General features: G+C 39.2%; 5 protein-coding genes across 8 annotated transcripts; all 5 read right to left on the bottom strand.

The window, feature by feature from the left end:
• Positions 1-625: 625 nt before the first annotated feature.
• Positions 626-3,815, bottom strand: LOC121520737 (probable G-protein coupled receptor 148). Its single transcript, XM_041804332.1, has 2 exons — positions 3,472-3,815; positions 626-2,896 (listed from the first exon to the last, which is right to left on the bottom strand). Exon 2 carries the CDS (start codon positions 2,826-2,828, stop codon positions 1,869-1,871), a length of 960 nt encoding a protein of 319 aa, XP_041660266.1. The 5' UTR covers positions 2,829-2,896; positions 3,472-3,815; the 3' UTR covers positions 626-1,868.
• A 133-nt stretch (positions 3,816-3,948) lies between these two features.
• Positions 3,949-7,853, bottom strand: mterf4 (mitochondrial transcription termination factor 4). Its single transcript, XM_041804330.1, has 4 exons — positions 7,784-7,853; positions 7,011-7,452; positions 6,745-6,929; positions 3,949-4,424 (listed from the first exon to the last, which is right to left on the bottom strand). Exons 1-4 carry the CDS (start codon positions 7,808-7,810, stop codon positions 4,041-4,043), a joined length of 1,038 nt encoding a protein of 345 aa, XP_041660264.1. The 5' UTR covers positions 7,811-7,853; the 3' UTR covers positions 3,949-4,040.
• Positions 7,854-10,628: 2,775 nt separating this feature from the next.
• pask (PAS domain containing serine/threonine kinase) lies at positions 10,629-22,757 on the bottom strand. The gene is made up of 21 exons (XM_041803798.1): positions 22,427-22,757; positions 22,114-22,314; positions 21,573-21,802; positions 21,292-21,462; positions 20,987-21,121; positions 20,685-20,819; positions 20,227-20,482; positions 19,347-19,528; positions 19,128-19,257; positions 17,583-17,751; positions 14,853-15,073; positions 14,554-14,680; positions 13,537-14,126; positions 13,308-13,450; positions 13,045-13,212; positions 12,791-12,916; positions 12,566-12,700; positions 12,286-12,485; positions 11,835-11,968; positions 11,572-11,721; positions 10,629-11,275 (listed from the first exon to the last, which is right to left on the bottom strand). Exons 2-21 carry the CDS (start codon positions 22,310-22,312, stop codon positions 11,097-11,099), a joined length of 3,780 nt encoding a protein of 1,259 aa, XP_041659732.1. The 5' UTR covers positions 22,313-22,314; positions 22,427-22,757; the 3' UTR covers positions 10,629-11,096.
• A 1,063-nt stretch (positions 22,758-23,820) lies between these two features.
• Positions 23,821-90,500, bottom strand: kcnab1b (potassium voltage-gated channel subfamily A regulatory beta subunit 1b). 4 transcript variants are annotated; one of them, XM_041804229.1, is made up of 16 exons: positions 90,130-90,199; positions 81,984-82,146; positions 80,863-81,330; positions 60,588-60,631; positions 55,189-55,226; positions 54,453-54,532; positions 53,918-53,962; positions 51,367-51,411; positions 46,238-46,281; positions 38,783-38,869; positions 28,233-28,318; positions 25,945-26,065; positions 25,752-25,846; positions 25,507-25,627; positions 25,332-25,420; positions 23,821-25,245 (listed from the first exon to the last, which is right to left on the bottom strand). In XM_041804229.1, the coding sequence occupies exons 3-16, from the start codon at positions 81,075-81,077 to the stop codon at positions 25,156-25,158; spliced, it is 1,200 nt and encodes a 399-aa protein (XP_041660163.1). In that variant the 5' UTR covers positions 81,078-81,330; positions 81,984-82,146; positions 90,130-90,199; the 3' UTR covers positions 23,821-25,155. The 4 variants fall into 4 exon arrangements, with proteins under 4 accessions (XP_041660163.1, XP_041660164.1, XP_041660162.1 ...); XM_041804230.1 differs by lacking the exon at positions 81,984-82,146 and having other exon boundaries at positions 90,130-90,237; XM_041804228.1 differs by lacking the exon at positions 90,130-90,199 and having other exon boundaries at positions 81,984-83,247.
• A 25,239-nt stretch (positions 90,501-115,739) lies between these two features.
• Positions 115,740-117,727, bottom strand: LOC121519797 (ras-related protein Rap-2b-like). Its single transcript, XM_041802739.1, has one exon. It carries the CDS (start codon positions 117,363-117,365, stop codon positions 116,817-116,819), a length of 549 nt encoding a protein of 182 aa, XP_041658673.1. The 5' UTR covers positions 117,366-117,727; the 3' UTR covers positions 115,740-116,816.
• Between the last annotated feature and the right edge of the window lie 1,955 nt (positions 117,728-119,682).

The raw sequence follows: 119,682 nt of genomic DNA, 5'->3' as shown, positions 1-119,682 counted from the left end.
ATTAGTGATATACAAAAACTTAAATATCCCTATTAAAAATGTAACATTCAAGTTAAGACATTTATTAGGACATATGTTTGTGGCTGACTAATTTGATAGATTAGACCCAGTCACACATAGGTGAGTATATTGTACAAGATGGTTCAGAGTAAGTCCCACACAAACTGCAGGAAAAGCTGAATACCCATGTAAAGTTTCAATACAAATCAAGCAAATTAGTTATTATACAACTGATTCTGACACTATTAATCATATGTAATCCCAGAGCCATGTTTATGAAATGGAACGAAAAAAGCAAACATTTTAAAAAAGTGTTTGCCATGCATGCATCAAGTTTCACAGGTAGAAAGGCCGGCACCAGGTGTAGACTTTAAACCATGTGTGAAGAAAACAAGGCCCTGTGGCTTAATAACAGGTAAACATTCACCTGAATGTGCTGCAAGAACAAGCTGTGACATGACCCTGCAGACAGACAAATGTGTCCCTCTACCGATGAGTTCTCTACCAGTAACAGATTGCACAAAGCAGAGACAAACTTCTTACTCCTCTCCTTCTACCACACCTTTCTAAATGCACTTTTTTCCCACCCCAAGTCATTCAGGCATTGGTTAATGATTTTCTCAGAACTGCAGTTCTAGACAAACACCACTTTGAGGGCAAATAGAGTTAAGTGCTTCTTTGCTATAAAGCTGAGTGTCTGATTCTACGTGGCTTTTACATAACATATGAAGATGAAATACACATTTGGAGTATACAGTTTATTTAAATAAATAATTGGACTGCAGATTCCCCAACATTGAGACAGAAAAAGTAATTAAGAGTCCAGGATGTTCTTTTTTTGATTGACAAAGCAGTAAAGAAGTCATGATGACATGGAAAAAGTCACACAGGTCTTTAAGTGATGCTTAGCATCAGCTAAGGTAATGAAGTGCTTCAATAAACACAAACGGGGACAAACAATCCAACTGTACTGAACTACAGATTCTTCTTGTGTCCAGGATATGTATTATTCTGAACTAAGATTTAAAGGATCAGAGGCAGAGAAGCAAACACCATCTGGTGTTACTGCTGTCGGCAAAACAGAAGATGCTTACTCAGTGTTGTTTCTGTGAATTTAGAGATTTTAATGAGCTGATGAGAAGTGCATCCTTGGTAGTTAAATACAAATACACATTTGAACTTTTAAAGGTATTGCTTTAAATGTGAACCACTGCAAATAAATATAATGAAAGAATAAATACATTTCTCTACTGTGCCAGATCTGTCCTATTCAATAGGCAGCCCATGGGACAAATCAGGCCTTTAAAAAACAAAAATTAAATCCTACAATAATATAAAAAATATAGGTGATAAGGAATTTAAAGACCAGCTTTTAACAATTCCTTACAATGAGAGACCCTTCAAGCTTGTGATACACCCACACAGAGATAATGTTGGGTCATTAGCCAATTTAAAAGGTGTCAGTAATCATTATTCATCACTGTATTAAAGTGCTTTAACCCAATTCATTAGCTATGTCTGCAGGTATATGAAGACATAATCTATTAAGGTTTTTACAAAGCTAATTTCATTATAATTGACAGTCAAGCAGTATAAAATAGTTTATTGCAATATCTGACTAATTAAAACAAGAATTTAATTCTCTTGCAGTATAAAAATGATTTAATCTTTACCATATTTAAGTTCTTAGTTTTACTTGGCTTACTGTGGTAAATGAATATCTGGTCCCTTTGCACTCAATTTTTCCTCAGATTTCGTCGTTCAAAAAAGGACTTGAATGAGATCAAGTGTTGAGTGTTTTGAAACAGAATAAACTAGGTTGTCCTCAAATAAATTATTAGAGAGAAAGGGGGAGTTTTTAAGTGTCTCTATGAAACTGTGGCCTGGCTGAGTCCCCTGTGCTGCTGTAGAAACTGCATCAGAGTGTCTGAGATCTCCCTGTACCTCAGTCCATACAGGTATGGAGCAAATGCCCTGGGCAGCAGCATGAAAACACACATATTGATTGTGCTGATCCACACCCGGACATCGAGATTTATGTCTTTCCTGTGGAAGAGGAAGAGCTCCACGGTGAAAACAAGGCCAGGAGCGAAGTAAAGCAGAAGTAGAAGCCCATGAGCTAAGAGTGTGACCCGGGCCCTGGAGAAGCGGCTCTGCCAGATTCCCTGAGTCCGTGTGACCATGTAGAGGCGTATGTAGCAGTACAAAATGAGTAAGGTGCAAAGGAGAGCGGCAATAAAGAAGTAGAAGTGGATCCCTGCTTTGTCTTTGGCCTGAATGAGGCCAAGGGAGATGATGGCCAGACACATGGACACATTGCCATATGGGTTTCCTCTTTCATTCTCCATCATTATCACCAGAACGAAAGGGTAAATCGCCGCCACCACCCACAACCCAACAAGTATACGGTGAGTCCGTGCAGGGGGAAGAATGTCATGGTAATGGAGGGGCCAGCGGACCGCAGCGTAGGTGTCAACCACCATGAGAGTGACAGTGAGGATGGCACAGCAGTAGGTGGTGACGGTGACAGCTGTGATGATCTCACAGAGCAGCCAGGGGATTTGAGCCCTCACGGCATTACAGATCACCGTTGACAGGTTAAGGATGAGGAAGAGCATGTCAGCCACCAGGGTGTTGGCCACCAGTAGGTAGCGTGTCTCCTGACGCAGGGCTCGGGATAGAAAGATGCACATGAGGAGTATAGGGTTGGCTAGCAAGGTGGCCAGAGTGACGACTGTGGTGGGGATGAAAAAAAAGTCAAGGTGCCACCTGCGCAGACTCTCCACCCACTCCTGTGTGAGGTTTGAAATGAGGACTGATGACGTCATTTTGCCTCTTGAGTTTTGAAACAAATACTCCAGACTGAGGTGTGCCAACTTATTCCTTTAAGAACTTCCTGTGAGCAAAAAAAAAAAAAGGAAAAAAAAATAGATATCAAAACACAGAATGACTCCCCTCAAAACCAAGCTTGATAATTCATATAGAAACAACTTTTAAGAGCAATTCTAACATGGTGATCTAATCAACAGCTATTGGCCAACTAGTATCTGTATTATTACCTTATGTTTATGATGAAATTACATGCTTCTCTATTGTCATTTAGCCAGAAAAGATAGTTCAGCCTGCTAATATTCAAACATGGGCAGCATTCAGTTATACTCTGCCCCCTTGATGTTGTAGTTCAAATAAATGCAAATGAGGAGGTTTTGTTCAAATTTAACTTGATGTAGGAAACATTACATAATATCTCACCTATGGAAATGAAAGAGCACAAAAATGAAAAAGACTGAAAATACTTTTTCTTTGAAACATTACTTTTAATGTTTTTGCAGCAAAAAATTCACCGCAGTTATGCAACACAAGCTTACAAATACTCAAACACTTGAGATAAATATAGAAAATAGCTATCTTGTGTTTGTGCTCACGCATTTATCTACAAATTATTGATTAATTAAAGGTTAGTTTTCTTACCTGGTGTCCAGCTCTCCGTGCGTCACATTCATTTGCCTTACAGCTTTTATAAATCAATGGCAGTTTTGCAGGTCTCGTCGAGTCCACTGGCCTTATCTGATGCTCTCTGTTGACTCTTGTAGATAAAATAGGGAAGGAGAAAGGTGCAAGCACTTGACTGTCACATAGTAACAGGGTGGGGCTTTTATCCTTTTAGCTTTTCAATGATTTCTATCCAAGATGTCTTAAACATGGATTGGTTGAATGAAAAGTTCAGCTAATTTCTAAACCATGTAGATTAAGTTGATGACCGTGACTTTACAATTTTAATTTCCCTGCACTGAAGCCTCCAAAGCTGCTTTAAATTCGCTTGAGGGAAGTAGGAAACCTATTTAACTTTGGACAAAAATACAGATGAGAAAACTTCAGTGTGACTGAAATCAAAGTTTCTATGTGTCTCTTAGATACATTCCTAAAACCACAAATGACAGACCTGAGTTCAACAAAGAGATATTTTATTCTGTCATTTGCAAACAACAATGTGTAATTTCCTCATCCATTACTTTAAGTTGTCCAAGTCCCCTGATAGGTTATTTTTTTCTCCTCTTTCTGTACCCACTTTTTCCTCCAGCTTCCTCAGCTTCCTCATCTTCATCCTCCTCATCACTTCCAGCATCTATGCTACCCATCTGAAGCTCCTGTTCCTGACATTCTCTTGCCATCAGTCTCTTAAAGACATCATACTCCTCTGCTGATGCCATGGCAACATCAGCAACAAAGCTGTCTTCATTAATGTTAAGGATGCTTTCCAGTTTAGGGTTGATGATGATTGTTTGTCCTTTCTTGTCGGGGGTCTCATACAGGCCCCGGTGCTCCAGAAAACAGTGTCGATAGCGCACTTCTTCCAAAGGAAAGCGGAACAGTCTAGATTTCACCATCTGCGGCTGTTTGACACCCATTCGAAAGTAGACGTACTGTAGAGACAGGGATGGACAAGTGCTGTTAAAACCCTGTGGGACTCAGAATTTTAAGTTTGAAAAAAACTTAACAATGACTTAAAATAAAGGCTGTCAACGATTACAATTTTAGATTCTAATTAATCTCAGAATGTCTATAGTTAATCTAATCTTAGTTGCAATTTGAAAATCCACTGTACTATCAGACTTCCTGTTTGAGTCAGTCAAATCTGATTTTGTTTTTACCGATTTATATCTAAAGCTTCATAAAAAAACACCCTCTAAAATGTAAGTACTGTTTTAAAACAACTTCTATAAACCTTGTTTTCGTTTATATGCACAAGATTTCATTGTTAGAAAATCTTTTTTTTTTCCATCAGCCTCATTTGCAGATAGAAACATGAAATCAAAACATTAGAAGTTTATACTCCTGGTTTTAACTGTTTTTAATTGCCTTTGCCATAAAGTTTTAACCCTTTACCTACTGAGGCTAAAAATAGTGATATGGACATATTTTGTTATTCTGGCTGTAAAATAGTCAGGAAATGCCCTAAGTCTGAGAGCTTTGGTCCCGTTTCCCAGGAGTACTTGAACTTGACTTTTCAACATCTGGTTAATGATTATTGCACATTATATGGAATTGTCAGCAGTTATTATACATTATAAATGTGTGTAATAAAACAGACATGCACAAATGCCACTATCTAATGCTATTTTTAGAAAACAAAACACCACTCTCGCTCGCTCTCCTTTTATTCTCTCCCTTCACTCTCCTTTCTCACTGGTCTTCTGCAAAACTGACCTTTTCACAGCACTGTTCGACATTACTGTAATATATATACCACACATCATGTATTGCCGGAAAGCACAGATTCTTAGTTTTCTGTCAGCGCTGGAATTTTTTAAATAGAGCAAACTTTCGAGGAGTTATGGTGCTGAGGATCTGTGTAGTTGTCTCTCCAAACTTCTGGTGTATTGTTATGAATGCCCACGTTATATGGTTGCGAGTACCGTAATGAACCATATATGTGCGCATGCCCACAATTCTCAGCTTTCCAACACCGTTGGAATTTTTCAAATCGGACAAACTTTGACAGAGTTATGGTAATAAAACTCCAGACATATAGAACAGATTACCGACGCTACCTCAGTAGGTAAAGGGTTAAAATCAAATACTAAAAAAAAACTATCTCCATGCTCCTCTTCAAACATGTCCCTGAGTCATTGTGCTTTAGCTAGCGGGTCTACACTGACTTCATAATCTGGGCTGTTGAAAAACACCACTTAAGCAATCATCTTTGTCACTACTACACTCATCATCCCTCAGTTTTTCTGCATGGAGGCTACACAGGGTAAGACCGACATATTTGTCATCCCAGCTGCCTTCCAGCATGCATTTAAGTGAAATGTTTTGTAGCTTCTCAGTCATATATCTTAAAAACAAAAAGATTATCAAAAATGCACTGACATTGCATCAGGTAATGAAGGTAAAAAGTCAGGAATGTTGCCTCAGCTCTTCACAGGTTTATAAGGAACTTCAGGGAGAATGATTATATTGACATCAGCTTAACCATGGTAAAAAACGAACAGACTGTCAAACAATCAGTGGTTAGTAAGCATCAAGATTCATGTAATTCAAATTCACCAGTCAAAGTTAATTTACAGCCACCAGGGGGAGCTCTATGACAATGTTCAAAGTCCACATCACTTTAAGTGATTCAGAGTTTTAAAAAAGTAAAATAAAACTGGAACTATCCATCTGCTGAAGGACAAAAGGGAAACCACCTAGACATTATACATAGAAAAGCTAATGTAGATGTAAAGTTGACAGTTTGAGAAAAACAAAGACTTTATAAATTGAGGGATGGGGTCAAACTGACACAGAGGACAAAATAAAAAAAATCTGTGCCTTGTTTGAATAAAAACACTGCTTATGTAAACAGCACCTACATGTGAGAGTATAGTCTTACATATATTGTAAACTTGGACATGATGTGAGGATAAATTTTGAGGAAGTCAATAAATTTGATGTTACAGTGTAATTTTTGAGCCTCAGAGTGGGAACTGTCAACTGACAGCAAAAAGACAGTTTTATAAGGGAAACAAATGCAATTTTTTAATTTGATTTATTGTTTTAAGCTCCATCAAATTATATATTAATAAAATTCCATAACCCAAGGTTGACTTTTACTTTTTAAGTCTCATTGACAGTACAAAACTCACAGACTGCATTCCCTGAGGAGCAAATGCTATGTTTCATAAATGTGTCAATTATCCATCCTGTAATCAATTAATACATTTTTACATCTCACTGAAATCTCAAAAAATGAGTGCTTACCTGAAACTTGTACTCCAGCTGATCCATGTTTTCCATAACTACAGCTGGGCTTTCTCGGAGGATGTCTGTAACCTGCTGGACAGTAAACAGACACTTCTCTCTGAGGAACATCACCACACGCTTTACTGTCTTCACCGGCACAGTGAGGATTAGAGGGTAATAGGCCACCACTCGCTGAAGGCTGCCTGAAGGGGTCACACAGAATATATCAGGTAGACAAACATGTAATAAATAGTATTCAGATTTCGACTTGAAGTACGCCTCACCTTCAACTAAACCTAATTTTCGCAGGTTGTCTATACGCTGCTGAAGCATGGACTCCTTCAGAGTGTAAAGCTCAGGACATTTTTCCAGCAGTTTCAGCACACTGGAAGGATTCAGGCCAAAAACCAACAGAGTTGTGAGAGTTGACAGAGCGTGTCTGGCAGCACTTCCACCTCTGATTTTGGACACAGTGTCACAGATCTGCTCCGCCTGAATGTCTGTGAATCCCATATCAAGCAAAGAGTGAAAGGAAAGCTCTGTGGTCTGTTTTCTGGATGAGGGTGTTAGCACACTGAGGCTGTGTTGTGTTGACTGGAGAGTATCCTGACTTCTGGAGGAACAGAACAGGCTGCAGCGGATGGACAGAGGCTTTAGACAGCATGTCCCAAACAGAGGCGATCTGGCCAAAGAGGAGTGGACGCCTCGAAGAGAAAAGAGAAACACCTGAAGATAGAAACAGGTGTTATAAAACACAAACGATAGTTGTATGTGCTATTTTGCTGGTGTTAAATTAAGGTCAACGAAAAGTCAAATTAGCCACTGTAGTTATAGGAAAGGACCAACTTCAGCGGTAAAGGTAAAACGCTATGCTAAAAAAGGCTACATCACTAGCCTCAGTTAGCAAACATGAAGGTTAAAGCGGAAGTGTGCAGGATTTTGTTCGTTTCTTAGACACATAACAGATTAACTCATTAAATATTAACCTTCGGAAATACAATGAAGAATATCAACAATGACAAATCAAATACACCTCGTTACAAGCTTTCTGATTTACCTGACGTGCAGCTATTCGAGTACCCATGCTTACCCGTCGTACATATAATTCCGACTTGAAATGTAACCGCAGCGAGACAAAGGTTCCGCTTTCATTGTACACTGCGCATAGGAAATTAAAAAAACGGAATTTGAAAGATTTATTCCTCAGTGGGCAGTACAGTTAAGTTTCTATAAGGCAAAACAAAACCTATGACAAAATAAACTCACAATCTGCAGCGATTAGAACAAACTAGCAGTTTCTGAAAGCATAAGGGGGGATGAGGGGGAGAGCCCAGCCAAACCGGGGTACCATGAAGGTCTGCAAAATCAGGATCCATTAAAAAGCTTAGATGCGATAACGCTATTTTATTTTCAACCCGAATAATAACCACTCTTAGCAAAGCAACAAGAAATTAATTATTTTTATTTATAATGTTGTACAATATAGCCTTTATAGAAATATAAACCCATTTTTCTTGAAACTGAATTACCTTTTTATTGGTAATGTTAACAATGTGGATGGGCACACTGAACTAAATGATCTAGAAAGTCTTTCCAGACTTCATAGCTAGGCCATGATGTGCACAAAAATCAGGATGCAAGAAACTACACTAAGAAACTGACACAAGTTAAATGGAAAATAATTGAATAATTGCAAAAAGAGACAAAATGGGTGAAAAGCAGCATGGTTTAAAAAGGTCAGAAGAGGTGGTTAAAAATGGGCAAAGAGTGGTAAAAATGGGAGAAAGTCCCAGAAATGTAAGTGGCAAAATAGGGAAAAAGGGAAAAAAATGCCAATATAGGCCAAAACTTCACTTCTATAATAAATTAACACTGGTCTTTTTATAAAAAGGTAGAGTCCTTATTATAATACTAATGATAAATGCTGGTCTTTTATGACAGGCCACATCAGAGAGTACGGACTAGACCTGCCCTCCTTGTAAAGTGTCTTGAAATAACTTCAGTTATGAATTGGCACTATACAAACAATGAATGATTGACTGATTGATTGATTGATTGATTGGTTGGTTGATTGATTGACTGATAGATTGATCTAGTAACTTTGGTTGTGGAAAGTTCACACACTTTGATGCCTTCTTTAACAATTTTAACTGTCATTTGTGACTCTACTTAAATGTTTGTATTAAACATTTCTGGGTATGTACCTTTTTTCCATCCAAATAGATGTAAATTATGTAGAAGTTGATAATAATGCAAAATATTTCATTGATAATAAGGTTAAAGTCCCATTGCTTGTCTTAACCATAAGTACGTCAAATTGGTTGTCTGCATTTGACCCATCCTCTGGGGAGCAGTGGTCTACACCTGTTATGCACCAGGGGTGATCTTACCCCACCATTCCAACCCTTGATCATGAGTGCCAAGCAGGGAGGTATTGGGTTCCCTTTTTTTAAAAAACAAAATTTCAAAATTTCAAAAATAAATTATGTTGTACGCTAAAATTTATCAAAAAATAATTAAGGTACAATATTATAACCTTTCAATCTAGAAATTATGGTCACTACCGAAACAGTATAGTCACTTCCAAAATCGTGTAGTCACTACCAAAACACAGGTCATTTTGTCAAAAATAAAATATCTCTCATTCTCAACAAACACTTTTTGATGACTGTTTAGGTGTATGTCTAATCTCAACTATTAAAAATTCTGAAAGCAATACAATCAAATTTGCAAATTTTACAACAAAAGATGTAGATTTGAATGAATCTTAAAAAGTCAATGTTCAAAAATAGTTAAAAATGGATTCAAATCCATTTTGCAATGAAGCAAAATTTGCAAAGGTAAAACAATGATTTTTAGTGGGAATGGATATCTTTGTTACAGTTGTGACAAATTTGGGGAAAGTAAAGTTATTAAGAGATAGTTTGAAAATACACAATGAACAATGAGTGTACCTTCACTAAATGTGTATCTCTTAGATACAGTGCAACGGATACATGAAAAAAAAATTACGAAATAGGACACAAATTATAATCAAATTCCAACTCTGAATTTGAACCAATTCAGTAGAATGGCCCATATATGCTGAAAAAACAAATGCTTTTTCCCCTCTTCTACATCAGTCATTATTTTTTTATCTAACCAAAACTAATATGCTTAAATAAAGGTTTAACATAGTTCTCAATGCATTTTTTTCTAGTTTTGTCAAATGATATCCACTCTAGAGATAATTTTGTTTACAACCCTACTGTAATAATCAGCATGTCAGGCCATGGAGATTGTGCATAAAATACAAGATGCCAAAACTATTTGGTAAAAGAGCTTTCAGCTCTGCTGCCCCCTCGGCATGGAATACTCCACAGACTGAACTGAAACTCTCTGAAGTTATTCCAGTTGGAGCCTTCTGTTCTGTCCTGAGGGACAGACAGCGTGAGACCATTGAACATCTTATTGAAAACACTATTGCACCTCTAAAATTGTATGTTTTAATCTATACTGTCACTTCTATGTAACTGTTCTTATGACATGTGCTGCTGACCTCTTGGCCAGGTCACCCTTGTGAAAGAGATCCTGATCTCAATGGTTTTTTAAAAAATCTGGTTAAAAAAGTAAAAAACAAGACACAGCAATGAAAAATAATAAACTGCACTCTTACTAAGGGTTTTTGTTTAGTGTGTATCACTTAATGGTTCATTTACATGTGAATGTCACATAGTATCTTATCATATGGTTAAAAAAACTTCCTATACCTCATATAAGCACACAATTCAACACAACACTCTAAAGAACACAAAAGACACTGACATAAAATATTTATTGATGTATAAAAAATAAATAGATCCAATATTGTAAATATACTTACAATTTTCACTAAAGAACTCAAGATTAAAATATTTCCCATAAACACATTTTCTAAAAAAAAGCTGGATCAACAAAACAAAACGGTTTTACTTCATTTAAACCAATTTGTATAATTTCTTAGAGGTAAACGACTCAAACCAGTGGTCTTGCGGGTTTTAGTGTCAAAGCTGGATACAGATAAAAAACTGATTTTAATGCCATAAAGTTTCTCTTCTTCAAAAGAATAAATAAAACATATGTATAAATCAAAGGAATATTTGCTGGTGCATCATGATAATGTTGCTTTTCTATGTAGCAGTCCTACATATAAACATGGAAAATTTTGCCAGCAGCTCACATATAGTGAAATAGTTTATACCTCATAAAAATTAAAGTCCTGATCACTAAAATATTTCCTTAAACAGAAAACAACCCAAAACAAGCCTCCTGTGACACTCAGTGTCCTCCTACATCTTCAGAGGCAATATTTTGGATAGATATGGGGCTAATTTCAACATTCAATCAAGTCTCTAGTCTTCACAGAGGTACTTCTGAAGCTCTGTTTCCAGGGCCACCATTGACAATCTGTCATCTTCATCTTCTTCCTCCTCCTCCTCATCATCAACAGGAAGAGTCTCATCAGGATGATCCGGGAACAAGCTTTTTGTGATATACACCTGAGGACTTGATTCCTGGTTCTGTGGTGAGCCTTTTAAAGAAGAAAGGACTCTGAGTTAATTTCTACTTCGTCACCAACTTAACATATAAAGCTGCAAGTACAAATAAAACGATTCTCTGCTAAAGGGATGTAGCATCAAAGAAAGTCCACTAATGAGTGGGATTTAATCTAAATTCCTGAAAACAATTTAATAAAACAAATCTGGTCAAGATTTTTCCTAAGTAAAAAGAAATTATTAAAAATGTGCAATACAAGAGATATCAAAGCTGAAGTTAAAACCACTGCTTACAATTTCAAATCTAACAATAGTAAAGAGAAGTACTCACAGTAGCTCTGAGTTGTAGGGACCACCTCTGTCCAGCTGTATTCTGCCAGAGAAATGGGCTGGCTGATCCAGGTCTGCAGCAACAGCTGGTCCAGAGTCATTCTCTGAGCAGCATCGTGGTGCAGCAACCCACATAAGACACCATGCAGTTCTGTGACATGCAAAGAGGCATTTTAGCTCGAAGTAGCAAATATTTCTCTGTTTACAGACAGGATGATTTTTTAAAAAAGTTTTAATTAATGGAAAAAGTTTGAAGCCGCACACCTGGAGAGATCGGAAATGGGGGGTTTAGTTTGGCTTCCAGGATCTCCTCCACTCCACAGAAAGGGTTTTCACTGAACAAAAGAGTGTAGAGCAGAACACCCAGAGACCACATCTCCAGCTCAGGTCCCTCATAGCTACAACAAAACCCCAACAAGAAAAATAAATATCATAAAATCACTCTAACAAAGTCATAGGAAGCATTCTTAAGTTTATTAACTATTCATATGTGGATTCTCTAACTGTAAACTTTAAAAGCTATTTATAATTTAACTGTACATTGTAAAAACTAATGGATCATTAAGTCATCAGGGGCTCTGACCCACATTCTACATCTTTATGATTTTTAGCTCCTTTAAAGATTAAAAGCCCTGTAAAATAATGATATTAAGTTTCCTATCTGCTAATGAAAAGGAAGTATTGCATGTTTTATTCCGAGGTGTTGGGTACGTACGGATTTCCCTGGAGCACCTCAGGGGAGCAGTACTCCAGTGTTCCACAGAAGTTATAAAAGAGCTTCCCAGGAGCCAACATGGCAGCAGAGCCAAAGTCTATCAGGCGTATATGGAAACACTTGTCAATGATGATGTTCTCATCTTTTATGTCCCTGTGAAGGATGCTCTTAGTCCTCAGGTAGAAGACGGCAGCCACCAACTGGTAAGAGACAGAAACCCTACTATAACACAGAATAAAACAAACAGTGCTATCACATATTTTCTTAGCTTTCTGCATACCTGTCTGAAGATATAGCTGGCCAGAGGCTCGTCCAGCCTCGGCTGCATGTCTATGAATTCAAAAAGGTCCAAACCATCTCCATGTTTCTCCATCACCATCTGGAAGTAACTCCCATTCTCAAACACCTCCAGCACCTAGCAGCATACACCAATATATATGTTCAAAAGTATTCAGTGTGATAAATCAAGACTTTTGGGTCTTAGAAAATCTCTCGTGGCAGTTACTTTGACTATGTTGTGGTGCTGAACTCGTGTGAGCAAGGCAATCTCCTGGCTGACTCGTCCCAGCATGGGGTCATCCACCCAGCAGTCGCTTACTATCCGAGCCTTGCTGATGAACTTCACAACCACCTGCAAAATCAGATGCAATCATAATGTTTAATTTTGGTTCTATTCATCTATCATCTATCTATTACAAAGATAGATGGGAAATAAATGAGTGGGATATTTCCCTGCTATCATAATGTATTTTTTCTTACTTCTTGTCCATCACAGCGCCTTAAAGCCTTCCACACAAAACCGAAAGCCCCTTTTCCTACAGCTTTAACAGGCTGGTACTCCTCTTCAAACTGCCCGTCACAAGCCCGGGACTGCTCCAGGTCCATGGTTGAGCGCAGTGCCTCCCCATAGCTGGCATCACCAATCCTCTAAAGAAGACAAGAAATACTGACCAGTCAAAATAGGAGCAGGATTTTTAACATTTTGATTTGTATTATTAACAAAGACCTCCAAACCCACAAACCTCTCCTAGACTGGCGTCTGATAAGTTGTGTAGTGATTTGTTTGTTTGCAGCAGTGCCCCCTGCTGTCTGGACCTGCTCACCCACACGCAGAACATGACTCTTCCATCAGGAAGGTCGGCCTTGCACACATCACACTGCACATCTGGAGAAAATATAGGTTACAGGGAAATTACGTTTGCTTTATGTCACACAATCTTTTGAGTTCTTGAGGAGTAAACCTTTACTGACCTATTCTTGTGCCATCTCTGTGGTAGGCACTTCCTTCATATCTCCCCTCCACTATCTGTGTACCCTCAGAGGATAAGCTGTGTCCATTCACATTCTGTTTCTTGGGAGTAGATGTAGCAGGAATGTCTGCCATGGATTGATTCCCATCATTCATCTGCAGACTGAATCCTTGACTCTTATCGTTATGAATTGTAGAGAGAGCCGCCCACTGATCCCGCTCGCCTTGATCTTTTTCTTCTTGCACTTCACTTGAGCCATTTGTGGCCTCCACACCAGCGTTCCCAGTCTCGACAGGCTCTTCTCCCTGGTCTGAGTCTATCACACATAGGGAGGGAGTACGCAGAAGCTCAGCTGTATCGCAGGATATCATGGAGGCTTGGTGATCACTGTTGTGTGCTCCACCACTGAGTAGCTCTACACTACTGCTCAGGTTGAGTTCAGACAGGGCTCGGGTCACCAGATCACCTTGACTGTTGAGGTCGAGGAAACAGCTGGCTGAGTCCACTATGTGTACAGATGGAGAGTCGTCCATCTGGCCTTGATCAGAACCACCTTGGCCAGGGAACTTTTCACAGAAACCAGAAGAAGACCTGGGAAATGGATTTTAAATTAAATTAGACTTTGACACTAGACTGGCAAAACTTTCTAAAATAAACACATCTGGATATTTGAAAATTTTTGACAACATGTAGGAACAATGAAGATTTCTATAGTCTTTTCTACTAATTCTAAGCCTGGCATTTTTTTTATAATGAGGGTAGCATCATATTCAAATTTCTAAAGTAGCATTTCCTTTTTTGGTGTATTTAGCTGAAACAATTTAAAGAAATTAATTTCTTCAATAAAGTGGTCAGGAAAAAGCAATGAATTTAGTTAATGACATGAAAACAGAAAGCTGTCTTCAGACTGAGAAATCAGAGTGATAACATACAAATTTAGTTAATGTAGTTGTATAATTTTTGATAATATGCAGTAATGAAATGGTTTGAAATAAAATAATGTAACTTCTACCCTTACCTGCTTTCTAGGGAGATGACTTCAAAGCTGGAGTCTTGAAGGGCAGATGAACATGAGTGTTTTCTGCCCATTTTAGGAGATTTTTCATTTACAGTGGCAATGGCATGTCGATTTTGACATGGAGTATCTAAAGAGGTGAAAGTATTAATCAAAAACACTCTCAAGTTTTAAGGCTGTTGCTCATTGTTACAACCAGTATTTCAGTTCAGTAAATACTGCAGCTGGTTGCAGGGGAGAAACACAGTTGAATAATCCCAAACACAACAAAAAAAACTACATGCATTTAAGATGCACCATACCTTGGATGATCTGGATGGTGGGGAAATTGTTTCTATGAGCATTCTCCTCTTGATTATGGTGTGGTAGTTTGGTGGAAAGCAGACAGGAGGTGTTTTCTTCTGGAGGATCCACCCAGGTAAATGTCTTTAGGAGTGCTTGAGTGGTATCTGCACTGTCCAGGTGGCTACTGCAGGGAGCCACCTGTGCTGCCTGCCCCAACAGCTCTGCAGTGTCATCCGCCCTGAGGAAGTGATAACCGACATTTAATATAGCAGGTGTAAAACCACTGTGCTATGGAGTGTGAAATAATGAAGGACTCACACTGTATCATACTGTACTACATTTGTTTGAAGATTATTTGGGAGATTTTTGCCTTTATTTTGATAGGACAGCTGAGGAGAAACAGGAAATATGGATTGGGGCAAAGAAATGCACTAACAGGACTGGGTACAGAATCAACCCTGCAACCAGTGTGTCAAGGGCATTAGCCTGTGTATATGGATGCCTGCTCAGCTAAACTGACATCCACTGTACTACAATACTAAAAAATAATCAAGGAATACACACTCTGTGAGAGCTTTATAAAGACAATGCAAAATGTAAGTTTTACTTTTTGTTTCTGCTATTGCAATGCAGAGTTCATAGAATTAAAGAGCACTTATAAAGTTTCCTTGTTTGTTTTTTAATATTAAATTAATATTTGTAAATAACAAATTTGTAAATAAAAACAGACATTGTAACAAAATTTTTGCAACTAAGAAATGCATGACATTAAAGGGGACATATTTTACCCTTTAAAGACAAGATTATATTGGTCTCAGAGGTCCCTGAGACATGCCTGTGAAGTCTGTTGATTAAAAAAAAAAAAAAAAAAACAAACAAACACTCAAGTTTAGGATTTTTGTATGTCTAAGGACCCCTCTGTTTCAGCCCTGCTCAGAAGGAGCTGTTTCTGTGTCTGTAGCTTTAAATGTTAATAACCTGTCTGACTCCGCCCCTGCCCACGCCCCTCTCAGGCAATAGATGTGGCATGATACATATGGCTCTCCTGATCCTCCTCTAAGCTGACAGCTGAGAGGAAGATCAGGAGAGGAGGGCTGGACTGTCTTATAAGCGGGGAGGGCCAGCCGAACCTGGGGGCGGTGCTAACTCTCCACATGATATCACGAGGGGAAAATCTGAGAACGGCACACGTTTTCTGAAAAGGTGGGGTGGGGGTGTGGGGTGTGGGGCATGTGGGTGTTCTGGTACTTGAGAGGATTGTGGACAGACCAGGGGCACATATTTTTGTTAGAAAAGCCTGAATAAGTGATTTTTTTATAATATATCCCCTTTAATGAGAAGAGTATGTGACAATGTCACCTAACGTATAAATGATCATCAAAAAGTATGCTACTGAAAGTTAATCATAGAAAAGCAGGTTTTTTGTGCTTATTGAAAATTGATACCAGTAAAGCCCAAGTATCATGCATCCCTAGTGCAATCAGAAGTGCGTCACAGAAACAACTACAGACTGACTATGTTGCTTAATGTTTATGTATTTGTGATCAGAAACATCAGAGACACACAGAAATGTAAGCATGTGTTTTCAGCAACGATTAAAGCATTCTTTAATTCCTGTCTGTTGAAGAAGCCATTATTATTCTCTGCTCTCAAGGCGTAGGTTAAATGATGTCAATTAGCCCCTAAAGATGTATTTTTCCTCTAGGATATGTAAAGAATCATGTAATAGCAAATCATTATCTACTGCGAGTGTCACACTTAACGGTATTTTTATGCACAACAAATTACAAAATCAATAAATACACCACTTAGGAAAGCCAAACTGTAAACAAGTCCTAATGAAGATGCAGGAGTTGTTTTTAAAAGCAGACTGTTTTTTCCCAGGGCACTTAAGAGTGATGAATGCTGTCTCTATAAAAGCTGTACATCTTATACGTTTAGTAGCAATAAAAGCTTAAAACTGTTACAATATTAAACTCTAGTCGTTAAGAGTCAACTTTGGAGTACAATTTGTCTTAAGAGTGTTCTAAATCACTGATAAAATATATAAACCCTAAGCCAGTATCATATTACTTGATATTTAAAGCATTTTTTCAGATGGGAGCTTAACACATACAGTTTCTTTAAGCTGTTCATGCCTCAAACTTCACTCGATCACCAACTCTAAAGAATGTATAAATCACAAGAAACTGTTACTAAACGTCTTTGCTTAGCTAATATGCAGTGGTAACATTTGTCCAACAGATGGCATTAGATAGGCGCATCTCAAATCAGAAATCTCCCTCCAGTATCACAGTCAGTGTTATTTGATTTATTCAAAGTTCTTAAAAATTAATCCACAATGATTAAAACCATTTGATCCCAGGTCAACCCAAACAACTCTGATCCACATGAGAGACAAAGATAAAGAGTGTTAAAGAGTGTTTTAGGGTTTCTGCTGGGTGGTTAGAAACACAGAGAGGGCGACGGGATTGACCATAGAGGAGTTTTGTTTCGAGAATTCCTGCCAGGCACATTAAATAAACATGCAGCTGCTTTTAAGTGCCTCAACACTGCTATAGCAGCTTTTATCAGACCAGGACTTTTTTGAGAACACAAAGCACAGATTCTGGTCTACTATAAACATCTGTAGATTTTCTGCGCTGTTTCAAGAGGGTCACACAAAGGACAGTTGTTCTTGTTTGGTTTTGGGAAATAACTGGCTAAAGCATTTAGGTGGCTGCGAGAACATAGGGATTGCTACCTACATTATGACACGTGTAGAGGTGACAGCAGGAGGAGATAGTGTGGACAGGGCGCCCTGTTTCTCCAGCCTAGTGCTGGTTCCTGTGAAGATCCTTCCTCTTCCTCGTGGGGTTCTTCCCTGGGCGGCGTGATTCACCGTGGCCATATCCCCCGCCACCAGAGAGGAAGGATCTAAAATTGTAAAAAGGAAAGGGAGGATTATATCACAAAGGGTGCAAACAAACAGTACACAAAACAAAAGAAGACAAGAATAAAAATCCAAAAGCAACTGATACAACTAACATGATACCCCTCTCTTTAACAGCACAGCAAACTGAAGCACTTTTGTATTGACACTAGGTAAGACAAGAGGTTTCCACATAGTTCCACTTATTTTTAACACTGCTATTCTTGTTTGCTCATACATTATGGTGTCCGTAGTAGCTACTAACTCACAAAGAATGAAATAAGGCAACCCAACCCCCTATGTGGTCCCCCTACGCCTGAAATCATGAAATCTGATGGTCCATTCAGAATTTGCACTCCTTAAGACATCATAATGAGTCAATATGATAATACCTGCCCCTTGCCTGATATATCCACCCACTGTCATGGAAGCACACAGGGATGGGTTGAAAAGGAGTGCATTTGCATTTAGGGAACAGACAAGCTGATTGTTCTAAGAAAGGCTGTTTAGAGCTAGTTTACAAAGGGTTAATGGCCTCTTTAGGTACCTGATCCTTATCATACTTTCAGCAAAGCATTATTTGGACTACATTGAATTTTTGTGGTGGAAAAGGGATTTAATAAGTCACCTTCAAAGATCTAGACATTTTAAGGAAAGTTCTGAGGGTTTAAGATGCTTGTTTGTTGTGATTTCTCAGCCTTTATTGGAAGTTTGATAAATACAGGGTTCCAACACACTTTTAAGAATAAAATCTAGGACTTTTTAAGACCTCTTTAAGATCTGAGCTGAGAAAATTCAATGCCATATTTTTTGTGGCAAACAATTTGTCGGAACACCAGACAGAGCAGAAGTATCTGGTTTAATTCACTATCAATAAAATGTGGATTGAAGACATTCTTTGGTTATAAACACCCAAAGTTGATGACTGATGGAACATTTAATACCTCTTTTCTATCGATATACGGTATATTGATATTTATCATTACATACACAACAAGTATGAACTCAAAAAAAGATTACAATCAAATAAATGTAGGTAGAAAAAAAGACTGGACAAAAGCACATCCAAGTCAAAACACTCCTAAAATTTAAATTTATTTTTCCAACTAGTAAAATTAAGACTTTGAAGTCTTTTATGTCCTTAAATTTAAACAGTCCAATTTAAGACTTTTTAAAGGATCTGCAGTAACTCTGTAGATAAAGACAGCAGTGATAAAAACAACCTTGAACTATAAGAACATAATCACACCCCAGTGTCTTTCACTTCATTCCATGCCACACCATTACTTCTCCTTAAACCCAGTATAGACAAAATATAGTGGATGGGCAGTGCAAAAGCTGCCATTTTGTAAATATCACAAATTAATTCTCAAAATCTCACCAGTTTTCCCTAACACTTTAGATGAGGCCACGCTTTTACCAGCCTCTGCTTGAGAATCAGAGAAGGAGCTGGCCTTTCTGTCGGAGTCCAACATCCATCCGTAGAAACCAGGCATCAGAAAAGTGACGCTCTGTTGATGACAAACAGAATTGGCACATGTGAGTGCTGGCATGGTGGCCAGTCCAGACAGCCTTGTTTTGCAGGTTCAGGATGGCTAACCTTTCTCAGCAGCTCGTCCTTGCTGTAGCCAAACAGACTGAGTGCCAGGTGGTCAGGAATGCTGCAGATCAAACCATCAGGGTGGAGGAGGAGGAGACCGCTCAGAGGGGCAAACACCCAAACTGTTCCTGAGTACTCCAGTGAAGGGCCAGGGGAGAGGACAAGGCTGTCCACTTTGACACCTAGAAGAGTGGAGATAAAGATGCATACAGTAACAAGGTACAATCTCTTAGATGAATAAAACAGTTTGAGGTAATTTTGAATCTTGGAATGGTTTAACAAGCAATTATCATATGACGAATGTTTGATCGTGGGTTGTAGGTTATATGCAGCCAAGAATTTCTTTATATCACTTTTTGGCTAGCCTGTAATAGCCGTATATACCCAACTGTAAATACTTGTTAAAATAAGAAAAATGCATCAATTTCAGTTCTAGGCAAAGCAGTATAAGACCAATTTGTGTGTGTTTTTTTCTACTGAAAGGCTCCATAACCCATTTAAGTATATGAAGTTATTGGGTACATCCCAGATAATTAAAATTCACCAGATTTTGAGAAACCAAATTTTCCCATACAAGGGATTATGCTGTCTATTATATTCTCGTTTTTTTCATCCTGACTCCTTGATTTAGATATTATCAGTGTTTTTGAGCTTCTTCATGTTTTGTCAATTTTCCATCAAGGGGTTTTCATGTCTTGCACAGATGTAGAATTTTTCTTTTTTTACCAAAAAGGTGGAAGACTTTATATTGTTGTATGTTTGGAAGGACTAGGGGAACAAACACAGTGGATTATGCACCAATTTCTCCAGAAATATATTTAGAGTGTTTTTTTTCCCTGTTCTGACCTAGCATTAAGGCCCTGGACAAAAAAAATCTTACCAAAGGATGGCTCCCTTTCATGGGTTTTCTCACAATGTTCGGGCTTTGTGCCTCCTGTCTTGCTCAAATTGAGAGGTGAGCATGGCTGCTTTTTTGCAGCATCTGATTTTTCAGGACTCTCTGTTGGACAGGTGAAACAAGTCCTGTTGTCTTGGTGTTGGGGCTTCCCACATACCACTGCCCCCTGAAGTTTGATGCACAGTGGGACAGATGTACCTCCTCTGCTTTTCCCACACACTCTCTGAACACGCAACATCTGAAAGAGGGAAATATAAGTAAAGTCAAAGCTGGCTGAGTCACAGGAAACACCTGAGCTAAAATTTTGTGGGATGCATTTTATTTCTATTTTCCCAAACTGTCTAAGAGGCACAGTGGTAAACAGAAAGTTGAAAGCAAAGCTTATGCAAGGATTCTTTCCATAGCTGAGTGGGACAGTTTTGGTTGTAAAGTGTGCTTACCTTGGGCAATGAGTTTCCATGGAGGGGGATTTCTAAAGAGGGGATTAACTCCTTAACAAACATCCCTTTTAACTCATCAGGATGGTGATATCCATGGAGTTGTGCAAATATCAAGTCACAGGTAAGGATGCTGCCCTACAAAAGATGTTTTGACAGGGTACAAAATGTTACAAATGTACTTTTAGAGCATTTAATTGAAGATGGTATAAGAATACAACATTTTTTTTACAAATTAAAAATGTTAAAAAAAGAGAGAGAAAAAATTAATACTTTATGGCTTTGAACTAAAATTATGTACTAACTTCTTGTGAAAAAGACATGAAGGCTGATATCCTTTCCACATTTTCCATCATGACAAACCACTGCTCTTCATTCTGTGACTGCCTGTGGGTACACAGTGATACTGGCACCTCTCCAGATGATGTCATAGCATCCACCTACAGGAGAGGCAGCAGAAAACACACTATTAAATAAAGACAGACATAATCTTTCAACAAATCTATCAGAAATAAGGAAAAAAAACAAAACAGCAATTGTTTGATAGTATTAAGTTATGTGGAAAAGTTTGGGATTCAATGCTTATTGATTAAGTCAGCAAATTCCATACCACTTTTCCAGACACAGATGTAACAGTTCCATTTGCAAGCAGAAAATCTTCTTCCAATGCGTCTTCCAGGACCTGATTGGTTTTCTTCAAGATACAGGACAGCTTTTTTCCAATTAGGTCATTGGTGGTGCACTCAAAGAGCTTGCAGGCCTGTTCATTTGCTGACAAAATCTGAAAAATGGCAGAGGAAAATAAGCATTTCATGGGTTTAATATGATCACAGTGCTATTGGTAAAATTCTGCTCAGCTGCCACAGCTCAAATTAAGGGCATACACATTACCTGTGTGGTTTTAAGGTCAATGGCAAGAATGACTTTATTTGGGCTGAGGGCAGATGGAGATCCTGACAGGTCAAACCTTCCAGAGATTAACTGGCTGATTAAACTTTCCTCTTTCTCTGACACAGTGGAAGGATGTGGTAGAGAGGCAGAAGAAACTCTGGAGCAAGGGTGTAAGTTTGAGATTAGATGGTTCTGTTCTGCCACAGATATGCACGCATCCACATGTTGACCTGTAGGCACAAAAAGGAAGGCAGATTCCCCTTGAAATTAGTTACGTGAACGTTGATCTTACAAATGTGTGTTAGACTGTTGTTAGACAATGGCTATCATTTTAAAAATGCCCCACACCCCATCCACCACAGAAGATCAAGAATCCCACATGATAAATTGAATTACCTCTGACATACAACAGCTAATTCATGTCTGGATGGTTCTAACCTGATGAGAAGCTAAAATGGTGACCAGTCATTACACTGTTGTGGTTTATTTTGTGTCATAATATACAGTAAGTTCTTGGTACAGCTACAACCGTAATGCTTACCTCTCAGTGATCCTGGATAAAATCGATGCTTCAATGAAAGAAGGCTCTTCTTGTGTACACTTCTCTGAGTACATGGGTAGGACCTGTTCAGGTCGAAGTTGTCTTCCAAGAGATCAGAGAAGAGGTCCGGTACCACACAAATAGTGTCCCCTTTTCTTTTGTCGCTCACCCCAAAGCTAGCTTCGAACGGCAGCGACATTGCTGTTGTTTGACAGAAAGTTAATGGATTGAGGATCACAACAATAGCGTCCGCTGATCACAGCAGTCTGAGCCAAGGAGTCTTACTTTTAAGAGAAGTAAAAAAAATACTCACCAATGAACGTTGAAAGGGTATCTGCGGAGTGTTTTCTTAGCCGTTAAGGGCCACAGCAGTTTCAGTTGACTCTAGTTGACAAGGTAACGTTACCTCCCCTGTGCTATGTGGCTAACTAGCCATCTGCTAAAGTTGCTGCTGATACAAACAAACACTGCCGGCTTCAAAATTTGAAAGAAGCAGCTTCAATTTAGCACTGAATTATTCGTAGTTTGCGCTCTCTTAGCGTTAGCACCACGTTCTGTCGATTCCACCTCTTATTTTGAAAGAATAGATAATATTTAACCAACTATTTTACTTTCCTCGGACACAATTTTCGTTTACGGCGGGTTTCGAGCGCCAGCCAAACAGAGTAGTTTCGAGGAAGTTCCCTGTAGCCAATCAGCTATCACGTCTCCAAATACAAGCAGTTCATTGGACATTGCATCGGAAATGTCCGCGTTTGTTTCCATGGAAATCATGACACCGAGTCTACGGTGGCCTGGACGTGCAATACATGACAGAATCGGAATCACTTACCAAGACGTTTTTACATTTTATAAAACAAATTTACATCACCAAAACACATTTACTAAACTTGAAACATCTTTACAAAGTCCAAAACAAATTTACAAAGTCTGACTTTTACCAAAAACATTTTTCATGAAACAATAAAATACTGCATCTAGAACTTAAATGTTCATTTTTTGAAACAAATTTACAAAATACAGTTTTGTAAAGGTGTTTTAGAATTTGCAGTTCTGTATTGACTCTGTAAATTTGTTTCAAGTTTTATAAATTACTTTAGACTTTAATCTTGTATGAGGCATTGTACATTTGTGTCAAGTTTTGAAAGTGTTTCAGACCTTGTAATATGGTATCGGATTTCGTTAATTTGTTGCCAACTCTGTCAAAGTGTTTCAGACTTTGCAATTTTGTGTTGACTCTGTAAATTTGTCTCATGTTTGATAAAAGTGTTGCAGACTTTGTAATTTTGTATCAGACATTGTAAATTTGTTTCAGGTTTTCGTTTTTTACATTTTGTTATATAAGACTTTTAAAATTTGTTTTCAGATCTGTAAAGTGTTTCAGACCGTGTAATTGGTATTGGACTTTTTTATGTTTTTATGTAAGTCTCTGACATTCGTTAAAGTGTTTTGCTAATGTATGTTTTTTTTAATTAAAAAAAAGTACATTTGTTTAAAACTTTGTAAAATTGTGACAGACTTTGTAATTCTGTGTCACACGTCAAGGCCACCTTACAAAGCAGATACATTTAAAATGATCAAATACTTTTTTATAAAAACAGGAAATTATTTCAAGACTGCCTCACTTCTTTCCAGCAATTAACAAAAATTTTACAGCAAAAAGTCACACAGAAATCCAAGCAGCACAGACAACCATAGACTGTTTCAAGTTTTTACTGCGATTTACAATTAAAATCAGCTACCAATGACTACTAGCCTAGTTAATCATCTAATTTCATAAGGGGCAAACATTATAAGGCATCCATGACATTGATAGAAAATCACTATAGATCTTTAAAGCATATCACATGATAATTATCAGCTCTTTATTTGCATGTACAAATCTAATGAACAACACTTAAATACAGTTTTAGACAGACAGAATTCAACAAAGACAATCTCATAATGTAAAACTTAAATCAAAGAGAAATTGGGTACGAATTAACCGTTTTCCAGGCGTACTGACTGCAGGAGTCCATACGGACTGGTTTGGAGTCCCTTCATAAGCTACATGGCTTTGTTTTTAAATCCACAAGCTCCACCTTGGGATGATCATCACCCCAGCATCAATTAGACAAATGTTTTAGCCACAATGCAGACTAAAATGAAAGACATAACAACTGACAGACAGGCTGGTATAGTGTACACTTGAAGGGGTTAAAGGCTCATAATAGGAATTCATACTGTGCTGTAATTTTGCATAAGTGAAAAGAAAAAAAAGAGAGGAGACGCTAAAATCAGTTTAACGTAGCTGCTTATTCAGGAAAATATATAACAGTCAGTACAGATGTTTTGAAATATATTCTAGTATAACTTAGCTCTCTTGGTATTAGCAATAACAGAATTTCAGTTCATCCAGTACTGAAATGATTCATCACATTGACAGTTCAGCTCCAGCTGCAATGGGAAATGTTAGCAAATCATCCAATCTGCCAAGGCCAGGTCCAATTGCACATGTCATTGATTTTTCCCCCCACATCACAATTGTCTAGTAAGATTGATTTCTGGGACACTTTGAAACACCACTTTTTCCATGCAGCTTTGCACTGCGCTGCTTAGAGCTTATTTGATACTTTATGGAGGTAAATGGCTCTTATGTCTCTTTTCTTGATACACAAGGACACCCTTATCCAGGAAATCATGATAGTCATGGTAGATAGTTGAGATTGCAGTAAACTACTTCCCCTTATTCTACCCTCTTCTCGAAGAAGAACATTATTACACTCCATAAAAATAATCTCGATGGCTCGTCTTACTGTTGTTCAGTCCAGTGGTCGGCTGCTTTAGCTGTAGCATGCATGTTTTGTCAAGTAGCTCATTCTACAACAATGAGTACTGGTTGATCTTCATAGACAAGGAGCCAAGCGGAGCACTTTACATAGTCACACATACAGTCATACACGCACACAAGCAGAGTTGGGCACGCACTTATGGTGCCATGGCTGTGAGGAGTGAGCTTTGAGAAGCTGTTTGAGCATAGTTCACTAAAACATTGAGTCCATTTTAATGATGATAGTCCCTTTTACTGTGAGGACGATTTCCTAGTATATGATCCACTTCAGAGGCGATGCCTGCAGTCATCTTTGGAATTACCTGCACGAAAAAGAACACTAGATTAGTGGTGTTTCATCAGACAAAGATGATTATTATTATTCATGATTACAGTTTAATCTTCCTACCTGAATGGCTCCCAGGTTTTCTGTTAGCTGAGCTGGATTGGAGGACCCCAACAGTACTGAGCTCACGCCTTCGTTCCTTAAGCACCAGGCTAAAGATTGTGGAGAGGAAAAAATAGTTTAAAGTTGTTATCAGGTTTTTTTGGCACTGAGAGGAAAGTAAAATAGAGGGTCTTACCAATGGCTAGTTGTGGTAAAGTACATCCAAGCTTCTCTGCGATATGAGACAGTTCCTTAAGCTTGGCTTGCTGTTTCCTACCATCCTCACTCATTATTTTCTCTCTCAACCACTGGTATGGCTAGAAAGGCAGTAAAACATAAGAATAATTATTCAAAATTAGGCAAAAATAACTTAAGCTATGTTACCTTTTCCAACTAAGGGTGCATGGATTAGACAGGCTATCAAAAAATTCCTTCCCTTACCTTCAATGATGCCCTGGAGGACTCTGGGACACCATTTTCATACTTCCCAGTGATAATTCCACAGGCCAAAGGGGACCAAGAGACCACACCAACACCTAAGATAGATCATAGACAACTTAGCAGCAAGATAGTAGATTTATCACAGCTCTGCAGTTAAAACACGATTTTCCTCAGGCATAATTGACTAATTTACCTATCTTATGATAAAGCTCAGGCAGCTGGGTTTCCACTTTGTCCCTCTGGAAGAAATGATACTCTGCCTGCTCGCACACTGGTGGAATGAGATTAAACTGTCTGGCCACAGAGTATGCTTCCTAAATGAACACAGAGAGGGGATTAAAGAAAGGTAAGAAATGTTCATGAAATAAGAGGAATTCACATTTCAAGAGTTTCCATGCTGTATGTGGCATCTTGCTGAGCATTTCTAACATATTACCTCATTTGGATCTTATTATCTGATCCGATGAATTAGAATTTGGAGGTTTTTGGCCAACCCTAAGAGCCTTCAGAGATAAACTTAATAATGCCTAAATGTTATTATATGCACTGTACAATCTGTCTTGTGATTGGAGCTTTAGTAGGATTTATCATTTGATAAAATATTTCTTAAAGACTTCTAATTATAATTTTGCTCCAGGGTTGTAATTGCAATCAAAATTTAACCAGAATTTCTGATGTTAACCGTGATAAATCTCCACTTTGTGGCACTTAAAACTGTTTTTTTTTTTCATTTTGGATTTTATACAGTCTTAAACTAAGGGTACTGTTTGGATACGGACATGATTTTATTTTGAAAGAAAATAAGGAACTTCAGGTATAAATGTGGACTAAATTATTAGTCCCCTATGGAAATTTTACTTAAAAAACTATTTCTGAAGTGCTGTTAAACAGCACCTCCTAATTTTATTTTATTTTTGTTCACATTATTTTACTTTGCACACTTAAACAAAAACTACCAGGGTCTAAAATATTAGCCCTCTTGATTCTAATGGTCAGTTGTGTCTATATTTTGACAGCCCGCAGTTGTTCGTTGTAGTTTTCAACAAGTCTCAGACATGTTTCCTGAGGAATCCCATCTCATTCTTCTTTGGCCAATCTCTAAAGCTTCTCCACATCTGATGGTCTCCTGGCATGGACCTTGGTCTTCAGCTCACCATACAGAATTTCAATTAGATTCAAGTCAGGGCTTTGTAGTCAATCAACAACATTTACTTTGGTCTTCTGGAGGTAGTTCCCCACCGGGATCCACGTACGTTTTGGGTTGTTGTCGGGTTGGAAGACAAAGTGTCGACCCAGACCCATTTTTATCGCTGCCTGCTTCAGGTTTTCTTTCATACTCTTCATATATCCTTCTGTTTTCATGATTCCTTTCACCTTTACGAGATTCCTAGTTCCAGACACAGTGAAGCATCCCCACAGCATAATACTTCCACCGCCATGTTTCTCTGTGGGGACGGTGTTCAATGTCAACTTTCAATGCAATGTCTCTATGGCTAAAGAGCTCCAGTTTGATCTCATCTGACCGACGGACATACTTCCAGAATGCAAAATCTTTCTCCATGTTGTCCTTAGCATACTTCAGTCTGGCTTGAAGGTGTCTCTTTTGCAGAGGTGGTGTTTTTTCAGCCTCTCAGTCCATTCCTGTGCAGGGCTCTAGTGATTGTCTTCTTTAGAGACTTGACTAAGTCCTTCACTATGGTCTCTCACTAGTTTTCTTTCAAAATCTTTCTCTCCTTACCTCTGCTAGGCTTGTTCTGTACTGTGTGGCTCTCTCTGAATTTCTTGAAGATACTTCTCACTCCTCACTCTTGACACTTGGAAACGCCGTGATAACATCCTTCTCCTGCTTTGTGAGCATCAACAACATTTTATCTTTGCTTTACAAATTTGGAGCATTATAAAGTTAAAAAGCATCATTAAACAACAGTGGTTTGTGCTATGGCTCAGCTAAAATGTTTAGTTCTAAAGGGAGGTAATAATTTAGACCCTGGTAGTTTTTGTTTTCTATGAAATTTTTTTTCCCTGTGCAAAGTAAAAAAAAAAAATGTAGCATCAACAAAACTAGGATGTTTGGAAAAGGCGCTTTACAATTCCTTGCTCTGTTTAACAGCACTTAGGAAATACTTTTAAAAATACTCTTTTTGTCATCATCGGTAGATCAGAGATTATGGAAAAAATTAACTTGTTGAAGATTGAGAAGGAAATAAGGGAACAGTAAAAAGTGAAATGTTTGATATCACAAGATGCAGATAACTCTTGGCTTGTCCCCTGAGATATCTGAGAAATTTTTTTTTAAAGTGGATTGACACAATAAGCAGTGGTGGACTTATTTTACATGCATGTGATTAATCAAGATTAAAAATATTAAAACATTGTTTATGGATGTTAATTAATCACTATTAATGTATTGATACCAACCGCCCTCACTTTTATTATTGTTCTCTATTTATGACAAGCACAGAGAATTTTTTTGTTGCTCACCATAATCTCCATAGCAGACCACCGAGATGTTCCCCAGTACATGGACATCCCCTGGTTGATGACATGTGTCATTGCTCTCACTATCTCTGTTAAAAAAAGAATAAAGAATGTGAACATACATGCAGAGAGAGCACTACAATTGCAGCTTTATAACTCACACAAATATTGGCACATTTCTAAAATACAGTCAATCGGCAACATTTTACTCACATTATGTTCATGTTATATGCACAAAATACTTCATTCAGTATCGTAAGAACCTTGCTTCTTCACATTCAACACTGAATTCTCACAGAAGACTAAAACAATGCAAAGAAGATGATAACACATCTGAGAAGCCTTTGCCTGAGCTATCATGAAGTTGATGCTTGAAGTGCAATCTCCATCTTTGTGAGAAAGGTTTGTGTCCTTTTAAACTCTTGTGTAAGCAGATTTTCTTTGCTGGGGTCAGACGACATTGTTCAGCCAAACGCTGGAGGGGTTAAATGAAAAGACTCAGCCAACCTTAGCAGAGTAGGCTTGCTTGTGCAGTAGAACAAATCAAAGCGTGGTATAACTGTGGGGGTAGAAGTCAGCTGCCACAGTAGCCTTTAGTGGTGTGTGTATTTGCTGCTATAAGGATGCAGCAAGGAAGCAGAAGAGTAGATAGGTAAATATAATTTCTTTTATTTATATGAGGTAATAAACACTGATGCAGTCCCAAAGCAGATTTTAGTGAAGGATATTTCAAAAAGGAGGAGGCAAAGCAGCCATTACTTTGAAAGGGCATCTGTGCTATGCTGCTCACACTCTCTAATTACTGCGGGAAAAAAAGCAATGTCACAAAGTGTATCATGCAACTTCTTTTGTAATTGCACTTAAAATGCATTGATGGAACATCTGCTTAGTTGCTAAGTACAACACAAATTCTTGAGGTGAAATAAAGAGCAGAACAAGAGGGTGAAGAGATGTGAGTACAGCAGATTGTGATTAAAAAAGAGCAACTCTTTCTTCATCAGTTGTTCTCTCTCTGTGGACCAAATTGTGGCTCAGTGAGAGACGGAGAGCAAGTGTGCGTGTGGGTGAGGCAGGTGCGAGGGTAGAGGAATAACAGTACATCTGCTCCAAAAGGGAAAGAGAGAGAGGCAGGGAGAGAGGGATTTGGACTGAAGGAAAAGCCGTGAACGAAGAGTGAACCTCGGAGGCACACACGGTTCAGATTAGTTTGTGAATATATGAATAATCCAAGTGGATACCAAAAGATGACTATGACACCTTGATTCATGGCAACATCCAGGCTCAACCTACAGGCCAGTCTTGACATAAAGTCTATGAGTCATAAATGCACACAACATACTGAGCCACACTGATTGGGTGCTCAGGTGAGATATGCAGCACACACCATCAACACCCCACTCACATAAACCCACTGCAGCTTTTCAAGGAGGATGATGTGGGTGAAGTTGTGGGCACATGCACGTGGTGATGTGTGCATGTAGGGCAAACATTATCTGTATTACTGTGCCATCCAGCATATGAAATTGGTGCACAATTTAGATGTAGAATATAATCAGCCACCTTCACATTACCATTTATATGTAGGGTTAACATCGGTCTCTTGGAGGCTGTACTCCTGTCCGCACAACAAATATACCCTTTAGGGCACTAATAAAGAACCTTGAACCTTGAATCTTGAAGATCAGCTGTAGAGATTACAAAAAAGTTTGACTTTTTGAAACTGAATGGAAAATGACACTGCTTCTAGGCTGATTTCTCATCTGATTTAGTGACCATTTCCCTTACAAAAGCATCGGTCTTTAGTTTTTTCTAACTGTTAATCAAAGTCACCGACTGTATAACATGGATGACACTCCTCAACCCCTTTTGTTGTACAGAGATGAAACCAAAATATATCCATCACTGGCTCTGACATACATTTAAAGCCAGAGTTTGCTTAGTCAGGATCAACCAGAAGGGCTGTGGTATCAGTGTCATGCCACTTTGATAACCAAAAGTCAGATTTAATATAATTAAATGGCAAAGATCCCTCAGGTCCATTCAATCCACAGTCAAACAGATTCTTGTGGGTTTGAAGCAGACACTCACAGTTATGGTGAGTTCAGTGACCAAGGCCACTCATAAGGGGGGGGATAAAGGAGTGAGCTTTCCGGGGTCCAGCCAAATAGGGTTCCCAAAGAGGCCAGGAAAATCCTAATCTATTGTAAAAATAATCTGTGATAATAATATTTCATTATTATACTCTTAACCTGAATAATAACCATTCTTATCAAAGCAACGAAAAATGACTTTTGATTTATGCTGCGGTACAATCTAGAAACAGAATGACCTCTATATTGAAAATGTTAACAATGTGGAAGAAATTAGTGTCTGACTTTATAGCTAAGCGGTGATGTGCACAAACACCAGAATGCTACAGAGTTGGTTCCCAACCTGGGGTCTGGGCACCCCCAGAGGGGTGCCAAAGATCGCCAAAGATGTACAAGGAACAAAACTGAAAACAGTGGTTGGATTTTCTTTTTTTCAAATTTATAATCTCAACAATTCTAAATTTCAGTTCAGGTGCATTTACGACTTTTAAGGTTAAAAAAAGAAAACTTTTAAACCTGACAATTAGTTCGATTTTTTTTCTTGAAAATAAGCAGCTCCTCTTTATCATTGCAAAAATGCAAAAAAAAAAAAATAAATAAAAAAAAAGAAATAAAAAATACCCACCCCCCAAAAAACAACAACAACAACAAAAAAAAACGTTATCACAACAGTAATATGAACATCAGGACCTGATAACTGATTGACTTACTTTTCAGCTCTAAAATTAGGTAACTGTTAGCCAGGTTGCTAGTATCAATGCTACAGAACCAGCACACATTATTATCATCAATAAATCACAACTTGGGATGGCCCATTCTCTGGGTTGTTCAGGGGCCTGGCAAATTCGTTGGGCAGGCTTGTGAGTGACTCTTGAGTTCAGACCTTTGCACACTGAGCCAGTTCTTTTGAGAGGGACCCAACTGCAGTCAAGATGGCCGACATGGGCGCCACTATACATCCAATCCATGCTGGAAGTCCCAAGCGAAAGTTTCTTCTTCGTGTTGGACTCAGCTGCCAGAGTTTGTCAGTCTTTTTCGCGTCTAAGCCTGACCCTTGGTGCTGGATCTCAAATATATCACCTTCCCCACTGCCTTACCCTGAACCTAACCACTCGGGTTTTAATGCCTAAGCCTAACCTTAGACCTACGGATTCCCGGTTGAGACTTCCGGTATGGATTGGATGTATGTCAGCCATCTTGTCTATCAAGATACTCTTGGTTCTTTTTGTGTGACATTAAAAGCCGTTCAGAGGGTTGTCTGACTGAGCAGTGTCTGCAGCGTCCTTTCTCTCACTCTAAACTTTATCTTAAACACTGTTCCTAACCTTTGATGTTCAATCATAGAACATAAAAGAAATTCAGGCCAAAATTTTAACTCACAACCACAGACAGTAGTGCTTACAAAAGTGTGAGCCAGTGTCTGGTGGGTCCCAGAGGTACTGTAGGTGGGCTGCAAGAAGTCTTTTTTAACAACTAAAAATAAAGAATATACATACAGTGCTTAACAAATTTATTAGACCACCTAGCATATTTGTCTCAGAGACCATCCAGCATCATGAAGTGCTTTAATGCGGAGTCTTTCATTTTCAGTGAGCTCTCCACGTTTTACCATTTTGAACGGGAATGAGGAATTTCAAACTGAATTCACCTTTTATACCCTAATTTGAGCCGTCTCACTGGGCTTCTCTGAGAAGTCAGAAATTAATCAAGCATAACGTTCAACCACTAAACTCTTTTTTTTTTTAAATTTGACATATTAATCAAGAAATCTTAATGTGCTTTACTATTTTTTCAGTTTTTGTGTAAATCAGTATATTTGAAAATTCATGGATAACAATAATAATTGTATTTTAGCATTAAAAATATCATTTGGATTAAAGAGCTTCTACATATTGGTGTATTAACCATTGCAGAGACATAATAAATGATTTTGGTGATTACCAATGCTGTTTATTTGGGCAGCTGTGGCATAAACCTTACTTTGGGTGGTGGTCTAATAAATTTGTTAAGCACTGTATATATCATATTTTAAATTATTATAATATACTTAGTTACAGGGGTGGAAAACAACTATTTCCTTCTACCCATATAACTGTAATTGAGTGGTTTTTTTACTTGTACTTTTTGAGGACATTTTGAAGTCTTCTTTTTACCTCACTTAAGTAAGTTTGACCAGAGTTTGCATACTTTTACCTTAGTACACCACTCTTGTACTTTTTCCATTGTTGACAACATAGTAGCACATAGCAAGAAAATGATTTCTGATCACATCCGAAATCAGCTGTTGTTAATTAAGTCAGTCAAATCATCATAATGTATATAATCTTTATCAAACGTATGGATTGGTGTGGCTACCAGCATGCACTGCAGCCATAAAGAGGTTAGAGGTTAGGTGAAAGCATTACATCAGTGGATTGATAATTGATAGATATTTTGTTAAAGGAGCTTTCGGTTGTTAAGATAATCTGACAGGTAATGTTATGATTGAAAACATGGCTGGGACATTGAGTGCTGTAAGATCTATGATTTAAATGTTATAACGCTTTCTGTAATTGTATTTATTTCCCTTGATATTCGATTAAAGTATCCATTCATTCATTTATTTGAATGTACATTCTTTTGATTTATTGTAAGTATCTTTCCTGAATGACATATTACAGAGAAGACCCTTTGGGGAGGAGAGGGTAATGGGATTAAGAAAAATAGATCTACATTTTTGAATTTCCCCTTGTGGGAATAATAAAGCTGTATCTTATCTTTGGCTTATTTCCCATATGTTAACATGGAGAGAGTGGGTTCTTTGACCTATACCAGAATGCACACAGGTAAATTTTTGCAAGCCCAAGTCAGGTCTCAAGTCTCTTGTGGTTGTAATGAGTGTTCTATGGTCTGCTTCTGACATCCAGTCTGATTAGACCACTGCATCATTACATCTAAAGTTCAAAGCATGTACTGCATTATCATCATCAACGATGGGTGGGGTAGCCATTGTTGTTATTGTCTGTGGCTAGCTGGCCATGGCATGCACATATGTACAGTTACACAACACATGATATGACAAAAAGGGAAAGAGCTATGGGATCTCATGATGGACAAATGTCTCACTGACTCAAGACTTGACTTGGACTTGTGATTTGGAACTCATGTACAGTCTCCACTCAGTAATGTGTCCGTCTTAAGTGCGACTCGAGTCAAAGCGCAGACTTAAGTCGCCATCTCTGACCTATACTGAAGCCAGTCTATAGGGGGAGCTCTAAATACTTTGGGTTAACCATAACCAAGGTTTTTGTAGTCCATCTTTCCATAGTCAATGACTAGAGGTATATTAAAGCAAAACCAAGGTGGAATGTACATTCAGCCTTGGCCTGTCACACCATCATTGACAGGCTTGTCAAGCCACAGGACAAAAGTGTAACGATGACAACTTACTCTGTCATCAAATGTGATCACTCTTGGTTCAGTGAAACAAAACCAAATCAGACTGAAATGGCCACAACCAAAATGCTAGTCTAAATGCTTCAGGAGGGGGAATCTCAAACAAACTAGTTCAAAGCTCTTGCTGCAACCACTTCTTTTATAAAGTAACCAGAGGTGCAAAAAAGTAAGACTATCATAACATGGCACTAAGTCAGGGTCATTTGGTCGGAGCGTGCAAATAAAAAATTTAGGTGTCATTGTTATCCTGCTTTTGCATAGATTGCAGTGGTTGATATGTCACATTGACAGGCCAATGAAGCCTCAGTTCTACAACACTGGAGATGAAGGATCTGAAAATGAAGCAAAAAGGAAGATAAATATTGAGAGACTGACTGAGTGAGATCATCCTGTGGTGGTAATCCTGCCTCTTAAAGGAATGTCCTGCCTGCATGGCTTGTCTTCAGTATATGATGTAGCAGTGCCATTTCATTTGCTTTCCAGGGAAAATCTCTTGACTGGAGGATTATTATGAAGTCTATTTATTGATGTTATTTCTGCTCTTCTCCTCAGTGTGTTCTGCCTTTATTCACTCTGTCCAGGGGATTTTTATATTTTGTGACTGAATGGATTCAATTTACTGTGTATCACTCCATCAAATAAAAAACAGACGCTGAGAGACGGGGTGGCATTGTGTCGAGAAGTAAACAGTTGACTCTGCAGGCCATGCTGTGCCTATTAAAACAATGAGATGACAACAGTACAGACGCTTAAGGCATCTTCTTGTCATATCTACTTTAAAATAAGCACTTATACAAAGATAACAACCCAATTGGCAACATATGACATATTCCAGTCAGGTTTAGTCCACCCTTAGAGGAAAATGATGCTGTCGTGTCTCCATAAGAGACATCTCTCTAAATAACAAGCTAAAGAGAGGAATCATGCAGGATAAAAAGCCAGGAAAGAAAGGAGGAAGTTGGGTATCTGTGCAGCATGTTGGCCCTCCTGCTGGATATAAGCAGGAATAAACCAAAAGACAAAGCAAGTCAAGAACAAGTTGTAGGGGGAGAACACACAAGAGAAGGATGACTGGGCGGAAAAAGATTGTTGTGATGGTAACAAAGGGAGACTCTGCAGCCATGACATCACTTTTTTGTGACCCCAAGGGGACACGGTGTCTCACACAAAGTCGAAAAGCATTAAAGTCACAAGGGCAAACTCAACACAAACCCTAACAAAAGTCTGCACAATGGTAGTAGTAGTACTCACACACACAAACTCACGTTAACACACACCTGTTAGTAAGCTCCACAGCTGTTTTCATAAGATAAAAATGTATGGAGATTTTATTGGTTCAAGCTGTTTGTAAATGCATGAATAGATCCACAAATGCATAAAACTGCATTTGCAAACATGCACACAGATATGCAAATACGTACACACATGAAAATACACAAAAGTCATTATTACAACTGAGATAGGGCTCTCAGTTGGTTTGCTGTTTACATGTCTTTTGCTACATACGTTAAACCCACAACCAGGTCCAAAAATGTTCAGTATGTGGTTAAGATTTATTAGTTCAAAGCCTTAAGGTGCTAACCCTCTGAATGATGAACTGTAGTATAGCCGGAATCAGAATACATAGTGCAGCCGTGTTGGTTCTGTGAACAAACATTTTGACAAGAACACTTCATTGATGTGCTTTTTTAAAATGTAGGCAACAATGGAAATTGCATAAAAATGCCCAATTGCTTTTCTTTGTTTAAAGATTCAGATAGAAGGGCCATATTAGCCACCTATAGCCACTAGTTTCAATCAAAAATTTAAGAAATACAAGTCAACAAAGATTCTGATAGAAATATTTATCTTGTTATGTTTCTACAACTTGGTCTTCATACATTTTATGGTATTGGCATGTGAGTGAGTGGAGTTGCTGAAATTTGTTACTCATTTATGATTAGTCCCCAGAGTCACATGGTACGGCATGATCGACATGTGATGACCAAATGGTCTCCAAAGCCTGTGTGACATGGACGAGCAGGTAAGGCATGTCTGATTGGTCTCCAAATTCACGTGACACAGATGCAGTAAAGCCAAAACAGTCTAGAGGAGAGAGGCAGGGAGGCACTCGGTGGAGACGGAGAAGAGGTGGTGAGATGTATTTTAAAATACTCATTTGGGATTGATACTTTGCTAGAGAGATTGATACCAAAGAGTACTTTGTAAATATCAATATATCGATACTGTAGTATTGATACTCCCACCACTATCAGACACCCCCTCCTTGCAGACCCCTACAGTAAAACCCAGCATCCGTCAGAATGGAAATATATTCTTAAGCTTTCAGAATAAAATTGGATTAGACTTTCAGTTAGGGATAGGTTAGGGTTAAGATACGGGTTAAGACACTGAAAGTTAAAAGTCAAAGACCTGACCTGAAAAACCTGATTACAAAATGTTTAACAGCCTGCTTACAGGAAAAAAAAAAAGCTTTTCCTCCATGAAAACACTCTAGCTAATACAGCTTAAGCTAAAGTAAATGGAGCTATGTTAGCTACGTAGTTAGCATAGCTAAATCTAAAGCTACTGAAGCTAAGTTAGCTATGTAAGCTACATTGATTACGTAGCTGTCTCTAAATCAAAAGCTAACTAAGCTTTGTTAACTACTTTGGCAATATAACTACATAAATAATGTAGCTAAAGCAAAAGCAAATGAGGCTACATTAGCTACATTAGATTATGCTTCATTTGCTAAACCTTGACCCATCTTAGAAGTAGTTATGCAAATGGTGTCTTGATCTAGCTGTGTTAGTTTAAACTAAAGCTAAAATAGATACAATAGCTTATGTAGTAATTTTACTATGTAGCTAATACAGCTATGTTAGCCTTAGCCAAAGCTAAAAAAAAGTCTAAACTGAGCCACCACTGGCATAACTTCTACTAAAGCAAAACTATATATAATTTAATCCCAAATAAAACATCAGGCTTTTTCTGTGGTTTATTCATGAAATGTTTCATAGTCTGTATATGCCCCTTCAGATCTGTCCTCATTCTGACAGATCCATTGTGGCTTGCAAGAGGGGGCGTCTAAGATCTGTGGTCTGCAGCCAGGTCCCTCTCTACTCATTTGGTCCAAAGTCTGTGGGAATGAGCCATCAGCGTCTCCCCTCTCTACCTTGCTCTTATCCTGATAAGGGGTGGATTCAGTAATAGCCAAAGCTGACCAAGGATTCCCTAAAATCAGATTGGCCACCCCAAAACCTTCAACACCAAATGGCTCTTTGCCTTGTTCAGCCAATAACGGGACACTGTAATTAAGCATTTTCTTCATCTATGCATGTCTGTATGTCACCCTCACTGAAGTAAGTTCAGATACCCCTTGTGTAATGGAACCACTCAAATTAAAGCTCAAAGCATGCTGGGATACAAGCCATGCAAACAAAACTACACCCATTTTCTTAAATAAACAAACAATCCTTAAGGTTTATTTACTAAAATAATTGGTGTTTTTTTAATTGTTGGATTATTGATGATAAGGGAGAAAAGCTGTTAAAAAGAGGTGCCACCTGTTAGGTACACTTACAGTAGGTATCCAAGCATACTAAGTGCCTCAAATCAACTACTGTGCAGTACAGTGTACACAATAAACATAAGGATACATGGTGATTGAGGGACAAGGGAACTGTAGACAAATTCATGCATTTACACAGGTGTGTACAAACATTATCGCCACAAAAACTAAAGCTCAGGTATCTTTTTTTGCAGTTTTGATTGATGCTATTAATCCTATTTTAAATTTAAGCAACACGTGGGTGTGTAAATCAATATCCGAGACCTGTATACACAAGTCCAGTGAACTATAAAGGCTAACAGAGGAGTAGAAATCTTACCAACTGCACTGTGGCTCTACTCAAACATTTAAAAGCTATTAAGAACATGGGGAGATTTCCTGTGAGTCTGAACATGCAGTCCCTCTCTCTCCCAAGTTGTTTAAAGTCAGTGACCCTATACACAGTGATATACGACTGTGGCCTTGCTGCACTGTAATGAAGGATGAAGAAGACGTGTACAATGTTTCACGCTGATTAATAGCAGAGACGGTGTTGCCAAGCTGCTGAAAGCAAAACATACTCAGCCTATCTGTCTTTATATCTGTCAGGCCTGTTTTGTATCTGGCATCTCTCTTGGTTCATTTTTATCATCACGCCAGTCACTGCATCAATCAGTCAATCACTCTGATTAGACTTGTCTGCAGCTATTGTCAATAAGGAAGTGACTTTATCTGCTGAGAAAAATTACTAAACGGATTTGATGGATCAGGCCACCAAGTCTGCCAGTCTCTAGTAGCAGTGACAGCGATGCTCCAGGAATGGTAAGTATGACAGACTGGCCTCAGACAGTATGGGGGACAAAGGGGAATGAGTGGAAGATATTTTAGTCAGCCCAGCAAGACTGCTTCCTTTCAACCAAATACAACCTGTGGATGAAGGATAGTAGGGTAAAAGAGGATACAAGTGTCTTTAATGGCCCCATCACAGGTAAGAAGCAACTGTAGACAAAAATTGAAGTTTTTAAAGAAATAAGTGAGAAAAACACTGCACTGTAGAAGGAATAGAGTGCACAGTATGACTTGTATCTAGTGAGACCAGCCCAAAAATACACCATCTTCCCCTGGGGTGGGGGTAGGGGTGGCAGTGAAGGGGAGTTAATCTGGCTTCAGAAGAGCAGGGTTGGCTGGGAGCAAGTGCAGCTCAGAGACCCTGTGGAGATCAACGATCCCAGAGACCAAAAGAAAAAAAAGAGGAGATTTGTAGACTAAAATAGAGGACAAGAGATGTGGCAAGATTGCCAGACGACTTGAAACATGTGTGTCTGTGTGTGTCAGAGGAAGGAGACCCCCTTAGGTCAAAGGCAAAGGTCGCTGGTCTGTTGAGGACGGCAGTCTTGTAGGTATGTCTCACCTTCTCATATTACAGAGTAACATGCATTGTCCCTGTCCCGACCCTGTACCAGCACCCCAGGGTGTACGGCTGGCCAGTCACTCACCTTCCATGGGAGTGTTGCTGTCTGGCCGGTTTGCAAAAACCACATCCACATATTCAAGTTGCATCCTCTGGAGGGAGCCCTTTAAACCTGGAGAGAGAGGAGGAAAATATATCATGAGCCTTGAACATATCTGTTATGCTGCTGGGAGGGCTGTAAATGTGATACCAACGACCCATAAAAAATGAAAAACATAGTAACGATAAAAAAAAAATTCTTGACTGTGATAGGATGTTTTGACACATCACAGTGTTTAAACATAGCACTAACACCAGTAGACCAGTAAGATTGATCATAGTATCATTCTATGATGCTACCAAGTTGTTTGGGCCCAGGTTGGCTTTGGCTATACCCCTGGATCCCCCTCTAATCAATAGAAGAATGAGCAGCAGAGAAGGATACACAGATGACTTATCTCCATATTCAGCCACAAAACAAAGCAAAACTTCACACTTCATATGAGTGTTGTTGCTTGTCAATGCTTATGTAAATTGGACCTTTACACATGAAGATAGTGGAGCTGCAGTGATGCTGTTATCTTCCGTCATAATCTTTTAGACTTTACTTATCAGGACTTCAGATGAATCAAGGTATCTTTTGGTTGCTTTCTCAATTTAGTCATGAAAAAAAGCAAATGAGCAAATTCTTCTTGTCAAAATGTTTGTTTACAAAATCAACACAGCAGCAACACATAGTGTCAAAACTATGTACAATACAATCAAGCAGAGGATGTTTAATGTTTTATGCTTTCATCATATTTTTACAACTTGACGAGGGCTGATTAGGAGTGACCATGGGTGTGGTTGGTAGTCCGACTGTAGTTTGGACACCCATACATAAATTCATAGTTCTTAACCTTGAGAAAGAATTACTTACTGTCCAAGGAAAAAAGTAAAATGTTTTCTGAAAATGGATGGATAACTTCTCTTCCCAAATGACTGATTATGCCACAGTATATTGAAAATGTGCTCTCTGAGAAGGTTCAGTTGTGTCTCTCAGCATTTAGTTTTTTCAACATTACTTTGTTGTTCTTGTCTGATTTTGATTTCAATTCCATTTCACGCTTTTATATTGTCTATCACTGGTGGACTCAGAGGGGGAAAAGGGGGGCTATAGCTTCTGATGTTTGAAAAGTCACCAAAAAGTGCCCTATGCCACTATGGTGGATAAACACATTAATGCACCCTCTTTAGTAACTCTGAGACAATTTGACAAGTTGTCCTCTATGAGGACAAAATTTGTCAAATTGACTTCTTGGGTGCCCTGTAAGTTGACAAAATTTGACCAACTGATGTTTAAGTGGACAAAAATTTCTCTCCTAGTGCCCTCAATGTGGACAAAATTTGGCATATTCCCTTCTAAGTAGACCAGATTTGGATTTGTGCTGTCTAAATTGAAAAAAATTATATGCGAAGAGCTTTCATTAGTGTCCTGAATAAAAAAAAACAAAAAACATTTCCCCCTCCTAAGTGCCCCTATTTGGATGAAATTTGGCTTAGTGCCCTCTCTCAGTAACCTGACATGCCAAATGGATTTGTTTCACACATCCATCTGGAAAAACCTTCGATATACTGCGTTTGGGAAATGGCAGAGCCTTTGAAAAAAAAACTCGGAGGGTGATTGGATAAATGTTCTGTCTGTCACATCTTTACAGACCAATCAGAGCAACAAAACATGTGACGTCGTCTCCGCTACTGAGGTGCGTGTGCGCAGCTACCAAGGAATAAACTCCATATAGAACTGTATAACGTGAACCATGGCGACTGTAGATATGTCAGTACACTACATTTGTTGTTTTTGAAATGAGAACAACTCACTGCTGTTCTTTGTTCTTCTTTTAATGAAGAAATGTCTGATAAAACCGGCGCTTTAGCAGCATCCACACTAATGTCTTCCGCCATAACGGCACTGGCCTCTTATTGCTGCTTGCTTACGTCACGACGACGCCACACCGGAAAGTACTGCCCAGTGAGAAACAAGGAAACGGGTGTATTATCTGCTTTGCAGGGTTATTTATGACAAAATGTCTGTAGGCTGCCTGTAAATGTCAAATTCATGATAAATTGCCCTTAATGCTGGCTTTCCAGTGGACAATAAGTGATAAGTGTCCTTCAGGGTAGTCTTTCAGTGGGAAGTTGGTGCGCTCAGTGAAAGAAACCACATGTCCAACAGTGGAGAAAAGGCTATTTTCTGTTTTCCGTTCTAGTGGTTAATTGTTTTATAATTCCTCGTCTGGTTTTAACAGAGGTTTAGCAGGTATAATCACAATAAAACAATTTTAAATCTTAACCAGGATTTCTAATGATTTCAATATAAATGTTGGATGACTTTTTGAACGAGGGTGCCCCACTGCACACAGCAGGTGCCCCTCTTATCATTTTTACCCCTGCCCCTCAAACATCCTGAGTCCACCACTGTAGTTATAATTTTTGTATGATTACTTAACGTTTCCAGAATTGCTTTTTGCTTAGTATGTATACAATTCCAGTCTTTTACTATGTTCAAAATCTAAATTAGTGACAATCACTACATTTATCTAACTCCCATTATATGAATGGCTGTATACTAAATTGAAAAACTGGCTGCATGTTCATACCTGCATTAACAGCTGTTTTTGTTACAATGCAATAAATCAACATATTTTATGAGGACAGGGAGAGCTTTTTAGTTGCCTTTTCACAAAAAAGGCTGATGCAGAGAGTATTGGTGCTGGGTTTCTGGTCACCAGGGGAATGTGAGGCGAATGTTAACCCTCTTCTAAGCTTTATTTGATCCCTAACAACCACAAAGAAGAAATCAATAAATCCATCTCTAAGGCCTCTAATTGCTCTATCAAGTTAGCAAGCTGCTGTGTTCATCTGTCTCCAATGTAATGTTTAGATACAGTGTCGTTTTCTTTTTCTGAATCTCCCTCTATTCCACTTTCTCAGCACATCCAGACACGGCAGATGACTGTCAGTAAGTCCTGTTCTCCTGTTAAAAGGAACAATCCTCTTTGAGCTATGTTGGGTCTCTTTAACATTAAAAAGTGAGCTGAGGTAAAAAAAAAAACAAAACAGATTTGGTTCTTTGTTCAGTAAAATTAACTTTATGATTTGGTGCTAAAACTGTCTGACTTAAGTGTTTTCACTAAAAAAAAAAGATCCCCGTTGCAGCATCAAGTGGCTCAATGAGTTTAATTAAAGAAAGGAAGCAAGTGTTCCTAGGGTTATTTTGACTGTTGCCATTTGAATGGCAGTGGCTGACACGCCTGAGTGCAGGTGAATGAAATAACTGCTGAGGCTGAGCTCATATCTCATTGGGCAGACTGAAGAGGGGTAAACAGTCTAGTTTTGCAGCGCTGTACTCAGTGGGAAGCAAAGATGCAAATTTGCTCTGAAATCCAATTCAAATTGTTTATTGAACTGTTTCCCCTCATAGATTGAATTCAACAGGAGGCAATTATGAGATCATTTTGTTTTTGGCCATGCATGACACCGCCCTGACTCTTGAAAAATGTGTGATAATTTTCATCTCATAAAAAAAACAACCCTATTTTTCTTTTTTTCTCCCACTTTGACATGGAATATGGTAAAAGGAAAATGGGGTGAGCTGGATCCTATGGGACTTGAAGTCAACACATTTGTAATTATGGCATAGTGACAGTTGACCACATGTGACTCAACGCCTGCCAGCTGCATCGTGCCTGCCACGTCTTTTGATCGAGCTCACACGTGATGCTGTGCTGTCATATCCTGTCTGGTTTACCCAGCAGGGGTCATGACTATAGGACCAACATCAAAATGCTACATTGTTAACAAGGGATGGACAGACTTTCCCTCTTAGATACATTGACAATACACCAGAATCCAAAGAGAATACAGTTAGAAAACAGCTGATTTAAATATATAGAGTATCTGTCTGTTTCATTTAAATTGTGGGCTTTACTGAACTTAGCCAAATGTGAATCTCTGATTGTGTGTTTTTTCATTGGCTTTGAGTTGAAAATGGAAAGAAAGATTTTGTTAACAAGACCATACCTGTTTGAAAATTCAAGCTTTCTAATTCAGTTTCATTAAAATATTACCTCAGGTGTGATGGACTTAATTGATATCTAAAAAACCTTATCCATTACATGTCAAATTAATTATTTCTGTGTATTTTCAGCTCTGAAAAAGCAACAGATCATACTGTTACCATGACTTTGGACAAATTAGACTCCCACAGCTTTACTTCCTTGGTTTCCCTCCTCTGTAATAATGTGCCTCACCCTTATTTGTTTTCATATGTGACTACTAGTCTCCCCTGGCTCTGATTACCCCATGTGTCAATATCTTCCTCTTTGCCAGTTTGTTTTTTTCTACTCTTGGTCCTTGTTGGTCCCTTAAGCTGTGACATTGGAGATGATGTGAATGCAAAAAATTCAATGATGATTATCAGATGTTTGAAAAGGTGCATTAGTGTTGGGCTACATGAACCTATGGTGAATAAGTGGAGATTCAATGCAGACGTAATAATCAGGCTTTTTGCTTAAAAGTAGCGCTAGTAGTTATTCTTTTTGGTCAGTTTTTAAACCCAGTAAATGACACTAACCTACTTCTATACAAGACAGTAGTCACAGTATACATATAGCTATTGTGGTCTAGTTTAAAATTTTGATTCAAATCAGGGCATTTCAAACAGCTCTTTCAGATACATGCAACTGTTTTGATTGTTCTCCAAATCATTTCTGTGCTGTAGAAATAGTCTTTATTTTGCCTCACAATAACAATTAAAGCTGGAGTAGAGAGTTTAGGACCAGTTCCAGGGTAAATCAGTGTCAAATTTCGCATATGCTTCTCTATCTCTTTGAAATAAGGGCTTTGTGGAAAATGCTCTGCACCTGTGCACACTTTTATTCCAATTTCATAAATGACTGCTGCTCTGACAGACTGTGGAAATGCCAAACAACTCAGAGTTGAGAGGATGACAGAAAAAAATAAGGGATCAGAAAAACACAGTGTTCCTGTAATTCTCTGTAGCTCGACATTCAGTGTTTTTTGATGTGAAAGATGTGTATATTAAGGAGAAGAGAAGACAACGAACTATTGTGTGCAGATCAGCCATTATTCCTACGTAGAAAAGACCACATGAAAGATGAGAAGTGAGCGCGGGAGTCTGTCATAAAGGAGGACAGCAGAGTAACAGAGACAAGGCAAAAGACACTCCGGCGCTCTCGAGTATGTGAGCGTGCATGGCAGATTAGTGCCAGAGGCTTCATCACCGCCCGCTAATCCCAGCTGAGAGTTTTGCTCTCCTCACCACCATCCCAACCACTTATTCCTCCCTCTGTCATCTGAGCTCCCACGATCCCAGAAACACCCATTACATGGATCCTAATCGGAGCTTGCACCGTCATCTCGAGCGGTTTCCGCTGTCCCGCGGATTAGCTGGAGTTTGCCGGTCATGAAGGGAGTCTATTTTTGGAACAGCAAAAAGATGTTGAACAACAAAAGCTATTCTAATGGGTAATAATTCATTCTGTGCTGAATAATGCAACCAATTATGTGTTCTACGAAAGCCTCATTGAAAATGATGACATTTTCAGGGAATTTCTTTGTTAGTTAATATGCTATCAGGTTGTTTGATAAATTTTGACATTTTTGACACTGTCACCCCAACCTTGATCAGCACTAACCTCAATTATCAGTCATAAAGTTTTGGCAGTTTTCTCTGACTGGCCAGTGGTTCACTGTACATGAAGCTGATTGCCAGCAGATGTTTCTAACAGTCATTTCATTAGCTAGTCCTGATGTGCCTCTCTCTAGTGCAGAGTCTCTTAGTATGTTCACACCCATAGTAAAGTCAAGTTACAGTATAGCTCAACAGGATAACTGGACTACTATCCTTGTGCCTGCACACATGCACAGAGGGGGAACAGATTTATTGATGGGAACATGTCCACCTGGTGCTACACAACAGATTGCAGTATGCCCCTTTAAGCTGGTAACTATTGTACCTTCTTCCTGTTGACCTTGCAAACAAGTTGATGAGTGGTAAAAGATGCAAGTCAAATGGTAAAAACATAGACAAACTTTACAGAACTCTACACTTTACTTGGCAAAAATGCAATGCATTCTGTCCCTCTCGCTTACTGTAATACCCAAAGGCAGACAATAGCTCCAGTTGCAATGTATGACATTTTGCACCTGTCAATGACATTTGTGTTTTGTAGACTATTGCTCCCAAATACTCTCAAAACCTCAGGCGTTGTTCACACTGAGACGAAAACGATATATTTCCGTTTCGCTTCGAAACGTTTTCCGTAAACACTGGATCGTTTCTGGAAATATCCGTGTAAGCACGGACCACTGATATCGACTGAAACACTGTAGTAAATATGCCAGCCTGTAAGTGGCGCTGTAATGCTGCCACGGAAATGCACTAAAAAGAGAGAAGAAGATTACAGAGCATGTGTATAAACCATAGACCACCCGGTTTGAAAAAGTAGCGTTTACAGCCTCTCAAAACACTGCTGCTGTGTGGATGACACGCCGATACAACAAAAACTTTTGCGCATACTCCTGAATTCGTCTCTATGTGGACGGGGCCTTAATGTCCACTAAAATACATAGAAGCCTGATGTCAACAGCAGCCCTTCCCTTGTTCATTGAGTGACATCTTAATAGTGAGTGCAAAGGTCTAAAGGGAAAATTGATCTCTAACTTTATAATCCAAATGACTTTGAAAAAATGAATTTAGATAAATTCAAGTCAGACTAACATTTTAACATGCATTTTAAAAGTGCCGTTTTAGTTGGACTAACACAGCTGTTCTAAATTAACACACCTACTCAGCTTTTCTCACATGAACACTTCATGCAAATCAACATTAGAGATTTAGCAGTGCCCCCTTCCCTTCCCTGCCCTCTTAATTTTACAGTGTCTGCCCTTCTCCTCCGGCCCATCCTAACTGTATTTCTGTTCACTTGTTCTTGGGGGGGGGGGGTGCAGAGGCTGCTGTGAATGTTAATAATGTGGGAGAGAGCTGAGTCACTTCAGGAGGTGCATTGCGCTGTGGACTGGATGGCGTGTTGTTTAGGGAGAGTGTGTTTGTGTGTATGGTTCAGGCAAACGCATTGAGGAAAGTGTGCCACATAAGAATGAGTAAAGCCATACATCCTCTAGGAGGCTCTAGTAAACAGAGGATATGTTTTATGTGTGTACTACACTATGAAGGAAGTACATCTTGGAAGGGCACCCCTGAAGGTATGACAAGCAAAAAAGACAAAACATCTGTTGAGGTTTGATGTAGCATTTGCAAATACAACTTTCAGAGTCAGCTGGGTGAGCATACCGAGAAAAATCAAAGAGGGGAGAGAGATGCAGAGACGGGGAGGAAAAGAGATAAAAGAGGGAGATTAGGGGAGTGCAGCAGCGACACTCTGAGTGATGGGGTGATGTGAAGGACAAAGCAGAGGAGAGAAAATCGACTTGTTACCTTCAATGATGTGTTTTCTGTTGAGGCCTCTCTCTGTCTCTGCTCTGCAACAGGAGGGAGAGGAGTGTAAGCCAGGGGTGTGAACACGCATGCAAACACACATTCATACAACTATGCACAAAGCTCTCATAAATTGTAACAGATTGTTAAACATGTCACACAAGAGCCTGCATAACAAACTACCTACAAACCACTGATGAGAAATACTCCCACTCGAGGCTCTGCAATGTGCCCGCAGCTATGGAACAAACTGTGCACAGTGTCTGAGTGGTTGGAAGCGCTCGAGGCTCACTGTAGCTGTCCACCCTGATCACAGGCAATTTGTAATGAAACTCTGTTTGCATGACTTAGGTGATTTGCAGGTAAAAATATCATTCAAAAGATGGTCTATGACCTTAATAGCTGGAATGTGGCACAGTTAACCTCTTAATAACCTCACCATATTAGAAATCTTAACTTCACACAAATGTCATACTTAAATTCAAATAAAGTTTGGAAAGAAAAAAATACACTTTTCATTACATCAGCTTTCCTACTAGCAGTTTTCATAGGCTATAATGCTGAATTCAGATTTCTGACCATATTAGACCCTGTTCAAGGTTAAGATGAAAATACATTTTTCTTGTGAATGCAGACCTGCAAGTGAATGGAGACTAGCAGCCAGCTCTGTTACAGTTTTGCCTCTGGCAAGGCTCATAAGAAAGTTAAAAGGTTTGTATTTCTTGAAAGGATGTATAATGTCATATACTGTAAATCTTGTGTTTTTTTCCTCAAAAATCATCTTTTCATCTTCCATGGTATCATGTTGCCTTTGTGACCCTCTGAATGACTGTTGCTTGTGTCATATGCATGATCAATCATATGGTGCCAAAGCCCACCTTTTTTCATCTTTTTATTGCCTGTGGCATGGAATAGTGACGCTGAAACGTCTACTGGTTTGTACCGAGCGCCAGGTTCCTCTTCACCATAAACCAAAACTCTCCCAGAATCTATGGAGCAGTGTCTTCAAAAATCATGTCTGTAAATATTTCAGAGATGTGCACAGCCAGACCAAAATATGCCACCCATGCTAAGGGGCGTGTCTGAAGATTTTAAGTCACATGTGACATGTGGAAAACATATTTCCTTTTGGTTTCCACAGAAGGAGAATCCCTGAAGCATTTGCACTGGTCCTATTTCGCTCCAATTTCTTGGCAGGTAGCTGCCTACTAGCAGAGAGTAAACCCACATTTGAGTCAGATACACATTCATAAAATAATTCATTCAGTAATAGCAGGGAGGAAGTAACCTGACATGCCAGATGGATGTGTTTCACACATCCATCTGGGAAAGCTTCAATAGGAAACGTTTGAGAAAAGGCAGAGGCTTTGAAAAAAACTCGGAGTGTGATTGGATGAACGTTCTGTCTGTCACATCTCTACGGGCCAATCAAGGCAACAAAACATGTGACGTAGCCGCTATTGGGCTGTGAAATGACAGTGGTTCATTCAAAGGTAAATTTATAAAAGGTTACGAGCCATCAGGACAATACAACAGACATGTGGAGCTGCAAAAGGGGTTTAAATTTTTTGGGATGCAAAAGTTCTCATAACTCATAACTTTTCTCAACATTTAATCCAGTAAAGTGGTGAATTACTGTTTAATGGTTTTAATCTTAATAAGTAATGGGTTTGAAATTAATCTTACCCTTTACTAGTTATGTTTTAGCTTTGCTGGAAATAGTTGTCCAAGTCATTTTAATGCTTATTCTGGATTGAAGGCCTGAACAGAGGTGAATCAGCATCTTCATTATCAGCCAAGCTGGCAGGATAGCACAGCACTTAGTGTATGTGTCTTTCTAAAACCTTGTCAGTGTGTTGGTGTCTGCACTGCTCTGCAATACTCTGGCCAGACCATACTTACTGGTGGGAATTTTTAATTCTGTTCCATGTACCAATGCCACATTTTATATGGCAAACCATGGCAAATGATATTTAATGTATTATGCTGAAATTTAAGGTGATGAAATTGAGCAGCAGTTGATTACTGCAATTTTTTCAAAAAAGAAAAGAAAGGAGACATCCAAGGAGATGGATTGTTGACCAGCAGCCACTATATCAGCTGAGGGGAGGGTTTGTTTTTTTTCACTTGTTTGGCCTGTGAGAGAGACAAGTAGATTTGACTAGTTGTATAGCATCTGCATCAGTTCATCTCACTAAAGAGCGCACACTATATGCCTTTAGACAGCTCTGAGACTGGCACTCACCCAGTGCCACTTGGTGCACCAGTCACAGTGTGCAGATAAAATTCTAAAGAGGTGCATACCAGTCTCTGTGTGAGTTCAGGGCCATACAGACCTATGGTGTGTGCTATGGCATGTAAGTATATGATGCAGGGGAATAAACCAGGCTTAAGTGTCTATGTTTATGAAGCTTGTGCTGTTTTTTTTCCACATTTGAGCTTCTCCAACACTGCAACACCATTAAACCCCCTTCTGGGAAATGAATTGCACAGTTGTGTGAAAGCACCAAGGCTGATGGTGGAGCTTCGATAAACTGCTTTTGTGAAACTGCCATGTAAGAAGAGTAGACAATTCAGGGCTTTGCATGCATATAGTCTGAAACTATACCTTTGTCCTTTAAAGAAGTCCCTTTTTATTTCACGATTCATACACATACTACCCTGAGTTGAACATGTAGGCTTTAAATTTTAAGAAGTTAAAGGAGCCCCATTTCAAATCCAGGATTTTTACATGTACAATATTTGATATGTACTTACAAATACTTTTTCCAACATTCATTGATTTCATTGCAACTAGATGCAGAAAAATAAGCCACATTGCAAAATTTAAATCACTTTGCAAAAATGCTGGCTTTTTTAAAGATCTGTTTTGGTCTTTACCAATTACTGATTCAAATGACCAAGATGAGCATGGCTGCAGGCCATAGTTCTCAGATCTCCCCTCTTGCAGACTACTAGATGCTGCCTCTTTCAAGACAGAAGTAACGTATTTTGCCAGTCAAACAAAATTCTTTTTCATTTTAATTTTCTTAAATTCAACATCATTGATAAACAAAAATTTGAATCAAATTAGATGCTTCATATGAGAGTGATGCCTACTTTCTGTGAATTTAGGTGATAATTTGAAATGAAATAGCCACATTGCAAACACTGCTTACTTACATTTCATAAGTCAAACACAAAAAAGTAAGAGATCTAATATGGGATGAAATTATGTATAGACCCATTTTAGAAGTAGTTACGTAAACAGTGGCTCGCTTTAGCTATGTTAGCTTTAGCTGAAGCTAATGTAGCTATGCTAGCTACATAGTAAACATTACAGTGTAGGATGTAGCTATGTTGGCTTTAGCTGATCTAGCTCATGCTAACATAGCTACATTAGCTATATAGTTGCATGGTTAATTAGCTTTGTTAGCTTTAGCTACATCAGGTAAGCAGCAATTTTACACAAACAAAATCTGGTTTAATGAGATTAGCAAACCTGTAAAGAGTACAGTCTTCAGATATGGCCTGTGGGCTTACAAGCTAACATAGCTTCATTAGCTTCAGCCTTAGCTACTTTAGAGTGTTTTCATGGAGAACAGACAGTGAGCAGACCTGAAAGCAGCCTGTATAGTTGGTTGTGTTGAATATTTTGTAACCATGTTTTGCAGGTCAGGTTTTTGACTTTTAACTTTTGCTATCCTATCCCATACCTTTACTCTAACAGGAAGTTTGATCTGATTTTATTTTAAAAGTTTTAGCATGTATTTTCATCCTGACAGAGCAGACCTTTCACATTAGTGAGATGTGTGGTCTGCAGACAGACTATCTTGAAATTACCTGGTCTTAAGAACATCTGTTGTATTTTACTAATTGCTGACATGAACTCTTGGAGATGTAGTCGAGAGTTGTGATGCAATCACAAGATGCTACAAATGATACTAAGAGTGGCCAAAGTCATCCAAAACACCTGCAAAACTGTGCTTACCTTGCTTCAATGCGCTAAAAAACGCTGGCCTGAGTTTGCTCAGTCTATTTCAGATTTTTCCAGTGCCTGCACTTTCCTTGTCCATGCCATTTCCTTTTTTCCTGCTTTCGCCCTCTGTTTGCTCAGCTTCTTATTTATCTTGTATTTGCTTAACTTCTCTTTCCATCCCCCTTTCATATGGTGTTTCAGCCATGTTACATTGATGCATTACAAACAAAACATGCCGTCTCTCCTTAATTACCCTTTACCAACTTTGTAATGGAGAATAAATTGCAAAAATATGTCTTCTGTGTCTGGGTGATAAGATGCTGACGGCCTTTTTGGGAACAGCTCAGTCAGACAGGGTTCAAGTGGTTGTTCTCAACAATCCATCCAGCATGAACACGACTGATATGGTGCCTTGCTGATAATGTGAAAGGATGAGCTTAACTCACCCAAGCTTTAGTCTACTGATCAAGATTCGGATATGGATGCACTTAGGGATTTTCTGCTTCCCTCGATAAGAGCCTTAAAACTTTTAGAAACAGAGAGAATGGGAATAAAGCATCATCTTGTTGTGACTTTTGGAACCATTCTGTTTTGGATTTCCAGCACTTGAGCTGTGTACAGTTCTAGCTTTTACAATTTAATAAGTAAACCAATGGACATAGAAACATTTCACTGATTACATAATAATGCAAATAATGCAAAGGTCCAGCACATCTGGCACACATCTAAACTATGAAACCCTACAGGGAAACTCACCTACACTGCTCATGTACTTGGTTTATGTACTGCTAAGCACAGCAGAGTAGGTATCAGTACCGATTCCATGAGAGTAGTCGTGTAGAGCCAAAAATGTTGTGTGTGGAAAAGCAGCTTAATGCAGACTGAGACCAGAGCACGTCAGCATGACAGCAGAAGAAGATATGTCTCTTGGCAGCTTGGCAAGTAGGCTGGTGAGGAGTATAGCATGATGGGTTGATAACACGGCCATGTTGTCATTTTTGAGTGTGTCCTCCATGTCTGTGAGCCTTTAGGTTTTTCATAATGTTTGATCCCATGTCATGCTCTGAAGCTGGAGGCGAATGTAGCCTGTCGTCAGTGAGATAGCTCAAACATCTGAGAGAAATACACATATGCTGGACACAAAAACACACATGCATAAACACACACTTACTTTCCACCCCAGTAGAGCTTTGTGGTGATCACCAGGCTGGATCTCCTGAAGGGGGACAAACAGACACATCAAAGGGCCATAAAAATGTCTCCAAAGAGATTTCTACGTGTTATAATGATTGCATAAGGTAGTGTCTGTGTATGTGTGTGTGTGTGCACATATTTATGATTCTTACTTCCGTTCATAATAATGACCGTCCTCAAATGATCTGTCCTGCAGTGAAAAGTGGCAGACCAGCAGCACTTCTCCTTCAAACTTACCTACAATGAACAATCAGGGGGACTATTTTCTCTGAACCCTTACAAGAACCAACACTCAAAAATCCCCCCTGCTTGGATGATCAATAATTTAAAACATTTCTAAAGTTGAGCGAAAGGCAGGCGAAGAGCTGGGTTGAGTTGTTGGGAAGGGTGAAACACATAACTGAGTCTTATTATTGCTGCAGTGTGGCGCTTCATGCTCTGTGGATATAAGAAGCTGAATTTTTCGCAGTGCAGAGACAAGAAGCAGCACCTGCCTGCTTTTTCCACTGAGAGCCATAGTCAGGAGCAAATATTGTTTTTCACACAGCAGCATTTATTTGTGTGCCTTTATGTTTTTATTGTAGTTAGGGAAGTGGATAGAGTAAGAAAAACCAGGGAGGGAGAGAGAGAGAGAGAGAGAGAGAGAGAGAGACAGTGTGGAATGATTTAGAAAAGGAGCCACAGGCCACAGTTGATCCTGAGCTGTCTGCAGGAGGACAACAGCCTCAGCACGTGGGATTCACCGACATACCACAGGGCTACCAGCATCCCCCACAAGGCTAACCTGGCACACCAGATGGATTTGTTTCACACATCCACCTGGAAAACCACAGTGTTTGGGAAAGGGCAGAGCCTTTGAAAAAAACACTCGGAAGGTGATTGGATGAATGTTCTGTCTGTCACATCTTTACGAGCCAATCAGAGCAAAACATCACATGACATAGCCCCAAGCTGCACCCCTACCGAAGGAGTAACCTCCATAGAGAACTGCATAACGCGAACCATGGTGACTGTAGACATGTCAGTACACGACTTTTGTCGTTTTTGAAAAGTAAACAACTAACTGCTGTTCTTTGTTTTTCTTTTAACAAAGAAGTGTCATTAAATCCTGAAAAAAACTGGCGTTATAGCAGCATCCACGCTAATGTCTTCCACCATAACTGCACCAGTCTCTTGTTGCTGCTTGCTTATGTCACGACTTTGCCGCGCCCAAAAGTACTGCCCCTCGATGCTGATTGGTCCTGTCACTTTCTAACCGGGCCCAAATGGTTCAGACGGGAGCTTTGGAAGATGGAGTCACCAGTAAGAAACATGAAATGGGCGTATCCATCTGCTTTTTCAAGGTTTCCACAAGGCAGCCTTTCTTAAAGAACACTCAGGGTGTTTATAGCCTAAATTTCTGGGAATTTAATCCAATGTAAAAAACACAAAAATTGAAATATATTTTATATTAACAATTGGATTTCATTAAAAGGGATTATCACCGCCTTGAATGTGTTGATAATGAGCAACAACTTTGATTTTTATGCTTTTTTTAAAAACATTTTTTTTTTTTACCATTAATTTCTAATCAAGATTAGACCTGATCGTGAAAATAAATATAGATTTTTTTTTTTCATAATTCTCCAGAAAGATGCTTTCAAGAGTGTAACCTGTGGGGAGGGGAGAAAGAAGAATCATAAGCAGCAAAAGAGGGGCAAACTCCATATTTCATGTCATTACTGTTGGTGTCCCTGATGGTCTACTTTTGACCATTTAGTGTATTTGATGTGGTTTTACTTTTGTGGCAGTGACAGACTGGCCATCAGGAATATGGGCAAATACCAAGAGGTCTGCCCAATTACGGTACGTTTGGGACATTGACATTGGCTGACAAACACCAGTCAAAAAAAAATCATGAAAAATGTACAAAACTGCTGATTATACTATCATTGATTTTAATTAAATGTTTAAGATGATGAAAAAATTCCACTTTTTTCATATCCTTAGCCCAGATGTTGTCATTAGTGGGGCAGGAGTGCCAAATGAATCGCAGTGTTACATTTCAAAGTAAAAGTCCTAAAAACAGATTCTATGCAGTAAAGGATAAAAAGGGTTGACCCATAAACTTAAAAGCGGCTACTTAGTTTTGCTGGACCAAAATGTTCAATCAAAAATCATGTATTCATTTGCTCCTCCAAACATAGAAAAGCTATTTAAATTCTAAATCTTTGTACTGATGTTTTGTCTCTGCTCTGAGGAATTAGTTTCCTGAAAGCCTGAGTTTCCTGGTGCCAAAATACTTGGGGAAGGCCCATAAAAATCCTCGAAAACTAATCCACCACCACTTGAATGAATCTGAATATTAAGGAGTCAGAACTTGACCCTTCAACAATCTCGAAATCAAACATGCAGACTCAGTCATTACATGGAGGCAGAAGATGCTCCCATTTGCACTCAGGTATAGTTACACTCATTTGGCAGAATACACTGATCAGAATCAGAAACCTGATCATTAACAAACTAAATCTTAAAAGACTGTACCTTACCTCCAGCATTTTTTCTTGATGATGTTCCCCAGGATTATCTCTGCCCTACAAAGATAAAAACACACAACGAGAAGTGATGAGATTACACCTCAGGCTGGCTTTTTTCGAGGAAAATGTAAGCGTGGATGTTATCTGGCACACATCTGCAGCATGAATACCTGATTAAAAATGAGAGCCAGTATAAAACAAAGGATCAACATGTCTTCTACTGTTTGCCTGAATTCCAAGTGCAGTGGCAACATTAATATTCATCCCCATAGCTGCAGCATGTCTCACATTATTCCCTGACACAATGTCCAGGCCTATAAAGTTGGATTGGATTGGGAGCATAAAGGAAAGCCTCCAGTGAGGTAAAAGATTATGCAAATGACTTCTGAGTTACGGCTGCCTTTCATTTTTGGCCTGTTCAGGTGAATAATTCCTGGTCTGGGACTAAGTGTGGTTAACATTTCTCATCCGGCGATTAAAGAGATGACAAGACCATTAAAGTGCTCTTTGGAAATGAGGTGGATAATAAATCAGGGGCATCACTTACTTCCCCCCGGAGTAAACTTCTGCTGTGTCAAACAGGTTGACTCCGCTCTCGTAGGCGATGGTCATTAGCTGCTCTGCCACCTGAGAAAACAAGAGAAGTTACTTCAGTCTTCAGCATGTTAAGAGAGATGATTAATAATATTTCTCAGATTAAACTTCAAAAAAGACGGGCAACGAATTCCCTGAAGAAACTCGAGGGTTGTAAATTTGTTCGCCGCTGAGCTACAAATCACCAAGAAAATTGTTGAGGCTGCACGCTGATTAAAGTTGTTTACTGCTCAATATATTTCCCAGACTTTTTTTGACCTACTTCCTGCGCCTGCAGTTTATTCAGAGCCATACATGGGAAGGCCAATTTTGTCAGGATGTTGTTCACTAACTGTACTGTAGCTCCTGTTTTTTGGTGAGTCTATTTATGTCTCTGTGTATGTTAGATAGTTCCCGGCACTGGAGGAGGTCATCAACTAAATAACTCATGACAGGGAGGAATAAGAACTGACTTCATGGCCTTCCTAGCGCCAACAGGGAGTCAAGAACCTGCTGTGATTTTGGAAAGTTGACACTTGACCTAAACAATGACTGTAGTCGACTCTCACTGACACCATTTTAAGTCCAGTTACACTCAATGCCTCCTAAGGGGAGAACCAATTCTCCACTCGTACTATCTGTGAGGTCTAAAATGATGGGAAAAAAATCCCACACAAGGCTATGACAGCTGGATTGGACAAATATCTTACCTCATCAGAGATTTGACCTCCAAACGTCACCCATGTGCCTGTTCAAAAAAACATCACAGTCAAACTTCTGCAAAAATGAAAGCATCAAAGACCATTTGCATATATATTAAGCCACATTTGCAAGTCATTTGAGTCCTGCATTAATTATGACTTTGACATTTTGGCATGGGGGACTGAAATCCTCAGTCCGAAAGCCATCACAGCCAAATGTCAGGGCTGAGTACTGATAGTGGATAGGACCACTGCCTCATGGGTTTCTTGTCTTTAAACCCTCTCTTTTGTGTGTGATGAGCTAAAAACATACCAATAAGGATGATAGGTCGGTGACTATTGAATTGATTTTGGCATTGAATTCCGTTGATGTAATGGTCGAAAGGAACAATAGGCATTGTTTTGGTCAAATACACCATAAGACAATGAAATACATTCATGAACAGCGTTCCAGCTTGGCTTCTGTTAAAAATTTTTTTGTCTTCCAAATATGTTGTTGTGTGATTGTGTCTCATGCTTCTTTTTGTCTTCTTGTTTTAATATGAAATAATAACGACAAAGCTGTTGACAAATCCACACCCAAAGTGTGGCAGAAGACCTGCCTGTGGGCTCAGCCTGATTTGTATAAGCTGGGAATGGTCAAGTGAAAACAAAACTAATATTTTTTTCTGTTTTCCAATTCTTATAATTTGACTCTTCTTTTTGAAACTGTCACTTGAGGCAGTGACACAGAAAGAAAATGCTGCACTTACAACTGGTAAACAGAGGAGGAATTGTAAATCTTCATACATAGTGGGCAGATTTCATAAGGAAAAATCTCCACTGCTAGAGTAAACAAATGTGGGCATTGTTTATTCTCTTGAGCATTTTAGCTGCTTTTCCACCAAGTGGACTGCTTCAGTTTTGTTCACTGAAGAAGACAGTTTTTCTGTTTTCAATGTCAAAAGTTTGGAAAGGTACCAAAATAGCAGATTTATACTGTCCTGCTTTTATGCCACTCTTCTATTTGGGCACCAGGTGTGCCTATCCAACCCTAAAGGGTGGAGCTAAATGCTCTGAGGTTTGTTGATTGGTGGAAAGAATTGTCACTTCTCATATGACAGTGGAAATAAAGGACAAACAAAAATGGTGCCTTGTTTGAATATCCAGTGGATACCACCTACCAAGTAAGCATACAGTTCAGTGTGGAAACGCAAGAAAGATAAGGGTTTACATACCATACCAAACTGTTCAAGACCAAATTGAACCCACCATCAGATATACAGTGCCTAAAAAATATTAACCCCCTTGGATGTTTGACCTTTTTATGATTTTATGAATCAATCATGGTCAATATACTTTGACACCTGTGTCTGGAAGGTCCAGTCACTGGTTAGTCAGTATTCCTGGCTACCATTACATCATGAAGATAAAAGAAACACTCCAAGCAACTCAGAGAAAAGGTTGTTGAAAAGTAAAAGTCAGGGGATGTAAAAAACAAAAAACAAAGCACTGATAATCCCCCGAAGTTCAGTTGAGTCCTTCATCAAGAAATGGAAGGAATATGGCTTATGTATATCTGACTACATCAGGCCGTCCTCACTAACTGAGTAACCATGCAGGGAGAAGACTAGTGAGAGAGGCCATCAAGACACCCATGACGACTCTGAAGGAGCTACAAGCTTCAACAGCTGAGATGGGAGAGACTCTGTATACAACAACTGTTGCTCAGGTTCTTCACCAGCCAAAGCTTTATGGGAGAGGGGCAAAGAGAAGGCCACTATGCGGGATGTGGTAGATTCCATGGTCAAGTGGAAGAAAGTTCCCCTGTCTGATGAGACCACAATGAGGCTTTTTGACCATCAGACAAGATGCTATGTTTGGCATCTTTTCTGATGAGACATTCTACATCACCTCAAACACACCATCCCCACTGTGAAGAACAGTGGTGGCAGCATCATGCTGGGGGGATGCTTCTCAGCAGCTGGCCCTAGAAGGCCTGTAAAGGTAGAGAGGTAAATAAATGCAGCAAAATATAGGAGTTCCCGAGTCAAAGCTCAGACCTCAATCCAACAGAGAATTTGTGGCTGGACTTGAAAAGGGCTGCTCACGCCTGACCCCTGTGCAACCTGACAGAGCTTGATCAGTTTTGCAAAGAAGAGTACAATTGCAGTGTCCAGATGTGCAAACCTGATTGAAACCTAACCCCACAGACTCAGTGCTGTAATTGCAGCCAAAGGTACGTCTACTAAATACTGACTTGAAGGGGGTGAATATTTTTGCAGTCAATTATTTTTGTTTAATTGGCATTACTTTGTGGAATTGATGGTTGATTTATAACATCAATAAAAGAGTAAAACATACAAGTAAGGCATACTTCCTATAGGCACTGCAGCTACAAAGGATCTTATTTGTGTTCCTGAAGTGCTGCTTTTTCACTTTCAGTTTCCAAAGCTCCATTACTGATGTAGCTTAACCCTTTGACTTCCTCATTCTTTGGAGCCTTAAACAGGCTGGTTCAAGCAGCACCTGTCATACATCAAAGGCTGTGAGAGACTTGATAAGTAATAGCAGTGTTGGCTCTGTCACTTAACACCCCTGTAACAGGAGTGAGATTTAATCTCAGGTTATGTGAGGGTCTACTTACTGTCACTGCATACTACTGTGTTTACACTTACACACTCAGACTGCAGCCGCGGATTATTCTTAATATAGACAGAAACAGTCGCACCAGCTGTTCATCCTCCAAATAGCATAAGCTGAACACAGTTTAGATAAAACTTTCACATTTTTCTGCCACTCTTCCATTGCCTGATCCTGTCCCATGCTGCTGGTTGTCATCTCTCACTAATAAGAAGCAATGAAGACGCTGCTGTAAAATCGGTCACTAACTACATCAGCACAAGTGCAGCCTCAGACTGATTTCTCCTCAGCATTTCTTAATTAAGGCACTGTTTTTCAAAATGAAATTCATTATTTTCTAATACATAATTTCAAAGGAAAAGTTGGGGATTATTTTCTTTTTATTTAGCATTTGCAGTCTTATGGAGTGATGTCTTTACAGCTGATTAACTTTGCAGGGAATAAAGGCTAAAATGTGGGAAACAGCTGTCTCTGTCAGCAGGTAACAACATGCCCCTACCAGCATCTCCAAAGCTCAGCATACAGCACGCTATGGTGCTTTTGTGTAGCCGGTACAAAAACAAAATCTAGGTTCTGCCGTTAGGTTTCCATAAAAGGATGCAGGTACCAACTACTAATCATTACAGCCTTGAGTGACCATGTTTTTAAACTTCCAAAAAGGGGCACTTTTTAAAATTTTTTAGCTCAGATCCACATGATCTCATAGTACAAATGGATTTGTAGTTAGTGCATCCTTTAACGCCATGAAAAAGGCCTCTGGAAAATCATGTCTCCCAAGATCAACAAAGACTTTGAGGAAACATAACAATATAAAAACAGTAAAGACAAAATACAAGGATTGTGACAGTGACTAAAACATGGTACTGGGATGGATGCCATCTTTGCAATAAGACAGTTTGGGAAATTTTATCTCTGATGGATGTTCCACAGTAAACTGGAAGTGATATCATTAGAAAGTGGAAGCATTTAGGAACATAAGCAAATCAGCACCAAAGCAGAGGACCAAGTAAAATCACAGTGTGGGGTCAACAACTGCTGATCACATGGTGCGCTGCTAGTTCCATACTTGAGTTCCAAACTTCCACTGGCGTTAGTGTGAGCACAAAACCTGTGCGGCTGGAGCGCCATGGAATGTGTTTCCATGACAGAGCAGCTGCATAAAAGCCTCACATCGCCAAGTCCAATGCCAAGTGTCAGATGTAGTGGCGCAAAGCACACTGACACTGAACAGTGGAGCAGATGATGCTTCTCTGTTTGGCAGTTGGACGGGGGAGTCTGGGCTTGGCAGACAATACCTGTCTGACCGCATTGTGCCAACTGTCAAGTTTGGTGGAGGAGGGATGATGATATGGGGATGTTTTTCAGGGTTTGGGCTAGGCCCCTCATTTCCAGTAAAAGGCAATCTTAATGCTTCGGCATGCCAAGATATTTTGGACAATGCTTTGCATCCAACTTTGTGGCAACAGTTTGGGAAAGGCCCATTTCTATTCTAACATGACTATGCCTGAGAGTCTGATGAGTTCAGTGTGGAAGAATGTGACTCGCCTACACAGAGCTCTGACCTCAACCCCATCGAGCACCTTTGGGAGCTAAAACGGAGATACATTTTTCCACAGAAACACTCTCAAATCTTGTGAAAAGGATCCCAAAAAAGTGGAAGCTGTACGTGTATGTGAATACAATGACACTACAGTTCTTCTTGGTGTAATGTCAGACATCTGAATTGTTCTCTGAAGTTGTTGCCATCAGCTCTTCCATATCAGTCAAATTTTACTTTATGCATGTTTAACTTTGATTTGTGATGCAGGATGGTATATATATCAGTGGGATGGTGACCATCTGTTCCAAATGCATTGTGGGACAGAATGAGTGCACTATAAAGGGTACAACAATGCCCTACAAAATGGCATTATATAGTGTGCTGTAGAATACAGTTTCTAACATGTATGCTAAGATCAAAGTTAGCTTCGCATATAGATGTGATACTGGTATCAAACTTCTCAACCTGCAGAGAAACAGACTGGTCTGTTTTCATCACTACAATGTCAACTCTTTATCCTTCTCAGAAAGAAGGAACAAGCAGAAATCAATATGATGCTGAGGGGCACTAACACAGGGCTGAGACTTGCCAATAATGAGGTCTGAAACTAATTCTTTAAAGATGAACGATGGTTCACTCTCCATTATTCCTCCCTGCTGCTAAATGCATGGTAGTTAAATCTTTAAAAATCATTACACTGATAATTAGCTAAGTCATTCATAGATTTTCTGCCATTAGTTGGGCTTGAGTTTTGGCAGGACCGCAGTGTATTGAGGAATCAGAGACACACCATCTTCAACAAATTTATGCTGTAATACTGCTATTAGGACAAACACATGTAAAGCTAAGAGCAACACAAGTACACATCTGCAGGCACCAGTGATTTACCAAATGAATTAGCCCTATCAAGATAAATGAGAGTGTTTACTCTCATGGTGTGCATTGGATATGTGTGATAATTGAGCAACTTGTTTGCTTTTTGATTAAATATTAACAGGGAAAATATTAACACTCAAAGCAAACAGCTTTGTGTTGTCTCTGATGACTCTCCATGCGTATGAAACATGCATGAGAATGGGCTGAAAAGATACAACGAAATTGCTATTCCCTTCTGCTCGGTTGTTTTTCTGGCACTACATCCTCTCCCAGCACACACGCTCACACACACACACACACATTGAAATTGCTCTTGGATGCTTATGAAATCATTAGACATTTGGCTCCTGTACTAATTAAATGTACTCACCGAGCCCAAGACAGGAGACACGCAACCCAGATTTTCCCAGGTTCCTACAATAAAAAAACAAAGACTGATTAACACAAAGCGATGTTTTTAAGGCTCAAGATGTCATCAGTCAAATGTGAGTGCAATTACTGAGCTCTTGTATCCTCCTCTGGGTGTACATAGATTTTCCAGCTTAGCAAAGCTAGAATCTATGCTGTGTTTACGTCATGAGTCAATAGAGTGAAATGAAAACGCACACAGCAATTTTGATATTGCAGAGATTACAATATTGTCAAACAGAAAAATCAATTGTGATTGCAGTGACAGGGTTTATAAAAAATGGCTGTGAGGTTACTGTTGATAACAAGAGGAGAAATACTAAATTTGAGATTCATCTTTATGACATGCTCAATACCGGATCACAATTGAGAGATTAAAGGCAAAAAGGGTTTATTAATTCCTTGAATAAGGATCATAGCTGTCCTGAAAAGAAAAAAGGGGTCTGGCTGCAGACCATTTTTCTGATGGCCACTCTCATAGACTGTTCATTAGAGACAACTTATATCTCACAAAGGAAGTGCTGTAATTTTCCTGTTTTCAGTTTCTTTTAAATTAATCTTTATTCATTAACAAAGCCTGGCAGTTAAATCAATAAAATAAACACATTAAAAACATTACAGACTAAGCAAAATTTCATAAATAAAATAGAAAAGATGGTTGAAGGTCTAATAAGGGAATATATTATGATATATTTTACACGAATGATAGCTCGCTTTAGCTTTGTTAGCTTTAGCTAAAGCTAACACAGTGACTCTGGCTACATAATTAACATTACAACAAGGCAATAAAGCCAAGTTAGCCTTAGCAAAGTGAGCTTTAGCAAACATAGCTAAAGCAACTTAACTACATAGATAAAATAGATAGCTGCTTTATGAACTTAGCTTTAGAAATGTAAGCTTTAAAGCTCTGCTATCAATAACTAATTTAGCTTTAGAAATGTGAGCTTAATTAAACATAGCTAAAGCTAAGATAGAAATCTAGATACCATAGATACCTAATTTACATAGCTAATTTGAGAGCTTCACTTTAGCTATGTTAGTTATATGGCTCTGTTACCTCTAGATAAGTTAGCCTGAGCAAACATTGCTAACACTGATAATGTAGCTTTGTTGAGAATGTATACTTAGCTTACATAGCGGTTTTGCGAGGCTCTGCTGTCAACAGTTAGGTTATCTTAAGCAATTTGAGCTTTAGCAAACTAAACAAAAGCTAATGTAGCTTTGTAGATAACATGGATATGTAGCTTACGTAGCTGCTTTGTGAGATTAGCTTTAGCTACCTTTGCTATTTAGCTCCGTTATTTATAGCTAGGTTAGATTTAGCAATGTGAGCTTTGGCAAACATAACAAAAACTAACTTTACTACGCAGATAACATAGATAACATAGCTGCTTTTTTAGCTTAGCTTTAGCTACATTAGCTATGTAACTCTTTTAACTCTTTTAGTTGCATAGCTCATGCAGCTTACAAAGCTCCACAAGCTTCACTGGCTGAGTTAGAATGTTGTCATGGAAGCCAAGCCTTTTTCTACGGAGCCCGGGAGGCGACATGAACGTGTTTATTTTTTTAATACGCACGCGCGATTTAGTATCTAGTGCGCGTGTTTTATTCGTATCTAGTGCACTCGATTTCTCTGTATCTTGTGTGCACATTTTAGTATCTCGTGCGGGCGTTTTATTTATATCTCGTGCGCAAGATTTCTCTGTATCTCGCATGTGCATTTTACGGAGATAGTATAGACTTTTTTGCGCGCACGAGATACGAATAAAATGTGCGCACAAGATACTAAATCACGCGTGCGTATTAGAAAAATAAACACATTCATATCACCTCCTGGGCTCCGTATTTTTCCTGTAAGCAGACTGTACACTTGCACAACAAATTCCCAGATTGAAAAAATTTGAAGTTAAAAAAAAAAAAAAAAGAGTGAAAGAGTTAGATTTTCAGAAAACATTAATGCACTTAGACTCCAGCTAGTGTTTAGTGATGTTCCTGTGCAGTGTTAAAAAAATAGTTCATTCACATGGTTTTGAGAGCGATGGATCAACACTGTTCCTGAGTTCATTCCTAACAGCTTTGTTGCCACGCCCACACTGCCACTCCAAATTTGGGGAGTGGAGTTTTCCCATCATGCATTGTGTGTTTAGATGTACTTTAGATGTTTTTAGATGTATTTATATTTGTTAAAATGTGTTTAGACATTGCCTGTTGTACAGTTATCACTGCTGGAATTCATTTGCTCATGTTTCTGGTGGATTGTTGCTGATTTTGATGTTAGACACATTTGCACCATGAGTGACACTGTCCATTGAGTTATACACTTCCCACATGTGGCACAGACTTACTCTTGGTAAAAGATGACAAGCTTTCTGTCTCTTTGCTCCATCCTGACCAGAGTGTGCCTGCTTAGCTACGATGACTAACAGAAATTGGCTGTTTTTAGTGACATGGTAGAGCTTCATCTGGTGGTGTTAAAGTGGTCTGTAATATAACCTCTGTGCATGAAAATATATAACACTACAAAGCTATAACTACTAACACTGAGAAAGAGTTCACATAGGTTAAACTCAAGATGGGAGTTAATTTTACTCTTAGTGACATTAGTATTTTAACTCCCGTAAGAGTTTACCCACGCCGATGAAATCGGCAGGAGTTATGTAAAGGGTTCCATATCTTTGTTTGATTGTTTCTTTGTTTGTATGTGTACAAGATAACTCGAGAACGGAAAGTGGGATCTTCACCAAACTTTCAGGGAATATTGGGATAGTGACAGGGAAGAATCAAATAGATTTTGGTGATGATCCGCGCACCCATTCGGTTTTTCTCGGACTTCGAAATTTTGAACACCATAGTAATCAATGGGAGCGTGAGTTCCTCGGTGGCGCTGCTTAGGCGTGGGTCTGCCTCCTCAGACGGCCGTTCTAGTTTTAACTCCTGATAAGACTTAAAAATCAACTCCCAGAAAAGACTTTAACTCGGCACTAGAGTTTTTTCGATGGTCTCACATGTACACTCAGATTGAATTGATTTTAACTTACATAGAGTTTATTCCAGTGATCCGAATTTTCTGTGTGGCCTTATTAATCATTTTGTTTTGCAGGTCAGGTTTTTGACTTTAAACCTTTGGTATCCTCACCCTTACCTGAACCTTAATCTGATTTTATCTTTTAAAAACTTTGCGTGCATTTCCATTCTGAGATATACAGCGTCTCAGATGAATGGTCTGCAGCCAGACTGGCTTGGAGAAGAAAGGAAAACCCTTAAATGTATTCAACTCACAACCAAATCAATGAAAATGATGTTTGTGCAGCAGTAGCAAAAAGGGTTGTACAGTATTTTTGACATGTTTATCTTCACTCATTCTCAACAGTGTTTTACAGAAGTACAGAAATGTATACTGCAGACAACAATGCTCACCCTACCCCTGGGGTTTTACCAAATCAGCATCTCTCAAGCTGCATAATTTCCATTTCTGCTTCCAAATGCTTCCCTCTTCCTTTATTAAACCAGCAACAGAGCACCTTCTCCCTTCTCCATAATGGTTAATTTACATCCAGCTGATCTTCTGCATTGTAATACAGCACTTTCAACTCTCATTACCACCATGGAAGATAAACTAAGACATCAAAGTTCTCGCCACCCTCAACTCTCAGCCCTCCACTTAACATTTTACAATCTGCGCAGCATCAAGTCAAACTGAGAGAGAAGCTCACGTGGTGCAAGGCGTTTAATGACATAACAATGGGGAGAGCACCATGAGCAGATTGCGCTCCCTTCCACTGTGGGAGAAAGACAACTGTGTCTAGGGAACCCACAGCCCTGCAAAGCCTGCCACAGTCATCCAATGGAGAAAAATATCACAAGCAAAGTGTGTGAAATTGAGACATATTCCTCTGACATAGTCAACAAGGCCACATGCACGCACAAGGCTAGAAACACAAGCAAAAACGTGCAATGTTGAGAATAGTTGCTTCTTGACACAGACACAATCCTCCAGTTATCCGTCTGGGGGGGGTTGTGCCTTCTGCTTGGTTTTGCAGGCGCTTACTCATTACAACAAATGAGGCCGTAAGAAGTGCCAGCAGTCAGTTTCCCATGCCTGACAACTAATGGCCTGTGCCCGTCAAGATGAATGCCGACTAATCTGAGCCCGTGCTATCTAACTGTGCCCTCAGCCAATTCAATTAGGTGTCCGACATGGCAGGGCATCAGTCATGGAGTCAGTAGCCGCCTTGATAAAGGAGGGAGACATACAGGAGAAAGTGTTAGCATATTTACACTTTGGGTGACTCAATAAATTTGCCGATTCTTTGATGCATGGTGTAATTAAAGCACTGATAATACCATGACAGCAGCAAATTAGGAGACGCGTCTCTCTGCAGTCACAAATCGTGGGCTGCCTTCTCGTCTCTGATATGGCGGAGGAGTTTGGATATTGTATCCTCCATCTCTCTGATGTATTATAGAGTGGGAGCTCTGATCCATGAAAGTGTGGGGGAGGGGCTGCACCATAGGTGAAACAGACTGAATCTGTGTGTTTTTAGTTTGGGGCTGTGGGGGGTATACTGAGGACAAATCATGTCTATGATCAGGAGTGGTCTCAGCTGAATTTAACACAAGTCATTCTAGGTGAATCAGCTGCTTTATTCCTGGAACAGATCTGAACTGTAAGAACATCTCCCATGGGTTGTCAATGACACTGTTTTCATGTTTTACAGTGGCTCATTCATGTGCAACGTCTTAGCAAAAAACAAGCTTGCACGCACGTTTCTTTCCAAATAAAGCTGGCAGTCCTTAAAAATGCTAGCTTTGTTTTTTGGAGACCCTTTATGAGCTAAATTTGCTGCTTTAGATAAACACATGCTGTCTAAATGACATGAGAAAAACAATAGATTTTGTGGAATTATGCTCAGTCCTCCGTGGAGAGTCAGTAAGCAGCAGCACCGGCCATACCTGGTTATTAACCGCAAAGCCTGTGTAAGGCCTTAATAGAGCTGTCCTGAGCTGGAGAGTGGGTGCCAGCAGAGGCGCAGAGTTTAGGAGGCTAATGATTCAGGAAATTACTGCATGTCATTTGCAACAAAGGAGAGAAAATGAACAACTTCACGTTTAAGAGTAAATTGGTCCTGGTGGGAGACGGAGGGAGAAATTGCTGCGGCTCGGGTGCAAAGCTCTTTATGTTTTAAACTGTGAATGATAAAATAAACACTGCAAGGACAGCATGTCCATCCAGATTCCAACATTATCAACTTTGCAAGCCAGTGAGTGTTTCTCGGCCCCTCGTGCTTGGATGGTGCCCAAAAGAAGCCTCGAAATAAAATGACAAATGAGTCATTTGAAGACGCCCCCTCACACAAACCTGTCACCACTTATGAGCGTCCTGTAAGCTGCTACTTCATGTAGCCGCTGCTATTCTTAGTGGATCTCCAGCTGAAATCAAATGAACATCTGGCTTATTAGCTGTGCTGAAATCTGAGCAGGAATGACCTCTCATCGTGGGAGGGTGTTTTATTTTTTTCCTCGAAACACTTCTTCTCCTCTCAAGTTGCACCAGGGCATTCCTTGAGATTTATTTCCCAATATCAGATGGTTGGAATCAATATTTGTCAGCTAACGCTTTCCTCAAGGTTGTGAGTAAACAGATAAAACTCGTCACTCGCTGGGGATTAATGTAGACAGAGCAAACCCACACAAACCAACCTTGATGGGCGGAGGGATTAGACAACACCCACCTCCTGTTTTCCCAGCATTCTCCTGATGACAACCATGATGTTATCAAAATAACTCAGCACAGGGGAGAAAAGACAGGTCGTAATCTGAATAAAGACATGGCCTGTGTGGGTGGAATGAAGTAGGAAAGTTTGAAGGAATAAATAAATGGATAAAGTATGGAAGAAAAGCTGCAGCAGAGTTTCTAGGGGGGGGAATTAATAAATCACAAATGAAGCCTACAGGCCTCAGAGTTGAACAGGAAGATGGAAAGAGAGAAAGAATGGCAACAGACAGAGGCTTGCAGCATGGCAAGTCCAAACCCAAGTCTAAGCAGATCAAACGCCCTCTACAGATAAAGAATTATATATGACACAGAATGGGAAATAGGAAATGACAGCTCCCTAAAGGGCCCTGCTCAATGCGCATGTTTGGACGGTGTGAGTGTGCAGCAAAAAAAAGGAGAGCCTGAACCCGACTCTGTGAATTTGTTTTACCACAGGGCCAAAGTCCACATCGCTTCTTTTCTTTTCTTACAGCTAGATATGCACAACAGCCTTTTGCATGCACGCCCTCTTATTTTGTAGATATTTCTTTTCCTAAACAGTATTACAGGAGTAAAATGGGTGCAGAATCTCACACAGAAATGTTGTATTTTAGGCAGGGACACAAGATTGAAGCTAGTGGCCTGTGGGTTGATCCTGTATTGAAAATCGTGTGGGCTGATCTGAAGTGGTTGATTCACAACTATTTCAGAGAGAGCCTGGCAATGTGGGGCGAAAAAATATCATATCATGAAAACCTTCATACTGTCCTGATGGAAAGTATGTCAATTTATTTTAGTTTCTGTTCACTGGATAGGAAGAAGTCAGGCAAGCATTGTCAATATGTAGGTTAGTCTCAAAGAAATAGGACAAACGAGCAGATTTTACTGCTCCTGTTAGAAATGACATATTCCAACATTATAGCATGCCAAGCTCTCATTTCTGTAGACCTCACAGCCTTTTTAAGCTCATCTGACATTTAACATATTAAAAAGGAGAAATGGCGAAAGATGAAGACTGAGGTAGACTTTCTGGATAAGAATAATCTGATTTTGAGAGAATCCTCCAGAAAACAACCATGATTTATTCACTTTGACAGTAACCTCAGCTCTATATACACACAGTAGTATTTTATTCAGATTTATCACAACCTATTATCTTTGTGATTACAGTCTGTTTACAACAGGCCCCTTTAGGAAAAAAAAAACAAAATTGCTTCTGCTTGGCAGCACTATTACAAAACCATTTAGCGTACAGAAACCGTTTAAGTTGTGACCTTTAATTAAAATGCAAAGCCAATGCAAACACCCCGGCTCTTAAACTGAGAGATTGGGAGGCTCTGATCCTTTGGGGCTTGTTTGGTCTTAAAGCAGAGTGAGGCTACAGGGCTCCTGTTGTGCAACATCCCGGCTGACATTATTACGGCAACACATCACAGCAGAGCAGCGGAGACAGGAGCTGAAGTAAATAATGTAGGGAATATATTTATGTTACACTCTTGATGTATGATAAAAAAAAATAGGGCCAAATCTGAAAATACACAGCGCAGGATACAAACTGAAAAAGTGTGCTTCAGTGCAGAAGCAGCATGATAAGATTGCAGTGAAGAGAGGCATGAAGGCATGCAAATACACGTGCCTGTATGGGTACAGAGACACCTGCATAGACACACATACTTTTAACACAAAATATAAACGCAGAGATGAGCAAGGAGCAAAGTATGATTAATGTTGCATCCTGACACAGCGCAACAGCAGCAGAACACTGCACAAGCAGGCAGACATTACAATCCAGTTAACTTTAGTGATAGGCTAGCATATTTTAATAAAATATTCATGTTTGCAAAAAAAAAAAAACTCACAAAGAAACACAGTCAATAAGGATAAAAAAAAACATAAAATAAATAGGACACAAATAAGCCAGTAAAACACATTAGCAAACTGAGAAATTTAAAAAATAGAAAGATAAAGACCACAATGGGATACAAACCAAGGAATTAATTAATGTAGAAAATGTGCAATTACTGTACATGCATCTCTGTATTGAAAATCTAAAGATAGTATACATTTTTTTACTCTCTTAGTGGCACTCTGGAAGTATTTAATCATGTTAAATACACTATTCCCTCTAAGGTATTTTACTGCACCCCCCTTTTCATGGAAGAGAAAAAAGTTGTGCACTAAAATATCCCCAATGAGTTTTCACCTCTTTTTTTCTTTTAATATGTGCTGTGAATAGTGAAATTCACCATGCACAAATACTGAAATCTCTGTTACAGTATGAAGAAGATACATTTTCTTTATTTCTGATAATCTTAAAATATGAGTTAAGCAATTATGCTATAAGGCTAACGAAATGTTTTGGCATGGGCTGGCTCCTCCCTATCTTTCTGACCTTTTCAAACCCCATATTTTACCTCGGACTTTTAGATCCTCAGACCAGCGTCTTCTGACTGTCCAGAGGTGAAGGTTGAAGCTACTTTTTCAGTAGCTGCGCCAAAACTCTGGAATGCTCTTCCTCTCCATGTTCGCCTGTCTTTAAATCAAACTTAAAAACACACTTGAAGTCCCTGGCTTTTGGCTCTGCTTGAGAATTTGGCTTTGTCATCCTCTCCATTTTTATTGATCCATTTATGTCCTCCAGTTTTTACTTTGCTTCTTCATTTGTGTTTTATTATTTGTGTTTTACTGTTTGTTTTATTGTTTTTATGTTTTACTGTACAGTACTTGTTTTTTAATGTGCTTTATAAAGAAATTTGGATTGAGTTGGGTTGGATGTTTTAAGTGATGAACGAGGCTATTCTTCATGGGAGCCATGGACCCACAAGAAAATGTTCACAAGATGTAAATAAAGCATTTCTTAAAGAGGCTGCTGCTGATAAAGGTTAAAGATCATACAGACAGGTATGAGGGAGGAGAGAAGAGCTAACTGTCTGCGACTTGGACTTGAGTGGGACAAAAGTGGCGTGCACAGACTTTTTCAAGGGCAGGGGCGAAAAGAAAAAAAAAAGGGCACACACAGCGCGTTCTCGCCACTGAAGAGGGCACTAAGTGTCACATGTTTTCGAGGGCACTTTAGACATGTTTATATGTCATACAAATGGCACATTATATAGCCTTAAAACAGACTAACTAGACAGACTACTCAAGTTAGTTTGTAGTTAGGATCAGCATCCACAAGAGATGTGTAGATTCAATGATGGACTGTGAAGAACACACAGAAATAAATAAATAAATCCCTAGGGGGTCTGGGGGTCTTCCCCCAGAACATTTTTAATGAAGTAGATGCCATTTCCTGTATTCTAGTGCATTTTAACACCATATTAGCACCAGATAATCCCAACTGGTTCTGTGAGATATAGTTCTGGCTCAGTATAGATCAAAAAAGGGCCCAACATAAAAGTCATTGCAACAGTAGTGTTTCATAGTATTTCTTGGTCCTAATGGTCTTCTGGAGTTTAGTGTTTTTCTTCACCCAAGAGGGCAGTTTAGTGTGTTTGCCAATGAGGAGGGTACTTAAACACGCCTTTTTGCCACCCAAGTGGGCAGTTAATCATGTTTTAACCAGCCAAGGGGTCAGTTTAGTGTGTTTTTTCTACCCAAGAGGGCAGTTTAGTGTGTTTTGCCAACCAGGAAGGCACTTTAGCACGTGTTTTGGCTCGCAAGGGGGTACTTTAGCGCGCGTTTTTCAACAATTGGACCACAAGGGGGGTTGAACAAAAAAATTGTTATTATAATTATTATTATTATTATGAACAAAAAATGAAAATCCATTAAAGACAAGGTAAAAAGTAATCTTTAGATGTCAATAACAGGTTTATTTTAGGAAAAGAAATTCAAAGTCTTTATCATCAGGTCAGGCATGGAAAAACTGAAAACTGTAATTAGCCAATTAATTTATTGTCAGTACCAAGGTTATTATAGTTAACTAAAACTAAAAAAATGACTAAAACTAAATGTGAAAATCATTTTAGTTCACTGATACTAAATAAAAACTAAACTTTATCAAAAACACAAAAAATAACTAAAACTGTATAGTGCGCTTACAAGAATAATTAAAAATAAAAATAGAGACAAAATATCCTTAGTTTTAGGTCGTGTCCACACAGAGACAAAAACGATATATTTCCGTTTTGTTTTGAAAAAGTTTTTAGTAAACACGGAAATGTTTTAGGAAATGTCTGCGTAAGCACGGAATCACTGAAAACAACTGAAAACGCTGTAGTATATATGACAGCCTGTAAGTGGCGCTTTAATGCTGCCACGGAAATGCGCCAAAAGAGAGAAGAAGATTACAGAAAACTGGTTGTCCTTCTGGTTGTTCTCCGCGGTGGATTTAAGAACATCTGGTGTATGCTGGCTGTGGTGGTGGTAAAGGAGCAGATAAATGAGTTCAGTAGCTTCTACAGCACTAACACAGCCCTATAATCTACCATAGTTGTCTTGGCTTGAAGTGCGCATGCGGCTTAAGTTGGCTGTATGACGTAACCGTTGCAAGAAAGATGCAGTTGGCTGTCCACACGGAGACAAAACAGTAAGTGTTTACAGATTTGTTCCCTCTGGAACCCTGTTTCAAAAAGTAGCATTTACGGCCTCCAAAAATGCTGTTTCCATGTGGATGAAACACGACAAAAAATGTTTGCATATACTCCTGAATTCGTCTCCGTGTGGACAGGGCCTTAGTCTTTGACACAACCATGCTAACTGGCACCTCCATCAAAGTCTGGGGATTGTAAAATGGTCTGATTCGATTGGTTAAGACTTCACACAGTGGTAGTTTTATGTCTGCAGTTGTATTTAAAAATCAACCTTAAATCAATAAAGTGATAATTGAAGAGTAGCCTGTTTGAATATGTTTTAAAAAATGTATGATGTTCACTCAGCCCTGACAGCTATCTGAAAAATCCAGCACTAAAACTAAAAAAACTAAACTAAAATAAAGCATTTTTGCTAAATAAAACTAAACTAAACTAACAAACCAGCAGTAAAAACGTGTTAAAACTAAACTGAAATTAAACACAGAAAGTGAAAACAACATTTCACAAAATAATTATGATATCATGAAATACCTACATGAATAACAAAGGTTAGCCTAAACTTAATATTGATATATTAAACAAGTAATGACACTAGTGGTAATGATGTCATGTTAATCAGGAATTAAAATCTACCTAAAAACACTGTGAGCGACCTACAAAGCATTCTTGGATCACTTGCATTGTTAACAAGGGAGGCAACTTATGACAGCCCCCTCCCCACTGTTCAGTAATTACACCACAACAAAATGGACCACCACAACTACAAATATTGAGGATTTCCTAGAAAACTGTTTGAAATATTTGATGTAATGTACAGATACATAACATAGGAGAAGCCATACCAGTAGATCTGGTTCAAACCAGAGCTGTTCAAACCTCACAGTAGTATTAAATCTTTATACACCATCCTAACCTCTCTGAATCCACTCATTTGTACTTCATAGAAAATTTCTTTCGCTGGCTGTACCAAGTCTGTAAAATGCATTCAAGTGTCCTTGACCAAGCAGATTAAAGCCTTAAATAACCACAAAATACTTTCCAAATTAGAATAATATTCTGCTATCTTCAGCTATTTTAAAATTTTAGGCCCTCTGGATCAGAGTGGAAGAATTTAATCGTCTGCTATCAATTATTTGGGTGACTCAGGAGAAAAATGATAGTGTTAAGAAAAGCTCAGTATTTTTGCAGATGGTATGCTGGTTTATTAAATAGAGGGGCTCAAAAGTGAAAAAGAGTCTTAATTAAAGGCTCATGCTCGAGGCTCAAAGCAGAGTCATCCATCATAGTAAGATCACATTTGCTCAGAAGATGCCTCACACAAACAAACGGCACAGAAACTACCACAAAACTTTTCATTCAGATGCTCTGTGTGAAAGTGTGGAGTGCCTTGAAATAAGCCATATCTTCTGCAGAATCGGTATGCACAGAAAAACACTTTAATGAGGTTGCTTTGTGCAGTTAACTGGTCACACTGTTGACTCACTGACGTACACATGGCAGCACTCTCTCCCCCTCTCTCTCCCTCTCTCTGCTGGCCACTGATAAGCCAGCTTCTGAGGAAACCAACAGAAGGGATTCTGCTCTCCCATCTGCAGCGACGCTCTGAACCAGCTACACGCAATCTTCCCAAAACCTCCTGGACTGTCAAAAGGCCTTCTGCTGCCTGATGGCCTTTCTAAATGCTGACCAGAAGCCCCATAAATAATTTGTGAAGCTAATCCCAACTGCATGTCACAGAGGTACTTCAATGACCATTCAAAAGTCAGAAAATAGTGTCAGAAAACAGAACTTTCATTTTAAAAGCACCTTAGTCCTGCTAAATGTAAAGTATCAAGCACCGTCTTTTACTGCTTTACTGTATCTCAAATACTGTAAGAAAGCTCACTGTGAAAAAGCCTCACCTCATACGCACATTTGCACTCATCAATTTATCAACTGTAACTTAAATTACTGCAGTTAAATACCTCACCTCATATGCATAATTGCCCTTATTGATCCACTGTACTAATAACTTATTCAATCTATTCACCAAACTCATACACTGCAGGTAATTAATCTATTCCAGTGGGTTCCTAACCTTTTCCCTCTGAGCCCCCTACATGTCATGCCTACATCTAAGAAGAGCTGAGCTCCTCCGGGATCCACATGGAAAAAGGTGTTATATTTCTGTCAAAAAATCGATGGCAATGTGAATTGTTTTTATGTCTTAAACGGAAATCAAATAGCCCAACACACAAGGGATTTTTTTTTCTATCAAAAGACTGTTGTATTGACTATTCCTAAGGATTTTATAATGGTTTTAGTTAATATGAGTAAAATTAATTTTTACAACCGTAGAGTAGTCCTAGGCTCATGCCCCCTCTGACCTCAGGTTGGGAACCAATGATCTAGTCAGTGTAACTCAAATGCTGTGAGAAGGCACTCCGAGGTAAAATGCCTTACTCCATATACATAGTTGCACTAAATAATCTTCAAACCATACTAATTACTAGATTGATGTAATCTATTTGTTGTACTCTGATGCTGCAAGTATTTCAGTAACTCAAATGCTGTTACTCTCATTAATCTATTAACTGTAACTTCAATTATCGGGTGTTATGCCTCACATAATGCATATTTAAACTCAATAATCTACTTATCTTACTGATAACAAATATCATCTATTTACCATACTCAAAGGCAATTAGTAATTAATCTATTTACTGTAACTCTAATGCTGTAAGAAGGCTCTCTGTGGTAAAATGCCCCACTTCATATCCATATTTGTACTAATTCATCTACTTACTGTACTAAATACTGATTTAATGGAATCTATTAGTAACTGTATTCAAGTGCTTCAAGTAAGTAATCTGTTTACTGTAACTCAAATGTTGTAAGAGGGCTCTCTGTGGTAAAATGCCTCACTTCATATGCATATTTGCACTGGTCAGTCTACTCATCATTACTAATAACAAGTTCCATCTATTTACCGTACTCAAAGGCTATAAGTAATTAATCTGTTCACTGTAACTCAAATGTTGTAAGAGGGCTCTCTGTGGTAAAATGTCTCTCCTCATATGAACATCCCAATAATCAACTACCTTACCTTATACCTACCTCATGTAAATCTGCCCATCCTAGCATGTTTTATTCTTCTAATCATATCGAGTCAGCATCCTTTGCACCCACCCTTTGCACATCTTGCATCTATGCACATAGACTTGTATACACTAGAAATAATTCCTACAAGAGCATGTATATATATCTAAATCTTAATTTCTGTATAATACTTTTATATAATTTTTTCCTTTTTTGTAGTTAATGTTTAATTTCTGTACATTGAGAGCAAAGCTAACTAGAGTCAAATTCATTTTTTTGCATAAGCACAATTGTCCAATAAAGCTGATTCTGATGTTCAGTCTTGCATTTAAGCCTGTTTTATTATTTTAAGAGTTAGCAAAGGTCAAACAGCCTAGGAGGGACACCACAACCAGAGCTATTCTATATTTGGATCGCCAAGACAACCAAAATGCTGTGGATGATGATATTATTAGCCGATGTTCACTTGCTTGCTGTGCACAGCACATCTTCTGCCTCAACCTGATACGCCTTCAGATCTTTGCAGCCACACACATGCACATACATGAACATACATGAACATACATGAACATACGTGCACTCATGTATGTAATGCAATGTGCCAATGCATACGCCCACAAGCAAGGCAATTTAAAAAAAAAAAAAAACCTTTCTATTGTTTGTACAGAGAAATCTTCAGGCCCTTTTTTCATTTACAAACTTGGCTTCAGCTCACGAGGTTCCCTGTCAGATGAAATCCAAAGCAATTATTTAATCAAACACCTTTGAGTCAGAGGTTTGGAAAAATAAAAAGTGAGATACAGTACCGAGTGAGAGAGCAGCAGAGCGCTTTAAACAAACAGGGAGCACAGATGAGATTTTTTCATCCACTATTTGCTTGTCTGTGGTGAAAAAAAGAGGAATTTGCTGACAGCTTGGAGAGGGCTTTACTGTTGATATCCTCCACCTGTTTTTAAGGCGCAACAAGATTGAGCAAGCTTCATTTTTACACAAAATACACAAAACGAAGAAAGTATGCTATTTAACCATCAACTTAGGCAAAGTAAGGGAAAACTGATGCAACATGGGCATACAATGTTTTCGCTCTGTAAGCGAAAAACCAGGGTGAAATGATGGAGTTGGAAAAAGACAATAGCTTGTTGAAAATTAATCTTCCCCGGTAATGGAAAAAGTCTTTTGTAAAAGGGCTGAAACAGTTTGCACAATCGAGTCATCAGGCTTGTTTGGTGCTGGGGAACAGATTGAAGTTGGCCATTTCAATGTTGTTATGGAAACGAGATGAGATTGTGTGACAAGCAGACACTTATCACATTTAGCTGCCTTACATCCAATCTGCACAGATTCTGCTAATTGCCTCTTTTTTTTCTGTGAACTGACCTACGTGCCCTGATTTTCTCTCGCTGATTCTTCTTTATAATCGTTCATGTCTTCATTCTTACTCCAGCCTTCCCATCAGCCCCCTCGCTCTTTCTATGTGTCTCTCTCCATCCTGACACCATGAGCGATGATGTCACCCTCTCCAGTAAACCAACGGTGTTAGATGGAAGCTACTATTTTGCTTCTGCGGTCTGGGTTAAGAGCCCACTCACTGAGGTAAGAGTGCATTGTTTACTTGGCCTGGTGTGGATAGGACTCCCACACGGACACATATGAAGAGCTGGAGTGCACATTTCAGCTCGGAAACACTGTCACACTTCCCAGAATGTTCTTACGGTGACAGCCAGTTATTGAAAAACCTGCAGGACGCTCAGTCAGAGTCTTAAACTGATGCTGGTGGTGCTGAACATGTGCAAGAGAGGCATTTTATTTAGCTCTGCCATCCAGAATATCAGAAATGCCTTTCATAGTTTCATTATGCATTTTGCTTAGTTTACTTACCCTCTAAGAGACATAATTGGTAATAGATTAAGATTTTTATAGGTGACTGATCACCTTTGAACCATTAAAAAATCAGAAAGTCTATTAACTTACTACATTCATGAGCCTGCAGTGATCTTTCAGAGCTTTCAGAAGATCACAGAACTTCCATAAATCCCTGTCTTGTTAGACAATTTTGGTCAAACAAGCAGCTGTTACAAATGTTCTGCCCCGCTTTGTGGGTCAGATTCATTTTCAGAATCTCAAATAAAGCTAAAGGGGCTCTATCCGACTGTATGAATGATTTATGTGGCAATTTGGAATTTTATTACTCTATGTTATAAAATTTAAATAGCGCTATCTAAATGACAAAGGATTTCTTTGTACTTAATGCTCACATAATCAAATGATGGAAAACTGTATTTTCAGAGTACTGTCTACATAAATTTCAAGGTGAAATAATATTTTATAACCCTTTAAGCCAAGACTGCCTCTGGTCAAATGACCTGTTGCCACAGGTGTAGAAAATCAAACACCTAGCCACACAGGTGTGTTTTATTTATAATACAAAACAGGTCGTTCTGAAGAGCTCAGGGTTAGGGTTAGGGTTAGGTCTAAACCTAACCCTTCAAATGTAGTACTGCAATGAATTTCACCTTTGCACAAATATGGTTCCTGGAATAGTTATATTATTTATAATATAAGTTATATTATTAGAAATGGAAGCATTTAGGAACAACAGCAACTCAGAAGCAAAAGACCACATAAAATCACAGAGTGGTTCGACAACTGCTAAGGCAAATGGTGCGTCACCAATGCTCTGGTGATTCCATAGCTGAAGAGTTTTGAACTTCAACTGGCATTAATGTGAGAAGAAAAATTGTACAGCAGGAGCTTCATGGGTTTTCATGGCCCAGTAGCCACATGCAAGCCTCACATCACAAAGTCAAATGGCAAATGCTAGATGGAGTGGTATAAAGCACACTGACACTGGACCGTGGAGCAGTGGAAATGTGTTCTGTGGAATAAGCATGCAGGCTTCTCTGTTTGGCAGTCAGATAGGTGAGTCTGGGTCGGGTGGATGCTGGAAGAATATTTTCTGCTGGACAGCAACTCCTCCACACATGCTAACTCAGTCATGCAATCACCAGTTGTTCACATCACCTGGTCACATTCATCCAATAGCACTGCTCCACCTTTCTTTAACATATTGCTGATGTTTTTGAAAAATATGGCAGTCTTCACGGTGTGGTCAGCAACTACACCCCATCACCCTCAGACGAGGTCTTTAGTCATCATCTGGTCAACATCAATCTTCACAGTTTGATTAACATCATCAGCCAACACCTCCACCACCAGTGTCTGGACTTATGAGGGGATAGATCTTACTAGCTCAGGGTGGACGCCATTTAAACACCGATTCCAAGGGCCAAAGACTCTCTGACAGTAATTCAAAATCGTATCTACAGTGCATTCAGGAGTATTCTTTACCTTGTTAAGTTTTGTTATGTTGCAGCCTGACGCTACAACCGTTTAAAGCTTGAGTATGTAACATTCGATGAGAACCGTGTAGAATCAACTCTCCCTTCCTGTTCTTGATTAATATGTCAAATTATTTATTATTTATTTGCATTCCTGAACAGAAAAATGAGTTTTAGTGGTTGAATGTTATGCTTGATTAATTTCTGACTTCTCAGAGAAGCCCAGTGAGCCGGCTCAAATTTGGGTATAAAAAGGTGAATTCAGTTTGAAATTCCTCATTCCTGTTCAAAATGGTAAAATGTGGAGAGCTCACTGAAAATGAAAGAGTCCGCATTAAAGCACTTCATGAAGCTGGCTGGTCTCTGAGACAAATAGGGAAAGACATAAAGTGTTCTCACAGTGAGGTCAAGTATGCTTTGGAGTCAATTGCCGAGATTGGTACTTACAAAATGCCCCAAGGAAGAGGCAGGAAACCAAAGTTAACTGAAGCAGATGTCAGACACCTCAAGATTTGAAGTACTAGAGACAGAAGGAAGACCACTGCTGATCTTCAGGCAGAGATGAATGCTTCTAGATCAGAGTCTGAGAAAGTCTCCAGAATGACCATAAGCAGACGACTGACGGAACAAGGCTTAAAGAGAAGAGCAGCTGGTAAGAAGCCGTTATTGAGGCCTGCAAACATCCTGACACGCCTCAGATTTGCCAGGGAGCACAAACACTGGACTGCTGACGACTGGAAGAAGGTACTCTGGACGGACGAGTCCAAGTTTGAACTCTTCGGTCAGAATTGTCGTGTTCGCAGAAAAGCTGGAGAACGTTTTAATGCCAGATGTATTGCACCCACAGTGAAACACAATGGAGATTCCGTTACGGTAAGGGGTTCCATTTGTGGATACGGCGTGGGCAAATTAGTAAAAATCGATGGTATCATGGAAAAGAACGTCTACCACAACATCTTAGTGCATCATGGAATCTCTTCTGGAATGAATCTGATTGGTTGTGGGTTCATAAACCAACAAGACAATGACCCCAAGCATACTTCAAAGCTGTGCAAAGACTATTTGACCAAGAAAAAAAGAATCTGGAGTACTGGAACTGATGGACTGGCCAAGTCAAAGTCCAGATTTGAATCCTATTGAACAAATTTGGGATTTAGTAGATTCAAAGATTGATCACACAAAAGTTTCATCTAATGCAAGTCTGTGAGAACAGCTAGAAACTATTTGGCACTCAATAACAAAAGAGACTGTGGAAAAGTACATAAAAACAATGCCAGCAAGAATGCAAGCTGTTATCAAGGCCAAAGGAGGCCATACAAAATATGAAGTTTTTTGTTATTATGTGTAAAAAGCACAATTTAGTTGTTTCAGTTTGTTATTTGCTAAATAAATAACAATAACATTTTTAGTTCTAAACAAGTTTTTGAAAGATTTCTAAAATATTTATAATTTCTCATTTTTATGACAGGTGGTCTAATAAATTTGTTAAGCACTGTACCTCCTCTCAAATAGAAAAAGTTTGGCACAACCGGGATGCTCCCACGAACTGGTCGCCCAACCAAACTGATAAATCGGGAGCAGAGGGCTTTAGTAAGAGAGGTTACCAACAACCCAAAGGTCACTCTGACTGAGCTCCAGAGATCTTGTGTGGAGATGGGACAACGTTCCAGAAGGACAACCATCACTGCATAACTCCACTGATCTGGGCTTTAAGGCAGAGTGGCTCGACAGAAGACTCTCATCAGAACACGTGAAAGCCCACATGGAGTTTTTTAAGAAAAGCACCTGAAGGACTCTCAGACTGTGAGAAATAAGATTCTCTGGACTGATGAATCCAAGTTTGGATTGTTCTAAATGTTATGTCTGGAGGAAACTGAGCACTGCTCATCACCTGCCCAATACCATGGGGGTGGCAGCATCATGCTGTGGGGGTGTTTTTTAGTAGCAAGGACTGGGAGACTGATCAGGGCTGAGGGAAGCTGAATGGAGCAAAGAACAGACATATCATCAATAAAAATCTGTTTCACAGCCATGACAACACAGGAGTGGCTTCAGGACAACTCTATGACTGTCCTAGAGTGGCCTAGCCTCAGCCCTGACTTATAAATGGCTGTCCACTGAAGGTCCCCATTCAACCTGACTGAGCTTGAGATTTGCAAAGAAGAATGGCAGAAAATCTCCCAATCCAGGTGTGTGAAGGTTGTTTGGCCATACTCAAAAAGATTTGAGGCTGTAATTGCTGCCAGAGGTGCTTCACTAAGTACTGAGTAAAGGGTCTAAATAGGTATGTCAATGTGATGTTTTAGGTTTTTGTTCTTAATAGATTGGCAAAATATTCTGTTTTCGCTTTGTCATGATAGGGTACTGAGTGTAGATTGGTTAGAAAAAAAATGTAAAATAAATATTATTCAATTTCCTGAATTACTACTTGTCTTTCCTAACAAAGACTGAATTTGGTTCTTTCTATTATTGGAGAAAAGGAAAAAACTGAGTCCTTCAATCCTGACAGCGTGCTTCATATGGACTATTTAAACAAGCTCATGTGTCATGGCGCTGCACCAAGTTGGAAGGAGAGAGTGTGTCTTTTCTGTTAAGTCTTTCTTGTACGTTGCTGTGTGTCATGGTTAAATATTCAGAATGTATGGGAAATTCAGAGTGTTTCAAGTGAAGATTAGGTGTGAGGGAGGGAAAGCAACAAAGACATCTGTAGCTGCTGCTCTAAATACTCTATCATCAATTTAAATGACTTGAATAGACGTGAAAGAATGCAAAACCATGAACCTGTTCCAAAAAACATCATGACAATTGAAATTTTCATTGGCAGTGTGTAAACATGACAAACACAACTTAATCTCTTTCTTCAATGTGCAGCAATATTGGACTTAAGAAATGGATTGTCAGCACAGACCTTAAGATCCAGTTGTTTCTTTTGAGTCTACTAAAGTTTTAAACAAGTTGTATGTTATTTGAAAAGGGAGGGCTTAGTCCTGCTGGCTCATTTAAAGCAGCAGTCCCTGCTACTTACAGTCTATTATCAGTCAAATACATCAGGTTTCTGCAACATTCTGTAAATCTCCTCCTCTGACACTGACCCTGTGGACCCTGACGGCGCTAACAGACACCTAAAATATAAAATACTGATGACTACACTCCTGATGGTTGTGTTGTTTTGAGGTAATATCAAGGCATCAGTGTTAGTTTCAGTCTGTTTAACAGCCAGCTAAAAACCTCCTCACAGTGGCTTTAATTAAGGGATAATTTCACAGAGCCTCCAATAAATCTGCATCTTGTCTTTATCTTGACACAAACACAAAGACACACTTACACGCCATCCCACGTATCACCTGTCACTGCTCGCATATCTTCATTGTCTCCATCAGGGCTCCTCTCAATGAGCTCATTGTTGCTGGATTTATTTATTTAATTTGGTTCCTCATTATCTTGTGTAGTCTGAGGACAGAATAAACTAGCTAAACTAATCAAACTTCCTCTTCCTCCCTCTCACACAGACTCCACCCTCGGTCTACGTACCGGTACTTCATGCCCGTGAGCTTGGCCGTGGACTCCTTGAGGTTGTGGTGGTAGCGGTGCGTGAAGGAGCCCAGGCTGCGAGCGATCAGCGCCACGGTTCGGAATCGGGCGCGGGCCTGGCTGGCCGAGTTGGGGCTGGTGGCATTCTGCTTGCTGTGCTCGCCGTTACGCGGAGCCTTCAGCCCGTGGTCCGTGCATGCAAAGGACACCTGCATGGCTGCCTTCTCCTCGAACTACTTAACAGTAATTTTCTGTCAATGCAACTTTTTGTCCTTGTGCTGCAGAGTTCAAAGTCAGAGGTCCAGGCCAGGTCTGCCTGCTGCTTAAAATCATACAGAGATTGTAGGCAGGAATGATGCTTCCTTTTGGGAGAAGCTGAAGTAACATCAAGATTGAACACGGCTGGGTTTCAGTCCTGGTCAGTGTGTGAGGAGATGAGATGGGGATCCTGTGCTGGTTTGTCTCCACCTGGAAATATGAGGGAGGGTGGAGATGGAGAGAGAAGGATGAAGGAGAAGAAGTACTAGATAAGTCGCTGCAAGAGTCGACCAATTGAGAGGGGCACTTCAGTTTTCTAAGAATGACATACAAAATGTTCTCATTATTTTCTGATTTTGACTTTTTATTGTATAGTCTGCGAATCTAACAGCTGCTTCAACGTGAAGAATGAGAGCAATTCTGCCCTACTTTTTCTCATCCTTCTATCTCATTCTTCTTGCTCTGCGTTCTGTTTCATCCTCCTCAACTCTCCCTGCATGCAGCATTATGAACTTTCCCATTTCCAGCTCTCCTTCTCCTCCTGATTAGTCTATTTCCGTTGACAAACTTCTTTCCTAAAGCCTCCTCTTTGGCATGCCTGTCTGGGAAGTTTTGTCAGGCAGCCAGGAGTTGTCTGTGTCTGGAGAGACTTTCTTGCCCCGCCAACCAAGACTAAACCTTTTAGTCAAACACCTGGAGAGAGGAGTAATACTCTACCAACACTGAGCTCATCACACGTTGAAAACAAGGTCATGCTTTTACAAAAAAAAAACCAAATCCTAAAATGACAAAAAATCTTTTTAGTTCAATTTGACTTGTAGTCACAGCAAAGTCACAATCTTAACTGATGTATGTGCGCTTACAGTGAGTAGTTCTCTGACAGGAAACTCTTCATTGAAGTGAAACTTTGTGAGAAATCAAGCAGTGTCACACAGCAAGAAGTCCCACAAAGATCTGCATCCCGACAGAAGCAGCATCAGCATTTCCGGCAGCTGTCCTCAGAGCCGACGCACAGCTTTGTCCCGTCTAAAAAAAAAAAAGTCTTCCACCAAGTCAAAGAGCTTTTACAGTCCCCGGCTTTGCAGCAAGAGCTCTCTGTTGGATAAAGAGACCCTGGAACGGTAACAGACAAGCAGGAGGGAACAGGAGGAGGAAGAGGAGGAGAAAGGAGGATGCATGGTACCTCACTTGAGGGAGGAAGAGGACGGATGCAGTGAGGAGGCGAAGAGCAGCATGTGTGAGTGGAGAGAGCGAGAGAGAGAGGCTGAATGAGGGAGAGAGATGATGTGTGTACAGGCTTCTGGCTCTGACTGACTGGCTGAGAGAACTGCAGTGTTTTTTTCACTATGGTGCCACAGAGAGAGAGAGAGCGAGAGAGAGAGAGAGAGAGCGAGAGAGAGAGAGAGAGAGAGAGAGAGAGGTATTTTGATTGGAAGTAAAGGGGACTGTGTGTGTATGTTCATTTAGTTAAAGAAATTTCCCCCAGGCAGGATGATAAGATGGCATATGGTGGCTGATAACATTAACCTACATGGGAAAGTCACAGGCACACTTCACATCACCACTTATGACTTACAAGGCATTAATGTGCTATAATCATGTAACAAGCACAGACTTACAAGCTGTCACCTTCTTATAAGCACCTTTATAGCAAATCGGGCTTTTTAAAGTGAGAAATTACTGATCATCGTTGATTAAAGTCCCAAAGAAAATCCAAGGAGGCCTACATTGACACTAACGTGCAGAGCAGATGTTTCAGTAAGAGGCTGTTAGATAAAGCAGAAACCAGCATTCAGGCAGTGTAGCGTCTTATTTTCCTCCCCCACTGAGCTGTAATGTGACAATGCAGGATTTCATGGTTCATTGAACAATCATGAAGCTTGAGGCAAAAACACAGTTTTATTTATATCCTTCTCGATCGTATCTGATAGCAGTAGAAGCTGGTAAAAATCAGTTCAATGGCGCCCTGTTTCTTCAATGCCGGGGTTGGCTTCTGGGTCAGTAAGAGCAATGATGGTCCATTTTTATGTTTGAAACTTGTGTGATGAAATTTACTGTGCCTACACTGATCAATAATTTTTTTGTGATATTTCAAAGAGCTTGCAATGCGGTAACCTGACAAGAAGACTTGTCTACATATCCATGGCATTAGATATTTTTTCATTTATCTGGGCAACACCCCATACATGGTGTTCGGTGAGGGCAGAACCTTTAAAAATAAGACACAAAAAAGCTTGGAGGGTGGTTGGATGTCTGTTGCATTCATGACACGTCAATCAGAGCAGCAAACCTATGACATAGTAGGCGTGCACCATCCTGGGAAGTACAACATTACACGAGCTGGACAGGCAACCATTAGCTTTGTTTACTATCAAGCCACTTAAGTTAGTTTTTCCTCTCATCAGCAGGTCTATTCTGGACACGTTAAATATGCCATTATTGAAAGAAATACGCAGAGTCTTTCAGCGTAGCTGTAATCACACCTGCGCTTTAAAGCCAACATTGAGGTTCTGCTCAGATACTTGAATGAATAATATATTAAATCAGTTTAATTTCACTTAACATATTGCTGGCATCAGGCCAAAACCTCCTATCTCCAAAATCAACAGTTTTCAGAGAATGAAAAAAATGCTGTGTCTTTCAAATAGTTCAACACTGTATGGCCATAGTCACCATCGTTTTGACATGTTTATTGCTACAAAATTTATTAAAACCTACTGACTACGGCTGAACGATTTTGATAAATAATCTAATTGCGATTTTTTTTCCCAAAATTTTGTGATTGTGATTTGATACTTGATTATTCCTTAACTTTCTTTTATTCCTAAACAAATTGAGGGATTTTTGTCACTCTCATCTTCAATGAGGGAAATGTACAAAAATGAAAAAGGTAAAATTTTTTCTTGACTATTCTATAAAAAAATTGTACTTGAATGATTGCATGATATGTCCCATGTAACATCTCTGCTACAAAAAAGTTTAAAACTAGTATTTTGACACAAACTTCAGGTCAAAGAAATATTGCATCTTTTGCAATTTGAAAATTGCAGCAAGCCATATAGTGATTTAATCTAATTTTCGATTAACTGCCAAGCCATACTACTGACAGATGTATAGGATGTTCGATAGCACTAATGCATGATTTTTTTTTTTTTTTACATTTTAAAGTAAAGCAGCAGACAACATAGACTAAACCGCATCTCAGCTTTACTTTTAAACTTAAAATGTCAGAATTCACAATACCAATTTTTCACAAAAACAAATGTGCCCTTCAAAGAGAGCTACATGCAGCCTGCACTACCACCCAAAAGTAGCTTTGGCAGAGAGCTGTCAACATGAGTCTGGTTCTGCTCAAGATTCCTACCCCTTAAGGGAAGGTTCTAACACCACTGTAACAGGGCTAAATATTGCTAGAGCTGTGCTCATGGGGATTAATGCTGGTCTTTCTTATAATAGACCACATCAGAGAGTATGGTGTAGACCTGCCCACTTGGTAAAGTGTCCTGAGATAACTTCAGTTATGGGGTTATACAACCAGAGATTTATTGATTGAAAAGAACCAATTAAATGAAGCACATAGCCAATCATGGTTTCAAATTTTATGGGATGGCAAATCAGATTTTTATACTGGTCATGGCCACCCCCTGGATATGCCCCTGACTCTACAATAAAAGCAAGCATTACACCACCCATTGATTAAAGTCTTCATTGGTGCACTTTGGGATTTTTTTGGGAGGAGAGCCAGAAGTGACTAAACCAGCAGGACAAATATGCTTTGCTTTACACATACCTTGGTTAACAGGCTGATGATGTATCAGCATATTAAATACAAGGTGGCTAGGCCCTTAAGTTTGCACTGCTTGATTCCAACTTTATCTACTGAACATAAAATCTGAGATGATTAATTATTAATGTGGAGGTAGGCTTTCACTATAAAATCTGTAACATTCCTCTAACCAGTTGAGTTGCCCCCATTTTGGGCCGTTAAAGGCATTTCCACAGTGGATTTACATTTAAAGGCTCCAGTCATTTTACAGGCAGTAGGGTAGAACCAATTATACTACACAAAACTATGTAGCCCTGAGTGAAAACGCTTTCTAAGGGGTTATTTTGTAGGCCTTTCAAAGCTTGGAAAGCACATATCACACAGATACATCTGTTTGTTTTTACTAAAGCCCTGCTCTCTGATTAAACTCATTTTGATGAGTAACATCAGTGAAGTGCAACTTTAAAATACATAACATTAAAGAAAAACAAAACAAAACAAAAAGCGTTTGCAACAGTTTCTACATCTTGTACAACCGCTCTGCCTGCAGGCAAACCCTGTTCTGGCTTGATCCTTTTGTTCTGAGACACTCCTGAGAGCTAACTGCACAGTTGGACAAAGTTTCAATCATCCTTCTAATGTCACATGCACCTCGAAGCCCATAACTTCCTCCCTGTCGATCTCATTTAAAAGTGTGTCAGATGGAAGCGACAACTAGATCTCTCTCTACATTCTCGGCTGTAATCCCCAACGGCTGATATCACTGTTACCTTGAGGCAAACCTCTCTGCTTTAATTGCTCCAGAATAAACCTTTATTAGAGCGCTAAAACTTTGTTACGAAAACAAAAACCTTCAAATGGCAAGTACACATGTGAAAATACAGGAGCGATCATGACGCAGCATTCAGGAGACAGTAGACTGATTAATAGCCCTTGCCTGGATTCCCACAGTGAGCAACATCTGTTGGCATAGCTAGATACCCTTGTCTTTTTCCCCTCCAAAACACTGTGTCTATTTTTACAGACAACAACAAAATCTTTTCTTTAGCAACACGAGAGCCTTTGTCACATAATAACAGCCCTTAAAACAGATGATTTTGTCTTTACTGAAATATTCAAAAGGCTTTTTAACGTTAGATTGTTTTTTTCTCATCAGCTGTAACCTTGTTAAGTAACTGAGAGATATTAAAGGGGGAAATCTTTCCAAGCTGTCTGTGACGTCACTGCTGCAGCAACCCCTCTCTCTCTATCCGTCCCTGTGTATTTTCTCTGCATCCTCCTTTTGGCTCTGATCTTCTGTCTTTTATCTCTTTTCTCTCATCCCCCTCTTGCATCTTTTTTCTCTAAATCGCCATCAAACATGACACTCTCTCTTTCTCTCTCATTCTATAGTCTTTCCCCCTATGCTGCAGATTAGGCTCAGCAGCACTACAGTCATTGTGATGTACTGCACGTACGACACCTCAGAGGAGGAATTGGTTGTTTAATCTGCCTTAATGGGGTGATACCAACTCTGTGTAGACAAAACGGTCACGCTTATCAAGTTATAAAATTTCACTCTGGGCAAGCAAACATGCATGAAATACTGACGAAGAAGCTTGACTCCAAATCTGACAGGAGGGGACAGTGTGACAATGATTTGGACGAAAATGCAAGATCATCATCATCCCCCAAACTGTCTTTCATCAACAGCGACAAAACCATCAATTTGCACCCATTTATAGTTTTCTGTCCTCCACATCATCACCCTATAAGTACTGTTCTCATAATTATCTCATTTTCCACCATTATAACATTAAGCTTCATGAATGTCAGCATCATTATCGGTCAAGCTTCTGTCACGACCTCATCACAGACTGAAACCACTGCATATGTTGACAGTGATGAATGCTGACATCTTTATTGTGACAGCCAACAAATGCCTAGTGACCTTATGTGTCTGCCCAGCAGGCATTTAGCCTTATGGAAAAGATATTGAATGATACAAGGAAGTCAGGGCACAGCTATTATTTTGTACTGGTGAAGTGCTCAGGAGGTAATAGATTTTCTATTGATAAAATGTATGTACTGTGTATCTAATTTCAATAAATAACACACAGAATACCTCACTGAGGGATACAGCCACAAACGTGCAGATGTGGCCACAGACTAGAAGCTTTAGAAAAACTCTTTTAACACTAATTGACATACATTTGCACATTTTATGTGTTTTTGTACTGCTTTATTTCTGGTGAAATAACCTTCTACTCCTTTAGATTTTACAAGACTGGCTGCAGACCATGGAACAAAGATTGTAAATGTGAGATGCCCTCTCTGTCAGAATGGAAGTGCCTTAATTTGCCAGTAAAACCTATTCCCCGTTTAAGATTGTTTTCTTTAAAATTGACCTTCATTCATAAACAAAGTCTGGCTGTTACATTCAATAAATTAGCACACTGAAAACATTACATTTAATAAATAAAACTGGAAAAAATTATTCTGCATAGACACGATTTAGAAGTAGCTAGTGAATGGTGGCTCACTTTAGCTTCGTAAGTATTAGCTAAAGCTAATCAAGCTACTCTGGCTATGTATTTAACATAACTAGTAGATAAGTTAGCTTTATCAATCTGAGCTTAAACAAATGTAACAAAAGCTAACACAGCTATGCAAGCAACGTAGATAACAGCTATAGGCTATAGATAACAGCTATGTAGCTTTCATTAGCTTTGTAGATAACATAGCTACATAGATAACATAGCTTTGTCCCTTGTCTTAGCTTCATAGATAACATAGCTATGTGGATAACAGCTATATAGATAACATAGCAATGTCGATAACATCTACATAGATAACATAGCAATGTCGATAACAGCTACATAGATAACATAGCTATGTAGGTAGGATGACATTTGAAATTGTGTGATATATCTTTAAACATACTGTGCAGTGTCACTAGAGGGCACTGTTGTTCATTCTTGTTTGAGTGATGCTCTCATTATGTAGCTTAGCTCCTGTTTTCTTTTCTGCTTCTAAACTCACAAATAATGTAAGGATTCGTCTACAGTTTTGTTCATGCATTGTAAAATGGTGGCCTTATAAATAGGCTTTTTAAGGTTGATGTGTAGCAAATAAACCATATCAAAAGCAATGTGGAACCTCCAAGCACATGCGGTTGTGCACTTCTAGCTAACTTTGGTGCCTCCAAACACTATTTACCCCAAGAAACATGGATCCAAATGGTTACTCTTTGTCGGTGTAGATATCCATGAGGTTTGTGAGCTTTAGCTGCGCTAGCTATGTTAGCTACGTAAGCTACGTTTGATATCTTAGAATGTTTTCATGGAGGAAAAGCTTCCTTCCTGAAAGCAGACACAAGGGGTGAGATCTATTGCTTGCTGCGCTCTGCCCTTTTGATTTTTTTGCCATGAAGCTAGTCGTCTGGAGCTAAGCAGGTATAAACTGCTAAACCGAGGTTTTCAAGGCTTCTGGTAGCCTAGTGGTCATGTGAGTGCAACACCTGTACAGAGGCTGTCCTTAAGGCATGCAACCTAACTTCATATCCAACATGTTTCTTTTTTTTTTTTCTTTTTTTACATTTGATTTTCACATCATTCCCTACTCTCTCCCCAGTACCAACACTATCCACTGTCCAATAATAACCAAAGGAAAAATAGTTCACATGGCAGTACTAATCACAGGATCACAGAGGGATGGAGGCCAGTTTCAGACAGAGAATACAGAAAGAGTCTAGCTCTGTGATATAAAACATAAATGTTCATATATTTTGGTCTTTCTATGTATGACTGGAGTGCGCAAAACAGCTAGCATAACTTTGATTTGTAACACATTTTGCCAGTCAAGCGTTAAGTGCAAGCTGTCAGCTGTTGCCATTGTAGCTTTTACTGGAACTGACTTGTAGCCTGATGCATAGTCATCCGTACGCAATTGTGGAAACAACCCATTGCACCATTTTCCAATATAAAACAGCCTTTCCAAAACATGCAGGACAGATTTCAAAACCATGTATGAGCTATGTTGTTCTTATTTTGATAATGTCAAAAAAGGTGTTGCATTAAATTAATGTTTCCTTAGTTTTCAGGAATTTTCTGCAAAGGGTTTAAACAGCATTCTGTCTTAAGAAAACAAAGCAACTGAGTCATGATTATAAAGCTTACTGACCCTTACTGACTACGAGACCCAGCCCAATGGAGGGTGCCCACGGTGGCCAGCACAAACATAGTCCATCCTACTCTTAGGCAATAACAGCCACACTGTATTTCAAACCCAATACTCCCCATTTTTTACAGCAGTAAGGAGAGTAAGTTTACTTATTGTTGTTTCAGAGAAAATTTAGCCACCTCTACTTCAAATAGTATTAGCTTTTTTGGTTGTACAGTTTGATGCATGTCATCCACCACTTTGTCTCCCCACATTTTCTGTCACTTTACGTCTTTCCTGCAATAATACAGGCCAAAAAGCCCTAAATATATAATATACTCCAGAACATTCACTTTGTTGTCTTTACACCATTACTGTGTAGCTTTCACTGTGTGTAGGGGTTAAAGTTGGAAATAGATCTGAGCCTTAATGTTTACAAAAGACAAGAAATGGTACGACTTCTGTCATTTAGTTCTTGGCAGAAAATCTTTACGTGTATTTTCTTAGGTCAATATTTAATCAAGGGATCATTTCAACACATAATTGTTGATTGATTCTAAACGACAGAAAAATTGATACTTTTCAGAGACAGCAGACACTCCCTCCATGTAATGATATATTCAATCGTTATTCATTTACATCTCACTCTCTTTCCACTTTGCTATGACAATCAAACCTTATGCTTCATTACTTATTTAAATCTTCAGTCTTTCCTTAGAACTGAGACCTGCCAAAGCCACTTAAGACTCCATATTATGTCTGATGGTAGCCTTAAACTTAAAATTGCAGAGGGATTATGCAGTGCTGGGTCTGGCTGTGTTAAGAAGGACTATTTCTTATCAGGGGTGACGTGAGCATTTAGGTATTAAGCATGACGGGGACCCTGCTGAGGAAAGTTAAACCACAATCCTCATTTCCAGTGGCTTCAAAATTATATTGGAATGAGGTCACAAACAGGTTGGTGTTTATCCTAAATAAGTTTGACTGAATTCACATTACCCATATCAGATTAAGACAACATGCAGCAGAATTACTGAAAGCCATCCAAAATTATGCCTAAAGCAAGCTATGCATTCACCCTTTATCAGAGCTCTGTATCTTACCTGTAGACCATGCTGGCGTTAGACTGGGTTGATGCCTGGAAGAAATTGTTTCGTACGTAAAGAAGCTCCCCAAAACTATGCTGCTCCTGAGTTTTGCAGGCTTCGAAACTCCCTGGAAAGCAGCTGGTGGGGCTTGAGGGGTGCCCCCTGCTTCCTGCCCCCTGCCTCTGCTGGATGGAACTGGGGCAGCGATCCAGCCTCGGCCCCCCTCTCTGCCGCGGCATGGATATCTCGCTGCAGGCTGCCTTGAGATACATGTTTTGGATCAAGCTTGTCTCCCACAGCTTGACATAAGGACCCTTTATTTTGTTGGCAGATTCTTTTCAATATATTTAGTCATCCTGTGAAGAGAATCTGACCTTAAAAACAACTCCATGTAAGTACACAGCACTTCTGGTTATGCAGGACCACAGAGGAAATCTGCATGGAGAGTTCTTCTCATGCCTAGAGTCAGCAGAGATTTATAGTAATACTCTGGCAACTTCCATAGATACATAAAACAAAGTTCACAGACAAAGGTAAGACAGCCGCACAAAGAGACACACACAAATAAAATTAACAGTCATCAGAGAGGGGGGCAGAGTTATCTCTGTGGGCCATACCTGTGATGTCAACTTTATTCTTAGACGAGTGACAAATTAAAAGACAAAGGCAGCTTTTGTTTGAGCTCCTGGTGGCTCCAGTGAGAGAAGCCTGCTTGTCTGTGATGCAAGCCAAGCAAAGCCAGAGAGATATTTCTGTCTGCTTGTCAGAAAATAACTTCCTGATACATCTGTTGTACGTATGTACAGCCAATTGAGGTGCAGCATGGATAAAATACTGATCCCTCCTCGCATACTCTGGTTGCATGCACTCATGGGGAATGATTGAATTTTGACAGAAAAGGCAATGCACAGAAAGACATACAAAAAAGATTTTTATCCTCTCCAATGCACAGATTTCAGGATCTTTAACATTTACAGAAAGTAAATGCGGACTACAGTAGCATTAACAAAATGCCATTGCTGACAGCCTCACAGTGAGCTGACTTAGTAACACTGAGCATGCTGTCCAGCTTTCCATAAGGGAGTTGCAAACATAATTGGACCATATTCCCATGGTGGCCATCTTCCCATTCAAGTTCAAGCTGGGGAGCTCAAATGTAGTTATAAGTAGTACTGTTACATCCTAGGTCATTTGTCATAAATGATCAAATATAAGTGGCGAATAGAAGTTGTTTGCAATTTAAGCTGTAGTCTATTTCAAGGTTTTAAATGTCCTCCTATATGAAGATTTACATTTTGCTCAGCAAAGTCCTCATAGTACAGTTTCTGTGCAGATGCATTGCTCTTTCACATCTGTTTTTTGTGTGTGGGGTTTACACATCCACTATGGGATGGCAGGAGAGCTCTTAGCCTGCTTTCATTTTTGTGAGACTCAAAGCCCACAAGTAGCTATGGCCTCCTTTGCTTGACACCTGAGGTCTTTATACGGAGTAGTGGTGGGCGCCTTGATACTAATGTGTTGATATATTGATATTTACAAAGTACTCATTTGGTATCAAGTACTTTTTAAAAGTATTGATATTAAATAAATACTTTAATAAAATGTCTAACCATGCACCTCATCCGTTTGTTTGCAGTCATTCTTCTCTGTCAGTTATGCCAAAAATCCACCATGCTTTCTATGTCTCATGACTGTGGAGACCAATCAGATAGAGCAAACATGCATACACACACACACTCAGCGCACCAGCACACACACGGTTATTCAGAGTCTTTCCACAAAAATGCAAAGGCAAGTCGGCATTTCTGGTGTCTAACAAATTTTCATCTCAGAGTTATAAAAAACTAATACAAGAAGAGGATGTTAGTTTCATATCTAATCTGCACTGCTCACTTCTATCTGAAGACACTGCTTGGCATTTTTCATTGAGCCAAAGCTGCAGCTAGTGCCATTAGTCATAAAAACCAGGAAAGAAACAAGTTCTGTATCTAAATCTGATGCAAGTGCAATTTCTTTTAATTTACTTTGAAAGTGGGCTGCACAGCGGCGCAGGGGTTAGTGCTGATGCCTCACAGCAAGAGGGTCCCTGATTTGCTTCCCGGTCAGGGCCTTTCTGTGCGGAGTTTGCATGTTCTCCCCGTGCACGCGTGGGTTCTCCCCGGGTATTCCGGCTTCCTCCCACTACCAAAAACATGCTTATTAGGTTGGTGACTCCAAAATTAGCCGTAGGTGTGAACGTGAATGTGCCTGGTTGTCTGTCTCTATATGTCAGCCCTGCGATTGACTGGCGACCAGTCCAGGGTGTACCCCGCCTCTTGCCCAATGACAGCTGGGATAGGCTCCAGCACCCGTGCCCCCGAATGGGATAAGCGGTATAGAGAATGGATGAATGGATGGATACCTTGAAAGTGCACTTCCAAATCTAAGTTTTTCATCAATAATTTGCCTTTACAAAAAGTTTAGATTGTTGTTTGCAGCATTTACTCACAACCACACAATGAATAGTATACATATTAACTCAGTAATACAGTCTAACCATTAGTTACAGTGGGGCCTACAAAATAGATATATAATAATATATATAATAAATATAATAATTAAGTTGAAATCCTACTTTGAAATATGTTTACTCTGAATACTTCGATACGTCAATAGTTTAAAAAAATAGAAAAAATAGGTCAATTATATAGATTGATAAATAAATAACAAATGTGTTTGAGTTTTTATCGGCCTTGTTTATATCAGTCTAATGATTATGTATACTGCTGCTTTTATAAGTAAAAAGTATTGGTATTGAGTATCGATATTGGTAAAACTTGCCCTATATTTACTCAGCATTGGATCGATATGAGATTTTGCAGGTTCACTCACCACTAATACTGAGACACTGATGTAAAAATTTCGTCTGTCATTTTTTCGTGATAGATTCAAATCATTTTTTTCATCAGTCCAAGTCATTTAAATAGGTGAAAGATAAGTCGTAATAGCATCTGCCGCTACCTTCTTGTCCCCCACCCGGCACTGAAACGTAACTTTAAACACTTTGATTTGCCGGTGTATTATATAGAAATCAACCATGGAACAGAGGCTAATTGATAGTGTGCCAAAAATTGTACTCACAGCCATGTAACACACTGAATTATGATGTGTGAGCTGGTACCATATAAAGCTAGCTGTCAAGATGGATTGATTCGGGGTTTTTTTAAGAATGAAAGAGGCACAGACCCATCTTGACTGTTTTCTCTTTGCATGAAATAACTGGTCGGGTTATCCCTCTCCCTAGGGACACTTTCCAAGTCCTCCTTGGGGATTCAGAGGTGTTTCCAAGCCAGATGAGATATGCAATCCCTCCAGTGGGTCCTGGGTCTACCTCAGGGTCTCTTCCCAGTTGGACACACCCAGAAGACCTCCACAGAGAGGCATCCTAATTAATTGCCTGAACCACCTCAACTGGCACCTTTTAAGGCATAGGAACAGCTGCTTGCCTTGGAGATCCCTCAGGATGTCTGAGCTCCTCACCTATCTTTCAGGTAGAGCCCAGCAACCCTCCTGAGGAGTCTTATTTCGATCTGGATCAATCTTATTCTTTCAGCCATTAAAGTTAAACTTATACTTCCTGTTTTCTTTGACTGATCAGATACTGCTGGTCTGGTCATCATCAGTACTGAATTCCTGTGAGCAGTGAAGCAGATTCTTGCAGTACAAAATTAATGTGGTGAATTATCAACTGTGTTTGTGTATAACAGTGGCAGATCCATGCACTTGGAGAAATGGCTTACAGCAGCTTTACTCTAACATATCGTTTCTGATTTTTTAAAATTTCGGGCATGGCTGACATCTGTATCCATTGTCTTTGCAGTCACTTTTCTACCAGGAAACAAAAAAAAAACAAAAAAAAAACAAAAACCCTCACAATCTTAATGTTTATATGACAAACAACCTGCAAAAGATCAGAACGACATGATCACAACGTCTGAGCTCCCCATCCTGAGTGTGAAGTCACAGGAAAATGGCCACCATGGGAACACTGACCATGGCTTTAGCAGGCTAGATCTTAAAGTTAGATTATGCTGCACTGAAAGAAGTAATGGCACAATCTTTTCTACCCAATAAAAGTCTGACTTAAAAGCATTCTTGCACATTTAAATGCACCTCAAGGGTTTTGCTGCTCAGGGCTTATAACCAGCAGTTTGAAACAGCAAAGGTTAGCAAATTCAAGACAGCCAAAGTAATTCTGTGAAACCCAACTTTCTTTATCAGTCCACTGATTTTATGACGTTTTCTATCTATGCTTTTGTTGCACTCTTCCAAAAAATTGTCAAATTTTCTATGTCAATATAAAAGAGTAAACACTTGAACGCAAATACAAGTGGCTCACAGGAAGTTTTACTTGCAAAGGTAATAGTCAGATATAAGGAAGGCTATATGTCTGAAATTACTTATAATGATCAAGACATGTATTTTAATGTAAATAAAGGGCCAAGAGTGAATAAAATAGCAACAAAATTTGTTTTAATTGTGGAATAAAAGTTAGTGCTCAGGCAAATCTATCTTTCAAAGCTCCAATCTAAAATTGTGCCGAACCGAATAACAGCTGAGACCAATCAGCGTCATTTGATAACAAGGCGGTAGCTGCAGGGTTAAGTTGTTCCATGAGCGATGGCAATGGCTGCCGCTAGTGCATTGATTAGCTCGAATATAGCTATAGTATAGCGACAATTTTATCAGAACTGGGCCCTGTTTCTGCATGAAATAAAAAGAAAAAAACAGCACTGGCTAAGCTTGAGTTTGCAATCATTTCAGGTGGGGTTTGCCAGTGTATTCCAATGTTTGCTGCCGTGGTAGCTATTAGCCTGGATGTTGCTGGAGTATAGCAGCAGTTTTATAGGATTTTGACATTTCTTTATTATACAGGAGCAAAGAGCCACACCAAAGACTTGTCTTAGCAGAGATGTTTCTGCACATCTCCCAGCCAGCTTTGGCATGATTTATTTCACCAAGAATCTTTGTTGTTCACACACTATGGCTGTGTTAGTAGCCATTTACTGGAGACACTGTATATCTTGGAAAGGAAATGCCATACTTTGCAGGTACAACTACAGTAGCCTTAAAGGACCACAATCACATATATTATTTACCCCGTTTCCTGTGAAAAAAAAAAAATTTCTGTCCGTTTTCTTGTGACCGTGACTTATTTTTGTCAAGCATTTACATACATAAAATAACCGCATTTCAAATATTACAGACCTAGCAACATTTCATGATTACAGCTGAGGAAAAGGTCAGGGCTCTAATTTGGGATTAAATTATGCATTCCGTTTTGAAGTAGTTACATAAAAATTGACTCGCTTTAACCTATATATTTTGTAAGTTGACATTTTTGTATTCCATATTTTGTATTTTTGTATTTATTAGAGATCTTGAAAACTACTTTTATTTGCCCTCTATTTCCATTGTGTTTCTGTTGCCAGTGGCCTGCTTTGTATAAGACACTTTTTCACTGCTGTAAATTGGAAGTTCCCCTTGTGGGACTAATAAAGGAATATCTTATCTTATCTTGCTAGCTTTAGCTAAAGTTAGCATAGCTACACTAGTAATGTAATTAGCATTACTACATAAGCTAATTTGAGCTAAGTTAGCTTTGACAGTGTGAGCTTAGCAAATGCTAAAGCTAATGTAGAGAACATACCTATATGTAGCTTACATAGCATCTTATGAGCTTAGTTGTAGCACCATTAACTACCTAGCTCTGTTATCTATGTATGTTTTGATGGAGGATAAGCTTTAATCCTGTAAGCAGACTTTACTCAGCATTATTAAATGTTTTTAATGAGGTTTTGCAGGTAAGGTTTTTAACTTTAACTTGGTATCCTAACCCTTACCCTAAAAAGAAGTTTAATCCAATTTTATTTCTAAAGTTTTCACATATATTTCAGTTCTGAGATGTATGGTGTTTCAGACGTCTATGAGAGTGGCTGTCAGAAATGAATGGGCTGCAGCCAGACTGCCATGCTCAAAGCACCAAAATGTTTTCACATTAAGCAAATTATAGTGTGGTAGATCCCTACAGAAACAATAAATCTGTGGATTACTGTGGGGTAAAATGGCATGCAATAGATAACAAATGTGATTTGTAGCAGAAGAAAAGATTTTGCATCAACCATGGACGTATTTGTTTATTTATATGAGATAGACCTGGCCTAGAGACATATGGTGAGTTTGAGTTACGATGCTCTGCTTAGAGCTGATGAGCAAGAAGCTTACTGTTGAGAATTTATATCTCAGATTGAAGTAAGTCTTGTAGCTCTCTGGTTTTGTTAACAGGAAAGAGATGCTTCAAGATATTTTTTTGTGATTGCTTCTAGCTAAATGGGGAAGAACCCCTTATTGGACTCTGCCGGGAGCCTCCAATTAACTTAAACATCCCTTGAAGTGGCCCTGTGGTTGTTGTGGCTTACCTTTAACTATATCCCTTGTCTCCAAAACCTTGATACCAGCCTTTACTCTTTGTTGTCCTGGTAGATTCACATAATTTTGCAATGTAAAATCAAAGATTTCTGTTGTGTATTTTAATATTTTATTTGTACGGCAGATCCCCCATTGACACATTTAGCCAAAATTTGTTGTTTCCACATTTATTTGTGTTTTTACTCATTATACACATTGTAATGGTTATCATCATATTAATTATATACGCTATCTGTTGTTGGTTTATCTTGCAAGGGATAGCTGGAGGCACTTAGATTGGTAAATATCTGAGTTCTTTGTTAGACGATCTCACATGTGAAGCAACATACAGGTCCACTCTTAACTTGGTCAGTTGTACCTGCCTGCCCTCTTGTGAACAGAGAGGAAACAGCAGCCAGATCCAAGGAAGGTTTCAGTTTGACGCTCTCAAACAACATAAGGCTTGAATGTTCTTGTACATTTTGTACTTTCCAAAATGCCACCGACTTGCAAAGAAACTGTTGAGGATGGAAGTGGGTGCACACACACATTTATACAGTTCTTCTCAGTGTATGAGTAGATGGGCTGAAAACAGAGATAAGATGTTGGATGAATGTGGGGGATGCTGAGAGCACCTCTGTGTGTCTGCTGTGTCCTCCCACTCAGTGTGCAATGTGAGAGGCAGATGCAGAGCATTTAGTCTATTTCAGTCCATGGATATGTGGTAACCCTTTTCTTCGCTGTTTCCTCTGAGACCAAAGTGACTCATCCAAACTTGGACACAATCTGACTCCAGCGGGAAACAAGGATGCATAAAAAAAAAAAAAAAAAAAAAAAAAAAAAAAGAGAGAAAACTCTGACCCTTTCAGTGGACAGCTCTCAGAGTCATTATGTGCAGATGCCTTGACCTACTCTCCAAAAATGGCATTCTTTCTGCTGAGTTTGGGTTTGCTTCTGTTACTGTACAAACCATCCAGACCACTATGGTCATCTGGGACAGGTCTGCTTTCCGTCCCTACACTCAGACCCAAAAAATAAGGAGCAACATTCAGTTTTTATGCTCCATGCTCCAGAGCAAACTACCAGAAAACTGGAGTCCTGCTGAAATTCCTAAATCAAAGCTTGTTGTGATGGTTCTGCTGTCTTTTAATAAAGTATTTTGAAAGTTATGTTTCTTTAACTTTCTAATTTTCCGACTGTTGTTTTTGTGATCATGGTAGCTTAATAGGAAAAGAAACAAAAAGGGAAATAGTGGACATTACTGTTCTAATGTTGATTGATGATTTAGTACAGGGGTACAACTATGTGTCCCACGGTCCATTTTTTAATTGGCCCGCAGCAAGTTCTAAAAATAAAATGAAACATAGCCCACATTTGAACATGAAGCTTGTGCTTGACTGTATTATACTTCTTTGTTTCAGCACAATGAGGCGCTACCATTCTAATTCTGTAAACATTTTGTCGAGAAGAGTTTATTGGTTTATTTGTGTAACTGAAGTAACAAAACTCTAAACAGTGAACTTATTGACAACCAAAATAATTCTTATATCTTGATTAATAATGTCCTTATGGATGACAGCAGCAAACAGCAGTACTAATGATAGTAGTAGTAGATGGGGTCGACCAGGCCTATCTGAAAATCCCCCAAAATCCTCAAAATTATTGGCTATTTGCTTTGTCAGCCATTAAGTAGCTATTCAAGCATACCCAATCACTATGGATACCTCAACCTACTTAAGATTTGTTTAACTGAGTTTGATATCCTTAAGGTGAAGTATATGAAAGTGGCACCACCATCCTTATTTATTTCTGGATATGGCCCTCAGTGGAAGACATTTGGACACCCCTGGTTTAGAAGAACAAGGCTTTACCTTGCTGGATTTCAATCTGATTCAGCATTTGTTGTGCATGCTGGAACCACAGGTGATTTTACTAGTAGGTGAAAGGAAGGCAATTGCCAGCAATTGTTCACCAAAAGGTATGTGGAGACTCCCTGATCAAATGAAAGAAAGTGCTTTTGTCTGATGAGTCCAATGTGGTACTTTTTGGACTCTAGACAAGATGTTATGTTTGGCAGACACCAATACTGCATATCACCACGAACACACCATCCTTAGTTAGAAGTACGGTGGTGGCAGCATCATTCTGTGGGGATGCTTCTCAGCAGCCAGCTCTGGAAGGCTTGGAAATGTATAGGGTAAAACAAATGTGGCAAACTATAGGAGAATCTTGGAGGACAATCTTTAAGGGGGACAGTTTGCAAGAGAAATAAGCCTTGGGAGATGATTTCTTTTTCAGCAAGACAATGGCCTGGAGCAAATAGCAAAAGATGCTCAGAAATGGCTTAAACCAACAAGGTGAATGTTCTGAAGTGGCAGAGTCAAAGATCTCAATCCAATAGAGAATTTGTGGCTGGACTTGAAAAATGCTGTTCATGCCTGATCCCTGTGCAACCTGACAGAGCTTGAGCATTTTTGCAAAGAAGAATACAGTGAGATTGTAGTGTCCAGATGTGCAAGCCTGATTGAGATCTATCCACACAGACTCAGTGCTGTGATTGCAACAAAAGGTGTATTTACTAAATACTGGCTTGAAGGGGGTGAATTTTGATACAGTCATTGTACCTACACATTTAATTCAACTGACATTACTTTGTAGAAATCTGTCTTCACTTTGACACTTAAGGATTTATTTGGTGATTTGTGTTTGTCAAAATAGCCACATAATATTGACCATGACGGATTTATAAAATCAATAAAAGGATCAATCAAGTTGGTGAATACTTTTGATAGGCATTGTATCTCATGTCAGGCAGTGGGTATGGTTATATTCGACTTGATGAAATGAGTTGTATAAGTAGGAACTTTTTCCTTAAAGTTTAGCACCAAGATTTTTGGTGACATCGAAACACACAAACCAACTACTTCATTAGGTATATCTGTTAGCAACCAATGCTTTTAGGCATGTAGAAATGCTCATGATGATCTGTGCAAGGTCAACACAAGCACCAGAAAGGGGAAGAAAGGTGATGAAAGTGACTTTGAACCTGCCATGTCTATTGGTTGACAGGCTGGTCTGACAGGGGTGGGTGTATATCTGCTGTTATAACTGTGTTTATCCTACTTCATGTCCCATTTGTTTTTATTACTCTCAATGACTGGCGCCGGTCATGCTTTCATTTGTAGCAAACATGCCCCAACAGCATATCATTCTTATCGTTTTTGTGACCTTTATTGTTGTTTTGCATTCCATCTTATCTCAGGGCACATGCAGTAACACCAATGAAGTTATAAAAGAATGACTGCTTGTGTTCAGTAAAAGATATTACACTACATACACGGCCTCATTACCAGAGAATTGCCACAACATTATAAGATTAGAGGTTATGGTAAGGTTAAGGGTAAAATTGCACCTATAATTACCAGAGAATTGCCACAATAATACAAGGGTTAGGGTTAGGGGGTTAGGGTCAGGGACAGGGTAAAAGACCACCTTATCATCAGAGAATTGTCACAATACTACAAAGGTTAGGGATAGTATTAGAGAGTTAGGGTGAAATTGCCACTTAATTACCAAAGACTTGCCACAATATTATAAGGTTTAGGGTCAGGGTACGGTTTAGAGTTAGAGGGTTAGGGAACCATGAGAACTGTCACAATATCACAAGGAATTACTTGATAATCAATACATGATTACTGGGTCAATACTGTCAATTCTGTGCGGCTTTCTTGTAAAATGTCACTTTTATAAGGCTATTACTAACTTATTCTCAAACCAAATACTAGATAATTATCACTTACTCCTATTAGATTATGAAGTAATAAGGGCCCACATAAGTAAAGTGCTCCCAATTATTTTCTGAGCAGGGATGAGGAGGATGACTGTACAGCAGCAGCAGCAAATCTGAAGTATCTGCATACTACAGCAGCAGCAGATGAGTTTTTCAACCAAAGGCAGGCCTACAGCAGTTTTATTGCATTTAATACCACACTAGCATACACAGAAGACTTTCCTTTCTTGGATTTTGAATGTTCACCATTTCAGCACTAACTTTTTAATCCCATCTTGTCTCTAAGGAAAACCGAAGTTTGTTTTTTATGTTTTTTAAATAAATCTACTTTCAGCCTGTCACCATCGGGTTAAGCAAACAGTTCTACATCAGTTAAATCAATACTTGTATTTAGCCACTATTATCTTATGAGTAAATAAATGTATGATTGTAAATGATAGACTAAAATTTTAATGACCAAATGGTTAGAGAGAATCGCCAGAAAACCTTTGGCCAGCTTTTTATTATGTCTCTGATAATACTTTATCTTGCTGTCTTGAAAATTCAAGGTTATTTCCGTCTTTGTGGTATATAAAGAAAGCTGTAGAAAGCTGATCTTGACAAATGAACAAACTGAAGATGAAGACTTTGGTAGTTGTGTTGGCCCTGTCCCTCGTCTACTTGGCTGTTGCTGAGGTTAAACTCCTTAACAACCAAGAAGGAGATGGAAGAAGTGCACAGATTCCTGATGGACAGCGGGCCTCAGCAGGAAACCAAAACGACAATTTCCAACTTTTTGTCCTCTTCAGGGAGCTGGAAACCAAACTAAGAAACACTGAAAGACAGTTAGAGGATCTGAGGACGGAGGTCAACAGTAAGATTTCAGATTTTTCAGACTTCTCTTACACTAGCTATATCGTATCATTTTGTGTGTGTGTTTGAACATGATACATAAAAAATATTGTCCTTTTTGTTACATTTTAAGGTAACAGTGTGGCTTTTGGTGCAGCCATTGGTACTGGGGGAAATATTGGACCTTTTAACACTGAAATCACTCTGACCTACAAGGTTGTGTACCACAACTCAGGCGCATACAATCCTGCAACAGGTAAAGTTACAACCACTGATGCTGCAAGCTAAATTGTGCAGACAGCAGATTCTGTATTTTCTTAATTTCCTCTTTTTTTATTTGTGAGCTGCAGTCCTTAGCTTCTTTCACTCACCAGTGTCAACTTCATCTTAATACAGTCTGCTGTGAGCTGATGTCACTGCATTCACTAAAAGTTAACAGCCAGTTAAATTTTTTTTTTTTTGCTCATTGGGAGGTAAATTTCCCAAATCTATCAGCCATGGTGGCATACAGGTCATTAAAAGTATCATAATGGAGAGATCTGAGGCAAGAAACAGACATTGTCTGTGCTCTGGCAGAGAGCCAGGCAGCGGCGCTCTGATAAAAGGTCACCATAAGGTCAGGGGGGAGGCTAAGTGCTGGATTGCTTGTCTATTTTTTACTTGAATCAGATGCAGCAGGAACAAACATCATACCTGCTAAAGGTGTGTTTAATTCATGTTTCACTTGTCTTATGTCTTGGATGATTAAAGAAGTGGGTTGTGGCTGTCTCTCTATAAGCAGAAGCAGTTTAATCCCTGTGTTAGTGTAGTGCTGCTAAAGTTTAGTAAAGTATCTGTTAAAGGTCACAGGCCTGCCCCTGCCTAAATGCAGACTACACAAAGTGCGTAGGGCCTCATCACCTGGGGAGGGGGGGGCTCACTTTGAGCGTTTTTTCTTCTCTGTCTTTCTGTCTCTCCTTACATCAGACTGGTATGTGTATGATTAATATGATCAAGATATGTATATGCAACGCTGTCTAAACATAAACTTAACTTGGTCTTCACACCTTTGTAAATTAACCCTCAAGATATCCTTTCTTTGGAGATCAGCACCATCCGTGATCAGTGATGTGCTTGCTCTGCCCCCCCCCCGTTACACAGAAACTCTCATCACTTCTGTCCTGTAATTTCACCTGCTGTTCAGCAACCCCTCTTGTCAAACGTCACTTTCTATCATTGTGTAGTTTGTGAATTTAAGATAAAACTCCCTAAAGTTCCCGTGCTGCTTCTGATCAGGAGTAAATGACGTCGTCAAATTTCCTCACACAGATCAGCTATTTTGAAATCAGGTCGCGGGTGAAAACAAATAATGAAGAGTATGATTTATGATTTCTCATAAAGAGAAAGGCTACTGGTGCTAACACTGAAGCAGGGACACAGGAAGAGAAAGAAATAAATTGTAGGAGCTGCTGTCTGAGGGAAGGGGAGAGATGCAGGGATGTGTGTGTGAGTGGGGATGAGGGGGGAGGGGGGCAAGAGCAAGCGGATAGCTAATAAAGGAAGACTAATGTTATGATGAAAATAAGGTACCCCAGGTGAGGACCATTATTTCTAAATAAAAAAACAAATGGAAATTAAAAAAAATCATCTTTTTAATTGCAAAAAGGACAATGATCATTAAAAGAAATAATCATTCTTGTGACTTTCTTTCAGATAAAGTTAGTTTTGGTCAATGTCACAGGTCTGTGGTAGTTTATGGTATGTTATCCTTGATAAAGACTTAATTACAACCAAGAATTCTGTCTTTGTGTCTATCTCAACAAAAACTTTTTATTTTTTATTATTGTCTTCTATGTTTTATTTTTTTATTTTCTAACTTTTATTAGATTTGAGTAAAATTTTAGATTTGGTAAGGTTTTCACTTCTGGGTAGGACATTTAGAATTTAGCAGCTGAGAAATGAGAAAACACAAACCTTTCAGGCATGTGGAAATAAGAAGCACTTTTGTGCTTGAGCTGACCTCAGTAACACTAATAAGATATCAACATTTGAAGATACAAACATAAAGTGATATATGATGATTCTCCACAGGTATTTTCACTGCTCCAGTCAGAGGAGTCTATTACTTCAGCTTTTCTGGTCATAATATTTCATCCAGACTAATGAGCCTTCGACTGATGAAGAATGGAGAGCAGATAGTTACTGTGGCCAACCATCCAGCAGGAAACCGCCATGAGACAGCAACCAATGGCATGACTCTTAAGCTGGAAGTGGGAGACCAGGTGTACATGAGACTCCGTGTTAATACATGGATTTTTGATAATGCTAACCACCACAGCACCTTTGTCGGACATTTGTTGTTCCGTATGTAAAGGAATGAGGATCTGATATGCAAAAAAGAGAGAGTGCTTTATAAAGAAGAGGGACGGCAACGAGTGAGAAAGACAGTTTTACACCACAGGAATCCAAACCGTTTATGATAGTAGCAGGTGGTGGCTGATACATTTATTTAACCTGGGTCAAATCACATCTATCACTGAAGGCTGAGATCTTACCTGGGGCTGAGCATTATCTCCACTTTTCGAGATATAGATTTATCTTATTTATATAGGGAAAGACAGTAGTTTTTCTGATCAAGGTTTTGTTCTTGTTGAAAACAAAGGACAGTTTACAGTATGAACCAGTCTTAATAACATGCTTACTGACCACAGGATTATATTAGAGATTATCAATTTGAAATGTTTAAGCTAAATGGGGACAAATTTTCTGTATATCAATTAATTTTGTTTTATTTAGTATATTAGAAAGAGAAGAGTAGAGTAGGAAAAAAAGGAGATTTTTTTTTTGTTTTCACCAATGGGTGTACCTTTGAGTCATTTTAAACAGACATGTTGGCATCATGCAGATGGTTATTCAATAAAGTGTTTCTCACTGGTCAGGTAGAAAAAAATACTTAGAAAAAATTAGATTTAAAAAAAGAGAGGTATGAGTTTTGGTCAATACTGCCAAACTTGAATTCTGGATCTTATGGTAACAAAATAAATGTGATGTAAAGTCAAACATTCAGAAAAATAGAGGAAATTATTTTATTTGAATCCTGGCAGGTCTAGGCTTCACAGATATGTCTGCTTTAAAAACATTAAAGCACAAATATCTACTGTCATGGACGAAAGTACTGGCATCCCTGGAATTTTTCCAGAAAATACACCATTTCTCCCAGAAATTGTTGCAATTACAGATGTTTTTGGTACATACATGTTTATTGCCTTTATGTGCTTTGGAACAACACAAAAAATCAGAAGAAAAAAGCCAACATTTACATAATTTTACACAAAACCCCAAAAGTTGGCAAAATTATTGGCACCCTTTTAAAACTGTGGGTAAATCATTTAATTTCAAGCATGTGATGTTCATTTAAACTCACCAGTGGCAGTAACAGGTGCTGGCAATCTAGAAATCACACCTGAAGCCAGTTAGAATGTATAAAAGTTGACTGAACCTTTGTGTTGTGTGCCTGTGTGTGTCACACCAAGCATGGAGAAGAGAAAGAAGAGCCCAGCTGCTGTATCAGCTTTGTTCCTCTTCTTCCCCGGGGTCAAGAGGTTTACTGCATTGAGATTCCCGACATAGAGTCAGCTTACAGTCTGTCTGTGCTGGTGACAAAACAGAAGGCCAGGAAAAGTATAATCAACTTAAAGTCGAGACAAAAAAAAAAAATGAAGGTCAAACTAAAAAACACTGAGGAACAACTGACTCTTTGTTGGCTTTGTTATTGGTCTTCTAACCCACCAATCAAAGAGTCCCTTCTTTTAACAACCGTTTCTGGGCCTCTTCTAGTCAGACAAACTTTTACCTGGAACAATGAGGTCAAATTAGGATCATAAAAATGTTGAACTTGTATTTGAGCCCTTTCAAGTCTTGATTACTTTAGCTTGCTTTAAGGGTGCTCAGATTGTCTGCAAGAATGACACTGTCCTATCAAATTCACTTAACCAGTCTTCAAAGAGGGATTACTTATTTACGTGTTTAGTGAAGTAGTGGCAAATGAGTAGTTTAGCTTTGAGACTGAAAAATCCTAAAGAGCCAAAATAAACAACACACAAGTCTCTGTAAATGAACATCTATGTTTTATTCCAGTTTTGTTCAAATAAAATGATCTTTTCAGTTCTAGAATAACTAGTAAATATTTTTAAACTATTTCACAGCGCTAAGATTGTTCTTCGCTTTGTCTGCTTTCTTTGTTCGCAATTCAAACTTACTGGTGGAAAGCTGAGCATTAGCATATCTGCGACTGCTATCAGTCAGTCAACTAGCAGTCAGTAAACATACGTGTATCCAGGACTCTAAATCATGGAGAGGGGTCAGAACAGACTCTTGGTTAGGTAAGGGTCAAGTTTAAGGTAAGGGTTAGAAGTTAAAAACCTGACCTGAAAAACCTGATAAAAAAAATGTTAAATAAAGTAAAGCAAACAGTGTGCTTACAGGGGAAAAAAGCCTGACTTCCATGAACATATTTAAACCTAGCAAACGTAGCTAACATAGCTCCATTAGCTGCCATAAGCTATGAAGCTAGAGCTAAAGCTCACAAAGGTCATAGATATCTATACTAATGACATTGTGATTCTAACTTTAGCTATGCAAGCCAAGTAGCTGTTATCTATGTAGCTAACATAGCTATGCCAGTTTTAGCTACATTTGCTAAAGCTCCAGCTGCTGAGGCAATCGTAGCTACATTGGCTTTCCTTTAGCTAGCAAAGCTTTGTTAGCTTTAGCTAAAGCTAACAAAGCTAAACTGAGCCACTGTCTGCACGTCTACCTCTAACACAGGACTTATAGACCCACGGGTTAGAGCTCTGACCTTTTTTCTGTTTTATTTATGACATGTTGCTTAGTCTGTAATTGTTGCATTGTTTTTTTTTCATAATTGTTTCTGCCAGAAAAAAATCTAAAACTGGAAATAAGCTGTACTGGCAAATTACAGACTGGGCATGCTCAGAACACCTCCAGTCTGGTCTGAATGAAGTCTGTATTAAAAAGAGTAAATCAGTCTTCCCCATCATCTAGGTAGGTTAGACCTGACTCAAAGATATTTGACTTAGCACGATTATACTCTGACAAATGGATTTATGTTGTGAATTTTCAGTTTCAGCCTGACTTACACGATGGTTGGACTTATTGTTGCTGCATATAAACTCACAACTGCCATGTTTTCTAACCTTTTGTCTCTTGTTGGTTACTTCCTCTCCTCTCCACCGTTAGAGACATTTTTGCAAAACTGGCCAAACTCAACACGAAGAAAGAAGACTTTTTTACTTCCATGTTTTCTCATATGATAAGTCTTTCTGCTGACGTCAGATACAGCGTCTTTGTGTGCTTGTGCTCCTATGATTGTCAGTTGTCATCTAAACAAAGGTCAGAGTTCGTGTAGCCATTTCTTTAAACACAAATGAAAAGTATAAAGGTCTACAATGACAGCTGCTGTTGAAAGGGTTGGTTACATTCGATTGTATCGTCTATTTGAACCATTTCTTCCCCAGCCGGCTGAAAGAGAAGTTGCTGTAAAAGTGACTGTAAAGCAATGTCATATGATCACACTGGCTTTAACTCAAATCACATGAACCACTGCAAACAACAGAGTCACACAAATGAAGTCTATTCATCCCATCCTTTTCTGTGTTTTCTATCAAATTCTCCATTCTTTTTCAGAGAGGTTTTTCTCTCGTCGAATGAAATAAAGGACAAACTGTGCTTCAGTACTTCTGGTAACAGTGAAGTACAGGGGTCATATCCTGTGTCATGGATACAAAAGCGGGGGTGGGGGCAGGCATTTATTTCCAAATAGTAAAGAGGAACTGTGCGTACATTTCAACATCATACAGATCTGAGGTGAGGTTACAGCAACACAGGAAATGCCCTCTCATCCACCCTTCCTTTCCTCTACTGAATTAAAACTGCATATCATTGTAGCAGTAAGCTATGTAGCCATTCAGAGCAGAACTGCAGTCCTAAATGATTACAACTGCACAGGTTAAATGTCGCAAAGTAAATGCTGTAATAAAAAAATCCTCTGGCAGCTCTGGACTACTCAGCTTTGATTAGTAATCATATCCATCCATCCATTATCTATTCTACACCACTTATCCTGTTCAGGGTCATGGGGGACTAGGGCTCATTCTTGCTATCATTGGGTGAAAGGCAGAGTACAACACTTGACTTATAATTTCAGGGATGCTCCATTGCTATTTACATTTACTCTGTTTCTGTTAATCAGTGTTTTTTCCTAAGCTTGTCCTTTTGTGAGTCGTTAAAAAATTAACCATACTTTACAACTGTGCAAACTGAGTAAAAATACTAGAGAGTAGATCCAAGCTTTCTGTAAATGTCATAAAAGTGGTCAGTTAATTGGTTTACAGATGTCACATGAAGGTCAGGAACTTATAGATCTCAGAGACAAAGATGCCTGTTGATTCTCAAATCAGAAGATGGAGATAGACAAGCCAGACTAAAACACGGACCCAGCTAAAAGCCCCAGAAATTAATAAACCCCTGGGCCACATTTAAATAGCCAGATTGTCTTTCAGTTCTTTTTGTTTATAAAATGACCAAGAAGATTATCTAGAAATAAATAAAGTGCATTCCCACATATTGTTCATGTGGGATGTAATGTTGGTGTGCATTTTTGTGGATGATGAGCAAAAAAACTTTCATGGCATATTACATATTATTATGACAACAAGTGCAAAGACTGTGAAAGCAGTAGTAATTGAAGGTCAGATGTTTGACCCTTTTGAGACAACTTTATTTTGGTCTCAGAGGTCCTCAAAACATGCCTGTGAAGTTTTTTGCTGAAAAACCACTCCAGCACTGGATTTTGCATGTCTACGGCTTTCAGCATTGCTCAGAGCGAGCCATTTCTGTGTCTGTGGCTTTAACTGTTACTGAGCTGTCTGACTCCGCACCTGACTCAGGAAATGGATGTGGCTCTCCTGATCCTCCTCTAAGCTGGCAGCTTAGAGGAGGATCAGGAGAGGAGGGCAGAACTTTCTTCCAAGCGGGGAGGGCCAACTGAACCTGGGGGCGGTGCTAACTCCCCATATGACATCATGAGGGGAAAATTCGGCATGTTTCAGCACACATTTTCTGAAAGATGAAGGGGGGGGGGGGTGATTTTTCTGATTCTTGGGGGGATTGTGGACAGGCCAGGGGCACATATTTTTGTTAGAAAAGTCTGAATAAGTGTATTTTGCATAATATGTGACCTACAGGAGTTTAGTTGTACTGAAAGAACTTCTGCTGCTCTAAATACCTCAGATGTAGCTTTTCACTAACTGGACCACATCACTGAATACAATAAAGCATAAAAACAACCCTAAACATTTTTTTTATAAAGATGTTTTCTCTCTTCTGCTTACCTGCTTTGGCATGAGTGTGTGATAGTTAAGGGGGAAAGGGTTACTTGTTGTGTGACTGCTTGTATACAATGACTGCTAATGGAGTGATTAGCTCACAATTAGCCACAGCTGCACTTTTATAACAACTGGACATGTCTTCATAAAAACAAGCAACACTGAGAGCTTTCCATGACAGAAAAGATGTTTTCGCTTTGCTCCCAGTCTGTTTTGGTGTTGGTTTCCGATCATTACGGTGGGCCTGCTGGTATATCTAGGATAAACCAGGATACCAGCAGCCATCTGCATGGACTCACTTGGATTAGCATCTTGAAGTTGTTAATCCAGGCACACAGCCAACCAGTAAAGCTTTGAGTACTGAATGTGGCATGTTTATGATTGGCAATCGATATTTTGCAGATATTTTGAAATTTTGAGATGGAGTAGGAACATTTAGTGAGGCAGTTGGGGCATCTTGGGGGACGTTGCCTCTTGGCCTGCTTTTCTTGGTTGTATTTCATGAGAAGCATATGAGGGGCAGTAATCCACCTGTAGGCCTTGTTTGAAACAAGATATTTCAATGGAGCTGTTCTTCTTATGCTAAGGATTACATCCAGATTAATGCTTCCACTGCTACGCTGCATTTCATTACAAAGATGTTCCTTTAATAAAACAAGCTGGCTGGTGATTCACTTTCTCTTGTCACTTTTGCTTTTCACAGGAAGGAGAGATTTCTTTTTACTTTTAAACCCCAATCTGCCCCTCAGATACAGAGTACTTCAAGTAACCTGCTCTACAACAGCAGAATATTAATGAGACAACCTACATGCATTTCCTCATTTGTAAAGCTGAATGTTTTCTTTCACCAGCCTTACACTCAGTCTAAACCAGACACACCCAGCTCACTGCTTCTAGTGACACCAAGTAACACCACGGCTTCCAGTTTAGTCCGGTATCTGTGACAGCATCCTGCTATAGAGTGAAACTAAAAGAAAAATAATGCATGAGTTTAAATCACCACTCAAATGCAATAAATGTGGGGTATAATGGAATTAAACCCCTCAGATGACACACCTAACACACAGCCTGTTGGTTCCCCACAGGGCTGCGTCCTTCACTAAATCTGGTGTTCTTTACTTTGACAGTAGAAGTAGTCCCTGTGGAGAAACACGCTCTGAAGTTTGTAGATGATACAGTAATAGTGAGTCACAACTCCCGGATGATTATAGTAGATGATTATTATATAAGTGGTGTGATAATCCATTTTTAAAAGTAAATGTTGCCAAAACTAAGGATTTGTGTGATTTTAAAAAGAACCCATATCTACTGATTTTTAGTGCATTTAAGAGAGAGACTGCAGCAAGTTAGTGTTATAAGCACCTGGATATTACAACTGATAACAAGCTGTCCATCAGTGAAAATAAGGTTTATAGAAAAGCACGACAGGCACTGCACTTCCTCCAGAAGCTCAACTGGTTTGGGGTGAGCAGCAAAAAAAATGGCATATATTTTTACGATTGTTTTTCTGATTCTGTCCTCAGTTTGGTGGCCTTTCATTCAGAAAATAATGAGGTTAGAACATATTATTGGAAAATTAAAGACATTTAGTTAGCTGGTTGGTTTTATAAGAGAGTATCCCTGTGCAGGCCTGCCTACAGAACTGTCTTGGCCCCCAGAAAAACCCAGTGAAGGGCCGTCCAGTTTTGATTTACTGATCAGTGCATGTGTTCTGAATCAGTAGCACGGGTGCCAGCTTCCTGACTAGCAGTTACTTCGTTTTGAACCTTAACATGTGTCAAGATGTTGGGTTCTGATGTCAAAAGTATTTATTTGTCCAGCTTTTTAACCCCTTTTCACCACTGTTTTGCTCTTTCTATCACTTTTTTTTCCAGTGTAAGCCATTTTTTTAATGTTTAAACCCTCTTCACTCCTTTATTTGGCCTTTTTTAAAAAAACATATTTGCTACTCTTAAACCATTTATAATACTTTTTTGCTGATTTTTTTTTTTTATCAATTTTTGTCACATTTCACCCAGTTTTACCACTCTTTAATCTCTTATCACTACTTTAAATGGCCATATTTGCAACATTTTTGCCACTCTATAACCCCTTCTCACTACTTTATCTGGCCATTTTGCCACTCTTAACCCATATTTGATATTTTTTGCCCCTTTATGCCCATTTTACCACTCTCTAACCCCTCTTCACTGCTGTATCTGACCCATTTTTAAAAATCATTCTTCTCCTTTTAACCCATTTTTACCACTCTGGCCATTTTGCCACTCCTTAACCCATTTATGATACTTCTCGACCCTTTTTTTCCCCTTTTTTTTTGCCCCTTTTAACATTTTTTCACTTGGTGCCTTTTGCAAGTCTTTATCCCCTTTTCACTGCTTTATCTGGCCATTTCGGCTACTCTTGATCCATTCTTTATACTTTTTGCCACTTTTTGCTCTGTTTGACCCGTTTTTGTCACTTTTGCCATCTCTAACCCCTCTACACCTCTTTATCCAGCCATTTTTGCAACAGTTTTGCCACTCTTTACCCATTTATTGCTGCTTTTAAACGTTCACCTCTTTGCCTGGTTATTTTTGCCACTTTCAACCCATTTTCCAACTATTTGATTTGTTTTCCCATAAAGTTGTCTCAGGTTTCTTCTTTATTTTCTGACATCTGGATCTTTCTCCAGAGTCTGGAGGAAACTCTAAGAGGCACAGAATCCCAGATGCTTAAAGTTCAGTGTTTTTGGTCTCTAGTCAGTAACGGTTTGAGGTTCCATGTCATCTGCTGGTCTGGTCTCGCTTTATCAAGTCAGCACTGTCAGCCATCTATCAGAGATTTTAGGGCCCTTCATGCTTCCATTTTCTGAGATACTGATTTCATTTTCCAGCAGGACTTGGCACCTGTCCACAGTGAAGCCAAAACTACCTGTAACTAGTTTGCTGACTATGGTGTTACTGCATTCGATTGGCCAGCCAACAGTGCCACAGGGTGATTGGCTCCATGCCATGCTGCAAAGATGCATTAATTTGTGTACACGCAGCGCCAGCAAATTACTGAGATCATAATGAGCATAATTTCCAGAATGTCAACATTTCTGTTTTATAAATCCTTCTTTTAGACTGATGTTTTGAAATTTTGTAATATTGTAATATTTCGAGATATTGGATTTTTATATGATGCAAACTGTAATCATCAAAATTTAAACAGAAAAGTCATGAAATACTGTACTTTGTAATGATGAATAAATGCAAGTTTTACTCCTTGAACTAAAAGGGGAAACACTTTTTCATGATGTAATTTTTTAAGATGCACCTGTTTACGGTTGTTTTCTGTACATGCAAGTCCCCATACGTAGGTACTTGTACTACAGTGGTATAATTGCATCCCTAGCAAGTCACATGACTAAACTGTTGCAGGTCTGGAAGCAATGAAGACAATCAGATGTACCCACATTATGTCGTATCTTTTTAAATTCATTTAAATTCTCCAAACAGATATGCCTCCATTAACCTTGATCTCATCTGGATGTTTATTCTGATCAGTACAGTGAACTTGATTCTCCCAGCTGGTTAGATTGGGATAAAAAATGTTAAGGATTTTTGGAAAAGTATACTGTATGTTTAAAAGGCCTGTATTCCTCTTTATTTATCAAGTAGAGTGCCACACACGCACAAAAAAGACGTGTCGTTTCACAAAATGAATCCATGTGGGAGTTCACTACGACCAGACAAACAAAATGGAGTCATTTACAGTTGTTCAATGATAAGATGCAGCGTGATAATTTCTCATGAAAGGACTCTAATATACTGACAGCTGCAGCTTTATTGAAAACAAAGGCAGCACTGCAACACTCTATGATTCAATGATTTCTTTACATAATTAACGCTGATGTTGCCTTCAATTTAAGACTATAATCTCACTGTGGATCCCTGAGGTTAGATGACACTTAAGACAGCAGCTCATTGGCTAATCTCAGGAGTAAACTACCCCATATACATGCTGTATGTTTCTCTGATTGTACTGGGCTGAGACAGAAAAAGCTCTCTCTGTGCTAGAGAAAAACACACAGCAGGTACAGGGGAAACACTTCACCTCAGCTAAACAGCCTGAGTGGAAACCCTACCCTCTATCCAAACAGCTGGACTGAGACGTTTTTTTATTCACAAGGGCTGTGGTGGCCATGATCAATTACTAAGGCATTAAAGGCTTTTTTATTTAAACCGTTAACTCTTCCACCTGTGTAAACTTGTGTCAAATATGGCCTCCATGATGGAATCAACGTGATTTCTAATTTGAGAAACAGAAATGTCTATTTTCAGCATGTAAGGTGTGAAATTATAGGGCAGAGGATTAGCACCAGAGGTGAAGCTGAAAATAATGGTGAGCACTTCAAAACTCAAGGTCGACAAACAGTAACAGTAAGAAACAGTCTTGTATTGATGGACTTGTGACGATACTACAGAATTTTCTTTTAGCTCATGCCTAAGATGTAGTTGTTTAAGATCTATTGTAGTCCAATAAGGTTAACTTTATTATTAATAGTATTTTTCCTTCACCTCTGGCTTTAAACTAATAAGTAATAAGGCCTTTCCACCTATAATTTTGTGGGTTTTTTTTTTTTCTTTTGGTGATTAATTCAGGAATACACCAAAACAATACACTTCAAACGTGCCACTAATATCTTATTTGTGCAAATACTGCAAAGAAATATACATTTTGTATTAGAATAAAAACCAGAAAAGTAGCAAATCCTTGCATTGGCAAAGATATTACTAAATACCCCCTCATCATTTCTATCTTGAAGGTCATGTAAGGAGTTTTGAGATGTTATGAGATGCTGAAATTAATGCTGATAAACAGGCCGTAGGTGACCAGACAGATTATTTCTATACTGTTATTAAAGGTGCCACAAACTGATAGCAGATGAGAACATAAAGTAGACACTGCTGAAACAGCCACATATGTTCAGAAGCAACAATTCTTATTGCGTGATAGCTTTGATTGTAAAAGAAAGAAAGAGATTTGTTGTTAAAAATGCTGAATAAACATGATAAACAAAATGAGAAAGAGCTTTAATAAGATTCCCTGTCCTCAAGGGCAGTCTTTGGTTGAAAATGAACTGTCAGTCTCACAGTTGTACCCAAGACTGGGTTTGTTTATTGTTGCAGAACTGGAAGGATTAATCTTAAAAGATGTTCACTAATGTTTTTATTTTCCGGGAACTGTTCCTCCTCAGAGGCAGGTTTTTAAGGTTTTTTTTAAGAAACATAGGCAATAAATCATCCTGTATCATAATCAACACAGTATTAGGCTGAATGATTATGGAAAAATATCTAATTGTGATTATTTTGACTCATTGCAAATTCAGTATGAACTGTTGTATTGATGGGAATAATCATTTTATGTCACTCATTATGATTAAGAAAAACATACAAAAACGAGGGAAGTTGGGTTTTTGCAAACTATTCTAAAAAAATAACACTTGAATGATAGCATGTGTACTCATAACATCTCTGCTGCAAAAAAGTTCTAAATTTTTATTTTGACACATTTCATATTAAAGAAATATTGCACCTTCTGTGACTTGAAAATTACATTAGGCTATATTACAATTTAATTTAAATTTCTATTATTGATAGCTTCATCCCATCTAGGTTCTCAAAAAAATGCCTGTCCTGCCCATTTCAGGGGGGAAAACGTTCCATAAAAATGAATGGAGATAAATGGGAAAGTTTGTGTCATTTGTGATTTGAAAGCTTAAAGCATTAAAACCGTACACATTTATGGCCATTGAGAGTCTAAATCCAACAGGCAGAGAGTTATGCATAAGAAATATGACATTACAGAGTAATGACTGGTATCCTAAAACTATCAAAGTTATAAGTGTGTTCAGACTCTATCAGTCAAACTGGACAAACAGCCCCATCATGTGACCTCATGTGTGTATTTTAACCTTGTTAAACGAGTTCTCAACTTTTAAAACGCCATTAATAAGCCGGTGAATGTTTAAAAATTCTGTTTCTAGGCAAGCAGACTACAGCTCCTGTAAAAATCCTCCTGTCCTGTCCTCCTGTTAAAAAAATATAAATCATGACTTTTTCATTAGTTGATGCTCAAACACAACACAATAGCTTTTAATCGCTGTTTCCCAATCTACTTCCAGTCAAACATAGAGCTTGTCTTCAACCAAACAGGGGTGTGGTCCCACCGGAGAGCGGGAAAGTGACTTTGCACTGATTCTATCAGCCCAACCCCAGTATAGACAGATGGTAATTGTTATTTCTACAAAACTCTGAGATTATGTTGCGATACAAAAAAGGAGTTTGTTCACAAAAACCCTGAGTCATACTTCCACATATTTTACTAGGGCTGTCAAAAGAGTAAAACCACAGAATTTCTGTAGTTAATCACTCTCTTTTTAAATTCCACTATTTTGCATTTTAATTTCTTTGTCATTTTGGACTTTCCCACTGTCTTAAAGTAAGAGTAATTGTCTTCCTTTTTGGTTACAGTCCACTGAGCTGTCTGAGTTTTTACAGTGAATGAGACATTAAGATCAGTGTTAGACTTATTTTACATCTGTCACTGCAGGGAGAAAAAAGCCTGCAATTAATTGCAATAAAAAATAAACAGTGGACTACTTGGGGTCCTTACTTTATCACTATTAACTTGATGAATCTTGACAGCCATAATTTTCACATGTTGATATGCATGATGAGGGGTAAGAGGGGCCTGAAAATGTTGTCACTGGCCAAAATGAGGCCTGGCAGAAAAAGTTTTGAGCCACTGAATTAATTGAAGATTTGTTTCTAAAAAAGGACCAAAAGAAGAATTAAATGTAAAAGACAGGGATGCATGATATTTGATTTTTGGTAATATTTACAGATTGATTTTAGCAGATACTGATAGCCATATTTAAATATGTATTTCAGACTTAAAACTTTAGTCCTGAAAACACACTTTGAAGCTAAGTAGAGAGAATCAACAACGACAATCGGCTGACACAGGTCTGTTGATCCTGCCTGAAGATCCCCAAACTTATTCACACATGCTGCTGATAACTAATTAACAGCTGTTTCCAGAATTTACTGCCAATAATTGACTTTTATGTGCTGATATCATGCCCATGTTATGGTGCATCCCTAATTAAAGGGCTCCTAAAATAAAATGCAGACACATTTTTACATAAAATGTTTTTTGTATTACAAGTCTTTTCAACTGACAGCTGGATGGCAGAAGATATGTCCAAAGGGAGAATTACAATTATGGTAAAGGTCAAAAAATGTCACATTATTAGAAAAGATAATACAGACATGGCTTGCCATTCACTGAACCAAAATCCTGGTAGATTAAAGATACTCGGTTGTTCTTGTTGGGACTAGTACCTGGAGAAACAGCCTGACTCAGCAGGTCTGGCACGATCGCTGAAGGGGCTCTTCTCACTTTGACACCAAATGAAACTAGATGCTGAAAACTGCTTAAAAAAGTTCTGATTGCCATCAAGACGCACTGCAGAGGAAGAAGGGCTCATCAGTTGGCACAGTCACAGGAATTTTTCTCGGGAAGGCACTTGCCATGGGGTTGTGGCGTTCCCCATGCAGCGACAGGAACGCACTAAGGTCCTCGTTTGCACACTGAGGAGAGACACCGTCAGCTAAGTGCAAGATCCATGATAAATCCTCTCTCACCACATTAAAGAAGGGGAAATATATGTCGAGAAACACACCACCACAGACGGCGTCAAATACAGCGGGTGTGGAGTCAGTTATGTTGATCAGATTTAAGTAACCTGTGCAAAGGCTTGAGTGGTGATTGATACGTTTAAGAGCGTAAGATTTTTAAGCACTTTCAAGTTTCCTGCTCTGTAATTTAAGCCGTAAAGATCCCAAAAAATAACCAATCCAACAACGCTGATAGCTCCAAGACAAATGGACCCAGCCCAGAGGATGTAACAATATACAACTTTACAAAATAAACCCACTATAATGAACAAAAACAATAGCAGATGTTTCTTAGGTTTCACAATAAGACATTCCCATTGAGGCACATTTCCAGAGAAGTGTCATACAAAGCTATAAAAAAATCCCAAAACATTCAAGTAACTTTGTCATGTAAACACTTTTTTTCCAGACTATTATACATGATCGATTGTTGTCATCATCGATTTTTGTGTGCAACAATAAGACAGCAGTGTGAGGAGAGAGAAGCCTGCAGGACGAGTTAGAAGCACGAATCCAGCCCGGATGTAGTCTTGGTGTTTGTTTTTAGAGCAGGACACATGAGCAGCACTGGTCGCCACCACTGGGAACTGTTGTGTAGTTCATCTGTCTGACTATTTCTGCAAACAGTTCATCGACTGAGCTTTTATTTTTGGCGGAAGTTTCCATAAAGGGACAGCTCCAGTCCTGCGCCAGCGCCTTGCCTTCCCCGGAAGACACCTCTCTCTCCCCCTCCAGGTCCACCTTGTTCCCCACCAGGATCATAGGCACCCTCTCGTACCTCTTCACCCGGATGATCTGGTCTCTCATGGGCTTGATGTCCTGGAAGCTCTGCTGGTTGACCAAGCTGTAGACCAGAATAAAGCCCTGGCCGTTTTTGATGTACAGGTCTCTCATGGAGGCGAACTGCTCGGTCCCTGCGGTATCGAGGATCTCCAGCACGGACGGTGACGAGTCCACCTCGATCTCCTTCCGGTAGAAATCCTCTATCGTGGGGTCGTACTTCTCGATGAAGGAGCCCGTCACGAACTGCACCGTCAGCGCGGATTTGCCGACTCCCCCTGACCCCAAAACAACCACTTTGTACTCCCTCATGGCTGGGGTGGGTGATGTAAGGGGGGAGAAAAGGAAAAAAAGCAGACACCTCCTTTTTTCGGCGACGAAGCCTCCTCTCTCTCTCTTTCTCTCTCCCACCCGCTGACCAGCCCCGATGTTTTCAGAGCGAGCAGGCTGGGAAGGCTGCCCTCTCGCACGGCTAGCAGTCAAGCCCCAAACCGGCAAATCCTCTGCGACGGCCGCGGAGACGGATCCTACCGCTCCTGGACATCAGCGTGGCGGATTAAAGCGCATTTTGATCGCACTGTATTGTGCAAACGCTGCTGCTGGGAAGAAGTAGCGTGATCGTGTCTGTGCTTTGCTCTTGCACGGCGTTTCCTGCCCACCACATCCTCAGCGCGTCAAACGGCGACGCTCAGTTCCGCTTTCTTAAAGGAGCCGTCACCCGAAACTGTCCTGAGTCAGATGACCAGACAGATACTTCAGCATGTCTGTGGCCCAATCTGACCTCTTACACCCTTTCACGGTCATTGCTCCCTAAGAGGCACTCATACTGTACACTGACCCTCTAATACTTGAACATTAGCATTAATGCTAATGAGGCCATTCATTCAAATGCATTTGCATATCCCAACAGACAAAATGCTAAGCAGATTAAGTATTTACATTCCTGACGTGATTAACTGTAAATCTACCCAATTACAAGTAAATTCAATGGAAAAATATTTGATTGTGGCCAAGTAGCATCAATTTAATGTATGTTTAATTCATAATAATTACCCCCTGTTGCGTTAAACTTAGGGCTCCATATTTCTAGCACCTTCATCACAACAAGAAGGTTGCTGGTTCAAATCCAGGTTGGATAGGGTCTTTCTCAGGGGCCTTCAAACGTTTTTCACTGAGGTCCACATACATAAACATGTATGAGTGAACGGGCCAGAGTGGTGGACTCAGGATTTTTAAGGGCAAGGGCAGAAATAGGGCACCTGCTTTATGCAGAGGGGCACCAGCACAAAAAAAAAAGTTCTTTACAGTAAAATAGTTGGAAATCCTTGTAAAGATTAAACCTTTTGGATTATACCTACTATACTGTTGTAATATAACAGGAATTATGAACTATCTACCCATTTATTACACAAAGATACAAAAGTGAGAATGTCAGTGAAAATGAACTATTGCACATAATTGCGTTTTATTTTCACTTTTGGATGAGCCCTCTAGAGCATTGGTTCTGAGGCAAAAAAAAAAAAAAAGGTGCTGTACTTTAATTTTGAAGGATATGTCTCAGTACCTTTGCTTCATTACATCTTCTGTTCCATCTCTAATCCAGACTGCACCATTTTCAATTAAAAACACTTATAATTGCAGCATGTAAGAATTCTGGGTTGGGTTTTGCTGTTGAGACAGTGCTTTAAATGGGCCAATATGCACCAGTGCACAGTATGTCTAACTTTTGCCCGTTTGCATACTGGGACTTCTTCCAGCATACTGGCACTTCTCACCAGTTGCCGGTGAGCTCTCCTGTCCTTTCCATAGCTTTTAATATTCTTTTTAATGTCCATGTTAATTCTGATCAGCTGGCTGTTAATAAAAATGCCAATGTTACATTTGGAATTAGATCCATAGATTTGACTTAGAAGTGACTGCTTTTATTAAATAAAAGATATCCCAATATATATAATGAACAGCAGTTAAGCTAAAAACTGTTAGGATATTATTTTTATCGCATATCGGTCAAATTAGTTCTGTGTTTGTGTGGTGACAGGATCACCAGTACTACCGTACTACTGGCACTTATTTTTTCCCACTGAAAGTGTGTTAAGGAGATCATGGTGGATCCTGGCCCTAGACAAGTTGAGGTGGGTCGTGACCCAAAAGTTGGTCACAAAGGTCTTTCCAATGGGTCATGAATGTGAATGACCAAATTTCCATGCTGTCATGTGAAAATGGAGTAAAACAATATGTGTGCATACAAGTTCTTCTGTAATGATGCACTTTTCAAACAAATGTTTTGTCCTGTCTCTTTGTTCACTTTTCGGTCCAAACTTCAACATTTTTCATTTCATAAAATTGAGTATTTGGAAATTTGTAAAAAATATGTGTTGTGGTTTCCCTAAAGGCAGTGGTGGTGGGTCCCGATGTCTGACTAGTTGAGAACAACAGCTCTAGAGGGCACTCATCAGGTTTAATTCCTTGAGAGGGTAATTATCACATTTTGCCCACTTAGAGAGCACCAAAGAGGAGACATTTTCATATTTTGCCCACTTAGAGGGCAGCCTAGAGGACACTTTGTTGAATTATGCCAACCTAGGAGTCACCAAAGAAGCCACTTTGTAATATTTATCTTCCGCAGAGA

This window comes from Cheilinus undulatus, linkage group 13 (genome assembly GCF_018320785.1).
Source record: "Cheilinus undulatus linkage group 13, ASM1832078v1, whole genome shotgun sequence".
In the NCBI taxonomy this organism is placed as follows: Eukaryota; Metazoa; Chordata; class Actinopteri; order Labriformes; family Labridae; genus Cheilinus; species Cheilinus undulatus.
This window is presented reverse-complemented; position numbering and strand designations above follow the sequence as displayed.

Coding starts and splice junctions, on each gene's coding strand:
- kcnab1b (XM_041804227.1), bottom strand. CDS start 90,386: ATGTATCTCAAGGCAGCCTGCAGCGAGATATCCATGCCGCGGCAGAGA. Junction 53,963..54,452: donor GAAGTTTACTCCGGGGGGAA/GTAAGTGATGCC, acceptor TTATCTTTGTAG/GGCAGAGATAATCCTGGGGA. Junction 25,628..25,751: donor CCTCCAGGGCATCATTGAAG/GTAAGGGAAGGA, acceptor CTGCCTTTCTAG/CCATACCAGTGGTTGAGAGA.
- LOC121520737 (XM_041804332.1), bottom strand. CDS start 2,828: ATGACGTCATCAGTCCTCATTTCAAACCTCACACAGGAGTGGGTGGAG.
- pask (XM_041803798.1), bottom strand. CDS start 22,312: ATGTCGCTGCCGTTCGAAGCTAGCTTTGGGGTGAGCGACAAAAGAAAA. Junction 20,820..20,986: donor TCATGTCTTTTTCACAAGAA/GTTAGTACATAA, acceptor CATCTTTTGTAG/GGCAGCATCCTTACCTGTGA. Junction 12,917..13,044: donor GGCGCTGTGATGGACAAGAA/GTAAGAAAAAAT, acceptor CTGATTTTGCAG/GTGGTTGTGAAGTTCATCAG.
- mterf4 (XM_041804330.1), bottom strand. CDS start 7,810: ATGGGTACTCGAATAGCTGCACGTCAG. Junction 7,453..7,783: donor CTCGAATAGCTGCACGTCAG/GTAAATCAGAAA, acceptor TTCTATCTTCAG/GTGTTTCTCTTTTCTCTTCG. Junction 4,425..6,744: donor AGCTGGAGTACAAGTTTCAG/GTAAGCACTCAT, acceptor CTGTCTCTACAG/TACGTCTACTTTCGAATGGG.
- LOC121519797 (XM_041802739.1), bottom strand. CDS start 117,365: ATGAGGGAGTACAAAGTGGTTGTTTTGGGGTCAGGGGGAGTCGGCAAA.